At 38.4% G+C, this 144,179-nt stretch overlaps 1 protein-coding gene across 1 annotated transcript; it reads right to left on the bottom strand.

Moving 5' to 3' along the window:
* Nucleotides 1-30,379: 30,379 nt before the first annotated feature.
* On the bottom strand, nucleotides 30,380-125,611 carry brinp1 (bone morphogenetic protein/retinoic acid inducible neural-specific 1; the record flags this gene model as incomplete). Its single annotated transcript, XM_080510479.1, has 7 exons — nucleotides 30,380-31,520; nucleotides 37,248-37,470; nucleotides 45,379-45,615; nucleotides 64,091-64,196; nucleotides 84,763-84,932; nucleotides 97,277-97,467; nucleotides 125,394-125,611. The coding sequence occupies 7 exons, from the start codon at nucleotides 125,609-125,611 to the stop codon at nucleotides 30,380-30,382; spliced, it is 2,286 nt and encodes a 761-aa protein (XP_080366605.1).
* Nucleotides 125,612-144,179: the final 18,568 nt, after the last annotated feature.

The raw sequence follows: 144,179 nt of genomic DNA, 5'->3' as shown, positions 1-144,179 counted from the left end.
CATGCTGGGAAGAGCCAGCTTGTCCATCTCTTCCCATTATTATGAACCAGACACGAAACTATTGGTTTGAAGAGCATGCAAATACACAAACTATTACCTTCAGTAGTATTTGCAATAAATAATTAATCAATTGGAATAATGTTAGAGGAAACGAGGTATCTGTTCTCTTAGAGTAAGGGTGGGCAATTATCCTTCACCAGGGGGCCTCATGAAACTAGGACTGCTTTGAAGAGCAAAGTCTGTTGGATATCGAGATAGTTCTTCTAATAAAGACCAGTTTGATTTGTGTCTTCACTTTTAACCTCAGAGAATAGGAACTTAGATATCCAAAAATATCCACATTTTGCAATAATACTTCAATTTCCTGTATGAGCCATCAGTTTTGAGGGCTAATGTCTGTTAATGTGGCCAGCCAACACAGTGAAAATGGTTGAAGGTTGAACCACAAGGACATACAATAGAGAATTGAAAAGAAGCAGCCACTATTTCTCCAATAAAAGCGAAGCAGTTTTATTGCATGCATCATGAAAAATTATTTTCATGTGAATTGGAGTTTTGCAATGACCTCACACAAGTCAGTCAGGGACAACATGAGGGCCACAAATGGCCTGAGAGCCCTACAATGTCTGCAACTCTCCAAAAAAAAATCAAAACCCGCAAAAATTGATCCAGAAGTAAACATAAAAAAGCAAAAAACAACTAAATATCGTTAAAATCTTTAAATGAACTAGCTGATATCCCAGTCCCAGTAAAGCCCTCACACAAAGTGCAAACAAACCCTCAAGAGGCACAGCGTGTTTGTGCACATGTTGCTTGGTTTTGCCTCTTAGTGAGATTTTCATGATTTTGACTTGGCATATAATGATGATGGCCAAGGGAAGAAAACTGCTGCAGATTTCACCACTAAGTCACAACTACTGCAACAACACACGTGCCACTGTTGTCCCCAATAATCGAAATGGGTGCTCAACACCAGCCAGGGGGTCAGCCGATCAATCAGTCAGTAAGAGACAGCTTTTAGTGTAGCATGCATGGGTAGTTTCACGTTTGTCGCGCTCTTTTTCACCAATAAAAGAAGTAGATGTGCACACAGATACAGCTGAGGTCTTCAGGCCTGGAAAGTGTCACAGTTCAACCACAAGGTCCACATGGATGTGGAATCGCTCAATGTACTCAGAAACGGCCAACCATGTATATATCTGTGAGCATTTAATTATAATATATTGTACTCTAATAGAATCATGGAGGTAGAGGCACATCATACTGCCCATTCTTGGGCCTTCACAATACTATCTTCAACCCCCCTGGTCTCATTATATCAGAAATGTCTACTTTTAAGGCTTCCATTGTGTTCCAGTAATCACAGCAGGCAATTGTCTTTTCAAAAAGTACTACCTCTACTTTGAACTACTGATATTGCTCTATTATTACTAAATGTTACTTTTCACATGTGCACCATCAGATAATGAAGGCATTGCAGTACAAACAGATTCTCTTACCATTACCTTCCAGCTAATATTCAGATGGGAAGAAATTAAATGCTATATGAATAGTGTGCACAATAATTAATGTTATAAAGCCTTGATCTCTGCATTAAAACATGCCTTTTGTATTTCTAGTACCCGAGTCCATTCATAAAATATTCCACATATGATTCCAAACACACCCAGTACAGTTGTTATCAAAGCCTGACTTCTGACAGAGAAATATAAGAAACAAAGGAGAGGAGGGAGAGAGCAGAGGCGAGGAGGAGTAGGCACCATTCCAGCCTGCAGTAACCTTGATGACATCCTTCATTACTATGTGCAGGCTGACATCCTGACAGAGGCATGCGGCACCAGATGGAGGGGAGGGACACAGCTCCATTCCCACCCTCTGCTCGTCCTCTCTAGACTGGCATCTAGAAAGAAGCTGTGGTAGGGTGGAAAAGGAAGGCATCGTTGTTGCGCTGGCGCACAGCTTGACTGAGACTGGCCCAGATCCGCAAGGCTGCCCTTGTCCTTGTGCTTCCAACAGCAGGTGGCCTCAACTCTGGCCCGACCTTGCCATATCAAAAACCTTATCCTACTACTCAGCATGAAGTAGCGGGACGCTCACTCCAACCCACGTATAGCTTCTGAACATCTCCCACAGAGATGTCAGTGCCAGTATGCTTCACTACATAATTTAAATATCACAGTGGGGTGAAAAAAAGAAGAAGTTCGGTGACATAATGATGATAAACCGCAAAATGTGAGCATCAAAAACGTCTTGGATTAAACAGAATATGTGTTGATGGTGATTTTTCATCCCATAATTCAGCTTGAAAATCAGACATTTCCTATATGGGAACTGCAAATCCAGATCAGTTATGAGAAGGATATTTAGGACACAAGGTGTTTTGATGATAGCCCCATTTGAAGGCGGCTGTGTTTGGTTTTGAATTCTGGAGTGATACACAGGAAGCTGTCTGACAGTCCCAGAGCTGTGAGAAATACAGTCATGGTGGACTGATCAAAGGTGGCATTGCCAGCAAGTCCCCTTTAAGGACATTGGCAGTTAGCACAGGGCTGCCCAGCCTCTTTGTCTTCCTGGCAGCCCTTTGATGAGAGCCCCCTGGGTGATTCACTCTTACTTACAGAAGTGCACACGGCTGTTAAGAATTGGATCAAAACAGATTGAGAGGGGGTTGAATGCACAGAGAGGAAGAGTAGAGCAAGGGATTAAAAATGGGAGATAGATGGGGAGGATAGCAAAACAGTGTGTAGAATGTAAGAGACAGAGCGCGAGGCAGACAGAGAGTGACTTACAGAGGGAGGATAAAAATGTTGAAATATTCAGTGCTACTCACCAGTTTATTGTTGTGACAGAGAAAGACAAAAGGTCATTGTGTTTAATGGACTCACTGTCCTGGGGTGGGCAACATGGGCTGTGCAATCAGCTCATCAAATTTACCAGTGAATCAGTCACGCTCACATCCTCACATAGTTACAAATCTGATGTAAATATAGATGAATCTCTGCCCTACTTAACTCATGAGTCCCGACACTTTGGCATGCAGTTTGCCGGTCTCCATTATTATGGATTGTCTGAGCAGGATGAACCTAAAAGATCTGCTGTCATAGCCTGCAAGTGAATTGAGAAGATGGGTACATATCAGAGTAATGTAGTCATGCAGCAATTTTGGTGATTTCATAAAATTTGACCAGATTTGTTTGTGTTCATTTGCAATCTGTTGACTTTTGGCGTCAACACTTACAAAGTTGTTACACTGTCAACAACATGCGTAAAACGTCTTTCAATCACCAAGTTACAGAAGTAATTTAAATTTGAAAGTTAGAAATAAATTGTGCACCACTGGATGAGCCATTTCCACTTGTACCTGATCTATGAGTCATAGCAGTGACATTTATTTTTCACCACAGGTCTACCTATTCTTGTAAAATGAGTGCTGCATATAGCCACTTGGAACCAAAACATGCCAATCTCTTTTATTTCCAAGTATTTAATTATTTAGCTGAATTTTTGCTTTGAATAGAAGTGCATGACACATATTTATAAATGATTATATGGTAATGTTGATTCCTCAATTCAAATACACAAGTGAGCAGAGAAGGCAGCGTAATTGACAGATGATTGAAGTGTGGGATTACTCAAATGTTCCTGTATTTTAGTCAGTCTGCACCAAGAAAATGTATTCAGACTTAGCATGTTTGGAACATTAAATGAGTTAAACATTATATATGAACAATTGGGAATGTATAATAATACTTATGTTAATGACTTTTGTGGCCCAAAATAAGTTCTCTGCCATTGTGTATTTCTGTCCAGATCCAGTGAAGGTAATTACTGAAATGAACAGAAAAGTACATAATGATGAATTAGGGATAAAGTAATACCATGAGTGGCATTCTATTAATGTGTTTCTATTGTGATATAAATGGCAGAGATTCTATAATCATGACAGTCATAACATAAACATTTGCTCCTATATGCCGGATGCAATAGTCCAGGGGTGTCAAACTCATTTTAGTTGAGGGGCCACATCCAACCTAATCTGACCTCTGGACAAGTCAACAAGTCAAACATAACATATTATACTGCAGATATGGACAAATGCAAAGTCTTTCCTTCTTTTAATCCTTTTGTAGCTGCAAGAATTTGCCAGTCTATTCTGAAATATACATATTAAAGGAAATCAGATATTATTATATTTGTCAAAAAAAACCGTCAGACACCTGTATCTGGGTATCTTATTCAGTATTAGAACAATTTGTCATCATCTGGAAATAGTTTTGAGTTTACATGTCTAAAGTATCATTTCACATAAATTGGACTCATTGTTTAATGTGAAAGGTGTTGTGTTGTGTGACCTCCACAGATGCATTAATGTTGGGGGTCAAATTCTGACCAAGGGCAGTTTTGAATGTCATTTTTGCCAATCTAGTGTTTTTAGATCAGCCTCTGTCAGTTTTCATTTTCATACTTTAAAAAAAATCACATGGCGGGCCGAATTAGATCCTCTGGCGGGCCGGTTCTGGCCCCCGGGCTGCATGTTTGACACCCCTGCAATAGTCAAAACTTATATTAAAAACCTTTAAAGAACAAACAACTGTATTATATTAATTACATTTAAACGAATATATATTCAGTTAAAAAAAAAAAAAGTTTTGGCCTCATGTGTTTCGATAGTTTGTTCACAAAAACTGTAAATTAGGAGCAACACGTTTTGATTAAAAAAAAAAATTAGTTTGCTTGTGCAGAAACGACCGAGTATCAAGGGGGGATAGATTTTCTTTACTCACGAAAGATTCAAACTATTTCTGCAGTGACAGGAATGTATAGATCAGAGGACATGTACACCAACAAATTGCAAACTCATTACAGGCAGTATTACTTTTCTTCTACAGCATAATTTAAATGATATAACCACTGTATTGGGAAAAAAAAACCCCTGCTTCATCCATCTACATTATATACTTTACCACAGTATGGATGTGAAAACTGAATGAATTGATTGTTTGGTCACCGTGGGCCAGAGGACCATCAATATACACTGTCAGATGCACATTACATGTGAGCCGCTTATAGATTTTTATGACTAACATGTTAACATCCACTGTTTTGCTGTAGGGTGATGGCTGCCTTTAGGGGTTTGTGAAAGCTGCTTAGACTAAATCACACAGTAAAGATGCTGAAACAAAACCGAACCAACGAGCGAAAAGAGGGTGTTAATTCTCCGTAATCTCTACAGAATGAGCGACCGGATCACACAACTCTGTCACACACGATGAACCATATCTGTTACTTTATACACACAAAAGGCAGCACTGTTAGTCTTTTGCTATTTGTCAGCAGTGCAATATTTCATCCCATCACCGACTGGCATCAGCTTTGGTTCCTGGCTGTTAGTGCAGCGGCAAGAAGCACATATTAGACCTGCTAAATTTTGGTGGCAGATGGCAAAACTGTGTGCTCTCCCATGGGGTGGAAGCCAGCTGGCCTCTTTGCCACCGTTACTTGGGTGAACAGTAAAGTTGCCACTTTATGTACACTGAAATGAATAAAGGAAGGCTTGTTTTTTTTTTTTTTGCAACTTCATACTGTGAAAGTGTTGTACAGTTAGGTGCGTCATGAAATTATTCACCTTCTTGGATGCGTTATTATTCCAGTTGGATATTTAGTGTTATTATGGTAAGTGGACTCCATTTATACAGTCTAACACCTTACAATTGTGTTAACAGCCCCAAAGCTTTACGCTTTACATCATTCATCACATTCACCCGTAGATTCACACACCAATAGAGGCTGGTACTCCAATGGGAGCAGTTTGGGGTTCAGTGTCTTGCCGAAGGACTCGAACCCGCTTTCGCAAGCGCCACCATCATACCATATCAATGCTCCAAATTCCAAAATATACAAATATACCTACTCTAAGACAATCTCAAGTGCATCTTTCAGCCTATTTGTTTGGAAAAACATTTGTATTCCTCTCTTAACTGTTATAGTGTAATACCATTTCTATAGTGAAAGAAAAGAAACCGACTAAATTCTATAGATAATTCACACACCTGTAAGACGTCACACCAAAACAAATGCACATGGAAGAGGTTGCAATACAATGAACTCATTAACTGTGGTGTAGTGTGAAGGAAACAGCATAATCCAACAAGTAATTTATTGTGTGTTTCATCCGAAGGCCTTTAATAGGCGCAACAGCCTGAGAAAGCTGATGAAAATATTGCAAAGCCTCAGTATGTTTATTGAAACGTGTGTGAACTCCAACAGAATACAAATGCACGTAAAGAGTGGAATTAATACAACCACCAACGTCCACAAAAATGTGAGAGCACAAGTAGTTTTGATTTAAAAAGCATGAGAGCACAATGTTTGGGTAAATCATGCAACGAGAAAAATACAAATACATTTTAATAGCAAGATCTGTGGGTACTGCCTAATTACTAGCAACAAGTAGACAACAAGTTCAAAATTCACAACTGAGAAAAGAAAAGACCAGAAAAGACTGCTTTTGACTACATGTGACCTCTTTGGTCCTGTGTCATAACAGACTGCAACTGATCTTGCCTGCATGGTTGAAAAAAGCAAACAAACAAACAAACAAACAAAAAAAACCAAAAACGTTACAGTTCATCTAAATATTCCTTTTGAATTAATTTGCTTGGGAAATTTTAAAGCAGTGAGTCATTGCTTGAGGCTGTTACTTGTTCATTGAATTCCTAATTCAGTAACAATATCCTGCATAATTTTGTTAATGACATCCACAGTGTTTCTGAGATCAAGCAATTTCCCTACTTAATAAATCTGAGCAGCATTTTAGTGGGAACACGTGTTTTTACAACAATACCACAAATTTGCTGATTATGTTTTTGGAGAGTTTGTTGGGAGTTGATGGCAATATAAAAAGATATACACTGGTAAAAAGGATAAACTTTTAAAATGACACCTTGAGGTTATTTTCAATGAATGAATTCACAGATTTCACTAAATTCAAAGTGTGCTCATCTGGATGGCATGTGGAGATTTTTTTTCCGTACAAATAACCACTACTGAGGGAAAAGAAAATCAAGGAAGAAAGACAGTTTAAAGGTGCTTGAATGTTCATATCAATCTGGCCTGACATGAAAACTGTCATTTCTGCTGTTTCCATGGAAATGGACATCATCTTTTTCATTTTCAGATCTTTGCAGAAATAAGAATGTGTTTTCCCTCAAAAGGTTGTTGTGTAAACAGAGCCTTTTAAAAATAATCCTGGGGGGAACATATATATATATATATATATATATACACGCTGATAATTGATTCTTATCGTCAATATTAAAATCAATTTGTAAAAAAAATGTGCAGGTATATGTTGATCAAGAATAAACATTTGTGCAAATTCCACCAACACATCATTTACCTGCTTCGTTGAGCGTACATTGCCTCATGCTGGCTGAGTGCTGTGGTATGAAACAGAGACTAATTACTTGTCCTACAATTCATAATTTGTTTTGCCTAGGATTCCTCTCAATGGCATGCAAAATAAGGCCAAAGGTAATCCCATTGATTAGTGTCATGTGAACTGAGCACCTTTCTACAATGAGGTGAGCATGCCGTCCCATTAAATTAATTAATTACCTTTTGCCATTTGGGAACCATTTAAATTTGTAAAAATGTGCCTGGGCCAGGCAAGGTTAATTGGGCATTTAGCTCTCAGAGCCCCCCCTCAACACCCAGGAGGAGCTTGTCCCTAAAACAGAAGCAAGTCCTTAATAAAAGTAGCACAGTGACCCTTCCAATCGACAACATGTGGCTTCATGTCTTTGACCTCACCCATCCTAGTAGTAATATGTGCATTTAAATCTGGTTTTGTAATAGCAGCCGATTCTTCTACAATCCCTGGGAAAACTTGGAAGAAATGAAGGCTGCAAAGGTGTGTCTGGCTCATGTTTTCAAACTGTGATCATGGTGCGTGTGTGTGTCTCCCCTCTGACAGAGACAGATGGAGTGGGAGCCACCAGATTTACCAGAGGAAGCAGTTTATAGAATATTGTCTGGGGAGAGTAGGCAGTTTCTGAAATACAGCTTTCAAGTCATAGCCATCAATCTCACCAGTGCCTGTCTAGATCAAGCAGTCTGGAGAGCCGGTTTGTTAGTGCTCACAAAGATTGTGTTATGCCACACTACTCCGAGGCCTCAGAGACTAAACAGCCGCCAGCGGGTTCTTGCAAAGGACTGAATGGTAAAGGTGAAGCTGTCGGTCATTAGTATGTAAATAAATTGCCCCATTCTGTCAATCAGATTGTGGAAGTAGGACGCTAAGGCTGGTCGTCCTGTGTTAATGAACAGCCCTTTTATTTGTAGACACATGCACATTGGGGAATAGCAACATGTTGGACAAGTTTGACTATATTTTGACCCGTTTTGATAATATTGCCAATGTTTCTTTGAGAACAGATTTAAGAGTACGTACCTGATAAAATCTTTGAAAGTAATGCATTGGTGTCAGCAAACCTATTATATATATATATATATATATATATATATATATATATATATATATATATATATATATAAAGCTACAAACACAATTTACTGTAATTTGAACCAGAAAACTATCTTTAGTATCTGATTTTGAAGATAATGGACTACTTGTAGATCTTTATTAAAAAAAAACTTGAGATGTTGAGTTTATAGGTTAATATGCCTTTTTTTTGCTGGTTGTTATGCTGGCTGTATATGACCACTCGACTATGTTGGTGTTCACGTCACTATTGTGTATTGTTTTATAGAAATTTTACATATAAATAAAAAAATTGGGGGGATTTTCTTGGAGCAAGACTGGCACAAAAGCTTGTGACAACGACTCAGGTCTGATGGCTTCATTTTGCTTTACTTAAGAAGTGGAACAATTTTATGAGGAGACCCCAACCCATAAATTCTACCTAATGACAGCAAAAGCCTGTCTCTTCACCCTCGGTAGTTTCCTAATGTTTCTGCTGTCCCTGCTGAATGTGACTGAACTGAATAAATACTGCAACAATGAGAATGTGTTAACTTAATAACACATTTGCAGCAAGAAGTAGTTCACATCCGAAAGAGCAGATCTTTTACATTTTGTTTCGTCCCACCTTTTGGAGACATAACACGAAATGTCAGAATTTCACGACGTCCTTTTCTAAACTTGTATTTGTATTCGTATAAGTGAGTGGCAGTTGTGAGTAACACATTGTTCCGCCGTGTGACAAACCTGGAAAACAGAGCTTCTGCTGCTCAATACAGACTTTGAGTCATAAATATGGGAAAATCAAATGTTTTTCTTGTCATTTCTTTATCGTTCAATGAGAAACTGTGGGGTTGGATATAAAGTGAAAAGAGGACAACTGTAACTTATTTCTTGAGTGATGTCAGGTTTCTTTTTAACACCGAGCTGTACAACAGGGCGTCTAGAAATGCTATTTGATGTACGACACACAGTATATCAGGGTGAAAAGAGAGTGTTTTTTGAAATAAAATAAAATAATTCAAGTAACGTATTGTTTTCCCCCTACTGTGGCCTGTTTTTGCTTATTCCTTGAGACACGCTCAAGATCAGACCACTTGCTTCGAAGCAGTGGTATTTTTCTTAATTAGTCTGGCGCATTTCAAACGTTACCTGAAATATTCATAATGATGTATGATTTTCACCTCAAGTATTGTTGCAGGATCAGATTTAAAATTAAATCATCCCCTTAAGGTTATATAATAACCTTTTGGGTATTTTCCATAAATAACTTTTGCACAATCTATTCAAACTGATATTTAAAGGGTCACAATCCTGAAAATAACAAAATGTTTGGTAGGTTGGTGCAAAACTGGTGTTTAAGAGATTGCTTCAAAATAAAGACATAATTTGCAATTTGATTTTTTATCAGTTTTTGTGAAGTGTACATGTTTGTTCATGTTTGTGAGATTAAATAACTGCAAGTCAGAATACAACGTCCGCCACTATGTACTGTGTCAAAACTTCAATAGAAAAATTTAAATGATAGTGCAAACCATGTTGTTAGAGACACCTATAATAGATTTAGACTGAAATATACATGAAAATGTATCAAACATGTAATGGCATGTCTTCAAATGCCTTCAAGCTTTCAGCTTCATTTTGTCTATTGATGAAAGAAAACCTTAAAAATACAACAAGACCATATGTGTCCTTACATGACGATATCAAGAAATCCAATTATCACTACTCTATCCAGTAATCCCGACAGTTACATCAACACCTTCCGAATCAGCAGCATCTTTTTTCATTATATAATTTCAGCTGAATGTGAAACTTTAAGTATAGTGCTCATTTTCAGCTGGCAGAAGATAACTAAATTTGGAACACAGAGAGTTGTCAGATTTTTTGATTCTTTCAAAATTCAAATAAAAATAGCATAAATTAACTGGGTTCATTAAAGGATGACACTCCACAAACAATACACGCAGATTGATTAATCTTATAGACCACTGCCACCACAATAAACAAAAGACTATTATCACCTCCTTATATGCAGAAAAAGCCTTTGATTGTGTAAATTGGAAATTTTTACTTGCTACACTACGAAAATTTGGATTTAGAGAAAATTACCTCTCCTGGATAAAAACATTGTGCACCTCACCCAGTGTTTGTGTTAAAACAAATGGTCAAACTTCTTCAAGCTTCAATCTTGAGAGAGGCACCAGGCAGGGGTGTCCACTCCCCAGGCCAGGGGTAACCCATAAAATCGGCCTTTAAGAAGATGATGTGTTACTTTTCCTGCAAAACGCACAGATCCCTCTTCCAGAGACAATAGTTGTTTAATATAGTGAGTTAATAGACAGATTCTCCATTATATCAGAATACATAAGTAATGATCGTAAGTAAAGGTTTTTATATGATGTTATAATACACTGTCCTTTGTACATCAAGTTGAAGGAGACTGACGTTTCCAGTTCAGAGCTGCTGGCTGGAGGAAACAGACCCCCCAATACTTTGTAGCTTATGGCTTGGCTGTTATATATATATATATATATATATATGTATTGAATTTATTATATGATCCTATGTGTTCTGACTAACTGCTGTCGTTGTGAGTCTTGATATTGCTTGAAAAATTACACTGTTGTTGATTTACTGTGTTTTGTGCATTGATAAAACATTTTCAGCTTTTTTATTTTATTTTGTTGCTTTCCGCCCAAAAAATACTGAAATTTGTTTTCAGCCTGCAGACTGCCTTAGATAACAGTGACCGAACCAACAAACTTCACACTAAGAAGACAGGCCCCTTCATCACTATGCATTAAACCACAATAAGATATTTAAAGTAAATAATCTAAGCCATAGCATCACATTTTTTGTCGCTAGAATACTTTTACGTTGGGGTTTGTGTGTGGCTCGTCACAAAATTTGCTCTGCAGGATGCCCTCAACGTCAACACTCACACATTACTGTCATCCACAGCTGTTAACAAGATTCCGGAATAACAACAGCCTTGAGGTGTTTGTGGTGTAGTGTCTTCAATTATCAGGAGAGGAACCTGCCAGGTTGTGTCTAATTCCTTGCAAGGCAAGAGTGTACACTAACAAGTGTGTTTATTCCTGTCTGCGGATACTGTGTGCCCATAGGAAAGCACAACGCCAACTTGTTTCTATTATTATTTTTGTCTGCATTCATTTGACATTTATTTAACTTCTCCCCGCTTATCCAATATATGTATTTTCATTGTCCCACTTCTCATCATCCAAGGCAACTTTCCAAGAGACTGGAAGCTCTCCGTTTGTGAACTTTAAGAATAACATTTAGTCTCCTTCCATTTGTGCTTCAGAACCTTATCAGCTACAAAAGTGTGAATCAAAATTGGATTTTACTCTCCCTCCCCAAAAATGTTCCATAATACTCTCAGGTATTTTTTTATTTTTTTTTAAACCTTGTGACTTACATTGTTGTAACCTTGTTATAATTAAATGAGTCACAGAGCATCGATTCCCATCTAAAGTCCTATTAGATGCAATGTATTTGATGGAAAGCATCCGTCTCCTCCAGGCATCCTGCTCCAAAGCTGCACTGTGCAAGGTGGGGAGTGTGAAGCCTCAGACACTGCAATAAAACTCAGTGTATCCACCAACGTAGGCATGTTGATGTGTATCGCATGGGTGAAGCAAACCAGCATCCCCCAATTTATTTCATGAAAAAAAAATGTTTTTGAGAGAGACTTATAGCCTATGAACAGGTTGTTCTTTGTGAAAAAACGGAGGACCGGAGAATATATTTCCAACAGGGGGTGGAGTGTGTGTGCGTATATATATAGTTCTGAAAGGTGAAACAATTCCTGCCATCACAAAATGTACAAACCATATGATAATATAAATATGAATACTTGTATACTGGTGTGTGCCACATAATACCCATCATTTCAATTATTTTGATCAGAATTGCTGAATATATGTAACTATTTCCTGTTCAAATAGTGAGGCAATTTGTGATCTGAGGGAGCTGACGCTGAGCCTCACATCAGATTGCACAATCACATATAAACAAATAGATTCAGCCTATACGTTCTTTTGGTTTTTCTGACCGTTTTTCACCAAAGTTTGTGGTTACTTTTATGAAAAGCTTATACTTTCCATAAAATATAGTGTATTCCCTGTATGGCCATATAATAGTTAGTCTTGCTTGATGTGATAATTAAACCTCTTCACAGATCAAATATGAACCTTAATTATGTGGGTAAATAGAAGTCTGCTATGAAATATGAAACATAACCAGTGGTCAATGTTCAAGCTGGCAATTGAATGGACATATTCAGCTTTTCTATTGGGTTCATATATGTATTAGTATATTTCCTCAAGGATCATTGCTTCTCCTGTCATGGACCGTAATGCCAGTCATTCATTATTTTCTGTTGTCTGGATCCATGCAGCCAGCAACAATTCTTCAGAAATTCCTCCATCAGCTTTTCCCTTTTTATTGCTGCTATTAACTGAGGATGTTTTTATTATGTCTCATCTCATTTTTGGTAAATAAAAACAAAGATCTTGGTTTTTTTCATGTATTTTTTTATATTCTACACTATAATTCAATGCAAGTTGATGCAGCTTCACAGAATGACATTGAGCAAAACAGAAACAAAATGTTTACAAACCATTAAGACCCAACACCCAAAGGTCTTTTTTTGTGACCTTATCACTTGAATATTTTTCCTTACCTTCATTACCCATAAAAGGCTGATTCACAACAAAGTACAACCTGAACAACAGTAACATTCATTACATTTATAGCAAACTTTAACTCACTAAAAATGAGCTCCCCAATCGGGGCCAGATGGAAAGCTTTGGCACAAACATCATAAAACATTGAGAATGTGGTGACGCCACCCATCAAATCATACAGGAGAACCTCCGCTACACAGATATGTAATCCATTTTTTCATGCTCCAAACACAACTCCAACACTAACAAAATGAATTACCACACACCAAAATCTATTTTGCAACATCTCGTCTAGCCACCTGCCACATTGCAGATACTAGAGCCCTTCCACTTTATGACACACACACACACACACACACACACACACACACACACACACACACACACACACACACACACGGTTTATGACAATATTGATGGAGGGGAATAACATTTTCAAGCAAAACCAAGAAAAATAGAATAGAATAGTGTGGTGAAATATAAGGAGTGACAAATTACATTAAAGACAAAGAAAGTTGTCTTGCTCTAGCAGCTGAAACACTCATCAATGAAAAGTGAACATTTGCCAACCTAATAACATAAAAAAAATGGCTGCAGGAACTGTTAAACAGTTAATCACTTAAAAAAAATAAATGTTTATCACAGTGATTACAGGATGGTGCACCTTTGCATGGCTCTAGGCAGGTAATCTAAAAAAAACAAACTTCAATGAAGGTGATGGCAAAATTGCACAAGAACAAAACTTGCTGAGATAAAGAGAACATAGACAAAGAAATCCCAGAATCAAACCAGGAGCTGGCACAAGGTTTGAGAGAGAGACAGTCATGCCAGGACAGGAACTCAGATGAACTGACAGAAAGCAGGCAGTATGCACACAAGGGAGCCTGATTAGGAAAGTGGCTTCAGCCTGCTTGATTGACAAGGATAAGTGTGGTCAGGATAGCAGAAAACACACAAGGGCATGAAAAGGGGAGCAATAATAATAAAACAGGAAGCAGAGAGGAGAGGACTGACAGGGTGCAGCACCATGCCAATGTTGAGTTACAGCAGTTGTTGCAGATGCCACCTGCAAAGGAAGAAGCTCTTAATTGAGTGTGGCAGGATGCTGGTTAAACAGGTAGAATGTTGCTTCAGCAGCATGCACTAATGGCATACATGCTTAGTGAACTTGTCTGTCACTGGGAGAATACTGTAACCTGGGGGCACCAAAGCAGTGGGCGTGCTCAGCATTCATTCACCAAGATAAGAAGTCTCATTAATAACATTTCCAAAGTTTGTCCGATAAGATTAATTGTGACTGATGAACATTAACAAGCCGAGTATGTGATTAGAGAATACTGACAAATAATTTGCTGCAACCCAGAACATATTGGAAATACAGGAGACCACCAAAAAGAATGCTACCATGTCAACGCGAAAGAATAGTTAGTGTTCTAAAGTTTGGGTGGAAGGAGTGATGATTGTAGCTCTCACTATATATATATATATATATATATATATATATATATATATATATATATATATATATATATAGTTCGTGTTACAAAACCTTTATATTAATGCAAATTTGTGGAGTCATAAAATTGGATACATTCTACAAGGGGCAGATTCCTTTTGCTGTAGTCAAGACAATTACAGGGTCACTCATTCATACATTTCAAAAATGTCTTTAACTTTCGAACTTGGATTTCTATGTTTGATGAATTTTCTAAAACTTTTGGATTAAGGTTAATCCTTGCTCTGTGATTGCAGATATACATTTTTCTTTTCTCAAAGCCATCGCTTCATGGTGTAAAAACAGGGAGACATTGAACACACATTGTCCAATGTATCCATTAGGCCAAGGATGTTGTTCTTTATTTGAGAAGATGGTGTTTGCTGTGTCTGCCAGTACATTTCAGAATGCATGAATTATAAAGACATAGAGGAATGTTAATAAATGTGAATACATCACATAAACAAAAGTGTGACCGACAGACGACCTCAAAAAATGTTGTTTTATGGGTATGCTGGCCATAGCTATACAGGATGCATAAAATCGATTGTTGACAATAAATTTAGGACTTACAAGCACAACTCGATATAACTTACACATCTTGCATTAAAGAAAATGCGTGAGAAATTCCATTAAGATATTGTTTCTTCAAAGAAGAAAGGAGCACATTGTTATTACTTTGCAAGAAAGTATAAATCCATCAATTTTACATTAGTGAGCACTGTGGTCAGTCCAATGAGTCATTTAAATCTAGAATTGAGCTTAAGCTACATTTGCAATGTGAGGAAGTCACAGTACAGTCTGTTTAATTGGTTCTTAAAATAAACACTTTTTTCCCTGTAATTTGCTCAAAATTACAGTAGAGCTGAGCTATGAGTGACCAGATGACCCTTGAACATGTACTCCAAAGGTAAACTATTTTTTTTTAATTGATTTAGCCAATGCCACAATATAAATATTGATATGCAGCTCATGGTTATTTCCATGTATTGTGAACATCATGCATGTTGATGCCATTCTGCAGCTGCTTCTATTTTCGCATTGAATTCCAGGTTGGTGCGTGTGATGTTTGCACGTTATCTCTGTGTTTCCAGTTTCCTTTAAGTTCTCTGCTGACTCCCACAGGCCCGACATACATCCGCGTGTTATTGGTTCATTATGATTTGGCTGTAGAGTGATAGTGTTTCTGTGTTCGCCTTATTAATGAAAAGCACTCTGCACAAGGTGTGCTCTCCATCTTTTGCACATTGTCTATCTTTCATATCCTGCACCTCAAAAAGATGGATGGCTTGAAGGAATAAAAAAGTAACAATAAACAGACTCACTCAAATATGATGATGCAAACTGCACCAGGCCTGACATCTGCCTTTGTAAGCATTGAACATTTATTTGAACAGGGATACTTTCTTCTGCATCGAGTTTCTCTTTTATTGGCCAGGGTTGATGTTTACAGCACTGCTTTGCCATGGATTCAGTTTTTTTTTTCTTTTTTAAAGGAAATGCAAAGGTTGTCTGTGGCTGTGAGCCTATTTTTTTTTTCTCCTTGGTTTTTGTGTTCACTTGTACTCCACTGAAAACTGTCTCGCTTTATCTCTGAGCTCATAGATATGAGAGAACACCCCATTTGAAAGCAGCGCAGAAAGTATCAGACAGTTGGGTAAGGTAAACAACCGCAGCTTCAGGGGACATGACTTAACACAACTGACATTAGGAATAGCTTATTCAGCGGCTACAGTCAGATGTAGGGGCAATGCTCCTGTGAATTGTAGCTAATCAACAGCACTTTCCTATTTAACTTTAGCCAGAAGGGTTTGTAGCCATTATGTGCTGTTCCTTGTTGATTTCTTTACTAAATAGTGAAATGTCAGGTGGACACACACTGTTAATGTCTGTTATATTTATGTACAATACTAAGCAGGTGTATCTGTTTCAATCTACATTACACACTATTGCCATTTCACTTGCTTTCACCATCTTTAAAAGGCATTCATCAATTAAGTCATACTCTGCGGGTGAAAAAAAACCTACTCAATCAATTATAAAGAAGACAGAGATTAATGAATTCTTTGACATTCAGTGTCAAAGAATTCATTAATTGTAAGAATTATTTTTGACAGCCTAGTTTGAACAGGTCTGGGTTCAGTGTATTCAGTTTAGTCCATGTCGACCTCGGGGCGTGTTCACATTCTCGTTTGATCTGAACCGCAGTTGTCTTTGGGGAAAAACTGTTTCGTTGGGGCAATGACAACGCGGTTCTCATTTCAGTTATTGTCCAAACAATTTTTGGGCGGGGTGAGGACAGGGGAACAGGAAGTGATGTAGCGCGCAATTCATTCTGCGTAGTAAACAAACAAAGCTCGCTGCGTGAATCAGAAAAAGCAGACGCAGAAAGAAAAAGTTAGAAAATGAATTGCCTTCAGACATGGAGCAGTGAGGAAGTAGTAGTGAGAAAAGTGCTCATTGATATCTGGTATCTATATCACAGTTGTCTGTGGCAACCCATTACCAAGCAGCTAATTAGCCTCACCACCAAAGTGGTGGGACGTCCGGTTTGGGTCCGGAACAATCAATGAACCACGTTTCTTCTTTATTTCTTCTCTCATCAATGTTTGTTAAACAGTGTAGATCTGGATTGACATTGTTACAGTGTTTGTTCCTGACTGTATATAAAACCAATGTTTCTATGACATTTTACAGAAAAAGCACAACGTTAATCTAAATGATAATCATGTTTGACACAATGACGCTGCTGCTGTGAGCATTAAAGAATGTGTATTGTTACTGTATTTGTTCCATGTTGCACATCTGCAATGTGTCTGTTTGAGTTGTGTGGGATCACACAGCTCACAGTGCTTTCATCTCTTGCCGCAGCCTCAAAAGATGTAAACCGTTCAGCGACATTAATTAAAACTCCCTCAGTCACACTGTTGGTGCAACATGACTATATAGGCCCGTGTGCAGTTGCTGTATAGTTTTCCAAGGGCACAAACCCAAGTCATTCAATTTATTGGCATCATCAGTCCTTATTTAGAGGTGAGATGCTGTTCAACGCGTGATTATGGAAATTTGGCTATTCTTGGCAATGCGGTTGCCCTTAAAGCCTTCTTAGACAATTTCTTGTCTGAAAAGCACAACACATTATCTAGGGAACACACACTGTCCATTTCAAGTCTGAGCGTAACGTCCTAAGGTTTTGCCAAGCTGCGAGTCCTGCCATTTTCAAAGGGGATGCCAACTTGAATGGCATTGTCCCTGTGGATGACGTAGCAGTTTTTTTTGACAACATTGTCCATTGCACAATGGATATTTTTTTTTATCAGCAGAAGATTTCATGTTTAAAGAGATTTTTCAGAAGAGTCGGACTGATGGAAAACCACTTTGAATTGTATTAGGTCATCCTCCCTCTGGGATGGTGCATTACAATATAGTCCACAGAGAACTGCGGATTTTGCACAGCATGGTTTTGTGCTTCACACAGCGCTGCCGGACAATGTGGATATCACACTGACCTCACAGGGGGTAAAATACAGGACTCCAGGCATAGGAAGGTGGAGCTGCACATGTCAAACTAAGAATAGAACACAGGAGAAGGAAATGGAGTTGCTTGATATTTGGGGAAAAAGCAATATGAGATAATATTGACAATATCTTCGATTTGCAATCAGTATGCAAACAATGCTTAAGAAATTTTTGTTGTACTTTACTTATTTCCTAATCTGCACAAACTGTTGCTGGACTAACTAATCTCAAAGCTGTTCTGAATTGATGACACTTTTATTTTATTTGTCAGTCTGTTTTGATAATGTGTGTTTTAGTAGATGCCGCATGGTAGAGCAGTTGTTATTGCTCTTGACTCACAGTGAGAAGGTCAGGGGTTCAAATACTGAGCTTTCTGCATGGATGTTCATGCATGTTCTCCACATGCATGTGCGGTTATTTGGTGTGAATGGGTAGTGGCACTGCACATGATACAGCAGTGAAGAAATGGATGGATATTTCAGTGGAGTGCAAAGTACAGTTTCTTTCAGTGTAGTTATCCACAGACGCTTCTGAACCGAAAATTGGTCCAATGACAGTATGAGCTGTCGGGGAAATGTGTTTTTTGTTGGCTTTATTTATTTTAAGAAGAAATGTGCTGAAGTGCAAATAAATAGTGGTCTGCCTTGCTTACTTGCTGCACAATTAGTTGCTGCCGAGTACATAGATTGGAAGTGGTAATTTAAACTTAAAATACTTTGGAGACTTAAAAATTCTAGCTTACAGCAGTTGCAAAACTTTGAGATGTTGACAGAGCTGTCAGGAAATTAAATTGCGCTACCATTAGGAGACTGAAAATGACCTGTTCAGCAGATTTTTGACACATTGCCTTTTGAAAAAGGGCGTGAGGACATTTTAGAAATGATGTTGATGGTCAGGCCATTTTTTTAAAGTATCTTCCACGAGGAAAGGGAACACAACATAAAAACTAGATGAGGATTTGGTTTCATCAAAGTTATTCATTTTCTTCTGTTTTGAACAAAGATAATAGAAAAATTACCATCAAAAGAACCAAATCATAATACTGCCAATAAGGGGCATACAGTTAACACAAAAAACCAATGAGTGAAATAAAGGAAACTCTTGCAAAAGGCAACACTGAGCACTGTGCTAGAACGAAAAAAAAAAAAAAAAGGGAAGCCATCATCTATAAATAATCAGCAAATAAATTGAGGGCAAACACATGGGAGGAACCTAATCAAGAGACGATCAAATGGGAAGGAGGGGTTATGCACATACACACTAAGCTCCCTATGTATTAATCCCCTTGAAATTTACAGCACAGAAGTTCAGCCATAAACACTCCAACCCAATCCATCAACCCCCTCTGTTCTTCTCCCTCCTCACAAAGGGGTGTGGCTTCCAAGGGGTTCAAGAAGGCTGTCGATCAGTCTCTGATGTTGAGCAGCTGTCACCCAGGACCATGGGCACACCAATCGCTGTCTGCTTCTCCAGTAAGGTTCCTTCTTCAGCCAATGATGTATGTCTGTGGCAACCTGTGAAATCCCCCACACAGCTGACAACATTTAGGCACAAGACGAGGGAAGTCTGCTGAGGGCAGAGCCCGTAACATGAATAGAAAGATCAAACACAAATATTGTAAAGCATCAATAGATACCCCAGCCGGTGTACCTTCACATCCCTCAATACTTTATGTGGCTACCTCAGGGACAGGATCCTCAGGAGGACTTTGCTTCATGGTCCACCTCCACTGCCTGTTAAAGGCTAACCTTTTTTTTTGGCTTTCTTCTGACATCCTTGAACTACTCTTGATGTGTGGCCATTCACAAAGCAACACAAGAGCAAGAAAATGTATTATTCCCTCCGCTTAATCTTTAAATCCTTTTTTCTTTTTTTTTCCCCCAATGTAGGCCCAGGGGAGCCTGCTCGTCCCTAGTAATGCATGTGGTCACGGCGAGTGCACCTCACAGACAGGTAGATCAGTTTTCACTGATGTGAATTTTTGCGAGTGAAGCCTTTTCTCCACAGCCTTCCAAGGAACCACAGCCTGCAGCGCTTTTAAAGAGCTTGATTGGATTGGCTATTATTGAAGCAAGCCCCGGCTCCACCTGCACGTAATGCAGTCCTCCAACTGATACACAGTCAGTTCTAGGCTTTTTCCCCAATCTGGGCAGGGTTAATGCCAGGTTTATGCAGACACAGATGGAGTACCAGCATTCTTTTTCTGATGCTTCTTCTTAATGGCAGCACAACCTCCCATCCTTGGAATATGTTCCTTACTCTTGTTTTTTTTTTCTCAGATTTTTTGTATCATTCAAGTCTTGTCCAGCTTCTCAAGAAGGAAATGTTTCTTCTTTAGCTTCCTCTAGTCTATTCTGTCTTCAGTGGCAACCAAAATATTAAATGAGTTGTATTCTGGCTTGTCTGATATGTTGCATAGCATCTTCTTTTGCAGTTTCAAGCCATCCCTGGCTTGTCTGAATGCTTCCATTCTTGGACAGAATACTAATGAAGAGAGTTGGGTTAAATGAGGTACAGAGCGGTTTCACTGAAGAAGCGCCAGTGATACAGTGTTTAATCAATTAAGCTGTCCATGACCTTTTCACCAATAATTTTGGCAGAAAGCATCAACTGCCCTTTGCAGCTCAAACACCTCCTACTATTCTACCTCCCACAAGGGCAGCACCCTAAAGTGACCGCATCCTTCAGCGGTGCCACTTCATTTGACGCTCAGTGTGGGCTCCCACCAGCAATGACAAGAAAAAGGTCACGAACCCCGCTGAGCCACAACAACAGCATGTTGTAGATACAACATCAGACCCATATCAGACAAATGAATTTGCTTCCACCCACTTCGATGTACAAACGCATCCAACAGAAACCATAAGTCGCACACAGACAGAGAGAGAAAACTGGGCAACCAAAGTGACTTCTTATCAGTCACTGCCAGTACAATATTCAGTGCCGCTGTATTCCAAATTGAGAAATACAACACCAAGTCTAAAATGGTCGTGAGGATGTGTAGAACGTAAATGAAAACACGATGCAATGATTTGTGTATGCATGTATTTGTTATAATAGAAGAAACACAAAATGTTTTCAGATTTTTGAATATCATAAAATCAACACATCACAAAAAACTTGAATATATATATATATATATAAGATAGCATTTGTATCAATTTAGTATGTTTCATATGGAAGCAAGTAAGGGTAAACTGCCTTATTTCTACACTTTCCTCATGTTTTTATTTGCATAGTTAGGCCAGAGAAGGTCTATTTGGCTTTTTTTCCCTTTTCTTACTTCAACTTTTTGTTATTATAGGGTTATTCTTTTTTTATATCAGGTTCATCCCAAAGCCAGGTTTCACATTTCGTTTGTTGTCACTCGTATTGAAAATCTCACACTTTTAAATAAGTTGCTGTCTTTTGAAAAATGTTTCCCTCCCGACCTTTTCTCCTTTATGTTCGATTTCAGAGACCACTCGACTGGGTCGTAACGGTCCCATTTTTGCCTGTTGTGGAGTCCGAGCTGCTTAGCAGTCGTGGCTTTACTTTGCCTTGGGTTTTCTCTTTATATTGCTCCAAGTGCTTTCATTGGTGAAAGGTCTGGACTGCAAGCACTCAGACTCTATTACTTTGAAGCCATGCTGATGCGATAGATGCAGTATATGGTCTAGTATCATCTTGCTGAAATAGGCAAGGTCTTCACTGTAAGAGATGATGTCTGAGTGGGAGCAGATGTCATTTTAAACCTGTAGTTAGTATTGATATAGATTGGAAGTGATAGTGCTTTTACAGGTGTGTAAGCTATCCATGACCCAAGCGCTGCTTTAAACATTTCAACTGTGCACACAACAAGCCAGATGATTTTACAAATTGCAGGACTTAGCATCCATGGTATGAAAGTAAAAAAGTGAGTAATCTGATAGCAACCGGGTTTCACATTTCTGGTTTTGTCCATGTTGTGTCTATGTGGCTTTTTTTGTTGTTGTTGCACAATACAGATTTGACTTGGTTTTGTTTACTCTACAGTAAACTGTGTTTACAGACAATGATCCCTCTGGGTGCTCCCAAGCTCATGCAGTGGTTTCCAGGGTTGCTTGAACAAAAGCCATGCCTGCTCTCAATGCAGTGCAGCCTGAGGGCCGAGGCATCCAAAATTTACCTTCCACTTTCTATTCTGCACACTGACATTTCTCCAGATTCTCTGAGGCATTTGATAACATTATGCACTGCAGATGGTGGAATCTTTCAAGGCTTTGCAATTCATGAAATGGTAAAATATTGCACTTTGATATGTTTATATGAACTCCCGAAGTTACGAAGGGAATTCAGGTATTCATTCAGCAAAACAGACAGCAAATTGGTCCACACTTGAAACATTGCTTCTGAATGTTGCAGTCTTTATTCCCTATTATCCAGACAACTTGATGACAGACTGTCTCAAGTGCAAAGCTCATCAACTCTTTCACTTACTGCATTTAAATTAAATTCTCTTCCAAAGCGTCCTTCATTTTTATTTATATTTTGGCTTGAGTTTTTTTTTTAAACAATATTCTTTTTGAATGATGTTGCACTTCCAATAAAAAGATCATTAAATCCCTCTTCAACGAAAAAATATTTTCCTTAAAAAAAAGTGCTTCTGTTTGATTTTGATTTATGATGGAAAAAACAAAAAACAAAAAGAAGCCAATCTTTCTTTCGACCACTTTTTTTTCCAGTGACAAAACAAATGGCCGTAAGCAGTTTGGGATGATTAAATTGTAACACCTTTGCATGTACTTATGAGTCTTTTATCAATTACAATACTGTTATGAAATTAGTCATTTATCATATTGTCATGAGGAAAAAATATTTCGTACGTGTGTGCGTTAAACTGTTTATTCTCAAGCGCACACACCAACACACACATGCACATGGACACCCCATGGGTTCATAGCTATGAAACCATGTACCCAGGTGGCACATTTCTGCTGAAACCTGGGTTCAACGCTTGGCAGAGGCTCCCTCAGCTTGACCAGGAATTCCAACCAACACAGCTGGCAGTGTGGACTGTGAGGAAGCTACTGTGCAAGCATGCCCAGCGTGTTGCATTTGGAGCCACCGGTAAAATCAAGAGTTTAAAGCAGAAATGAAGGAATGCATACCAGATTTAAAAAGGACCAATTCCACGCTTGTTTTTTTTGTCTTTTTTAAAAAATAGCATTGCAGTAAGATAATTAAAAAAAAAAAATGTCAATAGTATTTTGGATTTTAGATTAAAGGGCAATGCAGATTCACTGTGGGTTTTAAAGTTATAAAGGTCAATGAAACAGACGAACAACTTAACTTCTTAAAAACTTTTGTCAATGAAGGCCTCCCTGCTTCAGCACACCTGAAAGTAATGATGTCATCAAGTGTGTAAAAATTATAATAACGAGCCCCTCATTACATTCAGGTGTGTTGTAACTGGGAGATACCTAAAGCAAGCATGACTGGAGGAGCCGAGTTCAGTCCATGTGTTTTAAACATTTACTCAATATAAAATATAAGATAACTTTAATTTTGTTGTACCATTTTTTTAAACTGGGGTAAATTTGCTCTCTTAGTTTTATACCTTAGAAATTAATATGAGCCAGATAGTATGATTGGTCCATACCAAACATGATTTGCATGTATATTGCTCAGTCACAGTAACAACAGATGTGAAAATAGGTATTGCATTTCTTTTAGTTTTTTTTTTCCTTCCTTTTTTTCCTTAAAAACTGAACATTTCTTTAAAGAAAGCACAGAAGATATACAGACCTTACTTTGTAATTTGCTATTTCCTCTGGAACCTTAGTTTTGCCTTGCCTTCCTTAAAAGTCACATTTTAGAATCATCTGATCAATAGTCTTCTATTTTGACATGGTCCAATTTAACAATATATATATATTATATGTTGTCTCCCACCCATCTCTCTTCCCCCCACTCTCTCTCTCCCCTCTCAATCTTCTGTCTTTTTGAGTACACACACACACACACACACACACACACACACACACACACACACACACACACACACACACACACACACACACCGAGAAACAGGGGCCGAACTAAATTTGCATTTTGAGTCACTACTTTTCAAATAGAAAGCAGATCAGGAATTTGGAGTCATATACAGGAATATATCTAGGGCAGATTTCTATCACTTTTTTGATCACTCACATCAGGTATATCTCAAAAGATAGAAAACTAATGTCTCAAGTGAATTTGGAAAAAAAAAAAAAGGAAAGACAATCTCTTCGGCAGATTTGGTGAGTGTATTACTCCTGTTGCTGGATTAGCCAAACGGACAATTTTAAAGTTTGTGCTTATTCAGATGTAGAATCCAAATACTTTTCGCAAACATGCAAATACACACATCGCTTGACGTTCAGTGGCATCGTATACATACACTTTTTTTTTTTTTTTTGCAGATGAGAAGGAAATGGAAATGGAAAGTCAGTGTTACTGGAGCAACAAGACACAGTCATGTCAAAAATAGAACAGAAACTCACCATCAATAGTTTTTGGTTTGTTGTGTTTGTGTAGTGTAGTTATTCCTGCAATGGTTAACCTTGCTTTTTCTGCCTCACAAACGTGGTTCCATAGTCTATTGTTTAAAAGTCAATTTATCATTCTTTGTATGTCAAATATAGCATGGTTTGGTTGAGAAAGACATTTTTGCCAATGTAGACTTCTCAGAGTTTGGCAAATATACTACATTGTGCACAAAGCAGAGAACAAACATGTAGAATATTCACATTTTTCACCCTGTCACTGACCTTTAAAAAAGTGTACGTAGCCTTATTTTTTGAACTGAATAGTTGCAATTGTCATTATCGATTAGAGAGGGGCATCAGTCTCACCAAACCCCAGACAAACTATGTTTTGTGTTTGTAGAAGTGATGCTGCTATTTATCACTGTGCACCCAGTATTAAATCAGTGCAAGAAACAGGAAAACTTGGGATCTTGCTGTTTCTTTTGGGCTGTTCATGATGAAACATGAACAGTTGACGAAACAACTCATCTTAAAAGAAAAGTCGACGAAACAACTCATCTTAAAAGAAAACCTAAAATAAAATGTCTATGAAGCATCTGTGTTCCAGCCTCAACATATTATCTATTAACTTCTTGACAACTTATCTTTGTTGTGTTGAGTCAAACCCTGCAAGGTTTTTGTTCTCATGAACTATGTCATCTTCTAACACCAGGTAGGATCACAGCAGGTATACAATGTCAAATTATATGAAGCTGGTGCTGCCAACAACAGCAGGCATCCATGTAAACTGGGAAAATACAACTTTTCTGAAATGTTGCGACTGCCAATGCACACCATAGCCCTAGTAAATAGTTCTCCTGCACATGCGCCAGTAGATAAGTAGAAAATAAACTGATATAATTTTTAAACGTCATCATGTAAACAGGAATTTTTTTTTCTCAAAAAAACCCCCAAAACAAATGGCTTTTCACTTGAAGATTTCACTTGTGAAGACTTGTATGAATGGGAACATAAATGTTTTAAAAAAAATTCAATAGGGAAAAAAACAAGAACATTATATGCATCTTTTAAAACATTTTGTTTGTCCAAACATTCTACCATAAGTGTTTGAAAATCAGTCAGTGACTTGGTGTAACCTGTGAGTTTTTCCTGGAAGCATCTTGTCTTTATGCTCTAAAAAGCACATCAAATTAAACTGATGACCCATGAAATGTTTGTCCAGAAACTATAAAGGTTTGTTTCACGACATGTTGTGCCCCATCAAGCTCATCCATTTTCTCGCTGATCTACCGGAATCAGCTGAGAGAACGACTCGCTATCGTGAATACAAATCTTCTCCGGCTAATTCATAATGAAACGGCAGCCGTCGGGCGATAGACTGTGTGTCTCTCAAACACCGTCATGGGCTCATCTGAATGTACGCAAATTCAAGATAAATGCTGGGGCTTTGATGCTCGTACCATCGCCACTTTGAGCCGCTGGAGTGCTGCGAAGACAATAGCAGGGAATGATTAAGGGGATGAATAGATGGACAGACCACTCAGGTTTGTGTGATCAGGGTGGAAATGCTGAACGTGGTGATGATGAATACCACTGACCTGCTGGGTGTGAATCCTTGAGTACAAACATTATTTTTCTCCTTGCATTCTGGAAACAATAAAATATAAAGCTAAACAAAGAACTGGTCGGCCAGAAAACAAATCTTTGTTATCAGCAAACTTCAGAGACGGGCTACTGCTCACGCTGAGAGTCCTTTATAGAAGCAGCAGCTGTTAGGAAGAAAAAAAATAAGTATTGTGTCCAATTTTAACATGCCAGCACAGTAAAATGAGATAGTTCTTTGGCATTGGTGTAGCCTTATTGTATGCATGCTATTTGTGAAAGCTCTACAAAAAGGTAAATGGTACAAACACGCCTTGCTCTTCTTATTAAATATAGCATTTTAATGAGAAATAGATTATTATATGAAACATTCATTTAAAATAAGCTGATATAATGATCCCAACAGAATAGCAAAAAAAGTACATAGGCAAGTAATTAGGTGTAAAAATCTTCAGACATATCCATGGATACATGTACAGTAAGCAACACTGTGGTAGCATAATGCCATACGCGTAAAATGTGCTTGTTTTATGGACCTTGCAAGTGGCTTGAAACTAAATCGTAATATACAGTATGTTCTGACAATATAAAAAGTCATAAATGGTCATGAATCTAATCAGATACGTAAGACATGGGTGCCCTGTATTTTGTGCTAATGTACTCAAATGGAGGGCTATTTTTTTTTTCTTGTAGTCTTTGTATTCCCTTTCAATACTGATATATTTTAATATATTGTTACCGTAGCAGAGCGTTGTTACTGTAACATAATTCATATTTACAGAAATATTGTACAACAGGGGAGAGAACAAAACATCCACCATCACCTCAAGTCAACCGCGGCCTCCGTCTGGTGGCCGACTTCCCCACATGCACAAACCTCCTTGAAGGTGTCACTTTCCGCAGAGGTGAAAAAAGTGGTTTTGATCAACATCTGTGTATTTTTTTTAAATTCTGAAGCGAATTCAGTGTCACTCATCCGTGTGACATGAAAGTTTTCTCCAAGCTCTGAACATGTTAAAGGGATTGATAACAGGCACTTAATAATAATAATAATAATAATAATAATAATAATAATAATAATAATAACAATAACAATAATAATATGGTGACAATTAATTTGGATAGTCCAATATTGATGCTGCACAATCAAGTTATTTCATAAATTCTTAATTACTGCCTTATAGTATTCAGGATTGTTGCTACTTAAGGAATGTTCACAACAGCTAAAGAGAACACTTAATGCTTGTGTATTTTCATATTCTGGGACTCCACTAGAGTAGCTCTGCTTTATTCATAATTCAAAGAAATCCCAACTCATTTCTGCCCCTTTATGCGTCATCTTTCTGATTTTAAAATAAAGTGTTTTCGTTCCTGTTTCCAAAGACATCCTCTGCTCTGATTGGACCAGTGGTGGCCGTGTGTGTCCTATCATCTCTGGTCATGCTGTGGGTGAAGGAAATGGCCATTTCGTCCTTGGTTGACTTATCATTGAATAAAGCTTGTATTTTCAAATATATTACTTCCAAAAGTAGCCTAAATGACCATGAACACACAGCACTTTAAAACATAGTAGATTCTCTTCTTTTTATCTAGAGTTTGTCAGACTCGGCTCCTTTTACGTTGGCTTAAATCAATCTCGGTGTTTAGTTTAGCATGCACACATTGCAGCGGCACTGCCAATGTATTTTTGTTGGAATACTAATACCGTTACACTAATTAGCTAAAAAAAAAAAAAAAAAGTACAGCTTAGCAGTCTGAACTTCAGATGTTGCTAATAATTTTCAAGCAATTACATTATTTTAACAGCACAGAGTTGCGTCTTACATAAGCTCCAGATTAGTTACCCTAACCAAATCTTTAGAAACAAACTTAAACAAATTTGTCATATGTCAATCACATATAGAGCATTAAAAGTGCGATACAAAGAATCACAAAAAAAAGGAAGAAATTAATAAAAGGAATATATACCATCATACCAAGTTGGACAATATCTCTGTTAGCCCACATCATGATATGAAGACATATCAAGAGACCATCCAAGTTAAAGTAAACATGGATCCCTTCAACTTTTACATCATAATCAAGGTTGCCCAAAATATATCACATACCTTTGCTGACCCCAACTGTTCCTTTAAGAATAGTCTCATAACAATACACAAAAATCACAAAATTAAGCACAGACACAATCAAACTGTACACATCAAATGATTAACAGACATGAAAATCAAAATCAAGAGGAAAAAGGAGGAACAACTAAAACCAATGACAAGATTATTTTCAGATGTTATGATCAAAGCTTGAAGTTGGGCTGGCAGCTTTCACATTTGGAGAAAGGTTATTCCAGAGTTTGGACAGCATGGCAGCAAGAACAGTGCCTTATCACATAATTTTTCAATTTGACCATCCGCAATATGACCAGAACAAGTACATTGTACAACAAGAGTGACATTGTGTTTGTTAATAATTGTCTGAACCTATGATAGAGAAAGCTTTCAGCATTAGATTACCCAAATAAAGTGTGACCCATCGATACATAGGTAGTGTTTCATACTTCAGATGAAAGATTAAAAGTGTTAAAAACAAATGCAACTCTGATGATGGTTCTGGTAACATGCAAAACATGTTAAATTTCATATCTCCAGAGGAAAAAAAATTAAAACGGACACTTTTACACATGGCTATAAAAAGCGTACATATTAAACACTGCCAAAACGTATTTTAAGCTTTAATATTACCATTTTTTTTTTTTTTACTTTTTTTTTCTTCCTGTGGCACAACATAGAAATTGAATGGCTTTACAACACGTTCGTAGATCATTGTGGTACGCTTTCACTTGTCATCTTCCTTTTTGCTGTGCTGTGCTCTTATCTGAAATCATCTGAGAGAATAAAGGAAAAAAAAACACTCAAATGGAACTTCTTTTTTTTCCCCAGTTTTATGAAATCGGTGTAATAGGAATGAACTTTATGCCTCACTGTATGTCTACCTCAGAGAAGTGTATGGCTTTAAGTTGTCTCGCAAATGTGCCTGAATGATGAATGTCTATATTTTGCTCTTGGTGCTGAAAAGCTTCACAAATCAGCAGTCACAACATGTACATTTTGCAAAGCTGTACAAAATAGCATTGATTGTTAAATCTTCAGACCACAATATTGCACTCACGCACCAGGAGGTACTGCCTTTGTGAAAAAACACAGCTTGAATTGCAAACACGGGAAGAAGCGCTCCAAATGCAAGATTCAGCAAAGACTGGAGTCAATCTCACATGACACATTCAATTAACAAACAGCAATAAGCATCAAGCCAAAGAAAAAGACAGGCGTACACTCACACACGCACACATTCACCCACATATATGTATATATAAACAGCTGGCTTTTGTTATTTGACATGACTATCCATTACTGCCCTGCTGTGTGCCTTATGTGTCAGAACAATGATGGAGTGCCTCATAACTCACAAAGAGCAATGCAGATTCACTGTGGGCCTGAAATGTCGTAAAGAGTCTATAAGTAATGTGTTGACTACTTATTCACTAGGGCTATTTAATCCTTACAATGTATAAACATCTTGTTTTTAATAATAAACTCTTTTATGTCTGAAATATTTCGCGCATTTGCTGAAATAAAATGATATCTGATCTGCCCTTGTGTTGTATTGTTTTTCTTTAAAAATGTTTTTTTTTTTTTTCTCAATAAAGAATGGCAGTTTCAGATATAACCTTTGATCCCTCCGAGTAAAATCAAGGCCTCTTTTTCACCAGTACATAGATTTAATTTTTTTTCTTTTTCCTCTCTCTCTCTTTTAAGTTCTTTTGGGGAAATACAGACATGCTGGGACAAATATGATACAGTCCTTATAGTGGTTCCTTTACTCTTCTTTATCTGACAGAAAAAAAAGCTTTTCATCAATGCATTTTCCTTTGTCTCTTTAAGAATTATGCTTACAAAGTTAATATTACATCAAAAGGCAGAAAAGGTCAAAAAATGAAAAAGAGAAAAGAAAAAGATTAATATCCCCTCATAGTTCATAGTCGTTGGGTGTTTCTGTTTAGTCTGCGCTCTTTATGTTAATGTTGCGTTCAACAAAGTTTAGCAGTCAGGTGGTCTGATTGTTTTAGTATTTCTGTGCTGTACATGTCCAAAGCATGATTGACTCGAATCATCTCGCTGTTGTTGAGCTTCAGCCGATGCTTCAGCATACAAGAGAACAGGTCCAGCTGGGGTTTGCCGGGTGCAGATGGCGGCGCGAGGCGATTAATCCGATCCCTAATGTCGAGTAGCAGGAGCATGACGGATGAGGACGAGTAGAACTGGGTTCCTTGCGTGTACGACTGGTTGACCTGCTGCACAGCACTACGGAGCAGGTCGGCGTTAAAGCGCAGGCTATAACCAAACACTTGGATGTCAGATATTTTGATGTAGATCTGGCGTTTATTCGGGTCTGCAAGATCCACGGGGCCCTGTCCTGTGTCATTGCGGAGGCCAGTCGGGATCTTGGCACGGCTGCGCAGGTAGATGTGCACCGTCTCGAAGAAGGTTTTCCACCGGTTTCCCAAGAGCAGAGTCCAGTTGAAGCACTGCGAGTTCTGCAAGCGCACTTTTTCCCAGCGTGGGTACCCATGCTCACCAAATGGCATGCTCCAGCCTTCTGAGTGGCTACCACTGAACGGGTTGACATAAACAAAGAACATGGGGTCAATGCTGCTATTTCGCATCTGGCAGATCTTCATCGATAAACCAATTATCATGTGGAGGTAGTCCATCCGGTTTTTGTTACTTTTGAGAGTCAGGGACATGCGTTTGCGCCATCGCGGGTCGAAGAATGTCTCGAGGCGGATCTCATTACTAATGAAGGTAGTGTGGATGTACAATCGTGAATCCATTTTCTGCAACAGATATTTGAGCTCCAGGTCCTGAAAGTCCAGATCAGTTTCGAAGCTGATGAACTGCTCGCTACGTTCTGAGTCCACATTCTGGGGCTCGCACCGACCCCGGTACAATTTGTAGCCCTTGTTGCAGGAGCCACATTGTGAGATGTTGGCCAGGCTGCACATTGCACAGCTGTTGTTGCCACCGATGACACACGGTATGGGTCGCTGGCACAGTGTGACACCTGTGTGGCACACACATGTCCTTTGGCTCTCCAGGAAGGTCCCCCAAAAGCCATTCTCATTGCAGTAGAGGAAGGACTGAACCCTGTTGAGCCACTGCATCACAGATCTGCAAAGACAAAAGATGAAAAAAAAAATGGAAAAAACACAACAGTGATCAGAATCTTAAAATTCAACCTGATCTTCAAAAGATGACATAATTATAGATATTTGTGATTGCACCTTGGCTGAATTGTGGACCCAGACTCACTTTCATTTTCCATCTCTTCTACTCAAACTAAATCAGCGTTTCCACTTTTTTCTGTTTTCTGTGAAAAGTCATGCAATCCTTGTACCTTAGATTCTGCTCAAACCAACAACCATATGCAATTTTCATTTGTACAGTAATAATATTCGCAAGGATATTACCATCTGTATTGACTCTTAGAAAAAAACAAGTGTCTAATATTTACAGAAAAGGGGTTCTCCTGAGATAATGGAAATGATCTTCTCTATGCTTTATAAATGGTTAAACAAAATTCGTTCATATTTGGAATAATTCTGATACACAATGCCTCTTGTTTGCCCCCTACGAATTGAGCAACTTTTGTCTAATTAGAAAGAAACTAAACAAATCTGGAACCTGTTTGTATTGCGATAACTCTTTCTGAGACTCACCTAACCTTTTGTGATTTGAGGTTATTAGCTTTTCATTTTGAATTTTGTTGGCATTTTTGGAATAGAAACCAAAATTTAAACGGAAAAAAAAATTGGTTAGTTTGCTAAACGCACGCCCACGTATAAGTTGCATGTAAAACGTCTAGTCGGGAAAGAGAATCATTTATCTCCTTATGGGGGAGGAGTTCAATAATTTCCCTCAGGTGGACAGCATTACTTGTTATTCTTATCTTGTCGTTTCTTTCCCCCCAGGCATCTTTCCTTGTCATCTTGACAGTACAGAAACGTCTTTTCTGACTGTCGGAGGTGAATTCTGATTCTGGATTTTTCACAGAGGAAAGCTGGTCAAGGTTAGCTTGACGTGTAAATGAACCTACACATTAACTAAGATGGATGACACTGCATTCTGAGCAGGCCAGAAACCCCCAGAGCTCTAAACAAAAAGGTGTCCAGAATAGATCAGCCAAGGAAGACAACCTTAGCGCAAAGTGTGACTTCAAATTGTCAATGGTGTAAAGTGAAGGTGTGCGTTTCCTGCCCCTCAAGTTATATAAAAGTAAAGTCACAAGTAAAACACATTCTTTGTACAGAACAGTTTGTATAATAGAATAAATCCTACCACTTTCAGCCACATGTCTACAGGAAAAATGTCAAAATTTATTGCAAAAGACTTTAAAAAAAAATGCATCGATGACTATACAGGACAACAATAGAAATGCATACTCGAGGACACAATTTATGCTATTTTAAAAAGATTGAGGCCATAAATGCTCCTTTTACTGAAAAAGCTTAAAAAAAAAAAATCAAATGCATCTTAAATTATCGTCAGCATCGAAGAGTAATTTGTACTTTCTCTCAGGCAGAAACTAACATTACAAGTAACTTCTTGGCAAGGAATACAATGGAAAATGAGACTGTGTCTAACTAAAAAGGAAGCACTCTCTTCTTGAGAATTGTTCATGAGAACAAGCAGTTAACCAAATGGCTGAAAGCGGTCATATTACCAACAAAAACCTGAAACCCTGAACACACCCCAATGCTCATCTTGTAAAATGTGAAGTGGCTGGAATCAATGGCACTGTAAGCCGATTGTCATCAAGTGATTCCATTAAAAAGAACAAATTTAGAAACACCATTGGAAAACAAGCGCACTCTCATTACGTACAATCACTATGCCTTTTTAAACAACTTTATGTTGAAGTTTCTCATCCAAATCTGTCGGGTACAGGTTGCTGGATCTTTATTTTTATAGGCATCGAAAAAGCTCGCTTGACTGTGCGATTATGGATCTATTTTTATTATTCTTCATATTACGGAGACACTTGCATGATTACCAGTTTGTGCAACAGCAGAATAACTCATGGCACATTTGATTACAATGCAATAAAGAAAGAGAAGTAATCACCCACTGGGGTCTTGTACTAGTATTGCAGCTCAACCTGAATTATAAATTGTACAGTTCAATATTCTAGATGAAGCCATTTCCTTGCTTCAGAATGCTTGATTACTTTTTTAAAAACCTATCTCAAAATGTATGGTTTGGTTCAAAAGGTTGATTAAAAAAAACTATTGGTATTCAGTGTAGAGCAGATTATTAATTTTGTATGGAAACAGTGATGAAGAAGAAACTCAATCGCACTAATCTAATTTTAATATTTTGCTCAGAAGTTTGATTTCCTCAAAGCAGTTTCCCAATGTCGATTTAAAAAGTGCCCTTTGAGTACAATTACCAGTATTTGTTGCTTTTTCAGTGCCGTGTAAAGGTTCCCAGCATGTGCAGGGTATTTTTTCCTTTAAATACTGTGCTCAAGTTATAAATTGGCTCAGATGTTTTCGTGATGTGGTGTCGTTTCTATCTGCTTGCATGTGTTTTTTCAAGATGCAAGGAAAGGCATCAAACAGGTCTTGTTAGTCAGATCATACATCATATCCCCCCTCCCCCCCATGTTCACTCAGAAAAGAGAAGAGAATATCTGAGCAGTAGACACGAATCTGCACTGATCAGAGGAAACAAAACAAAAAGTCGACCAATAAATTGGCAATAGTAATGCATGAAAGAGCAGGAGTCTCCACATTGTATGTGACATTATATTTGAATGTTTCTGTGAGCTTGTGCTCAAGCAAAAAATTTAAAAGGACATTTTTTTTAATGATGAATATGATGTGACATGTCAAACTGAAACCATAGCTTATTCATCATATCAAGGCTATAGTGCTATTTCAGTTTGCTTGACTTTGAACATGAATATTTAAAGACGATGCAGAGACTAGATGATAATTATTTAGCTCCAAGTGATGCTACTTCATATCTGTCACCGTTAATCATTTATTATTTCAAGATAAACAGGGACATTCACTTCACTGGAAGCAAGCCGCTGCGTTTGTTACAGGAAATGTGATAGCAGAATCGTTTAGGCTTTCATATTGACTGTTCACAATCAAGAATTATGAACCGTTGAATGAGTAAATTGCGAAGTAAACCTAGAACAAAACGTCCACGGGGTTGTGATATGTTCTTGAAATTCTTGTCAGGCAATAACTTATTATGCCTTTCATTAGCTGTTATAAATACTTGTAGTAAAAGGGACCCAGTGATTTAAAACGTTCAATCGTTTAAATTCATAATTAACTACCCTCAGCTGCAAGAATGTAATATAGATTAAACGGTTATTACAGAAAGATTATAATCCTACCTGATTTTACACTGTACATTTGCTCACCCACAAAGTTATTGCTGCACAAATGTCCCATCGTAAACATGGTTTAATAAGTCAAATGCATTACACACAAAATAGGATTTACTTTTTCTGGTTTTAATGTGTTGCCATGGCAACAACGCTTTGCAAAAGCGTCCACTTTTCTTTGGGGTTTTGGCTTTTTTCTCTCTTCCTTTTTTCTTCTCGTCTCTGCAGCACAGTGCAAGAAACACCTGCAGCTGGAGCTTCAACAAAAAAGCAACAGGTTTTTAATATCCTTTCACTGTTTGGTATTGGTATTTACAGTCCAAATACTGATATTACATTTTTTTGTTGTTAGTGTTAATAAATCCGGGGAGGTGATTTCATCTCTCCAACAGAACTCCCATAAGCTCTCTTATCTTTGTTACAATGAGTCATCCTATCACACTGTACTCATCTTTCGATCCCTTGATAACCATGCACGGCAGGATAACCCCCACATCCTCACGGGACCACTATGTTCCCACTTGTTGAATCTGACGGGTGGGTAGTTTCAAACGCTGCACTGTTCTTTGATCATTTCTGGTCCAAGTCACCACGGGGACTTCCACAACCACAGCTTGGGGGGGGAAGCTTCCCAGTCCAGCAGACATGACGGTCTTAAAACACTGGATAAACCACTGAACGCAATTCTCACAGCACCCCTCAAACTGGAATGATGCAAAGTAGCAGGTGCATGGCTGCATCATTTTCTCCACTGTGGGGCTGATATATGTACTGAAGGGGATCCAAATGGTCTCTCGCAAGGGATCTGTCTTTCTGTCATTTCGAGCCCCGTGTGCCGATGCTTTGCCACCGAGGCCAGGCAAGATGTTTTTTCACATCTTCATCAGTAGCCTCTGCAGTCCCACTAGCAGGCTGAGGACACGCTGCAAGGCCTCCCTTAAGTGGTTGGCCACACACCTCGAAAACACTTGGGCTGATGCTGGATTGGGGCCTCAATTCCCTCATCCCACGATCAGCTGTTATAGGCAGCTCAGAGAGGAGATAAGGGGTTGGGGTCCCAATTGGCAGTGTGAGGATGGAGGATGTGGTTTTCTTCCATCAGGGCAGAGGAAGGTTGATCTTAAAGGATGTCTGGTATTACTGACTGATGACATCCATACAGCCATTCATCTAGCTTCTATACCCACTATATCCAACGTATGGTCGTTGAGAGTTGAAGCCAATCCTCACTGATTGTGAGAGAAAGGCGAGTTAGACCCTGGACAGGTCACAAGTCCATCACGGGGCCAACACAGAAAGACAGGCTATCACTCACACACACACTCCCACTGAAAAAAAATGAACCTAAATTGCACGACACTGGATTGTGGGAGAAAGCAGGCGTACCTGGAGTAAACTCGGGAGAACATGTAAACTTCCCACAGAGGCCCCAGCCTCACAATCAAATAGGTTCTTACACTACAAAACCATTTCAGTTCATCACAGGACTTTACTAGCCATGGTGGGAAAGTGATACTCTGAGCAACAACTCAGGAAATGAGTTTGGAAACCCGTGTGCAAGTGCCGCCATTGTAGTTCCACTCACACATGTGAGAGTGCATATAACATGCACGCTGATGTGATGAAAACAAATATGTTCTCCATCTGATGCTAAGCCGTCTCACGCAAGCAAACAAATAAACATGCTGCTCTTATTTCCAGTGCCATCAGGGCCTCTTGATGCATACTCTATGGAAGAGGAAGCGCGCACTGCGGCTCTTTGATAACACTTCAGAACAAACCTTTGCCAAGTCTCATATACAAATGTGGGTGTGCTCCTTTTTCGCTCACTGACAGTTGACAACGCTTCATTTTCAGACCACTTAAATGAATATTTTACAGATTTTGTTTCCATTTTTATGGTGACATCCCTGCACACAGCAGTTTTAGGGGCGTTTCATGTGGCGGCGAGCAACTTTGCATATTTTGCATAGTGTTTTCTGATATTTGCTGGAGTGGATGGAGGAAATTCCTGGCCTTTCATGCAGTGCTGACATGGTGACACATCAGCAAGGCTCTTAAGCTCCAACTGCAGTTGGTGGTGACAGATGTGTGCAATGACCTATCAAGAAAACTCCCACAGCTACATTTTCCTTTCAGACTGCAAAGTGAAATACAAGAGTGAGCTGAAGTGTTTTGGGCATGTGCAAAGCTCAGCACTAAGTTTACTTGATAGACAGAAACAACAGAGCCATAGGTTTAAAAAAAAAAAAGAAAATAAAAAGCACAACAATAATCCATGACATTCTTACTTTGCATACTTCAAAAAACAATAATAAAAGTAAACGGTACATCAAGTCAAAGTAGGAACTCTCTCTGAAAGTTGTCACATCTTTTCCTCCCACTTCTTAGAGGAGTTGATATCCCAAAATATCCACCACACATCTTTCATCCATGTTGGTGACAAAATACACGGCTAATTTCCAAAACAACACGGCAGTCACGTCTCCACCCACCTCTCTCTAGGCATCTGGTGGTTAGGATTATGGTGACAACGGATGCTGAGGCCAAAGAGCTTGCGGGCGGTGCGCTGGATCTTGAGTCGCTGGATCTCCAGGGAGCTCTGGAGGAGCCTGTAGCGGGCTTGCAGGTCCCAGTCGCTGCCCCACAGGAGATGCACACTGCTGATGGGCAGGAAATGAGTGGAGGGCAGCCTCTTCAGGAAGGACTTGAACTCATCTGAGGTAGCAGAGGAGCATGGAGTGAGACAACAGCAAAGGTTGAAAGATTACTGTTCACAAGTATAGTTAGAGAGCAGCATAATCACCAATAATGTAATAATGGCCAAGAGCATTGCACTTATACTAGGTTAGCCCAATTTCAATGTAATAAAACCAATAACATAACATTGTGCTAATAGAGTAATACGATTTTGATCCATTATCATAATGGATCAAAATCAGTTTTTGAAGCAACGCAATATGTTATTACATCATTTAAATAGCATTAAATAAATCTTTAAAATGTAACAAATAAAGCCAATATTGTAGTTTTTGAAATTTGTGAATTCTGCTTACAAAAATAGGTATAGTGGATGGGACAGTTGTCAAATTCATTCATTAACTATAAAATAATCTGCAATAGTTTCTCACAATCATGGCTGTAAAACAAAGTTTACTTTTTTTTTTACACAATTGTAATGTTACTAGGTTTATAACTTTATTGCATTCAAAATGGCCACAGTTATTACTTTATAAATATTTATTATATTATTGGCCATTATGAGGTCATTGGTTGCTACAAACTTGTTGATTTATGTTATTTACTAATTTATGGTGTTAGTACAAAATAAAGAAAAAAACCTGAAATCTTAATTTCATTCAGAAAATAACTTTGTCTTTTCAACTATACTAACTATTATTGTGGTAATGATTGGAGACAGAATTTCATCTCCCACTTTATTTCCTAATATCGGTTCTTTATCAAGTGCATTATAATGAGTTGAATTGCCAGATGTCATTGTTAAAAGGATCACATCTCACCATCCTGAGACTTAGAAGATGTGGAGTGAAAAGTGCATTGAACTGCAACCTCATTGAAATGCGCTGCCGCGCCGCTATTTCATATTACATTAAATTCAAATGTTGCTCCTCATTTCAGCCCACTGTTTTTATTTTGTTTCATTTTCCTAAAGTTTTCTTCAGTTGTAGTCACTGGGATTGTTTTTTGAGATGATGGGGATGCCAACCAAATGTTGTTGTGTTTTTCAATTGCCATGCCAATATGGCCTCCTCACGTCCTTTTGTACTGCACTTCTTTATTTACTCTGCTATTGATGTGTTGTTTGGTGATTTTAGCTGGCTTTTTTTAGACGCTTCTGTTGTGAGTATTTGTGGAGAAATGAAACACTCAGTGCCACAAGGACCTCTTACTCTGTGCTCCCAGACACACACTCAAGATTACTGCTCCAACAAATTTGTTCCAACCAGTGCTGGTGATTGTCCTTGTGTCCCTCTTACAGCCACTGATAATTTTGGGTTGTCTTTTCCTCAGAGAACTAGTATTTCCAACACTATCTTGACTTTCTAGTAACAGTGTGACATACAAAGTCACCAAAGCTCATATTTACAAGGACAGAAATTATCTTAAAAATATAATCCCGTGCCAACACAATTAAAACTGAAGACATGATCTATTTAAGGTTTGCATAGGTAGGATAGGTGCAAATGTAGGGTGCGCACACATCAATTTAGGGGAGGAGTATATGCTTATTGATTAATATACAATATGCAGTATTGCAGATTACCTACCTTTGGAAACACTTGCATTGATTATTGTTATTGTTTTTACTGCACATTAAAGGCTGTGTCTTTCTCAGATATGTTGCAGTTACTGTAAACGGAGCTGGTTCACCAGGACTTTTGTTTGAGGATTTTACTGACATATTTTCTGTGTTGTACCTCTTATTTGGAGTTTGTGATGAATCTTTTTTGTGTTTGACAAATTCAGGATGTATTTGCACAAGGCCCCAATACTTTGGATAACTTGCTCCACCCTCCAATATATCCAGTTCTACATTTTTGTGCTTTTGAGAATTCAGCAGGACACTAACTGCTTCATAAAGACAACAAGCAAACCTCCACAGATGCAATCTTGTTCTCATGTAAACAAAATTATTTATGTTATTTAAATGTTCCTGTTTGGGGGCAATGTCACTTTCATTTATTCTAAGTAAATCACCTGTACACAACAAGCAAACCGAAAGGGCAATCTGTTTGCATGAATATCCAATCAAGCACACTTTATGTGGGATCTTAGTAAATCAGGCCCTGAAAGTAAACTCCGGGAAACCAATCGTCATATTCACAGTTCATTTCAAATGCAAAGATATTAAAATAGTCAATTTCAATGTAAATTTAGGTGTAAGTAGTAATAAGTAGGATGGAGCCAGTCTTAAATTAGATGAGTGACTAAAATAACAATATGAGTATTTTGTAATTACATCATCATCATTTAGGTGATACATAGAAATTAACTCTGAAAGCCAATGAGCTCATTGTATAAGACCACCTGTGCTACCTGACATGTGTTACAGTGAATAGCATGACATAAATATTCCTGGAGACGACACAAAGCTTTGCCCCTCTCAACCCTGGAGAGAACAGGTGCGGCTGTGCATCATGCGAGTACCCTCCTCCAGCCCTCCCAAAGACAGTTTAACAGCATTAACCATGGAGTTGAGAGCTCTTTTTCAACCACAGCCGTGAAATGTCAGAATTTCCTTCACCCTCCTCCCAGGCATGTCAGAACTCCCTTTCCCTTTTTTCTTCAAAGACGGCAGATTCCTTCTCCTCCCCAGTTTTGAACTTGCTCTATTCCTCCACCCAGCCTTCAGAGATGTCAGGTGTCTCCTTCGCCCTTTACCAGGAAAGAAAGCTGGCATCTATAGTACCCAACACTCGGAATTATCTAAATCTCCTCACCAGAGAAAAAACATCTCCATTATCAAGTCACTCCTCTATGCAAGTTCGATGGCAACTGAGTCTCTTTGTACAAGCTTCAAAGCCATCGGGAATCCTTTCCTTGATACAGCTTCCAAAGAGTCCACATAGTCCCCTGAGTGACTCTTATCTCAAGTCACTCACTACACCTTATCTAAAGATTACAGCGCCCACAATGTAACCACACTTTACCCCTTGTGCCATTACGTTTATCAACATTTCATCCAAGCTGTGTCCCTTTCTCCAATATAACGTTAATTGTAAATATTTGTCTTTAAATACATTTAGAAATATTCTATGTTGCAAGATTATTGACCATATGCTGTATGTTACAAATCTATAACAAACTGGTTGCACTGGGAAAGTCTTTGGAGGACACAGTAAATTTCTCTAAAATTATATATATATATATATATATATATATATATATATATATATATATATATATATATATATATATATATATATATATATATATATATATATATATATAAGCTGCATTTGTATTTGTCATTAACTTACACAGGTCACAACTATTCTGATTAAACCCCCATGTAATTAAAAACACCTCTGTTGGATTAGCGTGCTCTTTTCTGATTTAAATTCCAATTGGATGGTAGTGATCTTACCCCATTTATGATTTGTTTGGAGTCCATATAAATGGAACTTTAGCCTGCTTTATAATGCTGGGGATTTGTGTACATGTCTGTTAGATAAATGCATCACATGATGCTATTCAGAAAAGAAAATGCACAACTGGTCATTGTAGGAGACATTACTGCTGTTGACTATGTTATCATCACTTCTTGACCAGACTCTGAAATGGACAATGCTCCTTTGTGTTTAAATTTCAAATGAATTGCAATAAGCACTGTTATTCAAGCTAACAAATCAATTTTTAATCATGGTAGCCTTACAAAAGTAAAGCTGGATATGGGTTCATGAACACATGTCATAACCTGTCAAAGCCATAGTGAAAAGCATCATGGGATTCACCAATTGACTCAGTCTTATGATAATATTGATCATTATATGTCTGCACATCAATTTGATCAGTACTTTATTCTGTGCTCATCTAAACTGAACAATCTAAACTTTTGATCTTAGCAATTCTTTGAGATTGACAGAAAAGTGACCACATGTAAACACAGCGAATGAAACACACTTTTTTATGGCAACTGACTTGGTCAAACAATATTTCTCAGGGGAAATTAGATTCTCTCTCGAGGAAGTAGTGTCCACGATGGTTTCCAACATTTGACAGCATGTATCGGATTTCTTTTCCAATTCCTTTGACCATACTGGATATTGGCCTGTCAAAATTATTGAAACTTCCAAGCATAGTACTATTTTTTTGCAATTCCCTTGAAATCATGATTAGTATTTTGTACCCTCACAATGACTTTCACATTATGTAGCAGTGCTGAGGTTTACCTTTCAACCGAGAAAAGCTCCCTGGCGCTCCAAACCAGTTGCACGATGTGGCCTCAGATGCTGAGCAGAAGTAATTGTAGCTAAACAGCTAACTATATTGAGCTAGTTACTGTGACTATGACAGTCTCCTCATGCTATTATCACAATGGTCGTAACGTCACATGGTTGTGACTGTGGCCACTGCTGTGTGCTTTTCTTTATGAGTTTGGCTGAGCCGCATCAGCTCATAATTATTTTAGCGCCAACTACATGCAGCTGTTTAATGTGTCCAGTGAGCTGACGGAACAGAGGGAGCCAATGCGTTGTGCAAAAGCCCCTGTATTCTCCCTGTTGTGCTTCTGTGACACATCTGTCACATGTGAGAAAGAATTGTAGGTGAAAAATCTTATTTTGCTTAAAATGAGGCCTTTTTTCAATGTTTTAATAGGAACAATTAAACAGTCAGTGTTCTTGTATCACTGGCACACCCTTTGAAATATTCCACAGCATATGCAACCATTGACTGGGCAATAATCTTTTCAAGGGCCTCAGCTTCAAGCACTACTGGCAGGCAGAGCAACTACAGCTGTGCTCACAGCCAGAGACTGTCTATTGTTGCTGCTCCGCTGTTTGAAAGGAGTGCTCAGCAAGAAGTGCATCATGTAAAGCAGGAGTGTCCAACTCATTTTAGTTCAGGGGCCACATACCATGAAATATAGCACATAGCAACAACTCTCTGGATGTTCTCTTTGTTTACAATTGCATTCTGTAAAGGTAACCGAATCTGAAGAACCTGACATGACATCTACTTTCCAAAGTCTGGTGATATTTCCTATATTTGGCATCCATATTGTCTCTTTGAGTATTGTTGCAACAAAAAAAAAAAAGCAATGGTTGACTTGATTTACTCTTTAGCTGGCAGTCCATATCTACAGATTGTCTGAAATCCTGTCTGTCACAGTGCACCTCAACACGTACGATCAGGCTTCACTGCTAATGCTGCTTCACAAGCAAGGAGGTAACTAGCTTTCATTGCTGCATCACTGATCTCTCTCCCACAGGCCTGGCTACCATCTGCTGTGGAGTCCTCCGTCTTGCTTTTGTCATGTCTGCTAGTCTAATCAAACTGTGCAATCCTCAGTGATCAGATGAGGAATATCAATTACGTGTACTGAATTCTTTAAGGCAATAGCTTGTCTCTCATTGTGTTACATTTTGGAATTAGGGCCATCCATCTTTGGACTCCTCGAAAAAATGCTTTTGGGTCGCGTGTTCGACATATTTAATGCAAAATTTCAGGTCAAAACACATAAGGAAACAAACTAAGAACCAGTCCTCACGAGGACACAAATGGAGAAAAAGTTTTCCTTACACACGAAATTTCATAACATTGATATGGGGAAATGCAGGGCAATGACGTCAGTGTTTCAGCTCATAAAGGCAAAAATGCTGAGTGGGCATTTTTGGATTGAAACCGCCACCAAGGAGGAATCCCTGGTGGCGGTTTCAACATTTTGCAGTTTGCTCTTGTCCAATGAAAACATTTTTGTGGCTATAAATAATGTTGTCTCTGTGTGAACGGGATGTAAAATTAGCTGTTCGCATTCGTCCTCATTGTGAGAATGTCCCTGGTTGGACACAGTTGGACTGGTGGGGATTCCTGTGTGCAGTTCGCATGTTCTCTTGATGCATGCATTTCCCCGGGAACTATGGAAAGAACAGGCATTTGAGGATTATTGGTGACTCTATGGCTACGTTCACCCTTCAGGTCTACAACCTGCTTTACAGGTCAGCCTCTTTATATCCATTGTCAAGTCATTGTGCAATAGGAGCCGACAAAATTATGAAAGAAAGGAAGGCGATTGGGAAATAAACAGCTTTTCAACACTTTGGGGGTGTCGCATCCTCTGGCGCAGATTCGTGACGTCAGTCTCACATCAATGATGTGGAAGTGGCATACATGTGACTTGACCATTCAGACATTGGTTGCATCCAATATATATCCAAATTGGTGTACAAAATACAGAATTGCAACATTCACACTGTCACAAAATAGATTGGGTATGGGTCACTCGTGGGTAGAAAATTGGAATTGGGTCGCATTTTCCTGCAGTGTGAACGTAACCTAAATTAAATTTCTCTGTGTGTGCCTGATGACATACTGGTGTCCTGCTGAGGTTGTGATAGCTCGTTGGGAATGGCACTCTCAGTTGTATAAAACACTGCATAAAAGATATACAAATGAATATACTGTCATGTCTAATGACTAATTGGCATCCATTGGCAAATTCCTGCACCACTAGTAACATTTGATTACATCTAGTTTTGTTTGAATCCTTTGGATGATCAGTCTTTATAAAAACTGCTTTACCAGCACGGCTCTCGAAATGCTACCAGTGGATGACATTTTGCTGTATCAAGAACCAACCACCAACAGCAAATCCAACATTTTCTAAAATATCATGTTTGTCTTTTTATTACCGGATATGAAATGCCCCCTATCATTAAGGTTACACTTGGTAAATGTTACAATCCATATATGCCGTTTTAAAAACCTCCAGGTTTGTAAATCTGCCCTCTTGGCCAGAAAAAAAAAAGGGATTTTCTTTTTTTATCAGACAGAGTGATTAAGTTTGGCCAAATGTCCCATACAGTCCCTCTTAGTCTAAGAAACTTATTGATTTCTTTATTTCTGCTTTTAGTGTGCATAGATTGCATTTTGTTCCCTAACACTGAGTTATATATTTATATAAATGTTGCTTTTTTGTTTGGCTTCTTCCAGGACACTTTATTTCCAAGCACCTTTTTAAAGATGTACTGCACTCAGTGACCTTCATGACTAACATTAACTTTCTCCTATGGTACATAAATATATTTATCTTTTGCTGGCAGGTTTTATTGGGACACTTTTATATCATATCAATAATAGATATCCACGGTGCCTTGCCTTAGAACAACTACACGCTAGCTGTGCTGTTCCTCCACAGTTTTCACAATTTTCTTGCCCCACCTTTATTTTTACTGACGACATAAGACGTTGCCCATAATTTACAATATGTATTACAATAACTAACCTTGTATGCGGACAAGTGTCTTTCTTGCCGTCATTCATTCTGAAGAGAAATTAAAACTCTGCAGCTTATCATGCAAAATTGGTTGTTAGAGCCTTCCTGAGATAGCCAATATGAGTTCATATGATCTATTGCCTCCATTTAAAAAACTTAGGTGAGGTTAAAGAAAGATTACTATGATGGACTGCTCCTGCTGCGCTCTGTGACCTTTAGCAGAGCTGTGAAAGTTGCATACTATTTTCAGTTGTGAACTTAAGAAAACATTATCCTTTCATTCATTTTGTTGTCATTCGGTGGCGAGTAAAAGAGATCAAGGCTGCCAAAAGCCAAATAGAGCTGAGGTCTAATAGCAATAATGCGTCCTTCACAAAGAGAAATGCTGAATGTATCAGCCTTTATATTTTATTCTTTTCATTTTTGCAAGAGAGCAAAGTGAATACAAACACATTTTCAATGTGCATTGTTGAACTTAAATGTTCACTGTGCTATATGGCATGCGTACTTTTCATGACGTGGGCAAATGACATCGACAAATCACCTGCACTTTTTTTTAAGTGTGCCATGAACTTACTTTTGTACAACGTACAATTGGAAGTTAAACGTATAGGAAATGTGGCAGTTACTTCACAAAAGGTTTCAACTTGAAAAGTTTTGCATCTTACCGGAGTTTTCGAAGTCTTTGTAAGAAGCTGCCCACGACTCGGACATCCCCAGCAGAGTGTTCTCCATGATCTGGATGTCAGTGATGGGACAGTTGCATTGGGGATACTCCTCCGCGCACTGACAGATGCACTGGTTGTTATGGCACACATACTCCCCTTCTCCATTGCACATAATGTAGCTCAGAGCTGACTGGACAAATTTCTCCTGCAGGTATTCTGGGAAAATGACCTGAAGACCTGCAACACAGATACATATACATAGGTCAGTGTGCTTGAAAAGTCTTCCTTAAATACAGAGGAAACAATGATTTAATGAATGAAAAACCTCCATAGGGCTGTCATATATAATGCAAATGTATTGTTTTTGCAGTATTAACATCTGCAATAACCATATTGTGATAATTTAAACATGAACAGAAAGGGGTGAATTATCAAAATGAATTCACATATTCATGGGGAAATGATTATTTTTAGTATCTTCCACATTTCTAACAAACTAGTATGTTACCTACTAAATACATGGAACTGTGTTTTACCCCATTGCTTTACTTTGAAATATGGGAAAAAAAGTTCAATATTTGTACAAATTATTTGATGGTGAGCACTTCATAGGCCTTATGAGTGATAATAGAAACATTTCATGCAAATAATACATTCAATTGTCAGTAGTATTTGGCTTTAAATTCTGGAACAAGCGTACTTTTTAGGTCAGTTTTTCTCTTTGGAATTTATTTTATCATATATAAATGGTCTAATATAAGATTTTTAAATCCCAGTAGTGGAATAAACCTAATTATCCTTCTACGTAACACTCAAACGTATTGAATAATTCCCTGTAATGGGTCGGCTCATTAAAAAAATATTGTATTAGACCGACAGAAAATAAGCAGTTACTTCTCTCAAGGAAATAAAACGTCAAAATCTTCTACTAAAGGGTTTGCATTTATTGCAATTCATATTTTTATTGCAATATTAAACAAAATATTGAGTGTTAACCCAGTATTGTGTAGCTTGCGTCATAAAATAGCAAAAGTAAAGCAAAAGTATGATCATGTATGATGATGATACTCAGAAAAACCCAAAGAAAGTAACTGATTAAATGTAGACTTGCATTTATAATCGAACCGGAAAGAAAGCAATTTGGAGTGAGGGCAGGGTACACACACGATATCGCCTCACAGATACAGTATACACACACGTGTGAGAAAAGAGATACCAGAACGGAGGAGAGTGGCAATGAAATGGCTGACTGCCCTACTGAGATTAGTTTGTGTTATAAGCACTCATTTATTTTTCAAAGCTCGCCTCGGTTCAACTTGAGCTGTCTGTTCTGCAGCGAGTCGTTCATGATGTGACAACGTGCAGCAGTGATTGATGCTGCGCTCTCTTCTGCCACATTGCTTTATTATTTAGGAGCGACTTTATTTCCCTTTGTGTGCATTTTCCAGTGTGCGTTCCCATGTGTTAAAAATGTGTTTCCGCTTCTCATATCCTACCTTGCATCCTTCAGCTAATTATGCAGTAATCACAAAAAGCTGAAAAAGTAATGTAGAGGCCAATTTTGAGCTGCGGCTGAAAGTACCTCTTCACTCTTCGCTATCTCTGACAAGGTAGTTATAATTTTTCAACTCGGAGCCAATCCATATCTCGCCCTGGGGATCTCACAGAATTGAAGCTTGGACAGCTAACAGTACAGGCTTTCTCTTCAGTCCAGGCCCGGGGAAAATAAATCCCTAGCTCTACAAGCCACTGGATTGGAAAAGAACTAAATAGATTTTTTCTTTCTTGTATGAAACCCGCGTCTCGGTGAGGCCATATTTTCTTAATAGGTTTTATTTGAGCACAAACAGTGCTTCAGCAGAAAATATGCAACCAGGAACCAGAACAAAACATGTTATTGAATGATGAATGATTGCATTATTTTTCCCCTCACATTAGTTTCACCTTTGGGTGGTTACAGAAATCCATTTATGCAAAAGTCAACATAATGTACCTAAAATGAAAGGTAAAGTAAGCACATAATTTCATACTGTCCACATGAATCATTTTCAGAGCACTGTCACTGAGTGAAAGGTATCTCTCATCTCATGTGGATGCAGAAATTAAAGCTTCTTAGTTTCGTCCATCTGGCAATCAAACTTATAACTGCAGGTCATGAGGGAACAAATGAAGGCCTTTATGAGTCTGGTCTCAAATATCAACGCTCAAAATGACAGAATATGAAACCTTTTTTTTTTGTTGGTGATGATGATGGAGGTTAATTGGCCAAAGAAAGATCTGTGACATTTTTTGTCAAATTCCACCAAATAAAATGTGCCTGGAGCCACAAAACAGGTTTAATCTTTAACATAAAAACACAGATTAAGTTGTATTCATTTTTTGCTATAAAAAACAAAAAACAAAACAACAGAATGACCCATTGATATCAGCCACACTGAGAAGCACTCAGGAGGGAGCTTTGTCGCAGTCAGTGTACATTTTAATACATTTCTAAATTGTAACTTTTGGATGTATTTGTAGTTGGATTAGACATTTTCAGCTGTTTTAGTTCTTTAGGCTGGTTTATTCTTTGACATGTATCTATTCTACTTGGTTAAGCAGCTTTAGCTTTTAGCAATTTTAGCTTTGTTTACTTTATTTTAGATATCATAGAAACTGGTTTTACAATTTTACCAATATTTTGCTTGTGACCTTTTCTACTGTTTAAGCAGTTTTATTAGCTATTTTAACTATGATACATTTTTCAAAAAGTTTCATTTGAGCTGTTACTTTATCTAACTGTGTTTAGTGATTATAGCTGTTAGGCTTTGGCCATCTTGAGGATGTTTTATCTTTGCGGCCATTTCTAGCATTTTTATTAAATATGGGTTTTTTTTGTGCTTTTTTTGTTGTTTCACCCTATTTTAGCCATTTGTTTAATTTGAGCTATTCTGTTCATTTCAGCTGCTCTATGTTTTTTCAACTTTTGAAGCAATATTTACCAATCTTAGCTGTGTTAGCTATTGGATTTGGTTTTCAGAACTTTTTTTTTTCACAAATGGTTTTTATTGAATTTCACTTATGCACATATACAAACATTTATAAACAGCCCCACCCTCCCCACCCCGCAAACAACATCCTTGGACAAATGAAATTGACAAATACATTTAAAAAATAAGAAACAGTGTAAAAAAAAAAGAAAAGTACATGAGTGTTCAACCTCAGAATAGAGAATGCCGGCCCAATACATTACATGTAGACATTAATACAAATCTAGAAAGGAGAAGCATGGATGTCAAATGGACAGAGTTGTTACTTAGGCATCGGGAAGTAACTTTAGCTTATCAAAGTGAGAGATAAAGGGGCGCCACCTGGTGACAAATTCGTTTAAAGAACCTCTCAGAGTGTATTTAATCTTTTCAAGTTTGATGAAGAACATAACATCCCTCAACCAAGAAGATGAGTGGGGAGGCTTGGGAGATTTCGGTTTTCAGAATTTTTTAACAGGGAATCAAAGTCCTTTTCAAAAATGGGTCTGGTTGTAGTTTTTTCTTTGTTGAGCCACTATTTATTTATTTCTTTATATTTTATTTCTATGTTATTTATGTAGTCTGAAAAGTTTCAGGGAGTCTGAATAAATGTACAGGACGAGTCAGACTCACATGTGGGGCTACCACTTTAGTCAGTGAAATTTGCTTATCATGCATTCCTCTTTTTGAGTAATACTGGACCCGTCTCTTCTGCACACCTCATCTGAAGCACGGATCCTCAGTCATGAAGGGAACAGAAGGAAGAAGGGATGAAGGGAGCAAGGGGGAATGGATAGATCATGTCTGACCACAAAAGAGTTGGGTTGCACAGGGGTTTTTTCTCCATCAGGCCTGTCTGGATCCAATATTCATTTAGCTTGATGTATTCCTGGGCTTGAAACTTTAATGTGATTTGTGGGAAAATCCAGATGGCAAGTTCACGGATCAACGCTGCTCACTGACAGTGCTGGTGCCAGCGGCCGGGTGCACAATAAGCCCTCCCTCTCCCGTCTACTGCATACCCCCACTACCTTCAACACGTACACACGTTTTCCTTTTTCCCTGATATCAGTGTGCCGGTGCTGCAAGATTGCAGAAGAGATGCTGACATTCAGCTCAGCACTATCAGTCTTGCAATCTCTTGTTTTCCCGCTCTCGTCTGCGTCAGTATTTCTGTCCATTTTCTTTCTGTGCCTCCCTCTTGTGCCTCTCCCTTGCTTTTACTCCGTCTCTGTACACACCGCGACTGTCTTACTTCATTACACTCACTCCAACTCCCGCCACACACATGCGCATGCCCCCTGACTCTTCCCCCCATCATCCTTTGGCTCTCATTCACTCCATCAATCACTCTCTTCATTCCTGTTTCTTCACCTCTCCTCCTCTCCTCTGCATTCACCCGCTGAGCACGCACTCAAGTACTGGAAATTTGATGTCTCGTCCTCCCACTCCAGTGTAGAAATGATGTCATGCAATAAAAGTAAATCCATCAACATTTGTTAGTGCAGTGCGGAATGAGTAAGAGAATTGGAGCCTCTGGGCCAAAAAAATGAAATGAGAAACTAATCAGAGTAAAAACATTTATCTTTGTGACTTACCCAGTTTTTCCGTGTTAGTGCGCTACCATGTGAAAACATTGGGCATGATTGAGCTATAAAGCTGCATTTTATACGGCTTGGAGGCAGGTACTTCTTGAGTAAAACAGTGGATGCCGGAGCCGAGAGTTACACTCACCATCATTACAGAGGAGATGATGAAATGAAAGGTACATATTGGCTATTTGATAACCTCCAGCTTCATGCTCCGTCAGCACACATAATTCCCTGCAACCCCTATGCCTGGCTTGCTCTAAATAAATACTCAAAATGGCAGCTAATCTCATTATATACATCAGGGGCTGATGTATTTCAATCACGTATTTTGGAGGATATAGGCCCACAAACATCCAATGAAGGCAAAAAACTCTGCATCTCTGTGACTTTGCCTTTTCATTGCATCTCTTTCCAGAGAGAACTACTTTTTTTTTTTTTTACGTGGCCATGGACGGATAAGTGTAGGCCGCAATTGAGGCTTGTAACTGCTTTGGCAAGCAGTTGCCTGCTTATTGGAATGCCACGCTCCGCCTCATAAGTTACACTTTCATTAAAGATTAATTGACCATTGTGTGGCCGCAATTTCACAAAATAATCATTACTTAATCCACTGGTGCAATAAAGTGCATTACTTGAATGGGAGCTTTAAATTACCACTGGAGGTTATCGTTGCAGCCATGATACAAAACCAAAGACCTCTGAACTGGAAGATTGTTTCTGCTCAGTCCAGGCCTACATAGCCTTTCCTGCTGATCCTATATGCTTAATACAGGCGGGTTGTATAGTTTTAGGATTTGCTGCGTTTGCCCATTTCACATGAAGGCTTCTCTCCGGTAGCTGAGAGGTAAAGGTGCAGCTGAAGTAGCTATTTATCCACTTTTCATTTCTTTGCATAAAGCGCTTTAAGGTCTCTGACTGTGTATGTGTGTGTGTGTGCGTGTGTGTGTGTGCGCGCGCGCGTGCTGGGCCTGACAGAAGATAACGTGTTCCACTGGAACTATTCTCGGCTCTCAGAATATGTTAGCATTTTTTAAACTTCTGAATGAGGTGTACTTAGCATTCAAATGGATAATGTGTTGCTGTGTCTGAGCTGAGTAGATTATCGTAGATTATCATAAGTGTTCTAAGCACTCTGGATGGCGGCAGCTTGTGTTGTCAAACAGGATTGCCGCCTCTGAATTTCGTATTACACTGTTATTTAGTCATTTGTGTGTGGGGAATGATTGTTTGCGAATGTTTAATGATTTTTTTTTTCTTTCTTTTTCTTTTTTTTGCCTCACATATCCATTGATGCTCTAAGTGCCCCACAAAGAAATGTCTGTTTTTGTTTCTTCTTTTGAAGCTCTGCTGTTTGTTTTTTTTTTTTTTTTGGGGGGGGGGTATTTTTTGTGGTAGATGAACACTCACCAATGCAAATATTTGAAAACAAAACAAGAGAACAGAAAATCCAATTTCCTCTGCCATATTAACATACAAGAGGCTGAATGTGCACGGTATGTCATACAGCCCAGTGTATCTGTGTGCAGCAGAAAGACTTTCAAACCACAATGTGCCTCTTACAATATCTCTGTATAGCTTTAGCTTTGATTATACCCTGCTATTCATATTTTTAACACAAAAACGCAAGCAAGTATGCAGGTGCAGCCCATCACTATAAAAGCATAAATCACATACAAAAATGGCCCTGGCATTCAGAGTGTGCAGCTCCTGCCTTCAGGAAAAAAAGGAATTGCTGAAATTGCATGTTGAAGCATTTTCTGGATTGAGGAGGGCAGGCAATCTGGAGAGGTAGATGAGCTCTTCATGGTGCTGAATTATTCTCAGTTGTGCTGCACACAGGAGAAACATGCACGTGTTGATTCAAAGTAACTTATTGATTACTTATTTTCCTTTGTGGAAGACCAGAGTAGGAGGATGCGTGAAGAGCTTGTGTTGCGTTTTCTTTTCTTTTAGGAATGATAGCATGCGTCCTCCCAGGCAAAGTAGATGTTGTAATTTCCCAGTTAAACTTGCAAAACACTCTCACACTGCATATTAGGTGTATTAGAAAAAAAAAGAAAAAAAATGGTGTCAGCATGTAATTAGAGATGTGCTTGCTGTTGGCTGCTTGTGCACTTCAGTTGCACTGTTCAAGCTGTTCCATCATGTGTCCCTGCACAGCAGTGGCAGTAGGCCTTGCTTGGTGAGATATTGTACTTGAACACACACACACACACACACACACACACACACACACACACACACACACACACACACACACACACACACACACACACACACACACACACACACACACACACACACACACACACACACACACACACACACACACACACACACACACACCTCAAGAGCTCTTGGTGAAATCACATGTTTTACGAGAACCCTCGAGAGGGGAACAGACATATGACAAGCTCTGACATTTCCATTTCAGCTATAAAAGATACAACTGCCCTCAAAGTGTCATGATGTGCTGTGTACACATCTCAGATCAAAAAGGCCTGATTTATCCCAGAAATTACATCAAACATCTCTAAACACAGAAATAATGTTCGTCTATTTGTATAGAAAAGGGACCTCTTTACTTTACTCAGTGCTGAAGATGAGCAGTCTGCTGAATGTGACATAAAGTTGTGCATCCGTTTACAGATTTATACTGCATATAAAATATGTATCTTGCGTGTATTACTTGTCCCAGCACTGAAACTTTGAGGAAGGCTTGTGTGTTCAGTACAAATCCCCATTAGTTATAAAATTGCATTATTATCTAACTTATAAGACTCTCATTACTAGCTAATTACCTTTATAGCAACATGCAAATATCATAATTATGACGCCTTTTTTTGGATTTGATCTGTTTGAACAGAAATGAAATAAAAGATTATGAGTCACGCTACCTTTTTAATTAGCATATATTTGAATGCCCACTTATTACAACAAGTAATGTACTGCAGCTTATAAGGTAGTTTTGTGGAAAGGGTTTGCTTTACTGAGCTGTAGGCAAGAGTCCTTCCAAATACAGGGGGAAAAAAAACCCAAAACCCAACTGGTAATCAATTGATGAGGTGGAGTTTGTCCGACAGAGAAAAAACACTGAGTGCAAAAGCACGGCCCTTGCAGAAATGGCAGCCTGCAGCTAGCAAGAGCAAGCCCCCCCCCCCCCCCCGCAAAAAAACGAGAGAGATTTATGGTCATGCTGGCTTAAATGGAAACTCACTCTTGATTGACCACTTCCAATTGAAAGCTGACCTCCAGGTCAGCATGAGAAAGATTTCATCTGGTATTGGGCTTCAGCATGTTAGAGAGAAGTGAAAAAAAATGTGTGCACCCATCTATCTTGAAAATTATCCAGTGTTATCACTTTCTCTGGGCAATAAAAGGACGCACGTTTTCATATAGAAGTGAATTCATGGGATAGTCTGAGGCGGCGGTTCGATACACTTATTGTGACCACCTGTGAAATGTAGCCAAAGTAATCTTGTGACTTCCAAGTGTGGTCAAATATATATTTTTAGATTTGCAGTGTGTCGGTTAAATGACGAAAAGAGGCAAGAGAAATTGAAAGGAAGGAAAAAAACAACAACTAGAAAACGCCTCTGCAGGTTTACTGTTGTGCTCATCCAACATTTACTCTTCATGTTTTGCATCAAATATTTTTCTTCAGTAAATTATTCTCTGGTAACCAAGGACACCGTGTTTACTGATATACTTTAGTCTCCAAATCAATTTTTGAACAAGTCCATCATAGAGGGGGGGAGAAAAAAATTAATTGATTTGTATGTTTGTTTGTGTTTTCCATAATGTTTGCAGCCTTTTTCACTTGAAAAGAGGGACAGGCATCGAGCGACAGAGCAATGAGTATCTAATTCATCACTCTCTGCACGACTTGCCTACAGGGCCAGTTTAATTTATTTTCACTTCACCACTTTGAAAACTGTTGGCTCAGGCTATTCTAACATATTCATAAATCTTCCAAGATAGGCTCATGGCTCTTCCAAGATAGGCTCTTGAGGAAACTGGAGAAAGAGAAAAGAGAAAAAAGCATGCGGTTGGGATTGAAAGAAGCAAATTAGTTTGCTTTTGTTTTGGCGCTAATTTATGACAGCCATATTGGAGGTGATTGGGTCCTTGCAAGGTAATGGCTTGTAAAGGTTCCAGAGCCTTTTATCTTTCTTTGGCATGGTTAATATATGTAACCAATTTGCAATTTCCAACCCGCAAGCGCATGTTTTTTGTCTATTTGTGTTGGATATCAAATTACACAAACAATGTTGCAATCTTCCGGCTAATATACTGAAAAGTCCCCACAGTTTTTGAGTTGAAAATACCAACAATTCAAATGTAATCAATCACGAATAGTAGCAGATGGCAGAGAACAGGCATATTAATCTAAATATAGACTTTCTTCCTGCCGCCTGAAACTTGCTCGGTGATAGAGTTTAACTAAACCACGGAAATTCTGATCATTTAACTACAATGTGTTAATTCCCCCTTCCATTTAATTCTCATTCTTCAATCAGCTATTTTTACTTCCCGGTCCCAGAGGAGGCAAAAAGTGAGAATCCAGCCAAAACCAATATCATCGGGTTTCTAAGCTTTAGCCTGGAGAGAGGACAAACAAATAAAGAACAAATTAATGTGGGAGAATAAAAGTGTATTTAATTCCAAAACGTAATAAAGCTAAATGGTGCGGATCTTTCAGTCTGACTGAATTTAGGAGAAACAAATCAAGGATCTTAAAAAACATCTTTAGTTGGATCACAGCGCCCATTAAAATCTATGTTAACTACACTTGTGGCATTTTCAGCAGGATGTGTCTTCTGTGGCTCTTCAGACCCTATCTAGTGACTCTGTGTAGCTTTTAAAAGTTTATACAAAAATGTATTTAAAATTTTGTTGCACAGTGCAAAATCTTAAAAATAGATCCTCATCAATCCAGTATTAGTGACAAATGTCACATTTAAGTGAGAAAGTCTGATGGTTTGCAAACTCGAATATGCTTTGCATGCCTGCTGCCCCTCACTCCCAGTTATACATTTTGAATTTCCAACCACACCCTGAACAGACTCATTTATCATTATTGCCATCAATTTAGGTTTAATTGTATGTTTGATAGGTGTGGAGAAAATTAAGATTTAAAAGCTATGATAAACTATGATGACCAACAACACAGCCCGCGAGTGCAGCTGTATTCGTAGCTTCAAATAAATGGCGGCCATTGAAGCTACACATGTAGCGCTCACATGCTCCCGATGCTAAAATGTACCACTGAAAATCTACAGTTACATGAAGTTCAAGAGATTAAAATAGTTATTGTTTGATTCATTTGTTTATTGGACAGAAAAGCACAGGGGATGAGGGGAGAGCGAGAGAGTGTGAGAGAGAGAGAGAACAGAGGTTACTTGCCAAAACATTTTATGAGGCAAAACTGTGGGAAAATGGAGAGAAAACTGTGTTTAGGCTTTGATAGGTGGCTCCCTTGATGTCAGACTCCACTACAGCATTCTAATCTGAATCTAAGTGAAAGCAAAAGGAATAGCCAGGGAGTGTCATATCCATACTGTGTTATCTGTGGCTCGCAGCCCTAGAAGCTTACAAAGAGGTGGCCACAGGGGTGAGAAGGAGGGCAACAAAAAAGCTTTTTTAAAATTCTAATATTTTTAGAAAACCATCTAAGGCAGGGGTGTCCAACATATGGCCTGTGAGCCAAAGTGCAAAAATGGCGAATTGACTCTGACATTAAATATCTGATAAAAGCAAGTTCTGTTCCTTGTTTTCCATTAGGAGTCACGTTTTAGGAAGATTACCAAGCATGACACATCACTAAGAACAAAGCCTCCGCTTTCAGGCAGATGTAAAGGAAAAGCCAGCTTGGCTTTTGCAACATAAACTACATTAGCGTCAGATCTATATTGTGAGCTCTAATTGAAACTGAAGGCCACAAACATCTTGCGGCTTGAGAAGCAACTTAAGTTTTGACAAACATTTCCAAAGAGTTTTGATTAGCTTTTTTTCTTGAAAACAATTCTAAAAAGTCATGAGTTTGAGTTTGAGTTGACTTATAGATTATTACTTCTTTAAGTAAGTAAGGGAAAATGTTGGAGGCGTTTATATGCATTGGTAAATATGTTTTTATTTTTTTGCTGGTTCAGCCCAGTTGAAGTCATATGTAGCTCTATGTGACCCCTTAACTAAAGGGAGTTTGACACATAAGGTTTAAACTGCCACCAGACAAACTTTATTTGCAATATTTCTTATTTTCTTAAACCACTACTTAAACCAGAATGCTGTCCCAGGCCTATTAAAAACCTGATTCTTCTAAAATAAAGTCATTGAAAAACTAAAGTGTTCGATTGCTGGTTTGTAACCAGTTTCCTGCACTTTTTTTCTGACAGAGGTCTGTGCTTGCATGTGTGCCTCAAGGTGCAGCAGATGAAATACTGAGGTCTGAAGTGCAAAAGGAAAAGCGGGAAAGAAAAAGGCGTGATTAAAAGTTTAATTAAGGGAATGAAATGGAGTGGGTTTTTCTATTACTGCATCAGTCTAACTCATGAGGTCCTGCATACTAATATGTACTGTTTATTTATTTCATGAGCAAATTAACATTACTGTTGTAGATATGTTTTTTAATGCATTTTGATGCGATAGACATGATGCAGTATGAGAAATATTCACCATAAATCAGGAATTAGTTCAATTTCCATCATCAAAAATTTGTAAAATAGCTAGAATGGATACAAAGAATTTACCGAATAGACAAAAACAATAAATTAGGCGGAAAAAAAAGGATAAAATATCCCACAAATTGGAATCTTACAAAATGGGGGAAGACATTTAGAAAAGACTGAATGTAATTGTCATGACTCCTTACAAAATGTTTCTTTGACACAACAAATGGATCTCACATAGACAAACAAGAAAGGCGAGGGACATCACAGCCAGTGTCATCCTGCAAATGCATCAACTGAAAGTTGAACAAAAAACTCTACATCCATTAATTCATTCATTTCTCTAGTGGTACTCACTGTAACACTCTTGCTTATTCACTCTAAGTGCAGACAGCAGAACAAAAAATCCCAAAACAAAACATGCAAACAGTAAGAGGCTCCATGAAAGTGACAACCTCCAATTGAATAACCCAAATCCAGGTTAAGTCCAAGCACTTTTATTCTGCATCCTTTATTCTGCCATTGTTTTGTTAAGTAGCTCTACTGTGTTGCAACTGAACTTGGCAAATCTTACCTGTTCCTGCTTTACGGTGCGCTCTTTTGGCGAGAATTGACTTGATAAAGCATCAAGAGTCCTCCTTCAGTGTGGGAGCACATTCAGACTGAAAGGTAACATTTTTATTGCATGACTTTTCTGGGGAGTTTAAAAAAAAGAAGAAGAAAGGCTGTAGACTGATTTGGTGGAACAGAACAGGGCAGAGATGCACTTTCACAGCTTGGATGCAATCTTGTTATTTCAAATTCGCTGAATCAATATCTTTTTCTTACTGGAATCATAACCACACGCTTTTTTTGGTTAGCATATTGTCGATGTACTGAAAAAAAAAAAAAAAAAAAAAAGAAAAACATGCATGTCCAAACAATCCTGTCTCCTGGATACGTTGTACGAATAAAAACTCCTACAGGGAGCACATTCTATAAAAAAAATACAACTGTGATCAGATTACAGTTTCTTTGAGTATAATTAGTTCAACCGGCTGAAAATGTGTTCTGATTACGGTAATCTATGATTGACATTTTTTTTTTTTGTTATTCAAATTGAGCAATCTCGCAGTGGTAACACTTGATTGGAAGTATATTTAATAACCATTGTATATGCCCACATATAGGCTGTCAAAGCATTTAATTAAACTTTCAAGGACTGGTTTCTCGACACAAAGTGCTCATTTGCAGTTATAGTGTTTTATGATCTGAATTTCTCACTAATATGAAGCTGCAATCAAGCATGTTGCAACACATGTACAGAAAATAGTCATCACGATCTGAATTTGTGCAAAAAACACTTGCATGATGTGTTGTTTTACAAGTCAAACTGTTACAGTTTTAAATGCTCATCCATCATTTGTTACATAGACATGTCAACTTTCTTTGAGATGCATCAATGCCATTGAATTACAATGGGCCATTGGGATATGGGATATTTTCTCTATTGTCAATACAGTGACACAATTTAAAATTGAATAAATAAAACTACTTATCGTTGCATCCTATTTATTTTCCATTTTATATATTATTTTCATTTTTTTTTTAGAATTGCTGTAGGTTGATAAACCATGACTTGCTGACTGATTGATTGATTGAAATAGAGATAAATCAATGTAACATAAAATATGAAATGAAATGTGAGGTGGGCTGGATTATCTCGCGAAAGGAGAAGTGCTCACTTACACAAATTTAGACAGATTTGTGAACAATATTTGCGAGAAATAGGTCTTTTTTGTATGTAGGAAATGTTTTACATCTTTGAGTTCAGCTCATGAAAAATGGGAGCAAAAACAAAAGTGTTATGTTTATATTTTTGTTTAGTGTATATTTTAGTTTCTTCTACAGACACAGTCTGGTTTCTTCCATGTATAGAAATATTTTTTGTCAGAATTTCACAGACCCTCCAATCAAAATAACTGCTTTCAACTAGCATACAGTTTGCAAACATGCTTCTTATGAGGCGCAATGATCAAATTCACATTGGCTGCAAAGAGTTGTATAGGACTGCATGATACAAATCAGCCAGCTCAAAGTGTTACGAAAGAAAACGAGAGTTCACGGACGGGTTATTCATTCAGTCAAGTTAAGCCTCTCGACATGCCAAAGGAAGGTTGGGTACAAAATAAGCAAAAGGTAGAAAAAAGCCTCACATTGTAGGAGCAAAATACAAAGCATAACTCATCTATATACAGTATATACATATAAAACTGTAAAGAAGACGGAGAGAACGGTGGATTAGGCGTTGGGGAAGCAATTTGTAACAAAGAGTCCCCTGGTTTGAATGCATGCTGTGGACAGTCCCTACTGTGAGTGCCTGGGCAAAGCCTTTAACCCTCATCTGCTCAGGTTACATCAGAGATGGCATCTGGTGTAGAACGTGTGCCAAATCAAAAGTGGGTGATACAATCGGCTGTGGCAACATCAGAGTAGAGCGACAGAAAGACAAAGAAGACAGACAGCATAGTAGACAGAAACTAACTGCTCTCACTTCACATACAAAGTGTTTATTCAGCTGCTCAATTTTACAGGGGTCAAACCAGCAAGTCTATCCAACTTTCACTGCACACTTGGCTAGTTTTTACGCTGGATGCCCTTCCTGTCTCAACTGGGATTCAACCCGGGGCGCCCCCATTCAAGGTTAGGACTTATAGATTGAATTTATTGCAGAACATTGTATTGACTTTCTCCTGAAAATGCATTGCGCAACTGCTTTCCTCACAGAGAGGCTTCCAGAATGACTTGATCTGGACATATGGACGTTAACGCTTTAATAGGGCTTCAAAGGATCCCACTTCTGTGGCTCCGTTGATTGCCCTGTCAGCCCGTTGATTTGAAGCACCTGTCCTGCGCCCCGGATATGACACCAGGAAGATTTGTCGGGTTATTTTTATCATAACAAATGAGATTGCATCAGAGTTGAAAGTGTACAGCTCTCCCTCTCCTCCGTTTGAAGTTTACCTGTGAGCCGTTACCTCATCACAACGGGTCGGCTGTGAACTTCTTAGCAGTTTATTGATTGAACGTATGGAATATTCAACATAATGAGGTGGTTCAGAACTGGAGGCTTTTGTCTCAAAAGTTTAAGAGTGAACAGACTTCCTTAAATAGAAATGCCTCTTGTTTTGTATCTTAAGTATTATCAGTATCTTCTTGGTGATGAAGTTTAAAATGTATTTTTACTCATGTTGCATGAGTTGCATGCTTTTTCTTTTGAATGGTGCATATTTCTGATATTCCACACCACCAAGATGTGACCCGTCCATGCAGCTTAAATGCCAAAAGTTATCATTTGAGCTAATTGTCCGTTCAAAGGTCAAAAGGCAGTTGTAACTTAGACACTTGGTGGGCGTTCATTAGATGTGCTGAGGGTTGGCTGTGCTTATTAGAGAAGTGCTGGACACAGCCAATGTCATCCTTCTCAAGGGAAAGTCTGTGAAGCTCATTTATGGTGTAGTGTCAGAAAAAGGACAATGCTGTCAAAAGCTCCTATTTTCTGTTTTGGACGGTGACTGCAAAGCCCAGTGATTTGAAACAATAAATCTGTCAGGGAAAGTAAGTGTTCTTTGTGTTAATAAAGCACAATAAAGCCACTTTTGGAACAAACATGAGGTTCAGAGGTCGTTTCAAATGGTTGCACCATTGACTTGGGGCTTTTGAATTTTCATTTATTTGTAAAGTTTTGTAAGTACACTTAGATGAAAGCATTTAAAAACATTTTTTTAATTGTGCACCTTTTCAATTTTCTGCTATGGTGGGTATGTATTTATCTGGCTTTTATTTTCATTTGGTTTAAAAAGCAGTTCACTTTGAAACACTGTCAGTGAAGCCACAGCAGTATAGTTGGAAGCATTTGTAGCAGGGGACCCTTTATTTTCACAACTTTAATGCACAGTGTCAAGAGGAGCACCGGTGGTGTGTCTGCAGAATACGACACGCTTGGTGGTGTTGTGGGGTTGTGTGTGCCTTACCGCTGTGTTGATTGAGCTTTGGTTGCGGGCTAGCATCAATCACAACCACTCAAATCGCCTCCTCTCATCCCTTATTAAAAGCAATGTTCTCCTTTCTGTCAGGTTCTGACAGTCTAGTTATGGAATAACTTATCAGTCTCCACCAGCAGTGGAGACCAAGGCCACTTCTGTGTGCCGACTGTCCTCTCACAGATAATTCTTTGGTCATGCAAATGCATCTATGCTCTTTGCATAAATATTTTAGTAGATTTACCCACCCTCTCCGAGTAGTTAGTAAAAACAAACACCAAAGGGGAACAGCTCCCTGAATCCATTACTTTCTAAAAAAAAAAAAAAACGCAACAGCTCACACATAGACACAGTTATATATTATTATTATTATATGTTTTATGACATTTTACAGCATTTATTCATTAGCCATGTACATATACATGGAAAGGGAACACAATGCTGTACAGTTTAACAGCAGGAAAAGTAACGTACCACTCGCTATCCATGTTGAGTACCGCTGCTGTTATTTACTGTGTTGCACCTGTTTATTTTTAATGTGCCCTCCACAGCTGAGAGTGCTATCCATAAGGACTGGCCAACAGGTTCTCTAAACAAAACAGCTAAACACATAGTCCATACCCTCTCGAACACACTTATTTTAATGTCACAGCCCTGTCAAGTGCATTATTAAAAAAAAAAAAAAAAAAATGCATACATATTATTTTTGCACGGGCAGCAACCTGCAGCATTCAGACTTGCTGGACAACAAGAGAGTCTGTTTACGTCTCCGAGCAATGCTGATACATTTTGCTGACACAGCAACATCACTAATGGTCTCCACGCAACTTTCTATGACATTATTGATTTGATTCATATTTCATTTTGATTGGGAAATTAACATTATTTATTGTTCTCAATCATACAGTGATTAAAAAGGATTATATTTAGGAGTCATTTACCTCTCACTTGCCCTTCATAAATATATTGTAGATGAGTCATCCAAGAATTAAAAAATTCACAAACACACTGCATACTACGGCTTCAAATTCATTATCATAGTAATATCAACAATAGTAATATTCATATCACAAAAGATTAACTGAACTGTATTTGATGTTTCCAGCACATTGTATTCCTGTTCTTCATGTAAACATACAGTAGTTGGCCAATGAGATTGAGCAGCACTTGTCCTCGAATGTGTTAAGAACAGATCATATTTCACTTTATCATTTCAACTTTGTATAGTCACTGATGGCAACAGGCCAAAAATACAGAAATCCTAGAAAAACTAAATTAAGAGTCTACAACAGCTGGTTGAAACTGGTTCAAGGAGAGAAAGAACATCACTATTTGAAAGAACATCAGCATAATCAATCCAAGTGTTTACTTAAAGGTAGATGTTGATATCATCACAATCACAAAGCTCAACTACCTTATTGCATATTTCATGATTGACCCATCATGCAACCTGACTGCATACACAAATTTGTTTTGCCACATTAATCAACAAGACACTTCTCAAGAGTTTTATCAGCATGTAGGAGCACTGATAAACATACTCAATTATATATACTAAAATATAACATTTGTGTGTGTTGTCACACAGGGAAAATGGCCTATGGATGCATCCTAATATTTGAGTATATGTTTCAACAAAAGAAAAATAGAGGGGAAAAAAAAAGAAAAAGAAAACAAAGGCTTAGTGATCAAGAATATTAAGCAGTAGCAGCTTTACAATGCCATTTCCCCATGAGAGTCAAAATAACTACTGTATTCAGAAATGGAATGAATTGGATGGGAGAAATAGCCAAAGAAATGAAGAATTAATCCTGCAAACATGAAGCTCAAAGTAAACCAAAATCTAAAACAAATGTGAATGCATAGCTTCACAATTTACAGCTATTTTTAGTGAGTACACATCGTCTTTGCAAATACACATGTTTAGTTTGACCGAAGAGAGACTTGCAGTAGATTTGGTGATTTAAGAACAACAGTTAAACCCGTGTTGTGACAGAGTGGAGACTCTAGGGTGAATTAAATGACTGGATCTGATTATGAATGTATTTAAGCAGAATAGATCTTTAAAGCTCTCCAGTGACTGCATGCCTCTTCACGAGCTCCGTGAAGCACCATCCCTTTGGAGAGCCCCGTGATTGTTGAAGAAGTCACACCATCAGCTCTCTTTCTAATTAATGGCAAGAACGATAACTGCTCTTAAGCAGGGACACATTGTCAGGCAACGAGCCCTTCCTTTAATCATTCACTCAAACACAGAACCTATATACCTACGATATAAAAAAAAAAGTATTTTAATACAGACGTGTGAGCTTGAAGCCATTCGCAAAAGCTTTTCCCGTCTACTGGGGCTATTATCGAGCCAAAAGAAAGAATCTTTTCCAGGCCTGTCATACATCAACTGTGTAACAAAACAGTCTTCAAAGCACAAGGCTAATGCATTTGGTGCATGACAATAAAGCTTTTCCCAAAACCTATACTGCTTTGAGTAAGTGGCAGTGAAGGACTTAAAAGTGTTTCTTTGACAAACCACTTGGTTCTCTGATTTGAGAGGACAAGAAATGATCTCTTCAGAAAGGAATGGGGGTGGTATGCAGATTGAAAATAAGCCTCCTTGATTCTCAAACCAGTTTTAATAACCTGCGTAAAGTCAAAGAAATCAAAGAACCAATCGCTCCCCTCAAATACTTGACCGCGGTTATACCATCTTTTATCATTATTTTTCCCCAGGGTGACTGTCACTGCGTGTATTTCCATCGTTACAGCTAATTATTACTTGTCTGTGTTTAAGGTGGACACATTGTGCTTAACAGAACACAAGCACTAATGACTAATAGTTGCTATTTGCAGCCATTGACATATGATCTGTGAGAAAAATGTGAGCAGACTCATTTTCACATGTCATGAAAGCCTAATGGATATGAGTCATGAATGCATACTGAAAATCCCTCCATAAACCACAATCTGGCTCTTATATTTATATGAATAGCAATGCCAGTACAATGTCTTAATTGTCCAATTATACATTGCACCTGCATGGAGAGAGTACTACTTTCTGCACTCTCAAGTGATTAGCTTTGTACAGTTCAGGCAACTGTTGTGAATTTAGCCCTGCCTTTGATCAAAGCTGTAAGAAAGACTTAAGAACACAATCACATTAGAACATGAGCAGACATCTATAACCGGAAAATCGTATTGCAATCCCTAGAGGGGATTGGGGAGTAAATCTATCCCAATCCCAGTGCCAATTAAAAAATGCACTGACATTCAATTCTTCAGAAGCCACAAACCATTTTTCTTGCCCATGCCATGTACGTCTACTGTGGGTCCCATTTCATTTAAACGCAGAAAAATGGAGTTTGACCCTGCCGGTTCGAGCTGGCCAACATCCTGCAGATGCTTGTGGATGTACTTGATTTGTTTACCTTGCAGATGAAGTTTGCTTTCCGGGCTCTGGAGTAGGATTGAGCTGACCGAGTCCAGATTGTCATAGCTACTGCACCCCAGTGGCCCCGTCCGTGTCTCGGTCACCTGCAAGAGAATTAGGACTCAAATGAATGCCACTATTCAGAAGCCATGTAACTGTGTGTGTGTGTGTGTGTGTGTGTGTGTGTGTGTGTGTGTGTGTGTGTGTGTGTGTGTGTGTGTGTGTGTGTGTGTGTGTGTGTGTGTGTGTGTGTGTGTGTGTGTGTGTGTGCGTGCGTGCGCGTGTGTTAGAACATTTCTGCATGAACATTAGGTACCTGTTGAGGTGACATTTGCATATCTTGTTTTCTGTAATCAGTAGGAGAGTTTTTTCCCCCCCCGAACCTTCTATTCTGGTGTGTATGACAACATATAAAATTGCAGATCACTAGACGGACTAAAATGGTATATGATTTCAACTTGTATAGCACTTTTCAATGGCTTGAGCAGTAGCAAAGCACTTTACACCATTAATCACATTCCACTATTCACACACCGATGGAGGCAGCTGACATACAAGGTGCTTAATCCATCCATTGAGCAATTTGGAGTTCATTTTCTTGCTCAAGGACACTGAAATGTGGACAGGTAGACAAGTGAACGTGCAACCTTCCATTTGGGAGACAAAAAGTATCAGCTGCAAATGACTGCTTTCCTCAATAATAATGCAATAATTAGCCATAATGTTATGACTTAATCAAGTGTGTTGGTACTCTTTCTACTCTGCAAACAAACTGCAAAAATAGTGTGTGTCGCCATATCTTCCTCCACATCCCCCTCTGCAACAGCATGTCTGTTGTACGAGACCATAAATGAGCATCAATGAGCCTTGGCCGATGATGACACAGACACTGGTTCACTGCTTTTCCTTCCTTGAAGCACTTTTGGTAAATACTGACCACTGCAGGCCGAGAACACTCCACAAGAGCTGCAGTTTAGGGCCCAGTGTGTCTAGCCATCACAATTTGGCCCTTTTGAAATCCACTCAAATCCTTGAGCTTGTCGATTTTCTCTGCTTCTTACTTATCAACTCTGAGAGGAAAATGCCCAACATAATTCACCCACTGAAGGTGGTCCACTGAGAAACAGATAATCTGTATTTTTCATTTCACCTTTGAGTGGTCACAATGTTATGACTAATCAATGCAAATGTTGCACATATTGGATAGATTTCCTTTTAAAAGGAGAAACGACTTTTATACATGCAAATTGCATTGTATTTATTCGGTGCAATTTGCACTGTACGGATTTTTACAGGAGGAAATTGTGCAATTTAAACTGCCCATAAAGCAAGGACTGACTGATTGTCATAGGAAGCATTAATAGTATTTTCAAACAGTGAATATCAAGGCCAACAGCATTAAACTGCAGTAGCGAGTGGCCTGTTTAGGGCCGTTTTTTTTGTTTGTTTGTTTTCTTTGCAAGGGCATAATTTCTTCCAGAGGCATTTTCAGAAGTGAAGTAAAAATTAGTGGACAATTTCTTTTGAACTGTGCACTTGTTCTCTTTGAAACAATACAGCCATGCGACTCAAGTAGTGGTTCTCGTTGCCCCCAAAACCACCGTCGAAAGAAATAATGATCCTATTCAGATGTGAAGAGCCAACTTTCAAATTTCCTCATCTGAGACCTTGAAGAGAAGAGGGTGTACTTGAAAAGAAGAAGAGAGATGCCTTTTACCTATGGTCATTAACCTCTTCCAGCAGTTCTTAAAAGAGGTTTTAGAGGGCAGCAAGAAGCAAAGTGAAAACATCCACAGCAGAGCAGAAAAAGCGGAGGGAATTAGATAGATTCCATGTTGATCGCAAGTATTGTGTTTGTTTTTCTTTCACATTTTTGTGAAGCACACAACCTTCCCCAACAGAAAATTAAAACTGTAATCTAATTAAAAGTGTTGCTACTGTCTCTTAGGCACATGACAACACTTAAGAGAGTTAAACATCTAGTAGCGATGAATGGGGAGGGTTTCTCTACTTTGGGACACTTTGCAAGTCTTTCAGTCCTAGAAAGTCACTGTCTTGCAAACACGATAACTGATGCAAAACAGTACCCCCTTGTGTTGTGTTAAGTGAGAAGAAACTGTTTTGTACTGTGTACAACATTGAGGTGGACCACTTGCAGATGTCTACTACGGAAAACCGCTTTTCTACACAGATCATGAAAATGGTGTATTTACAATAACCGGGCTCAACAAAAGACTGTCAGTAAAGCTTTTGTTTTTAACCTACATACAAATGTTGATACTTCTTAAACTTCTATACAGTGCAGTGCTGGTCAATTATATTGTTAGTGCTGGTGTTCTACCTTGTTCTAACTGTTCTAAGCTGTGACAAGACATAGTATTTATCGATGTATGTGTCAGAATCTGGAAAACGGTGGTATTTGGGCTTCAAGTAACCATAGTGGTGAAATTGTGCGACATTGCACACTCTCCAAGGACATTATGTAGGTGACCAATTAACACCTCGAGTATGATCCTGTGTAAGCAATTGTATGAAAATTAGTGTTTTGATTCAGATTGAGAAAATAGTGCAAAATACCTAAGGAGTACAACAGAAGTCCCTCACCACAATAACAGCGGCCTCTCTGCTACAGTCTGAGCTGATTTGCTTCTATTTTCCAACTGTTTTAAGAATAAATATAATCGTAAACGCTGCAAACTTTTTCAGACATTGTAAAACAAAGGGTCAAGGTTACTTTATTCATAGGTGTGGGTAGATTTGTTTTGCAGATTGTGATTGCGTTTAGTATGTCATAACAAATAAAAAACACACAATGAACTAGACAGGCAGGTACTTGGTCGAGTCACAATAACAAAAAAAACATATTAGCATAAACACAATCTGCTGTGTTGTTTTGTGTGTCCATCAGATGCAGTCCCCAGTGAATCTTATGAGAGTGAATCTTTTTGTAGTAGAATAAGAGTACACAATCAAGTATTACAGTAATATGAAATAATATTGGAGTACATGAATCCATTTTTAAAAGCCCAAATCTTGAGCAGATCAGTCCCAATAAGTTCAGTTTCTCAAAGTTTTTTATTTAATCTGTGAAAGAAGTTTTTTTCTGTATTGTAAATGTAATTTGTATGTGTGCGAATTTTTGCATATGTTTTACAATTCATGGACTTTAATGGTGCTTCATTAATAAATTGTTTTGGATTTTTAAAAGAAAGGCTTACAATCACACTTAAATTGAAGTGACTGCTGAGTGACACGGGTGTGCTATGTTCAGCAAACTTCAGTATAAATGTGACTTGCCCCTTTATGTGGCTTTTTATTTGTTTTTAGAAAAAAAAAAAAACATCTTTCACAGCTAATCTTTTTAATTAAGAATGAGTTAAAAAAATTTGAAAATTAATGGATTTCAGTGTTGAAACATTTCAAATTCATGAAGTCCCCTTCCTATTATTATAATTCTCATGCAATGATAACTTTGGGTTCTTTGCTGAATTGACCCACAGGCTCGGAATTGAGTTGAAGCCTAATGCCCTGAGTAAGTCAACTGTTGGAAGCAGCTCTTTGAAAACAACAAAACTGGCCCAGCTCCTTTTAGTAGAGACCATAAAACAAGCTGAAAGCCAAGTTCGGTTTGAAGCCTTGAGAAAGGACCTCACATCTTTAGTCACATCACATGAAAGATGAATATGTCTGTGTGTCATCCACCACATATGGCCTCAATATCTTCTCCCTTATACACTTGCGTCAGCGTGAATCAGTGTGTATGTGGTCCAAACTATAATAAAGTTGGTGGGCCCTAAATCTGTTCCCTCACTCCCATAATGGCTTCTGTACTCCTTGCAGGGACAAAGAAACAACTCCTCATAACACAAGTCATTGTGTTGGAAGTCGAGGTATTGCTATAAACCACATGGATGGTTTAGCAAGTACTGGCTTTGTGCAAGTTTAAAGTGATCAAAAAAAATTAATGCGAGTCAATCTAATATTCATTTCATGAAACAAGACTGAAGCAAATCTCTGCGCTAAAAACGATATGCTTTTTCAACGTGAAAATGCAAGACTACTGTGAGAGTTCAAGTAAAAATCACAGTTAGGACAATCCAAGCCATAGTTATGTCTTGGTTCATATTAAGTCAGCAGAAATTGAATACAAGTCAGTGCAACATCCCCGAAAGGCATGACAACACAACATTGTGTGTGATTGACAGTGTGATTCCATTTTTTCTGTCGTTAATGTTGATACTGTACCAGATGGTGGGCTGACAAGCAAGAAATTAGACAGATGTATATCTTACCCTTGGCATCAGGCTGCCGGGAGGGGGGGGGGGGGGGGGGGGGGGGGGTGGGCTTGGCAAATGAGAAGAGGTGGGAGGGTGCAAAATAGAAAAGCAGACAGGGGCTGACTCTGTAGCGGAGCTGCACACGGTAATCTTACTGTTTAATCAGTAAGCTTCTGAATAAATCTGGCAGCATTAATTTGGAATATCTTAGGGCACCCGACAGAGCTGTGATAACTGCTTACGTTTCTGAATTACCTTCATCGTGTCGGAATATCTGATCAGACTGAACTGAAACTATATGGTGTAATATAGTTATTTCTGCATTAAATAACTTGAAATATGAGTATATAACTGCAATGGACAAGTTATATCCCCATCTTCTCATGAAATAAAGGAATCTGTTTCTGGAAAATTCTGTCTATGTTCTTGAACTTTATGTCGGCACGTCACTGACTTTTTTGTACACCACGCAACGTACTGTTGATTATGTGTAGCATTACTGTATTGTTACATTAAAAAAAAAAAAAAAAAGTTTGGAGGCTGAACCTGGCATGCAATCCAGACAGGGCAACATATTCAAACTGAATATGTACGAACGAGTGGTTCAAGCACTACTGATTCAAACCTCCATTCAGGCATTTTCTATACTGCTTTGTTCCATTCAGGGCACTCTAGGGGCACTGGAGCTGACGCAAGCTAACAATAGGGGCAGGCAGAGTACAGCCTGAACGGTTCACGTGTTCACATAACAGGAAAGCAGAAAAACAATCACATATCATATATGTATGGTTTGTATGATTCAGATTCACCCCGCTCTTCTCATTACATATTTGAACGCATTGCGTTCAAGTGACATTTTGTTCCATTCGAAATAAAGCTCACAGCATTGTTGGCATATTACTGCTTTTTTGCTCTCACACTCTATAAAAGGAACTTTATGTGGAAATATGAATACACCCCTTTCTCCCACCCATAATGCACCATGGTAGCACCATTCCCCTTGTTGACACCAACACTGTTTGAACTCCCATGTAGTGACTTCTCTTTGAAGGCCATATTTCTTTCTTTCTTTTTTTTTCTTTCTACATTACAGCAAGTAATGCTTTTGGAATTGATAAAAAAAAAAATGCTTCTTTTGATTCCCTATCTGCTACTTAGATGGGTTTAATTTGAAATATATAAACATTCTTATCAAACATGGCATGTTAATTTCTTATCAAACATGGAAAGGAAAGGAACGGAAAGGAAAGGAAAGGAAAAAGAAAAAGCATTTCCCTGACCTTCAGAGTTTTTAGATTTTTTTTCTATTGCAGAAGTGACTCAGACAAGGAGATCTGTTCAATACCCATCTCCTAAAACTGTCTGTGACACATTAATGATTGTGTCATTGCAGTTCTCATCTACCTGGTCAACAGTTTCCCAGCAGGCTCTCCTCCGTGTTTCCTTGTTGCCGGACGTCACCCTTTAAAATGCACCACACGAACTTGCACAGAGTGCATGTGCAGATTGATTACAGAACTAGACTTGCCAATCACACTCCACCATCTTGATGGCTGCTGACGGTGCTCTTTTTTCTTCCTTTTGTTGTGCTTATCGCTGTATGAATTACCTCCCTCAAAAGGTTGTGTTGCATGATCCATGGTGACTGAGCAAAGTGAATATCTGTCCTCTGTCACCTACAAACAACTTCTCAGGTGGTGTGGGAGGCAACGGCGGGAGCACGCAGAGACCACATTAGTTGTCGCACAGAAAGCCACGTGCATAAACATGGTCGTCTGCAGCCTGTTTACCGTGCGGTGGTATTTCTCCAAGAATCATCTTTTAAAATTAAGAGCACACCATGCAGCTTTATGGATTAGAGACTGACCCTTGTAATCTGAATGACCTTAGGAAAGCTGTGTGCAGTGCTTGTTAGGCTCTGTCTTTTCCTTCTCTCCTGCATACAGCATAAGAGTGCTGTGCACCAGATTATGAAAATGGAGTATAACGTAATAAAAATACAAGGAGCAATCAAAGGACTGAAGTGGGCCGAGGGGGACTTAGAGGATTTGGATTATTAAGCGGAACACAACAGAGGAATCCCACTGGGCCCGGACTGTATCACAGCCCACAGTCAGAAACCACAGTTCTGGAACATCCTCTCTAATTGTCATCTGCCATCAAGCAAATCATCTTACCAAGTAAATAAGAAATGATGCACATGAGATATCAAATTCTTCTGTTTCTGTAGGCATCCAATTGTGTATGAACTATTCCCTGAGCATCGACTATGGCAGAGCTAAGTTTATTTTGTCTGTGCAAACTTCTTTATATTTTTAAAATGCAAAATCCATCCTGGTGACACACATACAATGCGGCTGTAGTCCGTCAGCTGTGTGTAGGAGGCTGTTTTTTTGTGCCAGATGTAAAATATGTGTGTGTGTGTGTGTGTGTGTGTGTGTGTGTATTTGTGTGCCGAGATGTATTTATACTGGTTCTTCCTTTTCATATTAAAATGAACCTTATATATGGTTGTCTCTGCCTGTTACATGCATAATGAGCAGATATGCACAGCAACCAAACATGTTGAACTTAAATGCATTTGATAGTTTTTGTCAAGACATGCACTTCAACATTTTAAATATAAAATTAATTACAAATAGACTTTTTCTGACTTTTCTAACGGCACTACCTGACCCTCTTTGATTATACCCCTGTAACAGACACCATGCTTTATTTATTTATCCAACGGTTGTTACCAGATGGCCTTGTGTTTCCAGAGCTGACCTTTCTGATGCAGATGCCTTTGAGTAAAGCACCAATTAAAAATCTCATTAGGACTTAAAATGTCTTAAATACAAACAAAAATATCCAGCGGCAAACATTGGAGGCAAAGTTCAGCTCACACTAATCAATGCAAATACTCTTATGGAGAGTAAATAAAAGAGACTCTCTATATTCTGGAGCACTGGTAATTAGCACTGCAGAAAAGTCTTTGTTATTAGAAGCGTGTTGCATGAGTTTCCCATGCCAAAGTAGAAATTAACTCCAAAAAGTAATACTAATATAATAGTTTCAAATGCTCAAAGTTGAATCTATTCACCTATTGTTTAATTAAGTATAATTTGCCAGAAATGATTTTGGGTGAAATACATTTCGATGCATTTGTCAATATGTACAATTGCAAAATAAATGTACAGACTTGTTTGAGTTTTGATTGATTCTTCTATTGTATGAACCAAAATCAAAAAGCTTTTGATCCCTCGCCTTAATCATTATTAGTTTTACATTTGGACAGCAGCGCTCACATTCACGTACGTGAGCTGTCCGCCTTTAATGTGTGTTGACTCTCAGTGTGCAATAATCCACTTTTCCACTAAATTCATTAAAATTATGACGCCATATGGAGCTCACTCATTATATCCATCTTGCCTGTAAGTAGTGGCGCTACAAGCGAAGTTCTGATTTTCAGTTTCCTAACTGAGACACGTGCTGCCTGAAACCTGACATCACGCGACGGGTCTGTGTTGCATCTTAGACTTGAAAGCTCAAAGGAGAATTAAAAGATGGTTTGAAGCTCCCTTAGAATGGATAAAAAATGTAGGATGAAGGCAATACGAGGGGCGACTGCAGCATGGAGGAATACTTTAAGGTTCAACTGTCTTCATTACACATCTCCTCTGCAGAGTCTTCCTAATCTGCCCATCACCTGCCATTTTCTTAATGACTTGCTATTTATGGCTCCATAGAAATCAAGAGACTTTCTCCTCAGTAATTCTCAGACCTGGCAGTGGAAGCTCCCTGAGGACTTTTTTTCCTGTCTTGTTCATATCATATTACATGTGGCTACAGTATTCCTGTAAGTCACATTAAAGAGATGGGACAATCTTTTTATGTTTAGTTGAACATTTCACTCGAATATCTGTGACAAATTTCCTGTGAATGTTAAAACACCTAAAAGACTCAAAAAAAAAAAGTCACAGTACTTGTTAGACTTAAGTGATACTGAGAAAATGATCAACTTTGGGGCATGTCTAATTATAACCGTGTCACCCTCAAGTGTTGTAAATCAAGCAACACTGAATATAAATTATGTCATGCTTGCTTGTGGCAAATGCAAATTGGATGTAAACTGCTCCAAACTTGGTTACTGCAGTCAACCGAAATCTGGGTCATACTGTATACATGTTACCATTTCTCTTACCTCACGCGTGGCTCATATGACGAGACTTTGAAATGCTAAATAGGATTGCATGACAGCGGTTGGTACGGCACCCAGCAGCAACACACAGCACTGCAGCATCATCAGGAAATATGCATATTGATTGCTGGTGTAAATCTGTCCACATTAACTGTACGGATAGGTGACCTTGTGGGGGATGCAGTAAGCACACCCCCCGTGCAGGAATGCACACTTGCACAGTTCATGCATGGATGAATATAGAGTACGCACGCCACAGTCAGCCACTCTATCATATGCGCACGGGCATGATAGCATGCTAGCACGCATATACACAGTCAAATCCTCATCACACTTTTTCCAGCATAATCACACGTTTTTGCAGGAAAACACTCACTCGTAAAATTGACATTTTCTTTCCATTAAAACACTCCATTGGGTATCTTATTTTCATTCCTAAATGACCCTCCCTCCCCATGGGAGTCCTACCTCGCAGCAATCAAGTTCAGTCACACAAAGACAAACAACCATATGCCATTTATTCCTATCAGCAAGGTGTGATATTGTTCGCAGTGGGAGGAAGCTCCTCTTTGAATGGACGTGTGTATACACCAATCAACTGCCTGCCTGATATTGCATAGTGTGCAAATGAACCATTACAACTGCTCAGACCCCACAAGACCCCACAAGATGCAAAATATTTACTTGCAGGCTATGATACATCAGACAAGCTTTACTTCCACTCTGATCCCTTGAATTGACTTGTATGTCTATGGCAAATTATGTTTTTAATAAATTTGGTTCAAAATCCAATTCAGAAATAAATTCAAACTAAAGCGAGGCCATCACGGTTTGTATGTTTTGATCCAGCACATGTATCATATGCCTACACGAGTGAGATCTGAGAATCCGAAAACTGAAACCAACACCTTAAACTTGGTATAATGCTTCAGTCCGTGTGTGTGTGTGTGTGTGTGTGTGTGTGTGTGTGTGTGTGTGTGTGTGTGTGTGTGTGTGTGTGTGTGTGTGTGTGTGTGTGTTTCCAAGGACAAAAACAAGGTACAGCAGGAGCTCTCCACACTGTACAGTCTCATTACAATGTAACCCCAGGCCAGCTGATTCAGTACTCAAAGCTACTCGAGTACACATGTATGTTTTCATGCTGGCAACGTTTGTTTGCATTTGCATGATTCACACCAGGGAATAAAAACACAATTATAGACTACTTGATTCTTTTTACCTTCCATATTTGTTTAAATTTTTTTTTTCTCCATTTCTTATTACTTGGTGTCTCTCAGCTGTGGTTTGTGTATCGGAGACAAGACTGCGTTCATTTTTAGAATAGTGAAAACGTGTATATTTTAGCCCATGTTTTACGCATCACTAGGATTTTCTAAACCACACAAACCTTTCATGAATTCAGTCACGCCGGTGCGTATAGGAAAATATTAGTCCAGACAATAACAGATAAGCAGACGAATACCTTCTGCAAATAAGAGTCAGAGATAAACCCCCCCGCTGGTCAAACGCATCTCAAGCAAAACTTTCCCTGAATTTTGTTCAACAATAAATTCAGAGCTTCTTAGGGGCCAATTTTATATGCAATCGTAACAGCAATTCAATAATATGTTTTCAGTATTCCAACCACTGCAGCTTGCACAGTGTGTGCAACCTGTAGGAGTCCAATAACAATCAAACAATTGTTTGTATTTCTCATTGATGGAAAAAAAGGAAGGAAACTGTGTTTGTAATGAGGAAGCTTTGCATTAGTGCCTGCACAGATGTCTGATGTCGTCAAAGACTGATTGTTATACATCCTGCTGGCTGTTCTGATGTTCGCATACTGTTCTCCTGCCTCATTAGTAGTCTGATAATGACACAGTTAATCAAGTAAACCTTGGAAAATTGCCCAGCGTATACATTTTCTTAAAAGTAGGCTTTTTGAAGTGTGAAATATGTTGGTGTAGCTGTGGATCATATTAGTTCCAGGTAATGTATTCTATTATTAAACTGTCACTGTACTTCAAGACGGATTGTGCAAGACTTCAGGGTTGTGTTGCAAATTTCAGATTTTAAGTTGCGTTCATGATTTGGCAACATTTGCTAAAAGCATTCGAGCGCGCTGGTTAATGTTTTCCAAAAATATATTGTCTCATGTCTTTTATACGGTAATGCGATCTATCATAGGAATAAGTTCTGAGATATTAGGCAAAGAGCCAGAAGGACGTTGATAGCAGACCACTCGGGAAGCTCAGGAGAAGAGCAGGGGCACCTTCCAGCTCGTCTTTGACATCTGCACAGTAATCAGCCATCTTGATGTTCTACAGTAGCTTCTTTTCCCTGGAGAATCCAGCAACACTCTTACTGGATTACTTTGCATGTTGTCAATTTTTTATTTGTATTATTTTTAATCACAAGGCTTTTGTACCATATTTACCTGACAAATCCTCTGTTGTATCATGTTACTGACATTAGGGATAGCCTAGAAAGTTCAAGATGTATTGTTTATTTGTGCCTGATTCAGTGTTTTTTTAAAGCAAGATTTACTGTATTCTAATTAATCTCTTATGAACATGAACACAATACCATAAGTACCATTTAGTCTGGATTGCAAATAATTTACATGTTTTTGAAACAGTGACCCGAAATGGTACGTTCCGAAATTAAGAAAACATCAGTAATTACAAATAATTTCAAGTTTGCACCACTGATTTCAATTGATTACATTTTATAATTTGGTACTAATGTAAAAAAATTAAAGAATAGAAATTAAATCCATACCGAATAAACCATCGTGTCATTATCAGTTATAACATATATTCAACAGCTAATAATTTCTTCAGGATGATAACTATCATCAGTGGGCATCTATATTTGATTAAAGAAAATAATAAATATTTCAGTGTCTCTTGCATCTTTAAATCCAGCAGTTTTATTCATTGCAATAGTCCATCTGAATACATATGCATAATAATTATTGGGCATCTATTTCCATAAATTTGAATTCTAAGAGATCCAATAAAAACCAGAGAATTCCATTCTTATCGGAACAATAATTGTTCTAATTTCTATCCAAATTTGTCATTACAGCTGGGTAATTATTATGAATAACTAAGTACATTCAGATTGATTTCCATGCACATGGTGAATCTGCCAGACAGGTGGTGAGTGAAACGAATGAATGAAATAACAAATTCCTCAAAGGTCAAATTTGATGTTGCTTTACAAAATAGTCCAGCGAATCTGACGTCCCACCTGTCCAACTTCCTGGCAGCAAAATGTGTGAAACACTTCTGCAGTATTGACACGTGTTTTTCATCCTGATTGTAAGTTTGCACTCCAAAGCAGGTCTCACAGCCATGCTGAATCAATATTGGAGGAGCGAAGCCCTTGTTCTCGGTGTTTATAGATCTCATGCCTTCTGATGGACTTTGCTTCCTCTGCACATTCTGATCATTGTTTGTCTGCAGCCGACGTGACTGGGAAACTGCTTTTATGCCACTTTTATTTATGGTGGAGACATACCAGAATACAGTGCAGTCGCCTTTGCTTAAGGAATACTGCATTACTGTAATACTGTCCAGTATAAGCATAAAACATGTTGAAATAAAGAAAAAAAATACAAACATTAAATGCTAATTTGTATTTCTACCTGAGCATTTGTTATCTGAAACGTTTTAACACAATTTCAAGTAATTAGATTCAGGATGTATTTATGGGACACACTTTTAAGTGAAAATGCATCTTTTTTTTTTTTTTAGAAAAATGCTGTTTATTCATGAACATATGAATAAACTTCGAGCACCGTTGTCTTCAAAACGAACTCCCAAAACACAACAAAAGTTTTCCATTTCCACCTGAAAAAGTCCTGTAATTGTGGTGTTAAAATCTCGTCTTTATAGTGCAGAGAAAACATCCTATTCTTGCAAAAGGAACCAATCAAGTTGTGAGTATTCTTAGAACACTTCCCACAGCATGTATGTTCCTTTGTGAAAACAACAATAGGAAATCATAGTATATTGTGAGATATAAAGAATATGTTTTCTTGAGAAAAGAAGTGCTTTTGTTACCACTTGTATCCGTTGCCCATTAGAAAGCCATCTACTGCTAGTCCACAAAGCTACCATATGTTGAAAATGTTGCTCATGAAAATGTATTTTCGCTCAGTAACTTCTGAGCTGAGCATTCAGGATACATCTGCCTTTGTGGGTTATGCTAATTCAGATGGTTTATGATAATGTCTTAGTTTACTCTGTCAGTCTGATAATTAGATTTTGAATTTGCATCATGAAAGTCAATATTTATAAATGACCCTGATTCATGGCTTGTGATGAGTTAACTTTAATTTTGAAGTTTTATTTAACAAATTTCTGTGAAAGTGGATCTTGATGGGAAGGTTAATAAAAGGTGAAAGCCTGCAAGCGAAGATGAAAATGTAGGAGAGACCGTATATAGCAGAGAGCTAAGAAACGAAGTAAACAAGTGGGAGACACATTTTAAACGAGGTTAGAAGTGGTAACATGGTATGCTATTGCATTGATTTTTTGTTTATTTTGTCAAAGTGTTTGATTCATACTGCATTTGGCCCCATTTACATGACAACTATTTCAAGAGAGAATTCATTTTTTTTAATTGCATTTTGAAAGTCCGTTTACATGACAGCGGTGTTTGGCGCCACTGAAAACAAATTTCTGAAAACGCTCCGGCTCTGTGTAAATGAGAGTAAATCCAACTTCGTTGTCTGTCAATATGTACTGTATGTCCGTGTAGTTACCATTGTTGATGTTTGCAGACTATTGTTATCTGCTCCGTGTGTGTGGGTTTGTCACAAGAACAAACAATAGCACCTCAACAGTGGCCCATCATTTTCAATATTTCTGCCATTGCTGTATCAACGCAAAACTTTTCAGAATGCATTTTCACTGGGCCCTGAGTTTGCAAATGTAGCTAGAATGCTTTTGGGTTTGTGTTTAGGTATTTTTGTTGATCTGATCAAACTGTGCTCACGTCACAATATAAAAAAAATAAACAGATTATCAGTCATGGCATTCACTAAACAAGCATGCTGCAAAATACAACACAAAAGCAGGCAATTAATTATAACCATTCATTAAAAATGCATATTTCATTCACCTGCCATTTCAAATAAATCAACACAAGATGTCATCTAATTTATAAAGTTTGTTCTCAGCTGAACAATGGGGACTTAATGGATGTGATACTACAGATAATGTTACAGTATATTTGCATGTTCTCCCTGTGAAAATGTGGGTAATTTTGGTTTCTTTCCAGAGTTTAAAAAAGCAACTTGTAATTGAGGTTAATGCGTAACCCCGAATTTCCCACTGCAGTAAACATGAGTACGTCTAAATTTCTCCCAGTTTTCCCACTGATCGGCAGTCAGAGTGTTCAGGATTTAAACTGCCTTCACATAGTTGTCAGCTGGGCTGAGGTGTAGCCCCCCCCCTCCATTAATAACTCGAAATTGGATAAAGTAGAAAAGAAGATGGCTGTTTGAATAGAACATAATGATTCTGATGCCCACTTGTAGACAGAAGAAGAGGCATGTTGTGAAAGGTTTTGTTGTACTATATGACTCATCTGAATGCTTCTAGCATTGATTTTCCTTTTAAGATTAGCTTAGAACACACAAATAGTACAATTTGGAGAGCCAGTGGTACACCTGACTGCAAGCCATATTTTTTTCATAATTAATTCAACATAATGTGAGCAGTGTTGTGCAAAATACTGATAATTAGTATTGGATTACAATTTGTTATTCAACAAGTCTTCATTTCTTTAACAGTGATTGAAAATAAAAGTAATTACTCACTTGGAAAAGTAACTCATGCATTCCTTTTAATTCTCTCTCTGTAATTAGGATGTCTTGATAATGTGCGTATTGCTGTAGTACATTAGCTGAGCTGCCTGCAGTCTGTTGCTCAGTCTCATGACTGATTCAACCATTAAGTTCAGCTGAAGCGAAATCAGTTATTTGAAAGTCAAATAGTGGTCACTTTGGCCTGTTTGAGTTCAATCAGTCATTATCCATTTTCGGAAGCAGCTTCATGGCTGTTTTCATGTCCTACAGAAGTAACAAGTTCACACAAACTTTAGTACTACACACCATTCCAACATGGAATGTGATACATCTGAATAGGTATCAATGGCCGCTTGATCAGAAGACGTTTCATTCCGCTCCATTATGTTACTAAAGCCGTGGACTCCATTCCCTCTGTACACAACTTACTTCATGCCCTTTGTGTCCATAGCAATGTTTGTTTCACTTGGGTAGAGCAAACCTATTAAGCTGCTATTTCACCTTGTTAGAGGAGCAAGACACATCGCTGTGCGTTTCAAACAAGTCATTACCAGCTCCCAGTGGATGCAGTACCTGTTAAAGTAAAGAAAGGCTATCTTGCATGTCATTAACTAACTTGCTAACTCACACAATCACTAATCCATTCCCGGACCTTATTCCGAGCTCAGTCGGAGCCTAACCTCCTGACATATGGTCCAGGTCCATCGGTTTTGATCAGTAGTCCACCCCAGCATTGTGTGCTGTATAGAAGCCCCCCCCCCCCCCCCCAATGTCTCCTGCCTCGCTTTCCCCGAGAAACTGACTCAGCAGCCACTGTCAAGTCTTCTTAATTTTGTCATGCTTGACTTCCTGCTACCTGGAGTCTCATCTGCCAAAGCTCCTTAATCCACTTGTCACTCACGACAACAAAATGCTGGGAAGGTGCTCCTTGAATGAAGACAAGGGAGTGGAGCGCTGGTGGGTGTTGGGGAGAAAGTTGTTCTGAAGGTTTGTGGACAACAACGAACGTGACCCTTTTGAAATCATGCAGGATTATTACACCATTTCCAGTCATAAAGCACAAAGCATTACTGGAAAAAATGAAATACAAAGCATCATACTGGAATGATTTTGAGTGGCCAACCGAAGAATATCCACTTGCTATTGACAGAAGTTGTCGCACAAGACATGCCATTTGCAGACCATGTTAAATTGTTCCTTGGAATTATGCTGAGAGTAGAAGATGGAAGAAAATCTCTCAAAAACCGGGTCATCAAACCCATTTTCCCTCAAGGGCCACATACAGCTCCATTTTATCTCAATTGAACCAGTATAATAAAATGAGAGCATAAAAACTTGAAGAAAAAAAAACCCAACTTCATGTTTCCCTTGTTTTAGTATGAAGTTGCAAATATCTTTGGGAAACTGTTTACATCACCTGTGGTTCGTCAGTGGTTTACCTATGATAAATCATCTTTAATTTATTTAAAAAAAAAAGAGTAATTTGAAATCTTCTTTGGTACTCTGCCTACAAATCTTTTGTTTTTACCCTCTCACCCTAGTAAGGTTTTAACCATAAGCTATTTTGAGGCAACAAACTTTCACTGCAGCCTTTTTTGCTGCAATCTGCGTTTCAGTTCTGGGTCTTTGTGTTGTGCCTGCTAATACCACAAAAAACTACATGACCAATAGTGGGTGAATCTGAAATAGCAATTACTGGATTATGACCGATACGTGCCATTACAGCAGATGAAAATCAATTAAAAGTCCTGAAAATAATTAGATATCTTAAATAAATAAGCAAGTATTAGAAGAATGCCAGTGGGTTTTGCTGGAAAAGAAGAAATCAGTGTGTGAGGGTTTGATCTGATGTGTCACATGAGAGTCAAATGAGTGTCTGCTACTGTGCTGAAGAAACAGAACACATTGAGAAATTATAGTACAGGGCTAGTACCGTAGTATCATCCAAATTGGTCATTTAACATTATTACTAGTCATAAAATTCTTAAAATGAGCAAAGCTTTGCTGGATACAAAAAAAACATTTACAACAATTTTGCATTACAATCCTACTTTATTGTGTGTATGTTTTCACACATCTTAATGCAATACATTAAGACAAGTGTGAAATATACATATTTTGGGATATTTTGTCATCTTTAAATGAACGTAGCAATATTCATAAGCAGACTAATAACAAAAACATTTTTGCTTTGCTTTGCTCAGAACAACCATCCCAAGTTGTGCTGCCACAATATTCACATTAAAACTGTATCATAGTTGTTGCTATATTAACAATTTATGCTCAGTTACTCATCTTACACGATCCTTTTTGTTTCTCCACTCATCATCTGTGTCAACTAACACCCGATATGAAAATGTTCAGATCAAAAGCTTGTTTTTGACTCATCGGTATCAGAGGAAGCATACCAGACTTCCAGTAATTAATTGGATTAAACCCCCTTTCCTGGTGCACCATTGTCATGTGCAGTTCTGTGCCCAGACACTCTCATTTCAAACTCACAGACATCCAGGAGGACTTTCAGCTTGAAATTCAGCCTTGAATATTGCACTGAAGCACTTTGATGGGACTAAATCTCTACAATTAGGTGGCATTCTAGTTTCTCTCTGTTGCAGCCTTTCCCCCACATCTGCAATCTATTTTCTGCTAAGAATGGTGTGATTGCAGGCCCATGACAAACCAGAGAAGTCTAAATAATTATGATCAGCAGGGCTTGAAATTAACACCCGCTAACTCGCTCAGAGTAGGTGAAAATTTGACTGCGGCACAATTGAGCCTGGGTTGTTGTTGGCTGAGGTGTTCTTGGGCTGTTTCTTTATAACCCCAGAATCTGACCCACTCCATGTGCTTTGTTGTGGTACAAATATTCACTTTAAATATATATATATAAAGAACAATGTAACCTATTTCAGTGTTTTTCTTTGATAAGCCGGGTACCATTCCTGCATATCATCATGGCTCGACTGGAGAGATAGGGATTTACATAGTGGGCGTATTGATTTTGTCGCTGTGCAGCTTCAAACACGTTTTGTGTTCCTGTGTTGTGATATATCTGGCATATCCACAATGCACTTCATAGTCTCTAATCAATGCTGAATTGCTCTGGGTTGTTCGGGTCAATAACAACTATAATGGGAGCACAATAGAGGCGAAAACGCCCAACGTGCTGCACTGCAGGCTTCTTAATCAAGGTGAATTCCATCCGTCCATCCATCTTCAATGCCTGATTTATCCAACTTAAGGTCACAGGGGGCTGGAGCCAATCCCAGCGAAGGTGATATTCTTTAACAACAAAACCCTCCCAGACACAGAGCAGCACATGCATGTCTTCATTTGTGTGTATGTGCGTTTTGTTTAGTATGATTTATAGTACCAGCCCATATTCTGCCTCACACACTCTGTGCAAGGTCATGGCAGATAAGAGATATAGTCCTGGGCCTTTGAGCCCAATTGTTTATTTGAATAGAACTATACTGGTTACCTTCAATTATTTGATGTTGGAATAAATCATGATTACAAATGTTCTTTTGTTAACATATATTTTTCTGAAGGAATGTCCAAGATACCTACATGTATTATTTGGAATATAAGCAACCCTGTTTAAAGACTAAACATTACATTTTTTAAGCTCTATTTCCAGGGGGTTAAAAAAAGTCTTATTTTTCGGCCACTCTGTTAAGTCAGTGTTGAGCTATTGCTTGAAAACTACATATTTAGCCTATCAATGATGCAGTTGTAAAATAAGTGTTACATCTATGTTTTTCTTCCACATTAGCTGTATTAAAGAGCTCCAAATGATCTTGCAGCTTTTGTATTTTAAATATAGAGAAACATAAACCAAAAATTGAAGCTTAAATAGAAGAAAGCCAAATGTTTAAAGGGATTTACTGACTGTACAAAAACAGTTATTGTATTCTGGGTGAATGCAGACGGGTTTCAAGCTGTGATGTTTGCATACCTTTCAAATCGGAAAAGAACAAAGTGCCTTCATAATGTATAATGAACCAATAGCTAATGTCGGCGCAATATTTACATAAGACAACTTCCCAAAAGCACAAAGCAGCAGATTGTTTAGCTTGCATGTAGATTTAATTCCTGTGTTGTTATTGGAAACCTATTGTAATACTGATAGGGCCTCCCTCTTCCTTTTTGTAGTAAGAAGGAACACTTGGACTAATTACTGAAACATGGTCACAAGAGAGGGATTTTCCTAAACTCTGGCCCATTTGGTTTTGCTTGATGTTATTTATATTTTACAATTGCTGCTCCTGCCGCCCCCCCGCCCTCCCTGCTTCTCCTCCTCAGTGTCCCCAAGTGAACCAGTCTGGGAATAATCACAGTGGGCATGCAGGCACAGGCAGTATGCTCACACTGCACACAAATACGACTTTGCCTTTTTTTCCCCTGTCATTGGGTGGTCAACAAAATGGAAAACAAAGGGACTCAGTGCAGCAGCGGGGAAAAATAAATATATAAATGTATCAGGCAGCGTAGCACTGTCTTGATGTTCATGGTTACTTTAATCTCTGCACCTCCTATTGGTAAAAAAAAAAAAAGACAAAATGTATATCTTTCTCTTTTTAATCTTGTTTATACTGACATGTGGAACCACAGAGTTTCCATTTAGTCATGTTAGGTAGTGCTTGTTGTATCCATCTGCTCTTGTTTGTGAGCTTCATCTCCAGGAAGCATGGGTTGCAGCGGTTTATATTCATCACACCCACTCCTCTATGCGAGTACTTTTGTGAAATGTGTTCATTTCGTGAGCATCCGTATTAAAATTAGATCATCTTTGCAATTCTGGCCTCCTAATGCATATTCATTGGGATGCATTTTCCTTTGTCATTTTCTTTTCCATTTCATTTATTTGTATTACACGCCATCTGCCTCTGGAGGAAAATGAAATAAGGTGTTTCTTATTCTGACAAAAACATGGTTTATGTGGAGAACGACACACTATGTTTCTTTCTCCACAAGAGGAAATATATTTCTGATAACAACCTCCTATTAGCGAATGGCAAAAGTCGCACAGGAGCAAAAGGTCAGCAATACACAGAGTGGCATCAAAGACCACTGCTGACGAGACGGGACGTGAGGATCATTCTCGAATCTACTCTCATTCCCTTCGTCATGTCGGTTCAGTTGCATGTCACCTCATTACAAATTAGATCAGTAGAAGATTAGAAAATAAGCCATTTTTGGAGCTGTCATAAATGTTGCTTTGGAAGGCTCTTACAAACACCTGTTGTTTGGCATCTTGTGTTTTCTTCTAATTAATATGAAAATCCCACCGAAATACTTCAAAGCCCTCTTCAATCATACCTCTTCAGCTTGACGTTAATGAATCAAAGTTATCCACATTTATTCATTAGTATTTTTGGATTCCTTCCTATTACATTTGATCTATGTTATCTAATTTCGACACCAAAGCTAAATTGTCTTGTTTTTTGGTTTTCTTTGTTTTAATTTTTTTAATGTGAAAAATGTTTCATTTGTTTTGCCTCACTTAATTAATGAAAAATATTCTCAGTGAGTCTTTTTAATGTTCTTTTTCCTCCTTTGTTGTCTCGTGGTCAGTTATCTTTTTCTTAATTTGTCTGTTATTATTTTATTTTTTTATTGTTTGTTTAGAACTTAACACAATTGATGCCCATAAACATTGACAGAAAAATAAGGTTTCAAAAACTGAAGCTTGAAAAGAAATGTATTTACACATTGGAATGGATTTGTGATAAATCCCAGATGTTGGAAGTATCTACAGAATAAACCAAAAAAGAAAACTGAAATATATTTGTTAAATGTTACTACAGTTTGATTGTTTCAGCTTTTTTCCCCACAATATTTGCCACTCTTTTAGCCAATTTAGTCATTTAAATGATTAAGGTATCTTTAATCATTTTAATCAATGTAGCTGTTTTATTAATAACCATTATTCTTCCAATATTATCAGAATAAAATGTGTATAGTTAAAATACAAACATTCCTATTATAATTACTATGTTGATATGGATGATTTATTTATTTACATAAAGGTACCTTGTTATTTAAACCCTATTGTCTGCTGTTTGACTTAACTCCTACCACACCTGTTGACCACCAACACCACCATGTTTGGAGTTAAGATTAAGCATAAGAAAGACAAATGTTTGATTTGATGTATGTATTTTGCCACATACACAACAGATTATTGGTATCATATCGGTATGAGTGGTACTTGCTGTTTTATGTGGTTTCTGATCAGAAATGAGGTGACTGGTATCACACATCACTACAGTTTACTATTCATTGTGTGTAATCTGTAAAGACGCTAAGTTTCCTATGTCCTGCAGGGGATCTGTGACTTCTATTAACCAAGAGTATTAACGAGATACAATAAATATGTTTTTGCATGTGCATGTTAAGAGTGCACTGACCTTGATGGCATTGGTGGAAATCTGGATCTCATGCAGCTTCCTCATTGTGCCGTCACGGTCGATGAAGTAGGACGAGGCCAGCTGATGAAGAGCTTCCACATTCTGCGTCGCGTTGGCAAGCTTCCTGTCCAGCTTGTTTTTGGCCAGGTACATAGTCAGGGCTTCCTCTCCTACGGGGGGGGGCAGAGAGATGATCATTTATGCATGAACGCTTCAGAAGTTTTGGGACAAGAATTTAAGGTATTTAAGGTATTTAAGGTTTCAATTTGAGAAATTATCTTGAATTGAGGTACACTGAAAAAACAAAGCAGAACTGGAGTCTACAGAGTATTGAATATATCTTCTATTTTGTGGAAAGTTGACAAATCCAGGCTCCTCTCAGCTGCCAATGGAGCTCTTAACATAATAGATAAGTCAGAGGTCTGGATACCAAGGTTAGCAGATTTGGCTTGAGAAACCAGAAGCCCCGGTTTTCCAGGAACTGTCTCCATATTTTCTTAAATGTCCCCAGCTGGCACCATCCCCAGAAGTATCCCTGGACTCACTGCCGATCGGGACAGCATGATTGCAATGAGAGGTCTCGTGATGAAGAATTTTCACCTCACACAAATTGTAAAAGTCTGGAGAACAAATTCATCACGACCGGATATTTACTTCCCTTCCATGACCTAAGGCAAGGAGAAGGCAATACAAACAGGCAGAAATGAAGTAGCAGTACAGATTGCAGTGATTTAATTACACCAAGAAAATTTGGAAAATGGAAGCGAATGCAGGATCTGCTGCAAAGTGGTATAGCGGTGCCAATTAAGCCACACTCAGGAGGACTGCATCTGCACTGTGGCATTGTTTGGCATGTTCCGAGAGCACCACCATGTCTATTCTTTTTTCTTTTTTGTGATTAAAACTACTCATGCATGGTTAAACTAAATTAAATACCCTATGTTGTGATACTAACACAGCCCGAGGACGTGCTAAAATAGTGGTTTCTGTTAAATTACTCTCACATGTTTACACACAGGATTGAATTTATTTTTCACAATCCTCATCAAATATTTCTTTCTTTTTTTTTTTTAGGAGCACACAAAAGCAAAAAAGAAAATGCCAAAACACAGTTTTTTCTTTGATCAGCCAGCCCATACAGAAACAAAAACACTGACAGTTTTCCATCTGATCTAAAGAATTTGATTTGTCTTGTTTGTCTGCAACTGCCATCCAACTGAATTCAGCCGAACGACCCTAATGAGTTATTGTTGTTGCTTTTGGTGGTGTCATTCCCGAGATAGCTGACCTGAGTTGCCTTGAAATCGTCACTTATTTGCAGAGGCAAAGACTGAATTTGCATTTATAATTTGATATGAAATTTTAAAAAAAATAGTGCACACACACACACACACACACACACACACACACACACACACACACACACACACACACACACACACACACACACACACACACACACACACACACACACACACACACACACACACACACACACACACACACACACACACACACACACGGTATGGTTCCATGCCTTCTGGGGTCATGGCAGCGATTCCATCCCTACCCTTAGTGTGTGTGTTTCAAACGTGTGTGAAACGTGAAAGTTGATTAGAGTCTCCATATGTCAGTGTGCAATCAGGTTGAAGACGCGTGTACGTTTTTATTTGTCTCTTTCAGAGGATAACTCTAAATTCAACCAAAACTACTTCTCCCCCAACCCTAGCTCTTATCGTATATTCAATTGCACCTGAAGACAAGTCATTGTAAATGATAATGGAGTTCCACCCTTTTGATATCCACAAGCACAACAAGGTCATATAACCTGATCGTGCAGATTTTTGTTCCTGCCCGTTATCACACATGTGTACTCTACATATACGGATAAGCAGAGCCAATTGCCCGTACCCATGTGTTTACTACATTGGTTACTTTGTCCATCTTTTAAAGTTATCATCTTATAAAATTATAGGTACATACCAAATGTAGCAGTATCATTGGTAGTTGTTGAGATTAGACGTTACAGTGGTTATCGGTGACTTACTTCTTCTAGGACACGTTTCATTTTTCTTTAAATGTAACTGCACCATTGGTCTCAGATGGTATGCACTGATATATTTTGATATTTGAGTTCTTATTATAAGTTACATGGGCACACAAACAACTTTTTAAAAGTGCAATTTATAATCCAGAAAATACAGTATGTGGAATTTAATGCAAATACTCATTCAAATGCACTGGACATATGCAAGTATGAAGTGATGTTTACATTATTTGAAGTGCACATATCTATTTTTGTGTGTATATAAACCATAAGCTTCAAGAAACACACATTTTTCTTCATGATTGTATATCTATGCAGAACATTAACAACTGAGGTCAGAAATAAAACTGCAAACATCGTCACTTTCATATTATTTATGTACCCGGTGTGTCAAGATCAAAAAGGCAGGAAGTTTGAATTTAAATGGGCCAATGACCTTTCAGTAAGTGTCTTCACAAGGGGAGGGAATGAGCAAAAGCACCAAATATTTACTGAGCACCAGGCAAACACTCTGATCAGCATGTCTCATGCTTGTTTGTTGACACACGATAATACTTGAGCTGCTCATTCAGTACACATCATATTTCTCCATCTTCTTTTTTTTTCCGACAAGCAGAAACAGATGCATGAAAAGCAATCACGCAATCACCATTTCCCTTCCACAAGCTCACACAACCTTGCCTTCGAAGATTGCTGTTCAATATGGCAAAACCATATGCCTGGAAGTCGTTCAAGATTGTGTCACATGTGTTCAGGTTTCCAGGGCTGCGAATGGTTGTTTGGCCCTCAGCGAAGCATTGGAATTGGTCACTTAACTTGTGGTGACCGTGACTAGGGGTGGGTAGCAGTCAGGGCCAATGTCTCATGCCTGGTTAGAGTACAAGTACTGAGGGGACGAGGGCCCATTCTCTGACGCTGCCATGCTCTCACTCCCCGAGGGGTTAGCAAAGTTACTTACACACACTTGACTTACACTACTGCACAAGAATAATGGTCCCACATTAAGCCCTTGATCTGCTATTTTTTTTATCCCCATTGTAACTTAGTGCGGCATGCAGGAGGTCTGCACATAAATATTTTGTGGTTATTGCTTTTGGTCAGGCAAAATCATTACGTTCTACAGCTTTAAAAAAAATCATCGGCGTGCACCTTTCTGTAAGTAATACACTGTGTTACAATATTACAGGACACCTCGCTGACACACTGCCAGAAATAATCAGCTCATGCAGAGTTTATGTGTTTACAGCTGAGAGATATTTAAAAGCAATGTGCTGTTTCACCGCAGATCGGCAAGACTTTTTGCACGTGTACAGAGATTGACTTTTTGTTCTCTTCCTCCCTTTGTTCTTGCACATGGGGGTTTGATGATGGCTAGTGTCAGTACTTTTTTTTTTTTTCCAAAGATATGAAGACCACTTAATGGAAAACATTAAAAGTACATGCTTTTACAGTATGTATGAAGCAAGATGTTAATGCCATTTCTTTTCCAGATGGCTCATAAATGCATTCACAGAGGGACACACGCAGTGTTTTGGGGAGCTGGGTACATTCTATAGCTTCCTTAATTAATGCTCTGCAGATACACTTTGGGCATGTATATTTAAACATAAGTAAAATAAAGGACATCCTCAGCAGTTTATTCTGTATTTCACAAGCCACAAACAGCTCAAGTGAAAAGCTGCAAAAGCCAAACACTGTGTGGGGAATTTATGGAAACTGCGAAGGATTTCAAAGGTTGATGTCAGAGTAAACTTCTATATAACTTTTTGAAAATAAAGAGGATCAGCCTTCAAAAATAAAATACATAATATTCCACTCAGCTGCACCTGCATTGTTCCCGATTTACGCAGCAAACATTGGGAAAGCGGGAGTGTTACTTTGAGATAGGCACGCTCTCTGTGTCCCATTATGCTCTGTACATTTCACAGTGTTTGTGGAGTTTGCCATTTGCAACAACAACGACATCCACACAGAAAGGTCCCAGAATAGTAAATGACAGCCGTGTTGACAAGTTTCACTGGGCAGTCTTACACTACAACCCCAAAAACATAACCATAGTTCTTCACATGAGCTCCAGCTTTTGGCTTCAGTGACCACAAGTCATTTCAATAAAGTACTGCTTTCTCCTCAGTGCTGAGCTCGTGAGAATATTTCACAGAGAGGGTTTCCGATCCAGTCACAGGTTGTGTAGGGTGTAGTTTGGCAAATATATCCGGTGCAGAGATAAAACATGTGAAATTCAGTTCAGTTTCAACAGATCTGAAAGTAAATCTCTTTTTTAAGTGGGAAAAAAACCTCAAAAAACAAACAAACACTTTTCTAAGTTTACTGCAACTTAAGCATTTATTTAGTCCATTACTATTTGTCGTAATAAGTGTGGATTCTGTTCAAATATTTTTGGTTCATCTGTATTTTAGCCCTCAATGCCACTCTATGTGAGACAAGCTTTAAAAAAAAAAACATTTATTTGCTGAGTTTAATTGGATCTTTCTCCTTTTAAACTTTTGTGAACATTTTCATTTTCTCACCCAATTCAAATGCACCAGACCTCTCTGCATGCACTCAAATGGGATCCACAGCGAAACAGCAGCTCTCTCACTTAAAGTGGAAAAAAATGATTTCAAACATATGAAGGAGAGGAAACGATAGATGTGGTGAAATATATTCCTTACGGCTTTAGCAAAATGCAAATCTGTCCTTCACAGTTTTTCTTTCTTTTTTTTTTTTTTTTTGTAAAAGCAATAACTTCCTCTAGCATTTATTTACAGCCCTGGGTGTGCACTGACTGCTTCTGCACGATAAATTCCTGGACACACAGAAAGGTTTGGATTTTACTGTCAATAAACATACTGCACTTTTGTTGTCAGTGGCTGCAGGCAAATCACAGGTGTTAAGCATCTATGTCAAACTGTTTTGATGTGCTTTTCAGTTTCAGCTTGAGAACTGTGTTAAATCGAGTCACAGTGGGGATGTCTTTTGTTCAAAAGTCTGAGATGCATTTCCTTCGTACCAGCTTCCAGTCTCCCACGCGTTGCGTCTATCCAGGTTGAAGTGGGGTCGTATGCTACACTTCAAAATATACATCCCCTTGATGCCTGTTTTTTAAAAACATTCACAGATGCCAGAAACTCGGCTCCGGGTGGTAGACAGGTAAAATGTTAAGACAGCAAAATAGCTGCAGGTAATTGATAATTATTTTCCCAAATGCTTCCGGAAAGTCACTGCCAGCCAGTGTTCAAAGGAACCCAGAGAAAGTGTTGCTCCCTTAAATGCTTGTTAGAATAGAGCTTCCCCTGTCTGGCACTATATTTATACCCATTTAGTGACCCTACAGGGGTTTTGAAGTAAGACAAATGTATTTGTGTATGAATCAGAGACGATCGTTCTAAGGAAAGATATAAGGTCACTTGGAAGAAATTCAAATGGAACTGACTGTTACAAAACAAGATTTCTTCAATGAGAAGTGCCTGGGCAGGTTCTAGAGCGGCTCCCAGGGGTCTGAGTGCTGGTGTTGGTGTAGTGTCCTGCCCTTACTAACCAGGACAGAGGCCTTCCTGGGGGAAGGGGGAGTTTATTCTGATTGAACATTTCGTTCTTTTTAGATAAAATGTCACAGATACTATGTATTTAATGTTCTTGGAAAGAAATGACTTGTACATGCTGAGTAAAGCTTTATTAGAATAATATGCCTGTGTATGCCAACTCATTCTTACTGTGCTTTAATTTCAAAGTATTGTTCTCGTCTATTTTGCAGTTTTTTTTCCATCTTCTGCAAATCATGTCAAAAAGCATTTTCAGAATAAGACAACTGACAACAATGGTAAAAAAAGGTTAAGAGATTGTGTCGGGACCAGTGTAATGTATAATGATGCCATGTAGTACGAATGTAATATGTACAGGTCCCACAACATACACTTTGTTTGCTTTATCTTATACAATTGCTCAGAAGAAAAGGAAATAAAAAAAACCCACACAAGACTGGAAGAACAATGAGGGCTTTTCTGCTTTAGGGGAGGCAACAATACTCCAGGGTGAAAAACAGCAACTAAGCAACCATAAGCTGTTCAAATATTCATATTTTAATATGAAGCTCCTTCTTGTTTTTAAGCCACCTTGTTTCACCTGGCAAATGTTTGTTGTACGAATGAATAAATAAACAGTCACTCTTTATTTATGTGGCTGAAAAGTAATAATGTCCCTAACTAAAGGCTTGAGTTTTGAAGTGCTTAGTTTGAGGGGCTTCAGTTTAAAAGTCCTTGGTGTAGCTTGACTGAATGGACAGGGACCATATTTGTTTTAGCAAAGTGAGAAAAAAAAAGATCTACAGTCAAGATGTGGAAAAAATGAGGAAACTCCCTGAAGTGTTCAAAAAAAAAGTAAGGGATTGAGAGTTACGATGACCAACAAACAATACATATCATGAAAACATGCAACAAACAATACATAAGATGAAAACACGCAAGTGTAACTGTGAATAAGCCAATTTTTGTCCACTTTTTAGTGATGCTGTGTTGGATCAGACAGATCAATGGCAATCTGCAGTCATACCGTATTACCCCCTTTAAGAAAGAAGAAAGAAAAGGTTCCTGTCAGTCCAGTAAAACACTTCAGCAAAGACTGATTCCTTGTATACTCACTTCAGTCTCCTCAGGGATACCCTAATACGACTCACATCAGACACAAAAAAAAACTGAATTTAGCTCACATGATGGAAGACCCGCATGGTTTCTGGGTCACAAAAGAATTGAGAAATGAGGAAGGATCAATTTTCAGCCATGTTTGATCAATCCTTGGTTCACAACTGTAACTCAAACCAAAATGTATTAAGCTTCCTAGAAGTAGGCATACTTTGTCTTTTAATATGTTCTATTTTTAATAATTTACTATGTTTGTCTTTAAAACCTAACTTACACCCTGAGTGTCAAAACTTCAGCCAACATGTAAAGTCAAATCAAGGTTCCAGTCCATTTCAGAGTCACACATAGAGACCAGCTGGCATAAACACACTTATATCAAATTTAGAATAGTTCAATAAATAACCATGTCTTTCAGTTGTTCGAGGATGTCAGCGTACTTGTGGCCAAACCAATGGAGGCACTGATTGAGCACACAAACTGCAGAAAAGTCTGAAACTTTTAGTCCCCCCCCCTACAATTGTGAGCACATTGATGTGTTTCTTAATCATGAACAAAGTCTTTCATAATGGTGAAAATGTGAAAATCTTCAGATTTCAGGTTTGCAAGGATTTGCAAGTTATTTTTTGCACATCAATTAATACATACTTTATTGCCATTAGTTCATATTTTGTTCAGATTGTGGACATTAGGGTTGGCTTGGCCCCAATATATTTCATAATTTTTGTAGTGGGCCATTCTGGAGATTCGGCATGGCTGACCAAAGTGAATTCTGTGAAATTGAATAAAATGACATAAAATAATCATCAAGATAGAAGTTAAACAGATTATCTGTCTTTTTGGATGATTCAAAATTATTTATTCTAAGGAATATTGGGTCTGACAGTCGTGCGGTACTGTAACATAACTGCCTTTCAAAACCAGTAGAAAAAAGATGGAATAAGGAGAAAAAACATTAAATGAACAAATTAATAGCACATGCTTGGTGACATAATGACAGTAATGCATTGTGGCCATTTTTATTCACTTCACAGGAGCGGCGTCTAATGGGGCTATTCACACTTGACCACTCAACTTTAAGTTGCCTGGGAGAAGGACAATTCAGTTCTTTCCTCTCAAGTGTATAATGACTCATGAGACTCCAATGTGTAGGTGGCTAAAGAGAGAATTAGCCTCTTCTTCTTACTTTATCGCCGGCCTCGCATACACATTTATTGGTTCACATAACTGTGTTCTTTAATGGCCAATTCCAAGGCCTGAGATAAGAGTATACTGACCCCAAGCTTGAAACAAAGGCCCTCAAGGTTGAATATAACAGGTAATAACTGAGAAGCAGGGGAGCTGAGCCAGAGGTTAAATTCAACGAGGGAGAGAAAAACACATGCGGTGATGCAATGCAATGAGATTAAAAAGGATGCTGTGGTTGAAAATGATACCGTGATAATATCAGTGACAGTCCCCTCCACCCACCTACCTCCAGCCATTGGCCAATTTTAGCCATCTGGAGCATCTGGGGCACTGGCATACTTCCTAAACACACTTAATTACATTTTACCGCCATATGATGTTTCAACCCGATATTGTATTTCCAATTTCTAAAATAGGTGTCACATCGTAAATCACCTGACAAAGCGGTTTGTACAAATTTTTTTTTTTTTTTTACCCTTCACACCTGATATTCCTCTGCAGTTTGGTTAAATTATTAAAGCCTAAGTAGACTGCAATATTTTGACATGATAAGAAGCTGCAACGAGAGCCTTTTTTCTGCATTGGCTGAAGCTTCAGTTCTGCACACAGAAACAAATTTTTCGTACAAAGCATCTCCACAGATGTTGTTTGATCTGTGTCTACAAACTTCCCCATAGAGACACGTCTGCACTCCAACAGTACTATTAGTTCTCCTTAAATAATTACTGTGTAGTAGTGTAAAACAGCTTTAATTAAACTGACATGACAAACTGATAATCAAGCCTTTTTTTCTCTCTCGGTTTTACTTCCAGTAGATGAAAAAAAAAGAACAAAGTAGTGAGGAGTATCTTGATACTTCTCAAAGGCATTCGATTTCCAGATTACAAAGCTACAAACACCATTTTACACAACTGGAGCAACTACTTGGCACTGTTTCATGCATACAATTATATAATACAGGGTCTGAGTAACAGAGTGGATTATCTTACTAATTATATCTTTAAAATGCAATTGGCAGAGTAATCACAGCGAGCTGCCTTCACGCATCCCTCAGAGGTTGAGATAAGATAAGAGATACTGGGGAAAAGCTATTTATATTTCGAGTTGGATAGGACGGCAGCACAACTTATATTTCAGAGAGGCGCATTACACATATTGAAAGTATCCAGTGGAGGAATTGTTGCTGCATTGCACAGTGTGCCTTTTGTAACTGCTTCAAAGTTGCCTAAAGTAAATTAAAAACTTAGCTCAAGTATGGGCTAACCTTAAAAAACAAAAACAAAGCAAAAAAAAAAAACAGGGCTTAAAAATAATAATTAGCTGAAGGAGAACAAAAATATGAGTAAAAACATTAATTTTCAACCCAACGTACATGTATTTTATTCTGTACCAGTTTCGCATAATAAAATATGAAATCTTAGATTTTCTATGTTAAAAGTTCTCTATATTATTAACGTTTCTCAGTGAACCTCTGTAAAAGATGTCAACAGACTACTACCGTACGAAATTATTATCCTATCTATGCATGTGCCAAATGATTACCGTATTTTCCACCCTATAAGGCGCACCTAAATACCTCAAATTTTCTCAAAAGCTGCCAGTGCGCCTTATAGCCCGGTGCGCCTTATAGCCCGGTGCGCCTTATATATGGACGATTGTTCTACTCGAGACTGCTATTTGAACGCTGAACAACCAGAAGCTTTTATTTTGACAACTCTGACTTCGCAACCGGATCTTCAGAGCGGACCACACTCCACACAACACCTTAATCACTCATGGTTGCACACCAACATTCTAACAAACCAAAATAAACTAGATGAAATAATTACTCCCTAAACTGGGGAACAAAAACACAGCATAAACACAATCAACACAATACCAAGCCCAACAACGACCCACAATAACCTCCAACAACACAAAACATGAATTTGTCGCTGCAAGGCATGATGGGACATCATGCCTTGCAGCGACAAATTCAACCTGAGCTCCTCAGTGCAGCCAATAGAAACTCCCATAATTCATTGCAGCTGTTTGTGGTGTTTTAAATGCAATTATTGGGGGTTATATTTGGTTTGTGGTGTCGGCAATAATTGTGTTGTGTTGTGTTTTTGTTGCTTAGTTCATGTAGTTTAGTTTATTATTATTATTATTATTACCGGTAGTTGTAAGTTGTCAACCAGTAGTGAATAAGGTTTTGTGTGTAGTGTCGTCCTGGCATAGGCTGCAGGTAGGACTATCAAAAAAAGTGTGTGCATCTCTCTGGGTGTTAGAATCAGTGGAAAATGTAACCCAATGGCTTTGAGCTTAAAGGTTGCTGATCACTGATGTATTCCATGCGCCTTATAGAGCGGTGTGCCTTATATATGAATGAAGTTGTAAATTATGTCAATCAATGTAGGTGCGCCTTATAACCCGGTGCGCCTTATAGGGCAGAAAATACGGTACATTAGTAGTATTTGGGGGGGGGGGGGGGGGACCTGTGAGGACTGCAGATGTTGCAAATATGGCCGCTTTACCAGTGAGGGCTTACATTGAATTTCCACAAAGAGATACAGTTGCTAATTGTCTCAGTAATGAAGCTTTTAGTGTCGTTTATGATATTTCAGCAATGTTGTTTGATCTCTTGTTCATGCAAACGGAGGTGAAACAGAAGATTTCAATGCAAGTCTGATGGAATTGTGTTATCACATTTGGTCTATCCTTGCGTGTTTAAAAAAAAAATGCTGACTTGTATGTCTATTCACAAGATGTTCTGTGCATTTGAAGGTGAACTTGCTGGAGGCGGTAAGCAAGGCTGCGTCAAAACTTGTTGCTTGAGGTCAGTGCACATTCAACTGAACCTGAACATCGGGCGTGTTTTCAGTCTTTCATTGTGCTTCTGGGACCATGTGCATCCACATTTCTGACTGAGACCTTTATAAAATGAACATTTGCAAATATATTTATCATGTAATGTTTAACTAATAGCATAAACAATGGTGAGTTAATGATAAGGACGTCTATGGTGTAACTTGAGTGTGAATGTTTTAGTGAGTTTTACTTCTTCACCTTTTGTTGTTTTGTCTCGAGTTGTAGTTTTATCTCCTGACAATTAATTTCTTTTTTATCTTTATCACAAGTATAATCTTTGCTTTTAGATACTGGCGTGTAATTTGTTATACGAGAACATTATGAATTCACTCAGTGTAATATGTTTAGCAGATAGCCACAATTCAGCTTAAAATGGTAAATTGTAATTTTTTTTTTCTTGTGTCGTTATCAAGAGTTTTTTTTTCTTTTGATTTATCCAAAGCTTCCCAAAAGACATTATTGGGATAAGATGTGATGACTCTGGATATCTCTATCCTGGCAGAAAATCCACTTAGGCCACAAACGATGGAATACCTCTGCAGCAGAGAGCCCACTGTTCACTCAATAGAGGATTGACTATTGAGCAAATCGAACTGAAGACAACCAAGAAATCCATTATTATTGTTTTTCTTCATATATAACTTCCATTTTTCACTAGGATTCAGTATTTTAAATGTTTATATCACCAACGTTGCAAAATAAAACTGCTTCAGAAAACTTGCTTTATTTGGCTTCATTCATAAGAAATAATAATAATTTAAAAAAAAAATCTGAGTATGTGAAGATTTCTGCTTCCGTTTCTCTTTCTTCTTGCGATACTGCGCAGTTTAGTTTTTAACCCGCCGGAGAACAAGTCAGCCTCAGACTGCTTGGCTGACCTGAGCTGACATTGTTGCATGCAGAGAGATGAATAATCCAGGACAACACAGTGTTGCATAGTCACAGTATAACAACACAAGGTCATTAAATTGTTGCAGTTATCTGAACACACAAAACAATAGCAGTGTTTTTTTTTAACCATTTCATGAGCAGGGTGCTCTTTATTCAGATTTTAACTCTATAGAATTGTCCAAAGGTGAGGAATTAGACATATGTTCTATCTCTTTAACAAGATAACAATTTCCAATATCTGGCAGTTATTCAAAATCCCAGTGTGTATTTGTTGAAGCTGAGAAGCTCTTGTTATAAATGTAACAAACTCTTTTGTGAGACTACAACCCTGGGGGCACTGTAATCACTGCCATCAGCGTGAAGCTTTATCCATCTGCTATTTGATATTTTGAAACTTTCTGGATATCTTAAACAGTATAGGAGTTATGTTTATGCTTATGTATGCAGAATCCTGCAGTGTGAACAAGAGTAAAAACATTTGCACTATGTTGCACTAATAATGCATTATTAGTTCTACAATGACTGTGACTTCCTACAACAATCCAGACATATATGTGAGGTGAAAGTTGGACTTTGATCCATCGGTGTGATTGTAAGTGAGTGTGATGAATTCAGAAATTGTTCAAGGTGCAACCTGCCTTTCATCCGATGTTAAATGGAGTTGGTCATAGTCACTAATGACAGCCAAGTTAAAAAAAACAAAAACGTGTATATATTATTCAAACAAAAGCCGTCTCTGTGGCTCATCTGTAGTAGCTTCATGAAACTTGTCGACAAACTTCCTGAAACCATATTGTGATGTTTTGAAGTATGTGAGAAAACTGAGCAAAAAAAAAAAAAAAAATCAACAAGATGTTATCCATGCATGAAAGAACATAAATGAGATTCAGGAAAGTTTGCTTACCTCCCAGAGTGGCTGAGATGAGAATGTGGGTTCCATATTTTCTAATGATAGTGTCGATGAACTGCTGTGTGGTGGGTCTGCGGCCCAGCAAGCGAACGCTACGCTGGAACTCAGGCATGAGCGGCACCGGGTTGCGGATGAGGTCCCGTCTCTCAATCGCAGTGTTTCTCACCTTCCAACGTGCAAATTCCCTGACAAGAGGGGAAAAAAAACACACAAAAAAAACAAATGCTCACACCCAAATGACTTCCATACATCACACCAACAGGTACAACAGTGATAATTACAATGAAATTGTACATTGATAGAGATTTTATTAACACACGCATTCATGGGGAAACTATCGGCACCGTGTGGTGCACAGTGATCTGTCATAAAAAGAAGAAATGGGGTGAGTCAGCACATTATGAAGCACTTAGGCTGCCTAAAGAGCATGGACACATATTTGTAGAAAAATCTTGGGATAAAAACTGATTTGTGATTATTTTATTATATTACTAAACAAACCATCCCTTATTGTGAGCAGTTTCATTCAAGGACTTTATAAATAGATGTTTTTTTTCTGAATTATCGAGAAATAAAAAAACAAAAACCAACAGTATATTATATAAACAAAATAGTACCGTCATTGAAACTGAGCCCGTGTTCTTTTTGACAGCTGTTAAAGATGCATCTGACTGTGCGTAAATGTTAGAAAGGATCTTGCTCAATATTTGCGTGGATGCTCACGATGTTTATTTCAACACCCACTGAGACGCACATCAAGAACACATTTCCACAGGCAGACATTACAGACATCTCTCTTACTCCGAGAGTTAGGGGAAGAAGAAAAAAAAGACAAATAAACTTGCCCTAAGGATAAAAAACTGTTTTCTCTCAGCTGTCTGAAATGCAAAAGCACACACTCCATTACTGCCAGGAAGTGGAAGTCAGTGATTAGGCATCGATATAAGTCTGGTTTGTTGTCTGATGAAACTTTCAATGCAGAATGTTGTTTCAATCATGCAATTCCTACATTTATTTTAGCCTCATAATTGAAAAATAGTCACAAGAAAGGAGGTCACATGTACACATTTAGTCTAATTTCAAGTAAGCAACACTTAGATGTGCATGGCAATCCGTCAGCAGTGTTGTGTGTATGCTTTCACTTAAAAGCTGTGTATACATACACATTCACATGGTCACCTTAGCATGAGTACTTAGACACATATTTAGCATTGTGATATTGTTTTAAACTCGAAGGATAAATGTAATTTCCTACTCACCTCCTCAGAATTTGATATTCATCTATATAATGTTTTAGATTTAGGGATTTGAATAATGAGCCTATTTACAGTAAGTGGGAGACCTATCATGCATTTAAACCTCTATTTAATAAACATATTGACTAATAATATGTTATTGATATTGATCAATAATAATTGAAATCCAAGTGCTTCTTTCAAATGAAGTCCGAGTGTCTTTGAACAAATCTCTACATGCAACTGAAAAACATCAAAAAACTAATTAATGCAAATAAATGACAAAAGAAAACAAATGCACGGCAGCATCCAAATAGTTCTTAAAAGAACATTTTGGTATTTTTTGTTGTTTTCCTTTTTTGCCCAGACTGCTGTTTAATCTTACTAAATTGCTTGCTTTCTTCTTGGTGAAAAGACAACTAAAAGAAAATGATAAAGGATAAAAGTAAAAGTCACACAAACAAGAATGGCCTTTAAAGCAAGCAGCACAAAAAGAAATGTTTGATATTGATCATTTCTACAATTTACAAGTTTAAATCAGATTCACAGACTAAAACTTTGATCATTTTTGCTTTTCTAGTTGCAGTTTATTTTTTGTTTTTAATGAATGCACCATTCTTTAAAGGTGCATTACATTCATTAGACTTTACTCACACTTATACCCAATGTGATAAAACAACCATCATCATGTCATTTTAATGATTTTTTTTTTTTTGTTGCTGTGCCGCTAGTAACTTGACCAGGTAATCCAACTTCCCCAAGCACATTTAGTTTTCCAATAAGTTTGACTACAGGATGCTGTATCAAGTCACTCAATAGCTACAAGTCCAGAAGAGCCAAAATGCCCTGTCAAACCCTGTGATGCAATCTACAATGGAGACATGACTTTTATTTGACTTTTATTTTATTTAGTGCCCCTTTAGTGCCCCTTTAACACAAACATACACATTTTGTGTTGTATTACCATTTCTTTCTGCATCGTGGGGAAGTTTCTGACTCTGGTTCGCTCGGGGTGACGAGTGGGGTTTCGTTCTTACCGGTGTTTCCGGCCTCCAACAACAAAATGTATTGTCAACCCAACTCCCAGAGTAATAAATACCACTTAACCAGAAGCGCCGACAAACGCATACATAGCTCGAGCCTGACGCTACATTGAGTTCAAGTTTCACTTTGAGTGTCTGAAAAAAAATATTTTAATTTGCAGTGCAAGTGCTGTGACTTGCCGTGGTGATGCTTTTAAAATTGATTAAATTTATCACGAGACACAAACGCTACATTTTGTGAAAAACAATATAGCTATTTCATGCAATGATGTTCAGTTTTTGATTAATGTTGTCTGCTGGTCTGGAGCAACTTGGGCATTGCTGTGCACTGCAACAAGTGTTATAGCAATATCATATACTCACTAAAATATTTCACACTCTGCAATTTCATACGCGCAGAACAAATTCAGGAGGAATATCTTAAATCCACTCGTATGTGCACTCATTTCACCTCGCACCCTCTGTTTTTGTCACAGTTTGTGAGTGTCAGTTTGTCCTTTATTCACCATACCACTGCATTTGTTGATTTAAAAATTGAGCAGCCTGAATAAAAGTCACAGCCGAGCGCTAACGGCTTCATCTGGAAGCTTTCCTCCTGAATAGCTGGGTCTCGTCAAATGGCTCGGCCACTTAGTTTGAATCTTCTGACACGCAGTCAGCAATGTGTCGGTCTGCCCAGCCATGGCTTGATGGCAGCAATTTTTAATGCTCTATTCAGCACTCTATATTAGCATTTAAAGTTCCTTTCTGCAGGTCGACTGTTACGTAATCGCACAACTTGATAATGTAGCTGACATTTCCAAGGTAATATCTTGACAACTCTCTCAAAGGACAGGTCATTTTACACATTTAGTAGGCTGCGCCAAAGAGCAGCACCAGGTGAACATTTAGCATTGAAAAGACAGAATTAATACTTTATGACAGTGTAGACTTTCACAATGGACAGGAGGATGTCTGCATTGGGTTTTTCTTTACTTTGTGTAATCACATATCACGTCGAGTAATGTCTCCTCCACCAGAAATCCAATAAATACTTTATGGCAGTCTTGCAAAAGTCTTTCCTTTGAGAGCTTGACGATTCCTCAACACTGCACAGACACAAGTGCTCATCTGGCAGGACAGGGCTCACCACTCATACCAGGACACGCTGAATCAGCTTCCACTCCTGCTTCATGACTTCACTTTAGAAGAGGTACACGCCGGTATTTCTGAGTATTTAATGCAGAATGGGAGATGCAGAAAGTGTGAGTACATGTACTAAAATAAAATCTCTATTTTCATTGTCTGCCGAGTTCTCTCATGATATCCTGCCCAGCTTCTCTCCGTCTCTTTCGCTCTCTCTCAGCAATCAACTCACAGACACCGACTGCATCTCATGACTCGGCCACTGCCAATTATTATATACAACTTTATATGGCAGCCATATGTACTCGGGCCCCTCTGCCCCAGATTAAACATGCCAGCAGATGGAACCTGTGACATGATTCACTGCTTTACTTCACAGCTCCAGGACCAGTTTAATGACCTATCAAAGAAAGTTAAGAGGAGATAAATGGCACTGCAGCCAAATGGAAGGGAGACAGGAACATAGGTGATTATTGCTTTATGGTGTTTAAGTAACTCGTGTGGGAGGTTAGGTACATTACATTTTCCTGGGTGGACGTGGTTTGGAGTGCATAATGTGGATGTGGAGATCCATAAATATAAAAATGTAATAAACACTTGGAACAAATGGTACAGAATATAGAGGCATATTTAATTCACATAAGAAATGAAATGCTCGGTTTTACCCAACTCAGAGAAATGCACAAACAGAGCCAAAAGCTAAAAACTCACGAATCTGTCCTGTTAATGACAACAAATTAAAAAAAAAATACAAATATTAATAATATGACCTCAGGTTAGAATAAGCTGCCATAAAGATGAACGGATGATCTTGAGATTTTTTTTTTTTCACAAGATTTTGGAAACAGTACCAAAAACAAATCCAAACAATATCTTGGTAATTTGGTAAAGAAAAACAAAAAGTTTCAGTATTTCTTTTTATCAATTACTGGAGAACAATGAACAATGGAGGGGAGACTGCCTCAAATGTTCTTGATGATGTACTGCTGCTGTGCCGAAGTCTAATTCATGCACTGCATCGATTGATCCCACACATACATTCATGTATTCTGCCAAGCAGCACTTTGGCATTTTGAACAAAGACTTTGCCAGATGACAGAGGTTTTTTTTTTTTTCCTTCTTTTTCTTTGAAGAATGAGCTAAAGTCAGCTAATCCCCCAGTGCCCTCATTGAGACCACAATTTCATTGGATTCCCTTCCAGTGGTGGTCTCAGCACAGTTTACTCAAGTAAACATGAACAGCAGTTGCTAGGAAATACATTATTGCAATCAAGCCGCTCTCATAGATAGAGCGTGATGAGAGGCGAAAATGTTTTTCACTGGAGATCATCCACTCTAATGAATGAACCAGTGGCACCAACATGCCGTGTCTATTTTAGACCTCAATCACCAGAAAGCCTGCAGAAAAAAGTAAGTTTGAAGCACATCAATTGTTATGAGAGGTGCAGATCTTTCTTTCCTTTTCTTTTCTTTGGTGACACCGAAGTTTCAATTCTCACCAAGTCAAATATAGACCAACGAGAGAAGAGGAATCTCACTGAAAGTCAATAAAGGCAGAAAGAAAAGGTGATTATTTCAGCATGAAACATTGATGTGAGCTGCATTCAGTGACTTGAGCCTGCGATACAGTGGGGCCCTGTTAGAGCCAAATTAGAGAGTATATTCATGAAACATGAAAGTCATCCTTTGAGCATCTACTAGATGCAAAATGCAATATATAACTGATTTGGCAGAAGGAAAACAAATTAAAAATTTAGCACAATGCATTAACACATTTCTGACACTTTTCCACTTTGATTAATTTGGAATAATTGATGTTTACAAGTGACAACAATCTATTCACTGCATCGATGCATCAACTTTAAATCATGTCAATTCAATTGCATCAGCTCGCTAAAAGAAATAAACAAGATAATTTCATACGAGTTCACCAATAAGCAACTTGAAGTACTTTGAACACAAACTTTCTCAGACAGCAGATTATGTTGGTGACCAGGAGGTTAACACCAAGTGGTCTGAAAAGTCTGTCAAATAAAACAAAAATAATGGAAATGGTGATGCCGAAGTTGTTGATGTTGAATGTTGTGCTAAATACTTGGAAAAATTACTTGTGCTTTCATTTCAGTTTAATGACTCAAAGTTAACAAAGTTTACAAATGTTGCTGAGCACGTTAGTTTAGTCTGAATCAATCAGTCAACGGTATTATTTTCATTGCATTGTCTCCTGCAAAGAAGATTAAAACAATATACAATTAAATAAAGCTGATAATCACTCATGGTAAAGAGTCAAGAGGTTGAAATAATCTTATACAAGCTAAAGCTGCCTCAGGAAGCTGTAGCTTTTTTCAAACAGTCACATTTTCAGTGACTCTGACCACTGCTGTCAAGTAAACGGACACAACAAAAGTTTTCTTTTTTCACTTTGAAACGCTGTCAGGTAAATGGGGCCTAAGAGAAAGACAGCAGCTTTCCATCTGATTCCATCCAAGCCTAACTTCAGTAAACTTCAGCAAACTTCCCTAATTGAAACTGTGCTATTAATGTCAAACCCCATGACCTCAGAACCAACGTAGTTTGTTTCTTAATTGCTGACGTGAACAGAAAAAACACCCCAAGTGTGAGTTTCACATCTATTAGATCAAGAGAATTATTCTGTTCAGCTACCAAGTACTTACTGATTGTTTTCTTCTTGTCTTTATTTTTACTCACTCATACTCTATTTCTGCATAAAGTCATAGATCAATGTCTCTTTATTAACCAATATGTCTTCATTGCTTTTATACTATAAACAGTTTGGAACTCCTCCATCTTTGTCCAATGACTGGCGTAAGTGTTTGATGACTCACAGTCACCTATAAAATTTACATCAAGAACAATTTCTCTGTTTTTGGGCAGCAGATGTGCTTCGACGATGAAATAAAGTGAAGTTACATGTCGGGCTTGAAAAAAACAAGCTCCAGGCTGTGCTATTTTGTTACTGTGCCAAATTAATCCAGATGAAAAACGCACAGATAATGTCTTTATAGATTCGGTAAGGTAGCACTAATCTCTGCATATTGTACATGTCAAGTGACTAAATTGTAGTTGTGTTTTTTTTTCTTCCGGTTACATACATGACCATCCAAAATAAACTGTACTGAACTCAAACATGAGCTGCATGAATTTTAATGAATATGTACTATGCATTCTGAACATGGATATCTTGGTAACGTTTCCTGTATGTGTTGTTTCATTCAAACAGCATACAATATGTGTTCAGCAAATTGTTCCACAGTGACAGTCACCCCGATTCAAGTTGAGGCTTGTGAACCTTTCTGTGTGGTGTTTACACGTTCTCTCAGTGCTTGCATTTCTTTACCGCCTAAATCTCTGTTGGAGGTTATATTTTTACTGTAAATGCAGTGCATAAGGTAGATGGATGGTGTCCCATTCTTACAAAATTCAAATTCAGTTCAAAACTATGTGATATATCACATATGTTCTTTGCTTAAGATTGAATTGAATGAATGAATCTGTATAAATTTAAGAAGTAAAGCTAAGCATAATTATTGCTGTGTATTATTAGTTGTACAGATATATACAGTATAACTGAAAATACATTGATATTAGTGCCGCTGCAGTAGCTCTCAGCAGTGTGTTCTTTTTCCTGCTGACAGTATGCTAAGGCTGATGTATATTAATATTTGAGCTGCTTTGTTCTTTGTTTTTCTTTCTTTCCTTCCATTTCACCTGTGGCTGATCTTAAAAGGGGATGAGAAAAGCACATGGGATTGGTCATTACTGTTGCTCACCCCAACTCCACCTGCTGATTCTGTATTACTCCTCCTAATAGTGTATTCAGCATCTTCTCCACATCGAGCCCAGCGGCGCCAAAGTTTGCATCAGCACCTTTGGTCACCAATTTTGCAACAAAAAAATGTGCTTGTCAGGCCCATTTGTGTTTGCACCTGGAGATTTTTCCCTGCATTTGCGTCTGTGTCCTATTTTGAGATAGAGCCATCTAAATAGTTACAGTAACACGAGTCCCTTGCAGCAACTCCTCACAGAATACTGCCTTTTGCATGTCAAGTGGTTCCTGTGTGACTTAGCTGCTTTGATGGTATTCACTTTGCACATTTTGCGCGAGGTTTTTAAAGGTGTTATGAAATTCATTGTGCCCTCTGTATCTGTAATGGACAGCAAGTGTGAATACGGTAAGTCAAAACACCTCCCGGGCAGTATGCTGTCCGCTTCAATTAGAGCTGGGCTGTACCGACATCGAGCGAATATGTCCTAAAGCCCTGACAGGGGCAGCAAACGACCATCACACAGTGTGTCACCACAGGCACTTTGTTGATCCTCATGCTCAAGCCTGGATTCATATTCGCAAATAGAGTACCTCGAGCGAGCCCAGATATTCACAGTGTCAGTACAGACAAATGTGGAAAGAGAGCCACAGTTTTCTGTTGTTATTAAAGAAATATCTCTAATTAATGAAGTGGGAAAGAGGCTTGGCTGAAACCAGAGACAACATATTCTTGGGTGCCTCAGAAGTGACATCAAAAAACAGAACAGTGATTCACAGTACTTGTCATATTTAGCTTCCTGCTTCCCTCTTCGACTCTATCAAAGTCTTAAGAGTCAAATGTGATGCAGACTCAGATACATTTTGACCCACGTCACTGTGTGGTGGAAAGAAAATCTGCATCTGCGCTTCTATCAGAAAACAAAAAGTCAGAGCCATTTCTCTCTTCACTCGAACATGACAACAGCCATTCATGATGAAACAAACCAAATAAAAATCTTGCATCGAGCGATAAAGGTGTTAATGTTATCAAAACAGACCGGCTTTATTTGAAGTAGACAAGGTGTTGTCATAAAGGCCAACACGGTGGCACTCAGCATTTTACAAGGATGATATAAAGGATGCACCTGCCGCAGGAAAAAAAAAAAAAAAAAACGCTACAAAAGAAAAAAAAAACTCCAACAAAAAATAAATCTTCATTGACATTTTTTATGCAGGATTTACTTTGTTGTGGCTTGTTTTTTATTTTTTCTCGAGTGAATGCTGATGGTCACAGTCAAGAGGAAGCCAGAGAGTTGTGTTGTGTGAGTGTTTCTTAGCCTATTGTATTACCAACTATAAATGAGCAGAAATGTACTAAAGTGCAAACTGTCTTTTAAAGCACGTGTGTGTGTGTGTGTGTGTGTGTGTGTGCCTGTGTATATATATATATATATATATATATATATGAGAGAGAGAGAGAGAGAGAGAGAGCACCAGGGAACTTCAAGGGGATGTATTTACCCAAGGATGAATTATTTTCTTTGTATTATAATTTCTCGTAAAAAAAAAAAAAAAATGTAAAGACATAAAAAATATATCAATTTCTATTAAAACGGACATTTTTAGAACATGTTTTATTAAAGGTAGAGAGACAGATAAAAATGATCAAATATGTGCAGAATCTCTAGCTATGCAGATTTTCCACATACTGTCCTTTTTATTGCCTATGCTTCCCAAAAGCCATAATCAATAATGCATTATAACTCGAAAGCATCAGTGCAGCGACAAATGACTACTTGCTGTTAGTCAAATCATGTAATGCGTTTGGTGGCTCATCCCACACTTTAAAAATCTTAACTCCAAAGTGAATAATTCTGTGAAACATTACAAAAAAGAAAGACGGCCGCAATAGAATTTAATCTTAATATTAGCAGTGTGGGAATACTTAGAGTTTAAAACTTTGTCAGCTGTACAATGTCTCTACTCTCGTATGATCATTTTGATGAGCTTCCCAGCACGACTCAGATGAGAGGGCAAAGGGAGTAAATCCCCCACAAATCCCTACATCCTGTATATTTGAAAAGCCTATAATGATCATTTTCACACAAAGTGTGCCACTGAGGTGATGATTCAACTCTGGTGTAATTTCTGAATCTGCACCCGGTGGTTAATAATATACCTAGTTACATCATAATTTACTAGCAACAGTATTTCTATAAAGTCGGTCTATCGCTCGGTTAGTAGAGCTGTTGTCGAACAATTGGAAGGTTGCAGGATTGATTCCCAGCTACGCCTGTCCAAGTGGTGAATGTGATAAACAACGTAAAGCATTTTGGGGCAGAAAATGCAGTTGAAAAGCGCTAAATAAGTGAAGCCCATTTACCATTTATTACACACTATAGGCAGTTATATGAAAACAAAAATAACTTGTGTAGACTTGAGTGATTGTCTGTTTAATGGTTAGTAATATTCTCTATTGCCCAAGTTGAGATGAAGGATTTCTTCCTTAATTTATTTGATTTAAGTTGGATTGATGAGTAACATTCAATTATATTTAGAATACAAATGATAATCAGAAATATATCAGTGCACTGCATATATATCCATGGCACTGCATTTCACCAATTGTAAGGTGACTTGATAGGATGGAGAGTATGGGAAGATGAATGGAATTCATGAACTATGTACTTTTTTTCAGTACTATTAGAAAAGTACAGCTTCATTTTTTTGTGTCAAGGTTGTTATTTATTTATAGCTTTTCATATAAGCCTCATAAAGATGAAGTCACGATATATGTGTAATTGTGGCTGCAGTAAAATAAGCCATGTCGTCTTCTTGCTTTTGCAACTCTATCCACCTCAACCCTCCATTTCTAAAGGAGCTATAATACAGGTGTCATAATTTCAAAGGACCAGTGTAATGGTTAAAAAAAAATGGTTGATGCACATGATATCGAAGGCATATAAAATTTTAGATTTGTACTTTTTTACTGTAAATAATTTTGAGAAATTATTAAGTGGCATTTCAAATAATGAGGCCAAATATGATTGACCAAAACATGTGGAAAACTGCCACACAAAAGAGCCCAATCTGACCTGTGGGATGAATTTCAACATGTAGAAACTATACAAGACCGAATATATGTAGAGTTTATATTCTTTCCTACCAGAATGGAGCTCATAACAGTGTTTGCAACTGTGTGATCAGTAACGCTTCAGAGACAGTGAGTTAGTTACATCATTTCTAGCAATTAACATAAGCAGAAATGCTTTTCTGAGGGGGTGGATGTGTGACATGTTAAAGGTTGCAGAAATCATGTGTGCTTTGCAACAATAAGTTTTTTCTAACATTAGTCAGTAGAGAAAGACTGCGTAAGTTCTGATCATACTTATTTTCCTGAAGATATATGTTGTTCATAATAACTTTAGTAAAACATACCTTAATTACACTACATCTCTTATTCCCATGTATTGTAACTTTTCTCACTTGTTTCACAATCGCTTTGGAGCCTTCCAGTTCTTTACACTACATTTTGCACAGTACTTTATTTTGTTTTGTTGGCGAGTCAGCTGCTATTCTTGTTTGTATTCCCATGATACATGTAAAAAAAAAACTTAGATCAGATGCTTTCTGTTCATCCTTCAATATAAAAATGGCTTTGGATGAGTCCAACATTTGACATCACAGGCTCACTTCAGTGTCATTGGTGGTAGCAGACAGGAAAAATATGATTTCTTTTGTTAAACATGTGATTGTAGTGTGTGCGTGTGCGTGTGCGTGTGCGTGTGTGTGTGTGTGTGTGTGTGTGTGTGTGTCTGTGAGTGCGTGTGTCTGCCAAGATTGCAGTTGTTTTTTTATTCCCATGAAATGCACCACTTGGAATAAGCTGTGTGTTTGTGGGACCACTGATGTGGTTTTGCAGAAGTGGTTACTGCTTCTGATGTGCGAAGGAACAGACTGTTTTCAAGCTTTGATAAAGGCTAAACCTTTTTTGCTTTCAGCTATTAGTTCCGCTGCCTGTTTGTTTCGGGATGTCTTGACAACTGCTGGTTGAAAAGGACACAATACTACATCAATTCAAATGATCAACTGAGGATTTTCTTTTTCACGTTGCAAATATTCCCTTTGGGTAATGGCTCATTGGCAACAGCTTCTCAAAATCCAAGGCTCAGCTTGCCTTCAGTTCTCCAACCTGAAAACCCGAGCTGTCATTCATACAAGTCAAAAGTTTTTTTTAGTTTTATTTTTTATTTTTTTTACAGCTGAGATCAGTGCATGTTTATTGTTTTATGAGATACATCATCAAGTCTGCAGTTTATTTATTTGTGAAACTATTTCAATATAATATAGAGGCATCGGAGTAGTGTTTATGCTAATAGAGCACTAGTCTGATTAGCATGAACATAATGATCCATCAAAACAAACATTAAAACAACAAAGGAACAACAACAGGAGCAGCAGTGATCTCTGTGTCGGCTCTAATGAAGCGGAGTACGAGGATGGGCAGGCCGACTCTGATTTTCTTCCAAAATTCAGTGTGAATGTGTCTTATCAGCTTTTGTTGCATATTTACCTGAACTACAAAAATCTGCATCCCATTATGATTGATGATTTCTTTTAAATAAATGAGCCAAATGACTGGGGGTGTAATAACGACATCTTAAGAAAGTGAATTAGCAAATTGCCCCGCATGTGGAGGTTTTGCATTGTGACACCATACATTATTTATGAAAGGCCATTAAACTTTCTTGACACACCCATGATTGAATATTTTCCACACTGTTCTTTCAAGAATTGTGCACTGCCAACCGATAGCGGTGCACCATGAGGGCTGGCAAGCAGCTAGGAATGGGGGAGACTTTGATCCAATAATGGTAATTCCCCCATGAATGACTTTGTGAAGCGATTTTGTCTTCCCACACAGTATTGACTTATTCCCTTTCATTCTGTACATGCTGTTCCCACAAAGAAACTGTGCTGCGTGATCTCATCTACTTGGATATGATATCTTTTCAGGGATGTAGGATAAATGTTATTACATCTAGACCAACATGTGGCCCAGTGGGGGTCTTGGGAGTGTCTGTATGTGATGCTTTCACAGGGGGCTTTCTTTAAAGAACCTGTCGAGGCTGACTGTATCCCATGATTTATAACTCGTGGCAGCTATTTCCATTTGCCTAGTTCATGTGATTTACCAGCGACCCACATTAAGGGTTGATATTTTTGGAAGTTGACCTCCAACGAGCTGTACATCTGCGTCTGTTTCACAAAAGGTTGTCTCCGTCTTTCATGGCTGGGCTAAGTAGGTAACCAACAACATCACAGCAATTAACCCCAGCACCGTCAGCGGTCGAGTGCTTTTATAACCAGTGCAAAAATCCTGGTCAGTGTTCTTAACAACAAATCTGCATGGATTGCTGAACAGATCAGAGATGTGGGCACACACACAGAGGTTTGGATCTGGCAGAGCACACTTTAACACTTTACAGGACAAGCGACTGGATTTGTTTCTCATTTCTTGCTGTTTCTTCTAAACGACCGACTGCATTGTAAACACACATAGTAAATGATTGGGACATTGCTCCAAACATTTCAATTGGTGTTTATTTGTAGAACCTCTGGAATTTGTGAATCTATTTGCTCTGGTGAAGCCTCCACTACTGTACATGGTAGAGGTCCTTTCTTAAAAATGTAACGGAACTTAAAAAAAGAAAACATGCTTTTGCACATGACTAGTGCAACTGACAGCATGTCCTTTTTTTAAATCATATGTCATGAATAGTCTCATTAACCCATGCTAGCGTACATTTTAACATGCAACACAATACACTGTCAAACAGTAATAATACGCTATATTAGTACAATGGCTGTAGCAGCATGGTACATTCAAAATATTATCCTATTTAGTGGTTATTCTAGGCTATGACAAAACTCGAATGTTGATACTTTCATTTCATGTTTTAAATATTTGACTTCTTGTGATTGTGTAATGACTGCAACCATAACCAAGTCTTTCTTGAAAAAAAGATGTCAAAAAATAATTTAAATGGGACAAACAAAAAAAGAGTACTGACACAAAAGCATGGTTAAACAGGTTTACTTTCTGACAATTAATTGCCCAACTAGGTTATTTATAGTCCTGTGAGCTGGTTGAACTTGACGAGAACCATCAGAGAAGTAACTGGAGCACTCTCATCATTTACAGCACATTACATACCTCTGATTTAAATGTTCATGTCCCCTGGAGGGCAACATTAACATTTGTTTCATTTCGGAAGTCCCTGTTGTTCCCATGATGCTACAGTTTTATGGAGCAGCGAGTGACAGAATGAAAGGGCGGGGCTATTAAAAAGTAAAAGAATAGAGGCCTTTACTGGTAATAGGGAGCCAAAGCCTGGTAATAAATCAAATAGACAGAGATGCAATTGAAATCCTGCGTGAATTTCAACCACTGAGAAATATTCGGAATATTAGAGAATGAATCTTAATCCTATGCTCTGGTGCACAGTGGAGGAGAGCACAGAGAAAGAGGTGGGATATTATCTTGTGCTTGTTTTATTCATTTCCACTTCAATGCTGGCAATAGGCTAGATTTCTGAACACAGCCCAAGTAAACAGCGTGGGGGGAAAGTGAAGGATCTATTTTGAAATTCTGCTGTAGCATCAGCGACGCAGAGGCCATGTAAAAATATCCAAGTGACAGTTCGAAGCTAATGGGTTTAGACAAAATTAGGTATGTGTTAACAGTAAATCACTTTAGGCTCACTGTCAATGATTCTACGCGTCTGTCAGGATGGTGACAATACTGTACGTGCTATTTCAATGAGAGAGTGGCAGATTTTCATTTTTGTCTCAGCTATCATTTGAAAAGTGTTTTACAATATAGTTATAAAAATATACTCCCGTGCAGGACTATGACACCGTTACAGTCTTATAGTCTTAGATTTTAAGCTATTTAAAGAAGCTACTTAAGATACTGGACAGTAGGTTTTAATGTTGCTGCTAATCCTGCCTGAATAGCTCTTTTGTCTGCCATAATAGAGGCACAAAAACTGGGATTCACCTACATCATTTGCAACCACCATTTTTTCAATACATAATATTCTGCCACGCGCCTGCAGAGTCCACCGGTGAGAGATGGTGGCATTAGGCCGGTAATGACCATATTGTTTTCAGTGCGAAGGGGAAAAATGAGCACGGCCGGACACGGAGCTGTAGAAAGAGAATGAGCTGTGCAAAAAGGATTATGCCAAGGTTACTGTGATGTACAAGATCAACACAGAAATGGAAAGGCTGCCTTTAATCTTACAGAGTGAGGGCTTAGTTTTGGAAGATTTGTGACTTTCTTTGCCAACTTCTTCTTTTTTTTTGCATAAGCAGGCAAAATTCCATTTCATAGTTTCTCTCTGAAAACGTTGCATTGTTGTCGTCACGCTAAAAAAAAAAGAAAAAAAAAACTGTAGCAAGCTGTGCAAAGAAGTGGGGGGACAAGATAGCAATGAAGTTGTTGCTCTAAATTTTTAAATGATTGTGAGTGATTTTCCTTTCCAGTGAGTGCACTGCTGTCTGGAGGAATAAGGGGGAAAAAAAAGTTTCACTGAAAGTCATTTGACTAGGTCGTCAATTTATTTAATTCTGTGTCTGCAGAAAATCGACTGACCCCAGAAGAAATCCTTGATAGGCTGGAGCTGAGGCAGAGAGGGAAATAAACACGATAAATCTAATTTACTTATGACCACATTGACACAGTTAATGTAATAAACTATGCTCAGTGGCAACAGAGCACACACTATCTGTGGTGCTTTTTTTGGGGTCTGCTTTGTGCTCGCTGTCTATATATACCCAGTAAAACTCTTTCATGGTGGGATATTTAGTGGCTTTATGCACCATGACCCTAAAAGCAGTCTTACTGCATATTCACATGTAAGCATCTTAGTTATTAACTATTAATTGACCCATAATCAGCAAATAGGATGAGATTGCCTGAATGGAAAGTGATTGCCGGCATAATAGCTTTGTTGGTGCACTTTCTAATTGTGACGAGGCAATGAAATGAAAACGGATCTAATCAAAAACAATCTCCTAATTCGCTTTAATCTCAAGAATTTGATGGGACATGGTGCCGGAAGCGAATGCATGGGTGAGTGACATGAGCATGTGCCTGAATCTAATTAGCTGTGTAATGTGAGAAGTTGCCGCTGATGAACTGGGCCGACTGTGTGGGCAGGGATTCAACGGGAACGATCACACGAGCACACGACAGAGAAGAGAATGAGAGATGCTGGAGCTCAAACAGAACCAGTAATAATATGGAAGCCCAAGTCTATTACACTCTGCTAAAAGGGTCTGCAACCTTTAAAGTCACAAATGCTGTTTTTGCCAAGCTCCCACTTAAAAAAAAAAGAAAGAAAATGTCTGGACTTTATGATGAAGATCACTTATATCATAAACATATTGACACAACTTTGCAGCATACACCAACACTTCACTTGAGGGTTCATTTATAGAATTAAACGCTTAAGATTAAGAGTCACCTGTGTTTTATGGCTGTTCCAAGCTTTTACAGCAAAAGAAAACACCAAAAGTTTACGAAGAGCAAAATGTATATATATATATATATACATTTTGCTCTTCGTAAACTTCGTAAACATATATATATATATATATATATATATATATATATGGCCACAGTAAGAAATTCAACAGTACAAAACTACGGCAATAGTTCCCAACTTGGGGGAGTGCACAGAGGTTATTGCAGTAAGAATAGCACACATCACCATCATATAACACTTTCAGGAATGTACAACATATGTGGGCTACTGTATTTGTATATTTGTGAGAGTGGATGTGTAGTGTCTGTCTTCACTTTAATCTCAGAGGGGCGGGGTCTGCTGCCTCTCTTCAGGGTGGTTTGAGGAGGACTCCAGGGGGGAAACAATGGGAACCACTGACCTACAGTCAAAAGGTGACATGATGGACAGACATTTTCTCTCGACTATGCCAACTGCCGAAAAACCCCCAACATCAATCATAAGACAACATCAAAGAACTGTCTACACTCTCAAGTTCACTGTAGTAAGGAGCCGCAGGTTGCAGACCGTGTTATTTCTGAGTGAGCTCCTTGCTATTATTGACATAAAGTGCATTGAGAGTCGGTGCACTTGTGAAGATTATGCCATCTATTTGCATGTTTCTATCTCATAGGTAAAGAACCCCTGTATAGTGGAAGATGCACCTTCTGTGTCCTGTAATACAATCACAACCAATGCTCTTCCACTCTACACATAATGAAAAACCCTCCAAGGTCAAGGTATCCATGCAGTAAAGAGAAACAACCGTTATTGTTTGTGCCCTAGATGCAGCCTATTGTGTGCCATTCATTTGCTGCTGAACTCAATTTGCACCATAATAACTGTCAGTCACACCGCCCCAAATAAAGCTGCATTCGGATTTCATTTCACCAATTCCCCTTTATCTTAATATCTTGCAAACACAAAGCTCTGAGAGTTCACCTCACTCCCCCTAATTCTTTATGAATGACTTATCTCCATGACACAATCTAAATAATGACAACCAGTCAGATTTAAAAAAATAGATTTTAGAGAGCTCGTGAGGAGTGCAGCACAAACTGTGAAGAGTGCTGAGGCAGAAAAGATGCTTGAGGACAGATTTTAGGAGCTTGGGCAACGATAGCTAAATGAAGGTCAAGTTCGAGAAAGACAGTACAAGTGTTACTAAGAGTAATAATAAAGAATTTACTAATTAGTTCTGAGACTGTATGCACTCTCACCTCACAACAAGAGTATTCCTGGTTTGAGGCCAGGCTTAAGACTTGGGTTTTATCCAAGTACTCTGGATCAGGGATGGGCCCCTTTTATCATTGCGAGGACCACAAAACTTAAATCCTTATTACCAGAGGGCCAAATTGTGAACAAGCACATTTACCGCAAGGATTTATTGCAGCCAATTCATTGAAAAAAGGACAATCTGTACATCTCTAATTTTAATCAACGCGAATGCATTCATTAGTTGGAATAAACCCAGATATTATGCAAGTGATACCTGGATAACATGTGCTTAAAATAATCATCATTTTGTCTTTAATTTTGAAATCAATTATTTATTATTTTTGGAAATTGGGTCTTGAGACAAAATATGTAAAGGGGGCCACCCTGCGGCCCATGTCTGCTCTAAATTGTCGCTACACTCTAAAAACATGCACTTGAGGTTCAATGAAAACTCTCAATTGCCTATTGGTGTGAATGTGACTGTGTGCGGTTGTCTGTGATGCACTCATGATCTACCCACTGTGTATTCTGCCTTTGCTCATTATTTCTGAGTTGAGAAAAAAATGGTAAAGAAGATACACGTATGAGTGGATCCTTTCATAAATAAAAGGAGAGTTCATGTAAATCCCTTGTTTGCACATGGAGATCCTTGTGTGTAATGCATCTCATTCCTTGAGACTACAAATAATCTATTCATGAAAACCATCCTATCTAATAGAGTGAATGGTCTGCTGAACATATCTGACAGCTTATTTTTGCGAGCTTAACAAGAAACTGTCAGGACCAACATGCTGGCTAAAAAGACAAACTTCATTATGAAATGTATTCATATTATGTGACTTGTTAAACTAAAAAACAACGTTTTCAATGAATTAAATGGTGAAAAAGACAACTGTTCTTTTCATTGTGAGCTAATGTGATACTGAGTTGAGATCCTGTGCCCTCTGTGTGTCCTTTTTTTCAGATACTTGATCCTGGGTTACATTTACAGCCTATTCTCTGTGGTTTTGAAATCATACTTTGGTGGGTAGATATCGAGTCACAAGCATGCACAGGTCAGCTGTAATCTATAATATCAGTGCTGCTTCGCTGCTTCCAGTCGGAAAATGAGAAACATGTCATTACTTGTTAAACCCACTTATCAGGCCTTTGCTGTGTGAACCCCCAGAGAACAAAACAACCTTCCCGAGGAGACCACGCTCACTAACTCTGTGTCCTCTGCTTCTGAAACTCACTTTGGAACACTTTTAAGTAAAAGATCCGGCTGATTTGACGGGGGGAAATAATTATTCCTTCTGCATGGATCACTCATGCTTTGACTCATCTGTAAAGATGATCTGAAACAACATGGTGTCATTGAATACATAAGATGAAAACGACGAGTTTAAATCAGGCTTCCGCTGGGTCAGTTTAACCTGGCGTTTCTTTAATGAGACACAGCAGGTTAGTATAATTTTTCTCTGCTATTGTATTATCTAATTTTACATTGCACACAGTGAGGTGAGACAGTGGGAAGAAGATCTCCAGGTATTTAAAGTGTCAGGAAAAATATGTAGATAACAGACTGGGGCCAATTCTCTCCTAATAAAAAGCTGGGAGGTCTTGTCTCCAGTTAGATAATAAATGTTTTATAACTGACTCTACAATGCTAAAATAAGCTTCCTGTCCAATAAATACAGTTTATCAGTGATGTGTGCAGTGATACAAAAAAATAAATGAATCTGTATTTCTGTCACCAAATGTGTCTTTTTCGAGGATGGTTTTTCACATTAAAGGGGGAAGTGGTCTGAAAGATGGAAATATAAAAAAAAATAGTCTTAATGTTTCGTTAAGCATATTAATAAAGTAAGAGCATAGTATTTGGCGATACCCACTTTGGTTTTATTCATAATTGGATCAAAATAAAAATCAAAAATCAAAAACATTTATTTTCCTTTAAATTACAACAGAAAACTATTCAAAATAACGTGAAAACATGTAACCTTCACGCAGGAATAGCTGCAGTTCCCTACATTTTGAACTCAGTGAGTTTATTATGTTCAACATTTTTTGTTTTGCTGCAAGAAAACCGACTCCGGTGCTCTGAGAATAAATCTTTTTCTTTTGTTTGTTTGTGTAGGCCACATATAAGAGCAAAACCGTGTGTTGACTGCATGAAGCGAGACACCTCTGCTGAGGTATTTGAAGCAGAAACTGCTGGAACATTATGTCAGATTATACATCTCAGTTATTTAGACGCTCATGATGAATATAACTATATTGTGATTTGTATTATTTTTTGGAGCCGATATTGACTTCTTAACAACGTATGGAACTATAGAACCGAAATGATTCTTAACTCTTTTGACTAGCCTTTTGTTACGTTACACATGTTCTCTGCTTAGAACACCCACATGTAATCACTGTTACTTTGCCTGATTTTTCCCAGCATGTTGAAGTGCCTGTAGACGTCACGCTTGACTGACATCTCCTTGACCCTCTCATGTTAGTTGCGTTCCAGCTGCTGGCACAAACACGACTATCAGCTTCTACTGTGTTAAATATATAGAGTTTGTGGACCTCAGACCTCAGCTCCGCTAAATCTTAACCTGAAACACGATCTAATCAGCCAAAGGACTCCTGTGTGGGTGGATTGCATTATTAAAGCATAAAATTGTGAATTAAAAATTGTGGAAGTCACGGAGAGCAGAGGGTGAATTCTTCAGGTTTGCGTGTGTGGATTAAAAGCCAACCGTGGCAAAGCTAAATACATTAAAAAAAATTAAAATCCCTGCCAATTATTTTTATCATCAGGCACATCTTTCAGATGTTATTCCAGCAGAAGTAGGGGTACTAAAATAATTTGTATACTTTTAATAGCTTGGATCACCACATTGCAGAAACAGTATCATGAAGTATACCAGCTCCACTGTCTCTTCTTCGTGCCTCCTTGGTGTTGTGGTGACGCCGTATCGCCAGTCTCAAGGGAGAGTGGCATAGGCGTCCCACGCTGTGAATTAGTCAGTACTTAACCCTGACAGTTTCTTCTAGCCTCCTGTTTCTCCTCTAATTACCATCCCTTCCTTGCCAGTAATTAAGTCATCCCACAGTGGGGGCTTTTTAACACTAGGTTGGAGAAGGAAAGTGGCATCAACTCTCTCCCCGTATTTTGCTCTGGTTGATTGTCACAAACCTATACAGCTTGGAAAAAAAAAAAAAAAAAAAAAAAAAAAGCCCAGTATCAGCAGTGCTCTATTGATTGTAATTGTAGTGTAGCACTATGATAATTACTGGGCTCTGAGTATGTGTTTAGGTAGTTCATGAGTGAATAAAAGGAAAAACCTTAATTGGGAATATGAGGATATTACAGTAAAACTGGCATCTTCTCTGAATTGCAATAAACACGCCAACAATAGAAACTATAGAGATTCAATTGAGTATGATTTTTTTTTTTTTTACCGAGCCTGATTAGTAGATAGAAGTGCTCAAAATTGTCAGATGTCAGCAGAACTGCTGTCAGGAAATTTTAATTCATGTATGCTGCCAGTGAATGAGGTGACAACCAAGTAACTTGTATGGGAGTGAGTCATCTAGTTTCTTCATTTTCCTGGTCATCCTACAACATACTATATTAATAAATACCTATATGTATGTGCTTTGGTCAAAGGCTGGCACTGCAGGCTTTATTTTCTGGCTTATATACAGGAAGAAGGAGCAGGTCATAGTTAACCCACCCGCTGGCTTTAATCACTACTATCGAGTTTAGCAAACTGAACTTAACCCTTTTTTCCCCTCTAAGCAGTCGTGCAGATCGCGCCACTCGGCTGCCTTATTATTTTTCTCCACATGTATGTACGCACCGAGTTGGATCTGTATGTATTGGATGCATTATCTGCAGACAGCCACAGTGGAAAGCTGACAGCAAATGAGGAATGACCTGCAACCAAAATCCCTGGCTGGACTCAGGGACACCGAAATTACACGGTTGCCATGTTAAACCCTGAGGCCACCAAGATGGGCTTTTATTGAGTTCTGCTCAATGACAATATGATATAAGAGATGACATATGGCTTGAGTGTGTCTCAGACCATATCAGTAGAAAAGTTTCTGTAATAGTTTAGCTGCTTTGGATATGAATTGAGAACAAAATACCGGTACAATAATTGTCCTCATTCCTCAAGGCGGCTTGTTATTAGTAATAATGCATTGTTGTCACAGTGGGCCAACTGGTAATGTGTTGCTTCACCCTCATATTGAGAAGGAGCTGTGGGGCCTTTCTGTGTAGTGTTTACATGTTTTCCCTATGCACCTCACAGTTTCAATATTATTTTTGTGTCTCCATGCATGCATGGGTTTGTCTGTGGGTACTATAGTTTGCTCCAAATGCCTTTGCTAATAAGATTTGACTTTTGCTTCACAACCTGGCATTTGAAAGACGTATGTTTTCATTGGCTGTAATAAATATCAACAGTAACACTTTTCCACCAAATCTTGAGTTAGAAAATTGTCACTGTCCATTTTGTGATAATCAAATATGCGATGAATAAAATGTATCATCCATTGTGTAGATGGAAATAAGTAAATTAACATGTCTGTCTCCTATTGCACGTATTCCAACATTACAGTACAAATAAGTTTTTGGTTGTTTTTTTTTTTTACAATGGGGCAAAGCCGGAGTAAAACCTACAGGGAAAACTTGAAAACTCCACAAAGAAAAGCCCCTTAAGACTGGATTGACATAATGCAACTGCTTGTGCAAAGCAAATCTATGTGCTAGTTTATGTTATGTTAAATTTGGCATTAAAATATGTTAAAATATTATTAAAACATGTATCAATTAAACCTTTTTATCAATCTTGTTGAGAAACTGTCAATGACTGGCTGACAGGTCCACATTATTATTGTTTTCATGATTCCACTACATCTGTCCTTAGAAAACTGTGTCCCTCACCCTTTCAGAATTAAAAAAATAGGCGATAAATAAATAAAACATTGTTGCATTGGGCAGAGCAGAGCATGAATGAAAGAAAAATAAATATGCAATTATCCACTGGAGCCCGGAATGTGTGTCTAAATGAATGTAAGCGAAAACATTTTGACAGATGAAAACCACACCATTTCCTAAGTGCAGCCATGATGAGATGCAGAATAAGTTTTAATAATACATGCCTTCAGTCGTTTTTTGTTTTTTTTGTTTGCAGTAGAGCGGTGCACTTGGGTACATCGCATTTTTTTGGAGTCACTCATCTGAGCCATTCCTCGTGCCTCTGTGTTTTTCCTCACCTTCACTATGACCTCACTGTCAGCTTACCTGTCGGTTCCCCCATTTCTTGTTTTGATACTGAACTCATCGGACCTGCTTCCATGTCTCAAGCACTTACATACCTTTTTTTTTATCGCACACTTTTAGCACCTCCCTGCCTAATGGCATCCCAGACCCCTGGATGTCTGTCCTCTTTCTTCAGTGTGTTTCATCCTTCCTGACTTCCCGACTCCCTCTCTCTCCAGCTCTTCCTTTGGCTACTGCCTGCTGAATTAAACATTGCTGCAGCCTCTCTCAGCAAACCTGCCGACTACATCAAATCCTCCTTCCCTTGCTCTATCCAATTACAGATGGCTCATCCAAACTAATTCAGGACCTGAGTCGGACAAATGTTACACCTTGTTTCTTTTTAAAACAAATGGGCCACACGGATCAGCACTTACCGACTAACAAACACATCCACTCCGAGCACATGGCTTTAATCATGAACATGTGCATCCGTGTGTTCGTGCATTGTTGTTGTTTGCTTTGTGATTGACAGATGGCAACATATTGCAGCACTGCAACTGACGACATGAGACCAAGCTCTGCACAAATTAAAAGAAAGTTTGGAAGAAAAATGTGGAACAGAAAGACGAAGCGACTCAAAGCTCACTGTTTGATGAACGGTTTAAATTAGAAACTGAATAAAATATGTTTTTATGCACATGCAAATCATATCTACAGATTATTCAGACTTTAGTGCTGATCAAGTGGTTGCCTGAGTAATGAATAAAGTTAGAAATAATTAATGCCATGATGGGAATCTTCATTTGAAATCTGCATAATATGCTTACATTAAAGAACACCATGTACTTCATATCAAAGCTACAAGACCTTTTACTGTATCTGTAAAATTGAAATAAACCTTAAATAGGTGATAAAAACCACCATGACAAACACTGACAGTGGTAATTATTAGAAATGTTGGTTTCGATGCTCACAGTGTTAAATTAATCCATATCTAACCTTGGGTCATTAGAAAAATATATGCTCTCAACTCAAAGCACATTTCTTAAGCAGTTTTTCTTACACTATACTTAAGTGTGAAAAAATCTAAAACAACAATTGCCAGTTTTATCTTGTGCATGAAATGGTAATGTCTCTTCTAACATTATGACCACTGACAAATAGAGTGAATGATAATTATCACCTGTTAGTAGGTTGGAACACTGTAAGGCACCAAGTCAATATATCATCAAAATGTATAAAAAATGGAAATATAGGTTTTTATTAAGTTTGACAATAAGGGGTCAGAACAGCTCCAAATCTGTACATCTCATGGGGCCATGGATGTACACGGAGGGAGAACTCAGGTTCTCGCGGTTCAGTCCCAAAAAAGTGACTGCAGAAACTCCATTTGCTGAAGAAGTAAAAGTTGGTTGAGACAGACAAGGGTCAAAAAGCACAGCATATTATAGTTGTGGATCATTGTTGGGTATAGTGCAGCAAAAGTAGACCATGCACAATGTTAGGAGGGTTAGGACATACTGTAGTCATAATGTTACAGATGATTGAAGGAAAAACAGGATTGGAGATTTCAGTTGAGCCGTAATAAATCTAAATAATATAAAAGTTTCACATTTTTGAAAATAAATTGTGGTAAAAACAAACTTTTCCATTGTATTCTATTTTGTTTTGGGTAGCACATGTTTACCTCTGAGATTAGCAAGATGTAACATTGAAGCAAAAACAACATTTTAACATAATCTGTGTCTGTCATCTAAATGATCCAATCAGTGCTTGTTTTTCACTGTTTTAAATATTCTAAACATTGAGTTCCCTTTGATACGCTAAAGGGGAACATATTGGTTTTAATTAAGTGTAACATTTTTATTTCTTTTGGCTGGTCACTGCAGAGTTTTGTTCTGAACCTTGAGTACACTTTCAGCTTTTGATGAGCTTGGGCTCTGTGACAAGACTAGCTCCATCAAAACTCCCTATTCATTCACTTCTGCACAGCCTTTCAAAGTGCGATCAATCAGAGCAATGAATTTTAATAAATATTTTTTTTATTCTAAATAACAGCTCTCATCTTGCTTCTTTGATTACAGTGCAGTGCTGATTTGAGGCCTTTAAAATGCATTAATGGCCACCAGATTTGCATTTATATTGGATTTTTGCTCAAGCACACGAGAACCTGTGATAGAGCCCCGCCAACAAAGACCAAACTGAGAACACACGTCATCTGAAACACATTCAGCCCCATAATAGAGTACAAGCAAGAGAACGAGGGATGCGAGTGTGCCTCTGCAAAACAGGCCATTGAAATTCACCAACGATAGAAGCACACATGGAAACTGTACCTAGCTGGGGACTGGAACCACAGGCAGTGGTGAAAGTGGCTTTCTGATGAACACCATCCAGGAAATGCACACTTAGGCATGAAAAAGAAAACATAGATGCAACTGCAAGATTGCAATCAGCAGGGACAATCCCCAACAATACCTTTTGCAAAGCACATTCGGATAATTTCTTTAAGAGACACGAGAGAGGAAGGATAATTGGTGCCTTGCGGTCTGTCTTTCCCCTTCAAGTGACAGTGACCTTTTTAGAGCATTCGACAAGAGGCTGGAACCTCCTAATTCTGTGTTTATCCTTCAAATTAGGCACAGTGCCCATGTTATTAAAGATGGGGCAGATTTGTTTGTTGCTGATCAGGTTGGCATTGTCCACGCAGCGTGCCTCCGGGGTAATCTCTCTTGATAAGTGAACCCGAAAGGAATGGATGCTTTGTCTCTCTGCAAATCTGATTCAACCACTTTCCACCACTAAATCGTTGAGGCAGAGAAAGTCTCCGGGGAAATTTACAAAGCGATTCAGTCCTCATTGGTTGTTAGAGTAGAGCACGGCTGGGCAATCATGTGCCAAGGAGGACCGAGGGTATGTATGATTTCATTTCAACCAAACACCACACCAGCTGATGTCACCGATTTCCTCCCCCTGACTGGCTGAAGAAGTACTAATCACTTAAATTAACTGGTGGTTCAAGTTGGGATGAAATTCTTGAAAGGCAAGTGGGTCTTTGGGGACCATTTCTCACCTTTGCCACAGCTAGGAAATAGCATTATTTACACAATCTATGGGCAAGGTTGAATAGTATCCTTCATTTCATCTACTTTCATTTCACAGGCCACTGCACTAAAGGGAAGACACTCATATCAGACTGTTACAGGGAAAAAAAAATCTATTAAACTATCTGTTGACTGTTGTCACCTAATATTTAATGAGAATTAGATCTGATTTGTCACACTACTAATGCTTAATTGTAAGAGATAGCTTGCACTGAAGGCTGGATTTGATGCCACTAATGGTTTGTTAAGATTGAGAAACAAGAGGAGCCACCTGGGCCATGGATTATTCCCAGCAGCAACCAACATACAAAAAAATCACACACACACACTCTGTTTTAATAAATCACTGCAGCAACAGAGAAAGAATTTGACGCCTGCGCAGTGTCGGCGGAAAGTGGCTTCTTGAAGATTCGCCTCTGAGATTCACATCTCTGTGCAACATCCTGCTCTGTCAAGTTACACATTATGCAAATGCATTGTTTACTGTTCATGTGACAATATCAAGGCACGAAAGCCAGTAGGGACCGGGGCCTGTGGCAACTTACTCAGAGAGATGGAAGTAAACGAGGGAAAGCAAACTCTGTGAAAGAACTGCCAAAGAATGTGGCAAATGACTCCCGTACTCTGTTTCATTTTTTTTTTTTTTTCTGTAATTCAGAGTTAGCGGGCTACAGAAGAATCTGCTGAAATCAAAGCGCATCATTCGGAAAGAGAGTTTCTAGCTATCCAATTTCTGTACATCAGCCTCAGCATGTGAGCCATGAGAAGAGTTGTGCTGCAAAGCCAGAAAAACTACTCACGAGAGAGAGACCGAATGTCACTGCAATTATTGAATGAGGAACTCACTGCAGGTACAGGTGGAGAGACAAAGATTGAACAGTGACAGGAATCAGTAATCATTGATTTAAGACATGATACTCTGCAATGATCCCAGTAAAGGTCGGGTGCAGGTTTAACAGAAAGCAAGAGTTAATCGCCTAAGAAGACGTTGCTTTGGATTTTGGTGTGTGGGAAAATGAAAAGTGTGGGAGCTCATGAATGAAATTGCACCTATAGTATGATTTATCTGCCATGTTACTTAAAACACTTTGAGCCCTTCACTGTTCTACTTCTCAGTGGTGAATTATTTACACTCTATCAAGTTAAGAACCGTTTGCTGTGTGGTTTGAGATCACTTCGTGAGGAGAGAAACCACATTTAAGCTGCATTCTGTGAGGGATCCAGCATGTTTGGATGATGAATAATGACTGAAAGTCATGGTAACTCTCTTTCTAGCCCTGAAGATCATCATTCTTCAGTAACTACGGTGTGTCATGCAGATGGATCATTTATATAACTTTGTCAGAGCAATATCTGCCTATGATAGCAACAAAACTGAAAAATGACTAATGGTTGTTTTCAGAGTTTGGAATAAACATTGGCGTTCAATAGTTACAACCTTATCTCTGATATTTCAATATGGACAACAAAAAGTGCATTTGGGTTTTAGATGATTCCAAGCTGTTCAAGGCAGATTATTGCTTTGGTAACTTACATGATCTACTCCCTTTGTCCGACATCGTGGGTTTCCCTGAATGCTCGGATGAGCGGGTCCCTTTAAATGTTGTCGCTAAATTGTGGGGCAGCATTGATTAATCTTTGATAAAGGATGCATCAGTGGGCTCTAAAGGAAGCAACGAGCTTCCTTTCCTTTGCTTATTGAGAATTCGGGCAGTCTTTATCATGGCTGCCACATAAGACACTTCCAGAGTGTCCCCACCTATACATACACAGACACACCCTCACACTAGTTGACGTTCATTTTCACTGGAGGAAGAGCGCATGACTCCTGATAGTATGTCTGAATGGCAGCTTCATTAACATGAACCTGTATCCACAGTGGCTGTGATATATATATATATATATATAAAATAAGATGAAATAAATAATAATAATACTAATAATACTACTACTACTAATAATAATAATAATGTAGACTTTTATGGTATTTTTAACACTCAAAGATGCTTTATATAACAAAACAAAAATAAAGATGAAAAAAAAAAGTGAATTGTCTTTGCTGCTTCTTGTCATCATTTGCTCATGAAAAATGTCTTTTAAAACAGTTGGTATGCCAACAGAAATTGCATTGCTATCATAGAGCCTGCTCAGTAGTGCACTCATCAATACCACACAACTAAAACTCTGTGAACACCATTAAGATGATATAAGTGAAAGACAATTCAAAATAATGCAAAAGTTACTATTCAAAGTTCTAAGGTAATATGGCAGTACATTTTTTAAAAATTAACTGAATGAACTAAAATTAATTTAATTAACTGAGTCCTTTAAACTCATTTAGTTTATATTACTATCTTAAGTCATTGTCGAACACCTGGATAAGGTCACTATAAGTATTTGTATTAATTTCTTAAGTAGAAGCACATATACTGAGTCGACTCATTTACTTAAGTTAAACAGGTACAATTTACCAAATGTTCTTCAGATTAAAAATTTAAATAAACTTAACTACACTGTTGCACAAATACTTCTTTAAGGCACATGTTTGTGGGAGCACATCCCTACAAATAGATAAAAGCCAAGTTGCACTTCACTAATATATAATAAAGAAAATCACTGTGTTTGAATGGAACACATTAAAATATATATAGTCTTTTCAAAAATGTTCTTGATAGAGTAAAAATACATAGTTAAGCTCTTTGCAGCTCCAATCTCAAAATACCCCAACCACTAAAACACAGGCATTCTCCTAAAAAGCATGAGTGGCATCAGTACACAGGCAGAAAGTGAACTCACCTATAAATTTTATATCTGGTCGTAAATCCTTGGCGGAATCTTTCCACAAAGGACAGATAACTCCGAGAGTGGTGGAAAGGTCCACGGTCAGAGATGAGCCAGTCATATTGCTTGGTGACATGTTGTTCAGTGGCCAACGGGTCCTGGCGGGAAGACTGAACTGTTATATGGTCCCATATAAACAGGAAGCAGATGACCTCAATAAACCTCCAGTTCATGCTTTTTTTTAAGCCGCTCTCTGTTCATTCTCGCTCCATTGTGTGGAGACCTGATGGGAGAGAAGAGAAAGAGGGGAGGAGAGGAGAGGGGAGATGGAGAAAAGGAGAGCTGTTACATGACAAAGTCTATTTTAACAGTACAAGATGTCATGGAGTTAGGTTAATTGTCTTGTGCTGAACAAATAAGATAGTGCCCTTGTCATTGTCACTTTACTGTGACATGATGTGTATTTATTTTCTGCACGGTCTTAGATTGCTCACCCTTCATGCCGCCCTGTATTTTTTTTTCTTCTAAAAACCACGCACATTGTGCCTCTCTGAATAAAAAGGGATTTTTATTATATATTTTTTTCTTTGCAGATGAGCAATAAGTACATTCTCAGCTACAATACGTGGCTGTCTTTTTGTAATGTAATTGGTGCCATGATAAGTTCTGACAAGGTTAGAGGAGTGCTTTATGATATGTTATGACACCTAGCCACTAATGCGGAGGCACGCCATCTCCCTTTACCCAGTGGTGTCAATTACTGCAAGAGGAAACTTTCAACCACTGCCTTCATGAATTGTGAAAAAACAATGTGGTGCAAAATGTTGCTTTTTTTTCTAGCAAACACAAAATAAGGGCTTGCTTTGGCCCTGCTACATCAGCCATGTATGACTGATACAAATTTTTGTTATTACCTTGCAACAATAGAAAATAGAATTGCAGCACTTGCAACATGAACCCATGTTTATGAATATGTTCCATCTTTAAATGGATAGAAAGAAAAAGCAGCTCCTGAGGGGCTGCTCTGAAAACATTGACAATATCTGCAGGACCAAACACCATTTTCACAAATGCGTTCCAGTGGCTAATATCAAAGGTAGTCCATTATCAGAGCTGCAAATGCACTGTATATTGGCAATATCAACACATAATATAGATATTGCAAACAACAGACTGACATCGGGCATGTCATGTGTGCTCTGCAGCACTGATTTGCCAACATTATCAGACAATGTTTGCATTTCTACCAGGAGTGGCTCCACATTTCACTGCAATATGTGGAGAAGAGCCAACCATGAAGTTGTCTCATGAATTGGGAAATCAGCGATTTTCAAAATGGAACCTCTTGTTCTAAACCAGATCATATTTCATCTTTGTTATTGCAGTAATATCCAATGCCTGGTGGTCACAGGGCAGAAGTCAGAGAAACAATGAAAAACTGTATTGTTTTTTTTCAGCTTTTGACAAAAAGAAGAAGAAAAACAGAACCCAATCATAACTGGTTTAAATTGTGGGCAAGAGTGAAATTGTTGTTATTTGAAAGATCAACTCCCAAAAAATCTACATCACATAACATCAAAATATCTGATTTTTCACCTAAAATCCTTCATTCTTGGTATCAATGTTTCTAGACTGTTGGACTGATATGAGGAAGGCTGCATTTGTTCCTCTGGCTGTGCGCCTCCTAAACTAAAACCACCTCCTAAGCCCCTCTACTGCCCATTCACAATCTGTTCGAGCAGGGGCTGCCAAGGTTTTTCAGCTCAAGACCCCAAGACAAAAAATTGGTGACTTCCCAGGACACAAACATAACATCACAACATGCATGGCAACACGACAAACTTTAAATTCAAAAACTTTCTCACAACTTAATGAAAACCTTTTTGTTTAGTGGAAATTGTGACAGATGCAATAAACTTGTAGTCCAGTGTCGTCACTGCTGGTAAACACCAGCATAACTGGAAGGCACGCACAGTTGAACTGAACCACCACCAAGGTTATGACTCACAGGGCGGAGGGGAGAAAGAAGGGGTGGAAAGCTGCATCTGAGCCAAACAATGTATTGTGAAAAAGCAGTCTCTTTAATTGCATTTTAATTTGGCTAATACATTTGAAAACTGTCAGAGAATTCGCTCTACCATCTGGCAACCAAGAGAAAACCAACACATTTTGTCCCGACCCATAGTTTGGGAAACACTTAAGACCACATGACTTTATTATTATGACTTATTATTCAATGCTGTGGTGCGCCTGTCAGATTTATTATATTATAAGGTTTTTTTTCTTACTAATTGCCCCTCAGGGATGAATCAAGCAAAACTGCACACCAAAAAGGAGTTGTGTAAGATTTTAACAAATAATAAAGTATTCAGATTTGAAAATTTGAAAACAAAAGAAAGCAGATAATGAATCTGACTGTTTGTAGAAGACATTTTATATGTGGCATGATGGGATTGAGTAATCTTCTGATTATTACATCTTATTTAGAACAGAACAAAACAAAACAACCCCCCCTCAAAAAAAAACAACAACAACAAAAAAAACAGGCTTTTTGAGCATAAGTTTCCCTGCTCCTTTTTATTGAAGTAACCACAATGTATGCTCCTGTCAACCGTCGACCTCCTCTCTATACACCACCGCTGCAGATAAACCATAGTGGCGTTTAATCTGATCTTATGCAGACACAAGTAAGACTCTGGCCTAATATATTCATCAACCATTCATTCATCAACTGTATTGATGGGTCATATTGTATTGGCAAATTGTCACACTGGGTCATACCCTGTGCAAAATATATAATGAATAAATAAAAACCACCCCACTGTGCATGACTATTAAACTAAAGTGTTTGGCAGTGAAATGAATGCTCTTTGTTACCGATAAGACAAAGATATCCATCAGTAATTGCATTTAGGAACTTTGGCCCCTGGCCGTGGAGCAACACTGCCACAAAGTGCTGCTGCATGCAAAATTCCTCCCTGCACTGTTCATGCTTTATTAGACAATAACACATCATAAAAGAGCAGGGAAAATTTAATGGGCCTAATCTTTTTCAGCTAAATACATGATGAGCTGCCTCATTGTCAAAGTAAAAGCAATCATACTGTCATACTGATAGTTAGTTTCAGTTGATTTTTTTTTTTTTTTTTGTCACATGTTCGTTAAAATTGTTGTGTCAGTTTCTAATGACACCTTAAATTAATTCAGCATTTCATTATTTAAAGAGAGGCTCATTTAAATTTCCTCATGTAACTCAGGGTGATTATATTGCCGCATTAAAGGTCTTACAGCTTATTATGATGGAATTTCAACCATTAAGTGAGAATGGTGAATCTTTGTCACAATACCAGGCCGGGATGAATTTAATTACTTCAAACTGCTATGAGATATACAACTTGAAATATGTCGTTTAAGTTTACTTAGGGTTATAAAGCAGTCGATGCACTTTAAGAAATGAAATCCAGCAGGTCATCTATCATATTTACTTTAACCAATTCACCTGTTACTTTATGCTAATAGCAAATGTGCTGTTTGCTGGTAATCAGCAAATGAAAATCCTTATTGTTTTGGGTTTATTTTATTGATTCTCTAACTGCAGTATCAGTGTTGAGTTTGTTCTCTCTTGCGTTGCATGAAGAAAAGTGATGTTTTTCAGAAACTAAATAATTTAGAAAATATATATGTATATATATATATATAGTATTAACTTTATATACAAAATGAGTTAATGTTCTGGCTTGCTGCATTTATGAGTGCTATAGAGCTATAACTGTAGCTTGTTAGGATGAGTTTAATTCCCTGTTATAATTTATTTTTTTTACTGTATGGTTGTGCTTTGAAAAATACTTACTTAGCTACAATAATAACAAGAATGATAATAATCAATTATTGATCCTCTTATTGGGAGTAAAAGTGTCTTCTTTGTGAGCCACCCATAGCTAATTGGGTTCAGTTTGTGCTACTCTGGTAGTAGGAGCAGAACTTTTACTGAAGTGGAACATATTGAATCAAGACTGAGAACCATAGGCTTATATAATGTCAGAATTATGCCAATGTGTTAATAGGTGTTAAATGTTAATGACTGCTTAAAGAAAATTACATGAATATTTCTTTTTTTTTTTACAAACTATTTTCAGTGATCACGACCAGATTGTTAACTGAATTGATTGTGGTGACTAATTGCCACACCAAGCAATAGCAAAGGCCCACCAAACACTTCAGTCAAAATTGATTGTAAATATGTTTTATCACAATGACCACTTTTGTTCTTCCCATTCCCTGTGTAATAGTGAACGGAACACTGAAGTCAGTATGTGTTCCTCCCAGTTCCACTACCATGAAAATCAACTCGGCAGTTGACCCACAGGCCCACTCATTTCCACCACCTGAGGCACTGCCGCTGTGCGAAGCCCCGAAATGCCCTACTGTGAGCACATTTACATTCATATGGCCACATGATGAGAGTAAATCCTCTGCACTTCTTTTTTTGTGAGTCAAGTTTTTATTTGCACATTTACGTCCATCTATCACTGCCACCACATGATTTTCATTTCATACCAGATTGGCTCTTTGTTTACTCAGTGAGGTTTTATCATCTGAACATCATCATGCGTTAAATCAAAGTTTATTGCCGGATAAAAGGGACTCTGGTTAACCAAACAATAATAAGACATGAAAAAAAACAGGAATACTGGACAAGTATGAGTCACTGCAACCACTCAAATCATAAATATCAAGGCTATATTCCTCTTTTGTGTTGTGGAATATCTTCTTTTTATTTAAAGATATGCTTTGTTTTGACAATGACAATTTAGAATAAAAACTTTGAGTTCCTTTAGTCAGAAATATGTGTTGTTACGACAAGAACGAATGACAGATTGAAAATCTGAATAGAAGGCCAGCAAGCATCGTTCAAAATATCTGGGCCCCATCTTTCTGTACCAATGCACACTGGTGGAAAGCTCTGTCCAGATGGGGCCGGGTGATGGACTTGTGGTATTTTCGGGGTGGGAGTCATGTGGTGCAGTGAACCAGCTGCACAGCCAGAAATGGACTGGGATTAGGAATCAGATACACTCTCATTCTTCCCCTGAAAAGATGCCGACTCTACACATGGCTGCTCTTTCAGTTAAATGTGGAAGCTGCAGAGAGCAGTCGGAGGCATTTACCACACATGGAATGTTTCTCTCAAGAATATACTAATGTTCATGTGCGAGAAATGCTGACTCACTCGAAACAGTTTTTTTTTTTCTTTCTTTCCCCAGTGCTGTAAATAAGCCACTGAGGGCAGATGAAGTTAAATTAGCTTGGGAGGCGATAATGTGTTTGGTTAATAACTGTTACTCTGGCCCAAAGAGAACGTCAGAAACAGTTCAATGCCATCACAAGGAGAGCCAAATAATTTGGCGGAGAGGCACAGGAATGGTTTAACAACTGGATGGGGACCATCAACCATTCAGTCCCACACTGGTACTGAGGACGTGACTGCATTTGCTCAGAAGTTGGCCTTTAAAGATATACTAATAGGACTCACGGGCACAACTCACAACACCATAGGAAGCCTCAGGGTAAGAAATGCAAAATGGATATTGTCAGGCATCACAAAGATCTAGTTACAGTGATTGACTTTTATGTTTGGTGGAGGCCTTTGGAATCATACACATTTATTTGTGAGAGGGAAAAACAACTATAATGGCCAATGATCATATTTTGCATTGATAGTTCGTTTTCTTTCTGCATACTTTGAGAACAATGTACCAGTTACTTGCCTCTATGAGACGAGTTCGGACAATCGGCGTTGCACCCATATGAGGGTCAGAGTAGGCCACAAAAAGGAAAGTGTTATAGCTTTGAAGGAATAATGGCACCCTGTTCTTCCTAGAGCACCACCAAAGTGGATTTGATAGGATGGAGTGATTTATACCCAGGTTCATCACCATAAAAGAAAATATTAGACGGCAGAACAAACAAGGAACACTGCCTGAAGGACACATATCCTGCCGTCCCATGCCATGATGAAATATAGACATCCTAAATATAACCCACAGCCTCATATACTAAATACATGAATTGCTAACTCTGGTAAGCAGCCTGCCCTTGTACCAAAACAGACAACAATGGTCGCCTGCCAGAGGTTTACATCACTTTCATATTGTACTTGACATAATTTATGGAATCAATGCACTTTATACATTTTCAGAATCACAAAAACAAATTGATGTTCAATCCTCACAAAACTGTAGCTGTTGCATTATATAAACTACACCAGAGGTCATAAAAGCTCTCCAAGAACGACTGAGAAGGTGTATTGGATGGACGGATGGATGGATGGATGGATTATTAATAAACTTTACATCTTTTTCTGGTAGTTTCTTCCTCCATTGGGAAAATGTTCACATTACAGCTCAATCATATTGTATTACATGTGATAAAGCGGTAGTATATGACAATGTTAAAATAGCAGAGGACTCTTCTTTGGGATTTCCAAGCATTATGCTTCCATTCAATTCTCTCAAATGGCAATTAACATTGTTATCTGACCAAACTTTGCAGAAACTGTCCATTTGTATTCCTAAAAAAATCTGAGGTTGTTCATGTGTGAAGACATGATATAGATGGCAGGTGTTAAAACACTGATAAGTCATTCTATAATTTTGGTTCCATGAAGTTTTGTTAGCTTTACGAGGCATTCAATTCTACACCGAACTCTGTGGTTTGCATTGAACTTGTCACCCTTGTCATTTTTTTCCAAACCCTCTTTCCATCATTTTTGGCGAGACAACAAAACACACAATTCCATATAGAATTTTTTTTCTCTCTAACTCTAACCCTAACTCTCTTACATGTTTGTTTTGTTTATTTTCATTTTCTGCTCGTAGGTGGCTGTTATTTTCAGAGTGGATTAGAGAGGAAGAGACAGAGAGTGGATCACATTTACCCTTGAATAAGCAGGGTAAAAAGGGGAGGATGTCTGCTTCAGGAAATCACAAGGCAGGACAAGGGGGGGCTTGTTTTCTCCATCCTCTTTTTAAACAGCCTTATTCATGCTGCAACTCCTCCTCCATTCTGGCTCTTTCAAGGGGATTCAATCTCCATTCTGGTCCCGTCACGAGCTTTACCAATCAATTCCTCTCTCTCCCCCAGTGTGGGACCCTAAGTGTCTCTCTTTATTCTATATAGTTCATAAGAATGGGAAGGCTTGTTCTCCTTATTTGTATTCTAAATCCCATTGAGGTGAGAGATCATGGTAAAATAAAGCCTTTTTTTTTTCCAGGGAGACAGGTAGACTCCAGGGAATCTGAAGAGATATGCTGTATTTCTACTCAATCTGTGTATTGTTCATACATGACACCTGGTCACTAATATGTAATATTTATTTTCTCCATTCTTTGACATAACAGCTGCTTGAATATAAGTGGATGGAGTTCTGAACTGTTATCAGTGCAGCTGCCTCAGAGTGAATCTATTCCCACTGATACAGGTATAATGTGCGTAGTGAAGCACAACCTTTTGACGTGAGGTTATGGATGGCTGGCAGTCTGAAGATGAAATTCTATACTCCTCTGGGTTATTTTAACTTAGTTCATATTAATACGACCTCAACGGGACCAGAGTTGTTATGTGAGATTCATGCAGGTTTGATGCAGGGGGATGACAGAATGAGGGGACTGTTGTGTCTAAATATTCCGAGCTCCTGTCATCTGAATTTGGTGAATTATTATTGCAGTGCTCACAGTCATGTCTGGAAAGGCGTGGTAATGGTCTGCCACTTGCAATTGTGGGGAAGCAACAGAGGAATGGGAGGGCCGTCCATGACTAACTTCATTTGTACTGGATTCTTCCCACACACCCAATCTCTCGCCTTGGTCCTGTCGTTTCTTTAAAGAGGACTGCAATGGCACCCTGACCTTCAGAAAACATGGCTGAGCAAGCAACACTGTTTGATAATTAAATTCTCTGGTTGGTCAGCAACCAATCAGCTCGGCTCGGGGATCAATGGCTGATTTTAAAGAGCAAACTAATTCTCTAATGGTCAAGAGTTATTCCAACTTACCTGGCTGTTGAATTATTGTGTCCAGATCTATTCTGGAGAGGGGGAAGGATCAATGCAAACCAGGGAGAGGAGTGGTGGAGAAGAGTCTGTTGCATCTGTCATGTGAAGTGGTGCAAGGAGTGTGCTCTGAGGTTTAATTGATGGCCATCCAGTTGAATAGCAGCTATGTGGGGGTGGTTTATGAGATGGTTTCTAAACAGGGATTCTGTCTGTCATAAAGCACAGTAATTAATAAGCTGTCCGAGCCAGTATGGGGCTAAAGACTGTTGACTGCAAACGGCCAAGGTTTTCAGGTGTGTGATTCGGACAAAATAACCCTATTGGCAAACTAGAAAGGAATCACACCGACCATGAAATGAAGATAAAATCAATTTGTTTTATGAGGAACGTTCAGGTAGAGATACGAACACTGACATCCAATTTGTGTGTTTTATTTGAGCAGGTTTCCCCCCTTCAATCTGTTGTTTTGAAACACAACTCACTTTTCCTTCAACATTGTAAATGAAGCGCCAAGGCGATTATCATCAGCATATGTTCATTAAAAGCGAGCAGTAATACAGATTTTCTCACCCTATTCCAGGAGAAGGTGTTTTCACACTGATAGGGAAAACATCACCACCTCAGTGAGCATCACACGTTCTTCAACAAAGAATGAGATGCAGGGTACCAAAGGCTAGCCATTTGTCACCACATCCACCACTGCTGCTGTTGGCCACTGTGGCTGCGTTGCAGATGAAGATTGATCATTTGTCAACTTGCAAATTGGCTTTCAAGTGCTTTCCCTAATTACTCTGTGGTTTTATTGATGGGAAACCACTGACTGCTTTCCTTCGATTTACCTTGCTGGGCGCAGGCTTTGTTTTGAATATGTTGACTCGCACCTTCCTCAAGAAAAGCTTTAAGGAGACCGGCAAATAAAATTGGGTACAATGCTATAGCCTTAACAGATTTTGCATGCTACCTCTTGTTCTAACATTTCACTTAAACAATGGTAGATTAATGGGGGGAAAAAACCCGGCAGAATGAATTTGATCCCCTTAGCCGATCACACTCAAAATGCACCAGGAGAAGCCCCTGACATGAATCAGAGCCTGAATAGGAGATGCTGGGAGGATGTAAATGACACTGTTCGCACTGAAGCTCTTCCTTGCTCGTGCACGGAAATGTCAAGTGATGTTATCCATTGTATGGCTTCCACCAACTGGACCAAAAAAGGTCTCGACCAAAGAAATGAATGAAACAGAACACATGCAAATCTTGGTAAGTCAGTACTATTCTATTCAAGTAGCTACATTTCTCTTCTCGCTTTTCTAAACACTCAGAACAAAAGAATGACGATAAAATGCATTTAATGAATCCACAATGAAGCTCATCACACGTCCTGTAATTTATTATTTTTGCTGCACATTCTCCTTTCTTGGCTCTGACTGATCTGCCCTAATCGCCTGTGTCTGTAACATTTTATTCAAATCACAGTATCTGTGCCACTTGATCGGGTGTGGAGAAATGTTGCTGCAAGGCCGCCGCAATTGGATCGCAGAGCCACGTTTTATTTTAGAAAGTCGGATGAGAAGAGGTATCATCTTATCAAGGTGAGGGCGTGATTTCCTCATCCCATTTCCGTGTGTGGGGTACAAGACTGAGGGAGGAAGAGAAATGTTACTTATTTTCTCATCCTGGATTTTATCAGTGCTCCCAGAAGATGAAGCTCGAACAGGACAATGTGTTTCACTCAAACTCCTAGTGCCTCCCTACATGCACTCCTAACGACCGTCATTTTCTGCCGGCAGATGTGTATATATCAAGTCTGCAAGATAAAAAAAAAAAAAAGGAAATAAATGTTTTGCCAGCAAATCTCTAAGAGTTAAAACAGCTTCACCTAACCTTTTCACAACAACCATCCACTTTTGCACTTTTTTTATGTGGAGGCTTTCACTGACAGAAATATATAACAGCTGCTGTCCTCTCAGGAGACCAGTGCACTGGCATTATGTGTAGAGAGGTTTTGTCCAGCTGCAGTGGGTTATTTTTGTTTGCTTTTCCAATCCCCATTAGCTCTCTGCACTCTGAAGCAATGCCATTTCTGAATTTACTGACCTCATTTTCTTCCCAATTTGATGTTCACTTTCTATTTCACCCTTTGATGAATTGCTAATCACGAGACTTTGGCAAGTGTCCCCTTTCTGACTAACCGCCTTGTTCTTTGGAAACGGAAAAAAATGGAGTGTTAAGGCGACGGTCACAGAGCCCATTGTTTCTAATTCGAAGCCATATATTTGTGAAATGGAAGGGAAGCAGAGGAGCAAGCACAGTCTCAGTGTGTTCCATAAATCAGCAAAATCTGCAGAGACACTGAGCAGATGGTGAAAAAAAAAAGTTCTCCCATCTCAATTCATTGCAGATTAAGCATTGCGAAGCTAAACTGTTCCGTATTATGTATGCCTTGTGTCAGTGCAGTGCATGATTATTAAAAGAGATGTGTTGTGCAGCGCGCAGCTCAATCTTCTACACAGGAAAAATGAACCCAACCTGTGTCCACTGAATTTTATTCCAACATGTCAAGAGAGATAATAGATACTATAGTCTTTTTTTTTTTTTTCCCCCCCAAGACAAACTAAATCAAGAACTGTTCAGCCCAGGTAATATTTCCCATAGGGAAAATGTCAATTTCGTTACCAAGCTGAATATATCTGCTTATATAATTTAAAATAGTATAATTGCAGATTCAAATAAAGCAAGACAAAAGGAAAGATGGAAATATATTTTTATTGATTGAGGATATCTTGATATTTCTAAGTTGGATGACAAAACGTTTGCTTGATTTTTATATATTTCAAACAGCTTTTACTCCATTATATCCTTCGGTGAATGGAAAAGGGCATAGCTTTGGAGTGATGTTCTGTCATAGACACTAGATGGATAACATGCATGCACACAGTTATACTGGTATACAGATCCACATGCGCAAAGGCATCCTGAGCAGACATTTTCAGGCCTGATATGACTAAAAGGATTGTGAAATTTTTGCTGAGGGAAGCCTTTTCTTTTCTGCACCACATTTCGTCTCCTCTACTGGGAGGTTATCGTTTGCAAAAACATGCCCTTGATATGGGTTATTGCAGCCAACGTGCACCTATTCCCCACGTTAAGTTTGAAAATAGAGTGCTCTTGACCTCTTGCCTTTGAAATTCTTCCACTGTCGCTGTATTCCTCCCTTAAGCTGTCCTCTTTTTATGCCGTCGCTCACAGAGTTTTGCCACAAGGCTAGCTTTCACATTTCCTATCCTCTAAAATTTCTTTGGACTCATTACTTTCCTTCCTGCCAGGTGAAATGCATGTATTTAGACATAAATTCAAGGTATCACATATTCAATGCACTAAGTGAAACTTCAATGTATGATTGCCAGTAACAACTTTTCTTTAACTGCTAATGATTCACAAAACACTTGGAGCCACAGAAGGGCGATTTCCGAAGGTCTTCAACTGCTTATGTTTGAAAAAGACAGTGAATGCCTCTTAACAATTTCAATTCTAATGAGGCGGTTTAGCACTTACTGTATTTCAAACATTAATTAAATGAAGGCTGTCATGTAGAATTCAAAGAGTCCCTGTAGTATTTGGTGAAAAATGACATGGTTGAATGAAAATGCACAAGACACATTGCCCTTCATGTAAAAAAAAAAAAAAGGTGAAAAGAAAGTGGAAAATATTATGACAAATGAGCACTGGAACCCATTGTCCTTCATATTTTGGATATGATTTCAGGCTCCAGAATATTTAAATTAAATGAAAATACTGTCATCAATGACGATAATAAACCATTTTATGCTGCACTTACACCCATGGGTCAAAACTATTCGAATACAGTTGCAACATATACAAGATATAAGAATGTAGCAAAATATTAGTCATACAAGTTTAGTATGGTGTTTGTTTCTCTATTTTGATTCCAGTATCTGGAGCTGCAATTTCATCCACATTTCACACAGAAGAGGAAGGTTAAAAGGAAATAGCTTCCTCCGACTGCAGCCACCACAGGGACAATATCCTGAATGAAATTCCAGCAGGGGTAACTCTGCTGCTGTACCCGGTCATTATCAGAAACCCAATATGTTCAGTGGATGTGTAAACAAACGATTCATGCGAGGTTTATACTGGTATTTTTCCCCCAACTTTGCGCACTCATTCCTTCAGGGCATGGCTACTGGATGTATTTTATACACCCTTCAAATGATTGGATAGATGTTTTTAATACTAAACATTTTTATTATTTTCAGCCATTTTGAAAATATGAACTTGAGTGGAGTTTGTTTTCATGTTTATTGGGCTTGAAGAAATTAGCCTCCCATCCAGTAGGGAACAATAATGCATCTGTAAACAGATCTTACAACTTTTAAACTTATCTGAAGAATAAACAGAAAAGAAGTTGGAGAAGTTGTATAACACCCATCTTAAATTAAAGATACTGAGTTTGAACTTTGAGGACTCTGACTCAAGCTTTTCAAAAGGTTACATGCAGGGTGAAATGTTATGATATTTTTTTTACATTCAGCTTCACCCTAATGCTGCCTGTTGATAGGACTTTTTTTATGTTAACAAAATACAACATATTCTATTTTTTTATTCATAAAACCTTTGTACATGAAAAGGTTTCCTTGAGGTGATCATATAATTTTCCATCTTGTTCTGTCCATAATATAAAATTTGGCAACCAATGAAACACTGCATTGCTTTTAAGTGCTTTGCAAAGCAGTTTTTATAATGGATATAAAATTAAAAAATTAAAAAAATCCTTTTCCTTGTGTTTTCTTTCGTCACAAGTTTAATTTGGGTTGGTTTTTGTACAAAACGTTGGGTTTAAATGGCTCAGTGTTGTATTAGTCTGATTTAATTACTAATATATGTATCGTGTGGAGTCCAGAGGTGTTGTATGTGTTGCCAAAAGTGTGTCATTAGTGTGTCGACAGTATCTTAAGTATTCTAAGTGTGGTCATCCCAGATGAAGGACTTGCAGTTTGATTGAAAAACTGATAATATCATAGTTATGTTTTGCTGTTTAGGGAAATTAATCGTAGATTAATAAGTAAAAGTACAATCTTTGTTCTTGTTCTCAGCTTGTGGCTGAGCTCTGGCTCCGTTTGTTTTACAGTTTGTGCGCGGGTGCATGCGTGCGTGTGTGTGTGTGTGTGGTGTCTGGATCAGCGCGGGATAGAGGTAACAAAATTGATTTTGGTAAAGTAGCAAAGAGGCCACAGTAGGCACTAGAAAGCAATGACCTCACTGTTGAAACGGCTAATCAAGAGAGCACTGATTAGTGATTAGCTCCCATGTGGATAAGAGAGAAGGAGTGAGTTTTACGCTCACTTGATTGGATGATGAACTAAGAGGGGGCTGTTTCTTGAATTTTAAACCGATAGGATAATGGAGGGAGGTAGAAATGAAATTATGGCAGCTGAGGGGCGTGGCTTTGAAGGAGTAATGAATGAAGGAGCAGCCTGGAGGGGAAATAATTAAAAATGAAGAAGTTTTTTTATTCAACTTTTTCCAAGCCATATTACAATTATAAAAGACTGCGATGATGGACCATTTGACCAAAAGAACATTGAAGTCAGGACTGATTTTGTGGAATCTCCTCTAAACTCAGTGATACAATGACAGAATACAAACTCTCAGGCTACAACCCATTTCCCCTTTAAATGTTATCCGTTTCCGAAAGTCCTTCAGCCTACAATGCAACCAATCCACCCAAAGGCTATTACTACCATTGCACTTTTTTTTTTTCTTTGTGCTTCACCCCTGTGACTTTAATGTGCCGCGTTGCCTCTGCTCTGCCCTACATTGGTGTCTTGTCAGTGTGCTGAGTCCACAAAAGCATCAGTGAGGATACTGCTCAGACTAGCTTCACCTGGACTGGCCGCTCCATCATTAAAACAAACAACAATTGCTCCATCAGCAAGAGCAACTCTGGGGTCTTTGGTGAAGTTGTGTGAGCGTGTGTCGTTTGACATTGTGCATTTGCTTGTTTGGATCTCAACGAACTGAGGAGGAAAACAACATGAATGAACAAGATCAATAAAGTACAATGACAACGTACAATATTGTTGAACTATACTAAACATATTCTCATAAAAAGCACATCTGGTGTGACCAATGGTGGAAAAACTACTGTTTTCATCAGACTATTCCTCCAAGACTTATTGAATCTCCAGCTTATGCCTTAGTGTTTGATGCCACAGTACATATACTGAGGTTCTGTAAAGGCCATGGCTCAATCTTTAAGAACTGTATTTGACCAAAACAATAGGAAGGTGGAGTTTTTAATATTGTGGTCAATGGCTGAAATGTGTGCAAAAATAGTAAGAGGCCTACAACATTTCCAACCTGTAGCGTGCCAGAAGAATTAAGGTGATCTTGAGTATAAAAGAGGGAAAATTCATTTTTCATACGGCTTTATTCACTTCAGGGCTACAGTGGGCTGGAGGTGATCCCAACTGAGTCTGGGTGACGGCAGATTACACACCCTGGAAAGGTCAACAGTCCGTCACTGAGAATACACAGAGACAGACAATCCCACACACAGGTACAGCAAAAGCAATTCTAAAGTCAGTAGTTAATGTCAAACCCACCCAGAGAAAACCCATGCATGCACAAGGAGAACTCTTGCAGAATGCTATCACGACTTCTGTCCTAAATGATCTTCATGACTCTTCCTCATGAGCCAATCTGATCTGCTTATTCCTTCTCAGATTTTACTTTATTCTGTCATTCTGCCAGTCCACTGATCACACACTACCCCTCTTCTGTCCTCTCACCACCTCATCAATCGGGTCTTCCACAGAGCTAGTTCTTTTATTTGACAATTTTCCACTCTGCTCCACTACCACCCGGATCCAGGCACCGGCGGGGGGTCCTATCTGCTCACATGTTCAATTGGGTCATCTCAATAATCCTGCTTCTCATCACCAGAGTCAGATCGCTAAATTCTTCAATGCTCCATTCATTAAATGTTATCTCTCCTCTTCAGCTGAGCTCTGCCTATTTGAATTTATTTGATGACTGAACCCAACCAAACTTCAAGTGCATCGCAATTTGATTTCTGTTCACATGATGATAAAAATCCAATACATCAATAAGTCATATTCTCCAAAACGTGCTGAAAAAAATACTTGCATGTGTCATTTTGGGGAACAGCCTCATTCAGTGGTTTTAGTCTGACGACGTGTTGCAAACGATTCAAGTTCACTATCACAATGACGCCAAATACTCACATCACTGTAGCATTACATTCATAATTCAGTTGTAGATAGCGTTAGCATAAAGGAGCATGTTCACAATAAATCACTATTTAAAGTGGCTGATTAAATCATGTATGAGATGCTTCTGTATTTACAGTACACACTGAGCATCTTCTCCAAGTCAGCACAGCGTCAGCAATTTCATTCAAATGCAAATCTGACTGAAACACAAATCATTTCCCCGTCTGGCTCAGGCATGCTTGTCGGATTTTGTAGGGGTTTTGTGCAAAAATTGCATTTCAGCGTAACAAATAGGCCCACTGTGCACTGTTCTGTGATTCTGTGATTATTCATAGTTGAAACACTTACAATATCATATGTCTGTCGTCTCCGTCTCCAGAAAAGAAACTTTTTTTTTCTCCCCCCTTTTTTTTCCCAATACCAATCAAGAAAAGTCTTGGCACTTAGTGATTTCATGTTACTCCAAAATTGGGAGAGGACTGTTAATGGAGTGCGGTGCCAGATTGGCACAGTGCTGGCGACACTGCACTCAATTGAGAAAACTAATTATTCATGTTAAGAGACCCAATCAATGTGTATTTTCCAATGCCTCTGCAATTTGACGAAAAGCAGCAGGCATATCACCCCCTGGAGTATTTCAAAAATAATCAAATTTGGAATATTTGGATGTATTGCTTTCTGCATATGCATTGGCTCGGTGGAAGTATCCATCTTTTGAATAACAAATTTGAATGAATGAACTATATCGGCTTGTCTTCTGGGTCTGAATGTGAAAACTGACTTTGTTGTATTGATGCGTTTGGACTGTTCTCGCTGCTAGATGTAGACCTGAAGTCAAATCAAAAGCTATTTCCTCACATCTCCCATCACCTCCTTTATGCTATCTAATACCCACTCATTCCAAAGCAAAGAATAATTACTGCCGACATTGTCTTGACTAAGTGCAACGCAAGCCCAGAGGGAGCGGAATAAAGACCTGTTCTGTTTTACAACTGGATTTCACATTATTACACTTGTTTTAGTTGAACTCAAAAATCAAATTATTCATTTGTCCTTTGGCAAGTCTTTTCCTTCATATACCAGAAAAGAGAGAGAGAAAAAAAAAAGGTTTTCCAAGTTTCCCCCTTTTAACCCTAGATCTGCACTAAACCTCTGGAGTTTTGAAAACCAGTTCTGTAATTGTCCTCAGCACCTGAGTCTCCATTTCTTGCCAACCCCCACCTCGTGAATCCCCCAAACCCCCCATTTCTGTCACCCCAATTCCCTTAAAAGAGGATCAAGAGAGAGGGCCCCTCCAATTTTTCTCCTGCTCTAATAGGCACTTCCTGGCGTTACATGATCACTGGGTGTCAAGATTAAAGAATGGCTACTGCTTCCCAGGGCAGACATAGATGGGAGACAGAGAAAATAGCACTCCATAATTACTGATAAATCGAGCACACTGCCTCCTCTCCTTCCACTTCCTCCCTGTCCACCTGGCCCTGATGTCAATGTGAGGGGCTGAGCAAGTTAAACTGAGGGAAAAAAGAAAAGTTGACCACGCCAGCCACTTTTTTTGCACTGCTGATATTGCAGTTAAGTTCTGGCAATTCAAGGCCAATTGACTGACTTGGAGCTTTTATTCACCCTCCAATCGTCTCCTCTTTGAAGTGGGACTCACAGTACTAGACTCACATAAAACAGCTGTGGCCAGAGCACATGGCACCAGCCGAACTATACTATACCTCACTCTCTCCCAGGCACAGGTACGCTAGTATCCAGCACAACATTCAATCTCTTGCCGGGTAATAGCCAACAGCAGATGATGAATGCACACCAGAGAGAGCAAGAGTGGCCTCACTTCTAAACACTACACATGTGCAATGTAAGGGACAGCAGCTGGCACCAGAGGTAAATGATGGCCAGCTGGCCGGGTCTCCTTCCTCCACCATGCAATCACGATAGGTTGCCAAGTGGCCATTGTTTATTAGCAATCCCCGAAGCATTGGTGGAAACCAATGTGGACTGAGACCAACAGTGCATGAAAATCTCTTCAGCCCTGAAATCGTTTTGGTGCAATCCTGTTAGATGCAAGAATTTAAATTTTTAGTCGAGTCAAAGACCCAGGTGGGAATGGGACCTCTGGGCATTACTAACACACACAGTGTTCCTATGAAACAATGGATTGGTATGCATTTATGCCAGACAGTGCAACGATGGATAGTGTTTGCAAAATTATGCTCAGGTAATGTACCTTATACATAGCGGAGTCTTGACAATTCAGCTATTCAGCCCATAACATACTCATTGCTTTCATTTCCAAAAGGGCAAAGGGGACGTAGTTGCAGTGCTTGCTCAATTAGTAGCACTTTATTTGTTGTCCATGCAAAATGCGCAACCACTCGACTTGACAGTTTTTATAACAAACAAAATTTGTCGAGTTCAAAATGTCCTATGTGACTCGACTCACAACAAACATAGCAACTTCTCACTAATATATGGTGTATTTTTGTCTTTGGGCGCAAAGCTAAATAAATGGATGACACCTCTATTTTTGATCCCACCTACATGAGAAAAACAATCATTGCTGACAACAACATGAATCACTGCACCAGAGGAAATATGAACCTGAGCTACTAATGCACAGCATCTATTCAGCAGTTAACCCTGTTCTCTGGTCATTTCTAAGTCAGAAAACAATTAGATGAATGTATTGAAGCAGCAGGTAATATGTTCACTTTGATTTGATATTTTTTCTTGTCCTTTTGAATTTTTTTGAAAAGCCACTTCATTGCTGTAAGTGTTCGCGAAAAGTGCATGAGCATTTTAAAGGATGATTCTCGTTCTTGCACTGACCCTCTTCATTGCTATTGATTTTGTGCCGTGTGAGGGGAAAAAAAAAAAACAGAGTAATGAATCTTCGGAGTATATGACAGTGAAAAGAGCCGCAGCCCTCACCGAGTATAAAACTGTGATAGTTGTATTAAGAACTGTTCTAATCAGGAAGAAATCCAGAAATTACTCAGGCTGGTGGTTTAAATTAGGAACTACTGTGATGCTAATCCGTTTCAATAAACATCTGCATAGGTCGAGAAAGTTTTTCTTTCTGCTTTGATAGAGGGAATGTTTGATCCTCTTTTCCAGAAACTATATTTATGATGTATGACCTAACCCTTTTCCCAACAAAGCATGAGTACACAGACTTTGAGATTATAACAAAGACTTAATAACACAGCTGGTACACATTGTGAGTAGAAATAATGTTTTTGGGCCAAATGCCTTAAAATAAAAATAAACATTTTCACAGAAAAGGCTTTTTTCCCCCTAACAACTCCAGACTGAGCAGCCATCTGAGCAGCCATCCTTTTTTATTAGAAAATGAATGGGACTGAAACATTTATGTGTTTTATGATACAGTCATCAGTGTCAGTATATATCATCAACAGATCCTTTTCCAGTAGATTCTTGGAGACACTGTCATGACTTAAAAAAAATACAGCTCTATCTGTTTCA

Source organism: Blennius ocellaris (assembly GCF_963422515.1).
Source record: "Blennius ocellaris genome assembly, chromosome: 15".
Classification (NCBI taxonomy): Eukaryota; Metazoa; Chordata; class Actinopteri; order Blenniiformes; family Blenniidae; genus Blennius; species Blennius ocellaris.
This window is presented reverse-complemented; position numbering and strand designations above follow the sequence as displayed.